Source organism: Perognathus longimembris, chromosome 16 (assembly GCF_023159225.1).
Source record: "Perognathus longimembris pacificus isolate PPM17 chromosome 16, ASM2315922v1, whole genome shotgun sequence".
Taxonomy (NCBI): Eukaryota; Metazoa; Chordata; class Mammalia; order Rodentia; family Heteromyidae; genus Perognathus; species Perognathus longimembris.
The window spans coordinates 37,378,505-37,522,683 of NC_063176.1; the positions used below are offsets into that span (position 1 = coordinate 37,378,505).

General features: G+C 43.5%; 4 protein-coding genes and 1 long non-coding RNA gene across 8 annotated transcripts; 4 read left to right on the top strand and 1 right to left on the bottom strand.

The window, feature by feature from the left end:
- The first annotated feature begins 254 nt into the window (after positions 1-254).
- On the top strand, positions 255-7,579 carry Tlr6 (toll like receptor 6). The gene is made up of 2 exons (XM_048364453.1): positions 255-408; positions 5,063-7,579. Exon 2 carries the CDS (start codon positions 5,121-5,123, stop codon positions 7,515-7,517), a length of 2,397 nt encoding a protein of 798 aa, XP_048220410.1. The 5' UTR covers positions 255-408; positions 5,063-5,120; the 3' UTR covers positions 7,518-7,579.
- A 16,266-nt stretch (positions 7,580-23,845) lies between these two features.
- On the top strand, positions 23,846-29,238 carry Tlr1 (toll like receptor 1). The gene is made up of 2 exons (XM_048364025.1): positions 23,846-23,943; positions 26,778-29,238. The coding sequence occupies exon 2, from the start codon at positions 26,834-26,836 to the stop codon at positions 29,210-29,212; it is 2,379 nt and encodes a 792-aa protein (XP_048219982.1). The 5' UTR covers positions 23,846-23,943; positions 26,778-26,833; the 3' UTR covers positions 29,213-29,238.
- A 4,050-nt stretch (positions 29,239-33,288) lies between these two features.
- Positions 33,289-43,319, top strand: Tlr10 (toll like receptor 10). The gene is made up of 3 exons (XM_048364458.1): positions 33,289-33,319; positions 40,173-40,270; positions 40,715-43,319. Exon 3 carries the CDS (start codon positions 40,777-40,779, stop codon positions 43,204-43,206), a length of 2,430 nt encoding a protein of 809 aa, XP_048220415.1. The 5' UTR covers positions 33,289-33,319; positions 40,173-40,270; positions 40,715-40,776; the 3' UTR covers positions 43,207-43,319.
- A 14,672-nt stretch (positions 43,320-57,991) lies between these two features.
- LOC125364776 lies at positions 57,992-62,555 on the top strand. The gene is made up of 3 exons (XR_007213567.1): positions 57,992-58,091; positions 62,199-62,327; positions 62,448-62,555. It is a non-coding gene; the product is annotated as an uncharacterized LOC125364776 (long non-coding RNA).
- Positions 62,556-69,647: 7,092 nt separating this feature from the next.
- Klf3 (Kruppel like factor 3) lies at positions 69,648-97,852 on the bottom strand. 4 transcript variants are annotated; one of them, XM_048363893.1, is made up of 6 exons: positions 97,423-97,852; positions 83,840-83,937; positions 78,101-78,590; positions 77,073-77,223; positions 72,838-72,998; positions 69,648-70,226 (listed from the first exon to the last, which is right to left on the bottom strand). In XM_048363893.1, exons 2-6 carry the CDS (start codon positions 83,894-83,896, stop codon positions 70,045-70,047), a joined length of 1,041 nt encoding a protein of 346 aa, XP_048219850.1. In that variant the 5' UTR covers positions 83,897-83,937; positions 97,423-97,852; the 3' UTR covers positions 69,648-70,044. The 4 variants fall into 4 exon arrangements, with proteins under 4 accessions (XP_048219850.1, XP_048219852.1, XP_048219849.1 ...); XM_048363895.1 differs by lacking the exon at positions 97,423-97,852 and adding an exon at positions 87,587-89,705; XM_048363892.1 differs by lacking the exon at positions 97,423-97,852 and adding an exon at positions 87,583-89,704.
- Positions 97,853-144,179: the final 46,327 nt, after the last annotated feature.

Below are 144,179 nucleotides of genomic sequence, written 5' to 3' on the forward strand. Positions count from 1 at the left end.
CTCATAAGAAGTTAAAACATTTCTATATTTACTGGTTTCCTTTGTAACCTAGAGAAACCTGCTAGTCCACAGTTTGAATGTAGGAATAACTCCAGGAAAGGCCAACAGATGGCACCAAAAGATTTGTAAATTTGCATATAATATGGCAGTGGAGAGGAATGGGGGAAAAGGAAATTATCGAAGCAGTCAGATTGGGAACTCCGCTAGAAGCACACAGCCTATCCTGACTTGTATCAGATGATTTTGTAGATGATTTTGTATTAGATGATTTTTCTTATATGGCTTTCCCAACCCTGGAGGGACTTGAGTTTGTCAGCTCTGTGTGGCATTTTGCTTTCGTTTTAGGATTTCACCACACCCTGCCTTACTTTTTTTGTTAGTTTCTCTTTTTCTGAGAAAGAAATCTTGGTAAGTAAGAAGGCTCTGGTAGATTTTTCTCATTATTCTAGAATGTTTCAGCAAATAAGAAAGAAACTGCTAGTAATTATATAGCAGATAAGTAACATTTCTTTGGAATGTTTGAGTTCTGTTTTGTTTGGTGTTGTGAATGTCATTTGAATTGCACAAGTAGAGTGTGTTTACGGCAAGTATAAAACAGTTTTTGCAGCAGTTGTTAGGTGAAAACCTGGCATTTATTTCCTTTGGCTTGTTGTGTGATGCTTTCTCACTATGCTTTTTTTCTTGTGGGTTGTCTGCATTACCTTTACAGCAGTTTAGATCACTCAGACCACATTTGTCACATGCCCATTTTTAATTGGAGACAAGTATTTGATCTATGTCACATGGTATGATCTTGTTTATTGGTCTGTCACTAACTTAAAAGCTTTTTTTTTTTTTTTTTTTTTTTGGACTCAGGGCTTAGACTTAGGGCCTGAGCACTGTCCCTGGCTTCTTTTTGCTCAAGGCTAGCACTCTACCACTTGAGTCACAGTGCCTTTTCCGGCCTTTTCTATATATGTGGTGCTGAGGCCATATTCCCAGTTTCATAAGCTTTTTTTAAAGGGAGAATTATGTTACTCCTATTTAAATGTGTATCCTCAGCACCTAGCAAGGCTCAAGGCCCAAATTGTCTCTGAATAAATAAACATTTATGAAATGGAGGAAGTATCTGCCAAATTCTCCGTAACTGGAAGCCCAGCTGAGTGCCAGCGCCTGTGTTTCTTCAGGTCGCTCGCAGCAGTTCCTGCAAGTTTGCTGACTTGATCATGAACTCTTTCCTGTACTAACCTCACTTACACTTTCTCCTGGTGTCTCCTTGCTTGTAGTTTCGACTTTATAGGTTCCTTCTATCATTAAAAAAGAGAGAGTCTATCTCTACTGATCTTTTCTTCTATCCCTTTTTATTTGATGCACTAATCAGAAAACTTTTACCTATTATCTTTTTCTTTTCTTTAAAAAATGATGAACTCCTAAATTATATATCCTTATCTTCCTTTTGTCCCCACCCTTAAAAAAAAATCAAGAGTTCTATTGTAGTTCAGTAAAAGCACACCCTACAAATTGCTAGAGGGAAGGAGTGCCCAAAAAGGATCTGTGTGTGGATGTGTATCTGTCTCTTTGTCTGTAGCAGGGTGTTAACTTTCAACTCTTCAATATGGTTGCTGAATTTCAGTCTCCCAGACAGACACTGAGCTGTGAGGGAATCAGTAGAAAGGGTTCTCATCTATGAACATGAATTATCTACCTCTGTTGAAAGTTCTTCCTTTTATACATTTTTTGTGTGGGGGTGGGGGTTACTGGGGCTTGAACTCAAGGGTCTGGTTGCTGTCTCTGTGCTTTTTTGCTCTAGGCTAGCACTCTATCACTTGAGACACACCTCTATTTGTGGCTTTTTGGTGACTAATTGGAGATAAGAGTCTCATGGGCTTTCCTTCCCAGGCTGGCTTCAAACCAGGGTCCTCAGATCTGTCTCTTGATTAACTAGAATACAGGTGTGAGCCCCTGGTGCCCAGTAATATATGTCTTAATATGCCAAATAACAAAAACACATTTTAATGTAAAATATTTTTACATTAGCTATATTTATAAACAACTCTTATGGCCAGGCACTGGTAGCTCATGCCTGTAGTCCTAGTGACTCAGAAATCTGAGATCTGAGGATTGCAATTCAAAGCCCAGAGTAGAAACATCTATGACACTCTCATTTCTAATTAATCACACACAAAAATAGCTGGAAGTGGAGCTGTGGCTCAAGTGGTAGAACACTAGCCTTGAACAAGAAGTTCAGGAACAACACCCAGGCCCTAAGTTCAAGGCCCAAGATCAGCACACATGGGTGCGCGCGCACACACACACACACACACACACACACACACACACACACACACACACACCCTCTCACATTGTTTTCAGGTAATATTTTGAGATGAGCAAATATGTTTTAAATTAGAATTTTAGAAATTTTTGAGAGAATAAGAAATTCATGTGTGATTGAAATAACTACTATTAGCTTGTGCTGGGTTTCTTCTCTCTCATTCCTCCCCTGGCTTTGCCTTCCAGGTTCAAATCATAGTTTCCATAGAGCCCTACATGTAGTTTGGTACTTGTTTCATTCACTGAATATGACAGTGCTGATTTTTGCAAAGTGTAATATCTGAGACTGTTTTCCACAGATGCACCAGAGCTGATTTGACTATGCGTTACAATAGACATTCTGATATTTTTCAAATTTTCACCATATCACAAGCAACCCCATGGTCATTTTTTGTATTGTGTACTACTTATTGTTCCTTTAGCAAATTCCTGAATGTGGAATTAGTAAAATAAAAGGAGGCATGGTCCAAAGGAATTTGCCTAAATTACCAATTACCTTCAGACTTGTAAGACTATTTTTTTCATTGTTTTATTCTACATTTCTATATACCTACCTCTATCTATCTGTCCTTCTGTTATCTAACTAATTTGCTGGTGCTAGGGTTTGAACTCAGGGCCTTGTGCTCTTGCTTGTTATCTTGTTTTGTTTTTCTTGCTCAAAGTGAGTAGTACTCTACAACTTGAGCCAGGTTTCCAGCTTGGCTTTTTGCTGGTTCATTGGAGATGGAGTGTCGGATCTTTTTTCCCCAAGCTGGCTTTGTATCTCCATTCTCCAAGTCTTTGCCTCCTGAGTAGACAGGATCACAGGATTACAGGTATGATTCATTGGTATCTGACTGTGTGTATATTTTGTTTTATTGTGTAGTTTGAGAGTTCTCCCTATATTTTGGACACAAAGCCCTTAATAGGATATGTGCTTTGCATTTATTTCCTTCTAGTTTGTGGCTTATCTTTTCTCTCTCTTAGCAGTATTGCTTACAAAGCAGAAAATTTTAATGAAGTCTAACTGAACAGTTTTTTTCTTTGGATTGTACTTTTGATGTGGTACCAAAAAAATTATCACCAGACCCAAAGTTCCCTACATTTCCTCCTATGTTATCTTCCAGAAGTTTAGGGGTGTTGTTTTTTACAATTTTGCATCTTCCACTTATGTCTATGATCCATTCTGAGCCATTGTTTTGGAAAATTGTAAGGTTTATATTTAAATTTGTCACCTTCTTTTCCTCTTCCTCCTCTTCTCTCTCCTCCTCCCATTCTGTCTGCTCCTCCTCCTTCTGAGCTTGTAGGTGTCTACTTGCTCCAACACCATTTGATAAACAGATGATGCTTTCTACATTCAGTTGCTTTTACTCATTTGTCAAAAGTCAGCTGACTATATTTTTTTAAACTCTATGTTCTGGCCCATTGATCTATATGTCTATTCCTTTGCTAATACCACATTGTCTTTACTATTTTATCTTTCGATTAAACCATGATGTTGGGTGGTATAATTTCTTTGACTTTGGTGTGTGTGTGTGTGTGTGCATGTGCATGTGTGTGCACATGCACACACACACACGGCAGTCCTGAAGCTTGACCTCAGGGCTGGGTGCTATCTCTGACCTTTTATGTTCATGGCTAGCACTCAATCACTTAAGCCACAGTTCTACTTCTGGCTTTTTTGGTAGTTAATTGGAGATAAGAGTCTCATGGAATTTTCTTCCCAGACTGGCTTCAAACCTTGATCCTCAGATCTCAGCTTCCTGAGTATCTAGGATTATAAGTATGTGAGCCACTGCCATCTGGCTTGACTTTGCTTTTTTAAAATTATTGTTTGCACTAACTATGATGGGGCACTGCGTTCTCTTATTGTACTATAAGGTTTTTTTTTCAAACCACATGTTTTTAATAGTATAATGAGTTAACTATAGAAATCACATTCTTTCCTGACTTTTGTGTTTGTTATTGCTGCTACTTGTAGGTTGTAGTTACTTATTATAGTGATTTCTCTATTTTTGTAAGGGCTATATATCATCTGTGATGCTGAGTTGTATTATGACAGCTCAGCAGTCAAATAATGATTTGTTATTGCCTTAACATCTGAAGCAAAAACAAAAGCAAGGCATCAAAAAGCAAGACAACAACAACAAAATCCCAATTTCCAGTCTTTAAAAATTAGATGTATGTTGGGATACTTCTTCCTTAATACTCACCCAGGCTATTTGCAACTTTACCTTTGTCTACATATTCTGCTTGCAGAGAGCCTACAAATTTCAACCAGGGGCAAAGGCTTAGGATTTCCCCAGGCCTGCTTTGAGCCCACCTCAGGGCCTGTGTGTGGATGTCTAGACTCTGCTATACATGAGGCCTTTCAAAGCTCTTTTCTTCCATGAGACTTCATACCTGGTTTCTTTCTTTCCTGGCATGTTGGTGTGTCATCTGTCTATATCTATCAGGTCACCTTTTGCTCTTGGTGACTGTATTTAGTCACCTTTCAGGCTGTAGCAGCTTTGAGATAGTTCTGAAGTATATGAAATGATGGCAAGTCTCCCTTGGAGAACCACTAAGCAGAGCAAAATACAGAGCCACACTCTTCATAAAAAAGAATCTGCATTGAACCCTCTGGGATCAGAGCTATATAACAAGGAAATAAATGGCATACAATTATAGGATAGTAATGATCATGACAGTAAAATGAAGAAATCATTGAGACATGACTAAATAGAAGCTTGAAAGCAAGCATTCATCCTAATGTATTTTGTATTTCTAGAACTTGGACTCAAAATGCTCTGAAGAACATTGTTATTGTTTTGGAAAGCCACTGCATCATGACCCAAGACAAAGAACCTGAACCTATCATCAAATGTGCTCATTTTCTTTACCTCACAGCCTTGATTGTTGGAGTCTTAATCCAGTTCTCTGATGGAAGTGAATTTTCAGTGGACCTGTCGAAAATAGGCCTGACTCGTGTTCCCAAAGATATACCATCACATGTCCAAGTCTTAGACATGTCTCAAAACTCCATATTTGAGCTTCAGACCTCTGACTTCAGCTCTTTGTCAGGGTTGAAAGTTTTAAGACTTTCCCATAATAGAATCCAGAGGCTTGATTTCAATGTGTTCAAGTTCAACAAGGTCTTGGAATATTTAGATTTATCTCACAATCACTTGCAAAACGTGTCTTGCTATCCTGTGGTGAGCCTGAAGCATTTAGACCTCTCTTTCAATGACTTCAATGCACTTCCTGTCTGTGTTGAATTTGCCACGTTAATGCAACTGGATTTCTTAGGACTAAGTGCTGCAAAGTTCCAACAATTTGATCTGCTACCACTTGCTCACATACATCTAAGTTACATTCTTCTGGATTTAGGAAAATACTATGTGAAAGAAGATGAGACAGAGAATCTTCAAATCCTGTACATAAAAACACTTCACTTCATCTTTCCGATGAATAGTTTATTCTCTATCCATCTGAATGTCCAAGTTAACACTTTAGGACACTTGCAGCTGACGAATGTTAACCTGGGTAATGAAAACTGTCATGTTTTAATTAACTTTTTATTACCACTTACTAGACATCCAACCTTAATAAATATTACCCTCGACCATGTGGAAACAAATTGGAAATGCTTGGTTAGTGTTTTTCAATTCCTTTGGACCAAATCTGTGGAATACCTCAATATATACAATTTAACTATAGTTGAAAGCATTAATAATGAAGATTTTACTTATTCTGCAACATCATTGAAAGCACTGAAAATAGAACATGTAACAAACAGGGTTTTACTTTTCTCAAAGGCAGCATTTTATGGTGTGTTTGCTGAGATGAACATTATGATGTTGACCATATCAGACACGGCTTTTATTCATATGCTTTGTCCTCTGGCACCAAGCACATTTCAGTTTTTGAACTTGACCCAGAATGTGTTGACAGATAGTATTTTTCAAAATTGTTCCAATTTAGTGAGGTTGGAGACCCTTATCTTACAGAAGAATGTGTTAAAAAATCTTTTCAAAGTAGCTCTCATGACTAAGGATATGCCATCTCTAGAAATATTGGATGTGAGCTGGAATTTGTTGGAATTGCCTGGAGATGAAGGAGATTGCCTTTGGGTTGAGAGCATAGTGGTGCTAAATCTCTCTTCAAATGTCCTCACTGACTCTGTTTTCAGATGTCTACCTCCCAAGGTCAAGGTTCTTGATCTTCACAATAACAGAATAACAAACATCCCCAAGGATGTCATCCATTTGGAAGCTTTGCTAGAACTCAACATTGCCTTCAATTCTTTAACTGACCTTCCTGGATGTGGTCCCTTCAGCAGCCTCTCTGTGCTCATCATTGACCACAACTCAGTGTTCCACCCATCAGCTGATTTCTTCCAGAGCTGCCACAGGATTAGGTCAATAAATGCAGGCAGCAACCCATTTCAATGTACATGTGAGTTAAGAGAATTTGTCCAAAACCTAGGCCACATATCAAGTGAAGTGATAGAGGGCTGGCCTGATGCCTATAAGTGTGACTATCCTGAAAGGTCTAAAGGAACCCTACTAAAGGACTTCCACATGTCCCCGTTATCCTGTAACACAGCTCTGCTCATTGTCACTATTGGGGCCACCATGCTGGTGTTGACCGCCACAGTGACCTTCCTCTGCCTCTACTTGGATCTGCCATGGTATCTCAGGATGGTGTGCCAGTGGACCCAGACCCGGCGCCGGGCGAGGAATGTCCCCCTAGAGGAACTCCAAGGAACTCTCCAGTATCATGCTTTCATATCATACAGTGAGCAGGATTCTGCCTGGGTAAAGAATGAGTTAGTTCCTCATCTAGAAAAAGAAAACATACGGCTTTGCCTCCACGAGAGAAACTTTGTTCCTGGCAAGAGCATTGTGGAAAATATTATAAATTGCATTGAGAAGAGTTACAAGTCCATCTTTGTCTTGTCTCCCAACTTTGTCCAGAGTGAGTGGTGCCATTATGAAATCTACTTTGCCCATCACAATCTCTTCCATGAAGGGTCTGATAATTTAATCCTGATTTTGCTAGAACCCATCCCACAGAACATCATCCCCAGCAGGTATCATAAGCTGCGGGCTCTCATGACCCAGAGGACTTACTTGGAATGGCCCACAGAGAAGAGCAAACGTGGACTTTTCTGGGCAAATGTTAGAGCTGCTTTTAATATAGAATTAACACTGGTTGCTGCAAACAATGACATGACAACTTAGAATATTTGGGAAATTCAATAGAAGAAACTGTCATGAGCATTGTGTCCTTCCTTTCTTATCTAGAGGAGGTGTTTCTGTTATGATTTGATATAAAACGTCCCCAAAGACTCATGTGCTGAAGGAACAAGGGATGGAATTGTTGGTGCTACTTAGAAGTGACTGTATTATCAATGATTAATCCATTGATGAGTTACAGCTTAATGGTCTATTTAGAGGTGAGGCCTTGTTAAAGGGAGTAAATCTCTGGAGCCATGTGCTTGAAGGTAATATCTTGTCCCAGGCCTCTTCCTCATTCTCTCTTCTCTCTTCTCTCTCTCTCTCTCTCTCTCTCTCTCTCTCTCTCTCTCTCTCTCTCTCTCTCTCTCTCTCTCTCTCTCTTTCTCTCTGCTTCCTGACCACCTTGTGGTGATGAGCAGTCTCTTCCTTTGTCATATAATCCCACTGTCCCAGACTCAAAGCAATGGATCCATATACACTTGTGCTGTAACCATGAATCAAAATAAACCTTTTTACCTTTGTTTATCTGAGTGTCTTTTTATAGCAATACAAAACTAATGAGCACAATCTTCTATTCTTTCCACATGTTTGCAACAAACTTAATGAAAGCCTTGATTGAACTGAGCCACAGAACTGGGCTGAGGGGTGACAATGATGTTCACATTGTGAGTTAGAGACAGTCTCTTCCAGCCTGAATACATATTTTTACATTGAGGCACAGCCCCTTTTTGGAAGAAATGCTCAGTCTTTCAGGGAAAGGCCCTTCTTCCCTCTCCTTTCCCATGTGGTTCCATGTAGCATGAGAAGGGTCAACTATAGAATTGTAGACACTGGTGCTGGGCGTTCCTAAGACTCCTCATTCACCTGTAGGTGAACTTTATCGTCCTGGCCAACTTTGGAGGTTGAGGGGGGAAAGCCAGGCACCAAATTTAAGAAAGCATTTTCTAACCAGTCACAGTAGCTTACACCTGTAATCCTAGTTCCTAGGGAGGTAGAGATTAGGAAGAATAGCTCCTCACCAGCCCAACAAAAGCTCAGTCAGTAAGTCAGGCATAGTGATACATGCCTATGACCCTAACTACTCAAGAGGTGTAAAGTCTGAAACCCATCCTGGGCAAAAAAAAAAAAGTAAGACCCCCATCTAAAAAATCTTACCTAAAGCAAAAAAGGCTGAGGGCCTGGCTCAAGTGGCAGAGTACCTGCCTAGCAAATACAAGGCCCTGAGTTCAAAACTTCCCTTCCAAAATAGAAACAACCCCCCCCCTCCAAAAAAAAAGACATTTTATACCATCTGTGTACCGGGTTTTCTGTATAATAGGTTATTATTTTTTTTTACCCTACTACACAAACATGTAACTAACTTGTAGGGACCCAGGGCATAATAAGGTTTGAATATAAAGGGAAATATAGCTGTAGCCCTAGGCTGCTGAGGTGAAATCTGTGAGTGTACCTGGCTGCCAAGGTAACTCAGAACCAAATTCATGTGAACTGGATAGTGAGTGGGATTTTTCTGGTTGTCTTAAAAGGTTAGCTAATGCTCAAAGCTGATAAAAACCAATAAATGCTCCCATATTTCAAACCCAGATATCAGACACAGCCGGGCTAGACTTCATGAAAGAGCACAAAGTGGGACAGTTATCAACAGCCCCTATTACCTGAAAACTAGATTCAAAAGTGTGGTCAGAGAATTAGTAAGTGCAGATACTCAATGCTGGGGAGGTGCTGTAGTTTCTTCTGAAGGCAAGTGAAAGGGCTGTGAACACAGTAGCAAAAGAGCCTGGCCCCTCATTCCCACAGAAGCTCATACCTGGCTCTGAACCCAAATCCTCAGATTTCAGCCTCCTGAGAAGCTAGGACTACAGGTGTGAGCCGTTGCTGCCTCAGTCACCACCTCAACGGCCCTAACGCCCAACACAGCCACATCCTAAGGTACTGGGAATTGGGCCTTCAACATATGAATTAGGTGAAAGGCACAATTCAGTCTATAACATTAAAATTGTGGCAGATTGCTAGTTGTCACTAATGACTACTCTCTGATCGTTTAGTATTAGATTGCTTGATTTGTCTCAAGGAACCTGACAAAACAGCTAGAGACTACATTTCCCAGCCTTCCTTGTGGCTTGGTATAGACATATGACTAAACTCTTATTAATGGGATGTGGATGGAACTTGCATGCCACTCTGGGCTGTGTCTCTAAGGAAGGAGACTGTGGATTCCTTTTCCCCTTCCACTTTCCCACTGGATGGGAGACAAGAATCAGAGGAAACAACTCTTTAGAACCTGGAGATGGGGGGGAAGAAAGATGGCGCCGATGGAATAGGGAGGCACCCCGACTCGCTCCAACGGCATAGTGAGCTGGGAACCCCAACACCCAACACCCCATCAAGAACCCAGCAAAACCAGCAGCCAGAAGCAGTGGAGAAACGCAGGAAAACAAAAAGGAGCAAAAAAGAAGAACCGAAAACCTACACGGAGCCGGAGATTCACCGGGGCACCCTCCCCCCTCCAGCCGACCCTGGCCCAAACAGGGTCAGGCTGGGAAAGGGGAACCCGGCGATCGGCAGACAGGCTGCCAGGAGCGCAGAATTCATATAGGGGGAGACCCCACGGACACAAGGCAGGGTGCGGACCAAGACACACCGGCAGCGACGAGAAGTTCGGGTCCACACCGGGTTTGGACAAGGGAACCCAGCGCGGCAGAAATCGGGAACCAGGGAAGCCACCACGACACTTAGCCAACCCCTGGAGGGCCAACGGCTGCGAGGGACACACACACAAAGCAGCAAAAGTGAGTGCCCTCCCTCCCCCCTCCCCCACCCCTGAGGGAACAAAGAACCCACAAATCAGGCGGGGAAGCTCCCATCAGGCGCTGGGAAGTCAGTTTAGCAGGGGAAGGGCTCAGCAGCACCAACACCCCACAGGTTCCTGAACTGGCAGAACCGGCCCCGCCCCCTTCCCAACAGGGGCCGGGAGACAGCCGGTTGTGCAAACCCCACCTGAGGCGCCTGGACCTCGCAGACTCTTACAACTAAAACCACAGGCGCTGGTGGGCAATACCAGCCCAGCAGGGTCACTTGAGCCTGATCACGTCCCCCCTCCTCACAGCGGAGGTGAGGTCTGAAGGTGCCAAGCCACACCCGGACAGTCGATCCCACTGGGCCCCACACGTACCCCCCCCAACGGACTCGTGGGAGGGCGCAAGCACAACCCAACAACCCAGGACTTGCTCTGGGAGGCATATCCCGCCGAAGTGCCTGTTGCACTGAACGCACAGCGCACAGGAGGGCGGGGCCCCCGGCGACAGCGCCCGCTCTGGTAGGCGTACCCTGCACTGGTGGGCGGGGACACAGCGACAGCACCTGTGGCCGTAGACACGTCTACACAGGAGGGAGGGAGGAGCTACAAACCAAACCTGAGAAGCCATCCAGATCTCCAGATGCGCAAATCACAAAGAAACATAACTCAGTTCATCAAAGGGCAAGCCAACTCGCCAGCTCCAAAAAGCAGCACGACTGAAGAGGAGATGGAGACTAAAAAAGCAAATGAGGCCATGTTAACAGGAATGATCGAAAGCGTCAGAAATGAAATCAGAAAACAATTCCAGGAATTTAGAGCGGAAATCTGGAAGGACACCCAGGAAGCCAAGAAAGAAATGGAAGCAAAACTGGATACAATGCAAACCTGCTTTAAAGAAATGGAAGCAAAAATGGATACAATGCAAGCTGCCTTTAAAGAAAATCTCCACATCCTAAGAATTGAAATGCATGAAAAAATAGATTTAAAATACAACTCTTTAAAGGAAGAAATCTCCACGATCAGAGCTGATATGACAACCATAAATAGCTCTCTGACATCCATAAACTCCGCAATTGAAACCATGACACAAAGAGTAGACCATATAGAATCCAGAATCTCTCGCCTGGACGATGAAGCAGCTGACAACAACCAGAAAATGACCACACTCCAAGAAAAGGTGAAGCTTCAGGGAAGACTAATCCAGGAACTAATGGACAAAGACAAGAGATATAATCTGCGCATAATTGGAATAGAAGAAGGAGCCGAATACCAGAGCAGAGGGCTTAATCATGTTCTCAATAAAGTTATTGCAGAAAACTTCCCCAATCTCACAGGGGACCCCATCCAGGTAACCGAAGCCTATAGGACACCTGGCAGGCCAGACCCCAGGAAAGCCACCCCAAGGCACATAATATTCAAGACTACAGACCTCAAGATTAAAGAGCAAATTCTGAATTCAGCCAAAGCGAAGAAGGAAACTTTTTTCAATGGGAAGAGGATTCGAATAACATCCGACTTATCCACACAAACTTACCAAGCTCGAAGCGAGTGGAAGAACACCATCCAAGTACTCCAGAATAACAATTTACAACCTCGGATCAAATATCCAGCGAAATTGGAGTTCACATTCGAAGGGAGAACCAGATCTTTCCACACCAAAGAGGAGCTAAAGGAGTATGTGAATAAAAAACCAGCCCTACAGCGAATATTAAGAGGGGAACCCCACCCAACAGAGATCGTAAAAGACACACAGACAGAATCAGAAACTTCAATAGCCAAAGTCCAGCAGAAACACAAGCTCACTAAAGACAAGAAGAAAAAAAAAAAAGAAGAAGAAAAAACAGCCCACCAAGAAAATGGTAGGAGAAAAAACACCCTTATCCTTGATCTCTTTAAATATAAATGGTTTAAACTCCCCGATAAAGAGGAGCAGACTGGCAGAATGGATTCGCAAACAAAAAGTTGACATCTGCTGTCTACAAGAGACCCACCTTACAGCAAGGGACAAAAACAGGCTTCGAGTGAAAGGATGGAGCAAGATCTACCAAGCAAATGCATCCACCAAAACGGCAGGTGTAGCCATCCTGATCTCAGACAAGCTTGACTTCTCTTTAAAGTCCACTCAAAAAGACAAAGAAGGACACTACATATTAATACAAGGAAAAATACAGAATCAAGAAATCACGGTGATAAATGTATACTCACCAAACAAAAGAGGCCCGACATATGTCAAGCAAATTCTCAAAGAATTACAGAGCAAGATAGACGCAAACACAATCATAGTGGGTGACTTTAATACTCCTCTCTCTCCAAGAGACAGATCCAACACCCAGAGGATTAGTAAGGGAGCTGAGGACCTAAATAACACCATTTCCCAAATGGATCTAACAGACCTATATAGAACCTTTCACCCCACAGAGACCCAATACACCTTCTTTTCAGCAGCCCATGGATCATATTCCAAAATAGACCACGTCATAGCCCACACAAAGAACCTCAGCAAATACAAAAGTATTGACGTCATCCCATGTATTATATCTGATCACAGTGGATTAAAGGTAACCCTCAACAACAAAGGATACCACAGAGCCTATACACACTCTTGGAGGCTAAACCCCACGCTGCTATCCAACACTTGGGCCACAGATAAAATTAAAAATGAAATCAACGAATTCATAAGCCACAATGACAAAGAAAACACATCACAAAGAAACCTATCGGACACAGCTAAGGCAGTACTGAGGGGCAAGATCATTGCACTCAGCACCCACATTAAAAGAATGGAAGCAGAGCAGGTGAATACCCTCACGATGAAACTAAAACAACTGGAGAAACAAGAAATGACAGAATCTAAAACGACTAGGAGGGGAGAGATCACAAAGATTAAAGAAGAGATAAATCTGATTGAAAATAGAAAGACCATTCAACAAATAAATAAGACTAAAAGCTGGTTCTTTGAGAAAATAAACAAAATTGACAGACCCCTTGCAAGACTTACAAAAAAAAAGAAGAGAAGAGACTCATATTCGTAAAATCAGGGACTCCACAGGAAAAATTACAACAAGTACACACGATATTCAAACAATCATAAGGAGCTATTTCCAAAACCTCTACTCAGCAAAAAACAATAATTCTACAGAAATGGATCAATTCTTAGAGAAGTACAAACTGCCCAAACTGAACCAAGAAGAAATAAATCAGCTAAATAAACCAATAACTTACGGTGAGATACAGGAGGTAATCAAGAACCTCCCTACTAAGAAAAGCCCAGGCCCAGATGGATTCACCAACGAATTCTACAAAACCTTTAGTGAGGAGCTAATTCCAATACTCCTCAAACTCTTCCGTGAAATAGAAATGGAGGGAGAAATCCCAAACTCATTCTACGAAGCTAATATCATACTAATTCCCAAACCAGGCAAAGACCCAACAAAAAAAGAGAACTACAGACCAATATCACTAATGAACACAGATGCAAAGCTCCTCAATAAAATATTAGCTAATAGGATCCAGAAAGTGATCAAGAATATCATACATCATGACCAAGTAGGCTTCATCCCTCAGTCACAAGGATGGTTCAACATCCGTAAATCAATCAACGTAATTCACCACATAAACAGAACTAAAATCAAGAATCACATTGTTATCTCAGTCGATGCCCAAAAAGCCTTTGACAAAATACAACATCCATACCTATTAAAAGCTTTGGAGAGAACAGGAATAGATGGAACATTCCTCAAAACAATAAAAGCCATATACAACAGACCAACTGCTAATATCATATTAAATGGAGAGAAACTTAAGTCATTCCCCCTAAAATCAGGAACAAGACAAGGATGCCCACTCTCCCCACTTCTGTTCAACATAGTGCTGGAATCCCTAGCCATAGCAATAAGGCAAGAGGAGGACATCAAAGGGATCCACATCGGCAAGGAAGAAATCAAGTTATCCCTATTCGCAGACGACATGATCTTGTATCTGAAGGACCCAAAAACCTCAGTACCCAAACTCCTACACCTCATAAACCAATTTGGCAAAGTAGCAGGATACAAAATCAACCCACAAAAGTCAGCAGCTTTTCTGTACACCAGCAATAGACAAACAGAAAAGGAAATTATGGAAACAATTCCATTTACAGTAGCCAAAAAAAGAATAAAGTACCTAGGGATCAACTTAACCAAGGACGTGACGGACCTATTCAATGAAAACTACAAAAATCTAATAAGGGAAATCAAAGAAGACACAAGGAGATGGAAAGACTTCCCATGCTCATGGGTAGGCAGAATCAATATAGTGAAAATGGCCATATTGCCCAAATTGTTATACAAATTCAATGCAATCCCTATCAAAATCCCAGCCACATTCTTCACTGAAATAGAGAAACCAATCCATAAATTCATATGGAACAGCAAAAAACCTAGAATAGCCAAAGCAATTCTAGGCAAAAAAAGCAATGCAGGAGGTATCACAATACCTGACTTCAAGATCTACTACAAGGCCATCATAACAAAAACAGCATGGTATTGGTATAAAAACAGATCAGAAGACCAATGGATTAGAACTGAAGACCCAGAAATAAAACCGCACTCTTACAGCCAACTGATATTCGACAAAGGAGCTAAAGATATACAATGGAATAAACATAGCCTCTTCAACTACTGGTGCTGGGAGAACTGGGCAGCCATATGCAGAAAACTCAAAGTAGACCCAAGCCTATCACCATGCACCAAGATCAACTCAAAATGGATCAAGGACCTCAACATCAGACCTGAATCCTTGAAACTACTGAAGGACAGAGTAGGAAAGACACTAGAACTTATAGGCACAGGAAGGAACTTCCTGAATAGAGTCCCAGGGGCACAACAAATAGGAGAAAGACTCGACAAATGGGACTACTACAAATTAAAAAGTTTCTGCACAGCTAAGGACATAGCCACCAAAATAGAAAGACAGCCAACGATATGGGAAAGGATATTTACCAGCACAGCAACAGACAAAGGCCTGATATCGGTCATCTACAGAGAACTCAAAAAACTAAGGCCCTCCAAGCCCAATAAACCTATTAGGAAATGGGCAAAAGAGCTAAAGAGAGACTTCACAAGAGAAGATATAAAAATGGCAAAGAAACATATGAGGAAATGCTCAACATCCCTGCTAGTAAAGGAAATGCAAATAAAAACAACCCTGAGATACCACCTCACCCCAGTTAGAATGGCCTATACTCTGAACTCAGGAAACAACAAATGCTGGAGGGGCTGTGGGGAAAGAGGAACCCTTCTCCATTGTTGGTGGGAGTGCAAATTAGTACAGCCACTTTGGAGAACAGTATGGAGGTTTCTCAAAAAGCTCAATATAGACCTACCCTATGACCCAGCCATACCACTCCTAGGCATCTATCCTAAACAGCAAAATCCAAGATATCAAAAAGGCATTTGTACTACCATGTTTATCGCGGCACAATTCACAATAGCTAAAATATGGAAACAACCCAGATGCCCCTCCACAGACGAATGGATCCAAAAAATATGGTACTTATACACAATGGAATACTACATAGCGATTAGGAATGGTGAAATATTGTTATTTGCAGGGAAATGGTCGGAACTCGAACAAATAATGTTGAGTGAGACAAGCCTAGAACACAGAAAACAAAGGGGCATGATCTCCCTGATATATGACTGTTAACAAAGGGAGACGGAGAGACAGTAGAGACCAAGTCTGTGAATACTGTATATGTTCTTGATACATTGTATATTGCATATATGTCAACCTGACCTAGACAAGGGATAGAAAAACAGGTTGTAAGATATCATAAGAAATGTACACACTGCCCTACTATGTAACTGCACCCTCTTTGCACAACACCTTGTAAAAAAAATTTATGTCCAATTAATAAAAAAAAAGAAATAGAAAAAAAAAAAAAGAACCTGGAGATGAAAATCACACGTTGAGGATGTGTTCTTCATTCTACTGCTTTGTATTACCCAAAGCCAGCCTCTCAACATAGCCTGGGCGGCTCACCTCTGTGTTTGAGAAAGAAGCAAGTCTCTACCTTGCTAAGTCCCTCTCCTGTGGGTTCCTTTGGTACAGCACCTCAGTCTGTACTACAAGGTACAGTAATGGTGCCACGTTCTGAGATTTCCTACCCGTGTCCACTTAGTAGGAGGGGAGCATGTACCTGTACATGTTCCATTGTGTGACCTGAGGCAGAGAATTCACCGTGCCCCCTGTACCACTGCAATCACCTTTCAGCCAGCCTCTCCACCACTCTCCTTCCGGCCTCACATGCTTTCCAAAGAGCAATCAGAATGACAGTGTCTAAGATGTAAGCTGTCATCAGCCATTCATTACTTTTTAAAACTTCTCCATGATGTGCCTTTGTAGTCAGTGCAAAAGTCAAACTCTTCACCATAATCCATAATGCAGCAGGATCCACCTTCCTCTTCTCACTCTCCCCGCCCCCCTCCTTGGTAACATGGCAACTCCAGTTGCCTCTGGCTCATCCCCCAAGTGCACCATGCTGGGTCCCACCTGGATCTCCCCATACTTGGTCCTCATGCATCACAGTGGTTCTTAGCTGGGGGAGCCAGGTGCAGCCTCTCTTTTTTCTCCCCAGTCTCTCTGCCATACACTTCCCCCATTTGCTTTTGTCACAGCAGGCCTCGCATCTGTGTGCTTGTTTTTAATTTCCCTCCACTAAAATGTCAGCTCCTAGAGAAGACGAGCCTTCTCAAAGTGTTCCCTGCCTCTCCCTGGGGCTGATTAGATAGTGCATGGCCTATTGCAGTATCAAACCTGAGGTCTTCATGCTCCCTGAACCTGTATGATCTCATCTTTATCCACAGCGTGATTACACCGACTCTTTTTTTTTTTTTTTTTTTTTTTGGCCAGTCCTGGGCCTTGGACTCAGGGCCTGAGCACTGTCCCTGGCTTCTTCCCGCTCAAGGCTAGCACTCTGCCTCTTGAGCCACAGCGCCGCTTCTGGCCGTTTTTTCTGTATATGTGGTGCTGGGGAATTGAACCTAGGGCCTCGTGTATCAGAGGCAGGCACTCTTGCCACTAGGCTATATACCCAGCCCTACACCGACTCTTTAAGGCCATCTTCCATCCAGTGGGGAAGAGAGATCATTTAACCCACTACTCTGGGACTGCGGTGTGATAGCTTCTGGTGGGGATTCAGCTGAGTGTGGTAGCAGGAAAAATAGCCTTTTTCAGAAGAAGGAAGAATCTGGAGGAAATTTTGTAGGAAATTAGAGGACAAAGAAAAGAGAAAGAGGTGAAAAGAACAGGCTGGATAAACGTGACAGGCTAGGAAAGAGATTTGGGTGGGGGTAGTGATGTAAACAGAGCCCTGTGTGACTTTAGATCATATGTTCATTCATTAGTTTATTTACATTTTTACTAATTTAATTAACTAGTATTGTTATTTATCTTTTGGTGCTGGTACAGGGGCTTGAACTCTGGATCTCACACTCTTGCTTGGTTATTTTTTTCTTTTTTGTATATTTTTTATTTAAAAACCAATTATATTTCAATAAGACTTTTCTTTTCAACTAGTTGCTGATCATGTCTAATTGCTAGCCTACGTTTACTGCCTTGGATTGGAAAAAAAATAATGCCTGGGTTTAGGAAAGGAGTAGAAGGAGAAATTGAGAAATTGCTATGGAAAGAAGCATGAGGTTTGCTTGGAGTATAAAATACAATATATTTGTTTTAAATTAACTCTTTGGGCTACTCTGAACTTCACTTAGACTTGCATGTCTGTTCATAGTGGTGACAACTCTACCAAATGCTTGTGCTGTCCAACATGGTAGCCACTGGGCTCATGTGATCTGAAACACAGGTAGCCCAGTTGAGATGCACAGAACACACACTACACTTTGAAGACTTAGAATTTTTTTTTAAAGTAAAACATATCTCATAATGTTTTGTGTTCATTTCCTGTTGAAATAATAATTTGGATATATTAAGTTATAGAAAGTATTCTCTGAGAATTAATTTTCCGTGGGAGGTGTACTTGCATGGACAGGCATAACTACTAGTGGGTGTCTGCCCAGGGCTATCTGTTGGGTAGTAGGAGAGAAAAGAAGAGGTGAGATGGCAACGCTTTGAGGGTGAGATGAGCTTGAAGGGAAACAGGCCGTCAGGACACTGGAAGTACTTCCGTGCCTGCCTACTCCTCCCTCCCAGGCATCCTCTCCAGACCTGGGCTCACAAGGCCCAGGGTGCAGGAAGGCAGGAGCTAAATTCATGCAACTCCAACCATGCGCTGAAGGGAAAGTGGGTGGAGGGTTTTATTCTTTCAGTTTCATATATTTAAACAAATACTGAGATGGGGAACAAAGTCAGAGATTAGTATAGATTAGAAAAATTCCAAGCTCCTTAAATTGGGGAACTGAAGTTTGCTCTGTGTGCAGTAGAAAAGCTGACTATAAGCCAAACACTGGTGACTCATGCCTGTCATCCTAGCTACCCAGGAGGCTGAGATCTGAGTATTGTAGCTCAGAGCCAGCCAGGTCAGGGAAATCTGCAGGATTCTTTTCTCCGGTTAACCATGAAGAAACCAGAAGTGGATCTGAGGCTCAAGTGGTAGAGAATCAATCTTGAGCAGACTAAAGCTAAGAGACAGCGCCCAGGCCCTGAAGTTAAGTCCCCTCCTGGTATTTAAAAAAAAAAAAAAAAAAAAAAGGAGAAGAACAGGGGAAGGAAGAGGAAGAAGAAAGAAAAGGAGGAGAAGAAGAAAAAAAAAACTGATTATAGTAGAGAATTGAAGAGGGAGAGTGAGTATTGTTAACTCCTCATGTAAAACCAGGCTGAGGAAAAGCACCAAAGAGACAGTTGGCTTTCCTAAGCTTTATCTGTCCTTCTGTCTCATTTTTATTGTTGTTTTAAAGGCCAAGAGCCTGCTGACCTAAAGGAAGATTCTAGGGCCTTATCTAAGAAGAGAGCCCTTTCCACATATAGCATCATTTAAAAACCATGATTAAAAAACAAACAGAATCTTGCTATGTAGACCTAACTGGTCTCATACTCATGCTTCTCCTGCCTTGCCCTCCCAAGAGGTGGGATTACAGGTATGCATTACCACACTTGGCAAAAAAAGAAAGAGAGAAGAGAAAAACAATGCTTTGAAGGAACTTGAAAAATATGAATGAGAAAAGAGTTCCATACCAAATCTGATCTGGAAACAAAAGTAGTAAAAAAAAAAAAGCGGGGGGAGGGGGGAAATGAGGGAAGAGGTAACAAGTAGAACAAGAAATGTACTCACTGCTTTTCATATGAATCTGTAACCGCTTTGTATCACACTTGGACAATAAAGAAAAAAATGTTTTTAAAGGCATGAAAGAAGACATCAAGAAAATAAAAAATAAGGAAAAAAGTACCATCCAGTCTAAAATTTTCCTGTGCACTACCTTCCCTCCTTATGAATGTATTTGGCAAAGCTTTGACTTTTCCCCTTTCTACTCTCAGTCACTGAGAAAGTGGATTGATCCAAAGGGCAGTGGAAAAGCTAAACTACCGAAATACAAAAGGAGAAAGTCGATTTGTGATTGCTGTGTGGAGCAATTCCATTAGTATTCAGTAGGTGGCGCAATGCAGTTTTTGGGTTTGTTTTTTTCCTCTCAACACTAACCGAAATAACAAATACTGGAGGAAGTGCTTGAATCTCTTACAGACTGCCTCACCGAATGGACAAGCAGATTGCTTTGGTAAGCAACACATTATTTTATTCTACAAAAGAAAATAATAGTTTAAGTTGTTGGGTACAGAAGTCTCAAAAATTTTTATGAGTAAGTCCTGGAAGTTTTCTTTTGGGTTGTGTTTCTGCTATATATTTACCATGTGGTTTGAACTAACATTACTTATCAGCTTCTAGTTCTAAATCAGAGGAAAGTGAATTGTTTTAGAAATTATTTGTTTTTCCTCTCCTTTCATGTAGGATGACTATTTGTGTCACAGATGTTTTCTGGGCTTCTCACAGAGCTACTAGCTGTTGTTTTGTTTTGTTTTTATGACAATATTCTCCACCTGACTCTTTCATTCATATGAAAACATTCAGGAATCCAGGACATGCTATGGTTTCTAGATGGCTAAGTGTGTTCTCAGAGAGTTCACCAGTTAGAGTTTATTCCCCATTGTATGTATGGTAGAGATGGTATAAATTCAGTCTGACTATGATATTTGGAGCTAGGGTTCTAGGAGGTAACTAGGGTCAGATAAAGTCACTAGGATGGAATTCCGTGCTTAAACCCTACTGGCTTTGTAAGAAGCTGGGTGTTGGTTGCTCACACCTGTAATCCTAGCTGAGACTGTGATTTTAGGATTGTGGTTCAAAGCCAGCCCAGGCAGGAAAAGTCCATGAAAATCTTATCTCTAATTAACCACAGAGTGCTGGGAGTGGAGCTGTGGCTCAGGTGGTAGAGTGGGAGCTTTGAGCAAAAGAGCTCAGGGACTGTGTCCAGGTCCAGAGTTCAAGCCCCACGACCAGCAGAGAAAAAAAAAGGAAAGAAAGAAAGCAAACAGAGAAATACCCGAAGAGACACTTGTGTTCCTGCCTCTTGCTGCGAACTGCCCCGAGCTGTGCTGGAACTCTTACCAAAAAGACTATCCCAGTTGCAGTCCCTCACTTTGGTCCAGAACTGTGAGCAAGATGCATGGCGTCTTTACCAAGCAGCCTGCTCTGGTATTTCACTGTACTTACGAGAGCCAGATGGGAAGAAGGGATCAATCGATTTCTTCTGCAGATAGCACTGTGGTACAGCTTCTCTGTTTTGATGGGTGGATTTCTTTTAGCTTTTCCTCTAGCCTGCCCTCATCAGATATTCTTGCATGTTTTTTCAGACCCATGAATCTGTTCAGGAGAGCTGGAAGTCAGGTGAAATGATAAGCTTAGAAACTGTTTCCCAAGCCACATCCAATGTGTGCAGAAGACATAAAAGTGAATGTCTCTTCATAACAAAGAAACCAAAGGTGGAGCTTATTCAGTCCTTTCAACTTGAAGTTAATCATTGTTTTTATAGAGAGAAGACCTAGTAAATATTTGCAGGGCTGAACTTAACAATGGGCTAGGTTGACTATATAAATAAATATGATCCACTGAGACCAGCCAGATCAGATCAAATGTCACTACCTTTTTGCTGCTCATCTTTGTGGACACCCATCTTATCAGTCAGTCAAATAGTTTTGAGATTTTAATACAGATGGATGTTAGTGACTAATTTTGATTTTAAAAATAATTTATTTGGTTTAAGGAATTGAGACTTTGGTTTCCATTGATTTTTAGCCAGCGTGGTATCTAAAACTTACAAATCCTGCAAATATCTAAAAATTAATCTTTTGTGTGTGTGTGTGTGTGTGTGGTGTGTGTGTGTGTGTGTGTGTGTATGTGTCAGGCCTGGGGCTTGAACTCAGGGCTTGGGAGCTGTCCCTTAGTTTTTCCACACAAAGCTCTACCTCTTGTGCCACAGCTTTACTTCCATCTCCTTGGTGGTCAATTGAAGACTGAAAAGTCTCCCAGAGTTTCCTGTCCAGGCTGGCTTCAAACCGTGATCCTCAGATCTCAGCCCTCTTAGTAGCTAGGATTACAGATGTGAGCCACTGGCACCCTGTTGGGGATTCACGCTGCCCTTCCCCCAGCCCTGGGGCAGTGTAAAAAGTTAGCCACTCCCATCAACCGGAAGAGAAGTCCCCGCCCCTGGGGGGGCGAACACATGCGTGCCATCATGGCAGTGGAGCCCCCAGAGACCCAGCTCTTGGAGGGCTGTGGTCTCCGCCCATAGAGGAAGTTTCATGACAGCACCTGATGGGCAGCCCAGCTCAGCCAATCGCTAACTTCCAGCTAGTCACCCCAAGTCCCTCTCCTACCCGGCTTTGTCACCGTAATAAACTCTTCTGCCCTCCCTCTGAACGAGTGAGACCGGTGGACCATCCAGACCGACTCCCCGGAATTTCTTTCCTGCGTGGGCTCCGGACACGTGAGGGGGACGGACGGGGAAGGGGATTTCGGCATTTCTCCTCAGCTTAGCGAAGTCCACAAAGATACGTTTTACTCCTTCTGCCGGCAGGAGGGGGAGGGCTGACTTTCTTTCATAGTTTGGGATTTGGGCATCTCCCCGGGAGAAACGGGAAGAGGGGGTCTAGAACCCCAACAGCATCCAGAAATCCTTTGGGTTATTATTATTATTATTATTATTGAAATGAAAATGTTTCATAATCTGAGAACCTCAACTTAATGACTTTAAATAAAAGGGCAAAATGAGGTCTGGGCATGTGAATAAATTAATTTAGCAAGTTATAAAACTGAAGGTATACTATCTTCTAATGCTTAGGGCAGGCAGGATGAAAGTTTTCCTGGCAGTCGTTGTTAACAAGGAGAGTCCTCATCTGGCTCTGGGCGGGCTGGCTGGGTGAGCACTGAGGTCCACACGTGGCCCCCATCCGGCTTGGATCTCTGGGACCCCCTCCACATGGCATGCCTCATATGCTGACCACCACTTCCTTAGAGTCTTGGGCTGGCCAGAGGTGAGAAGAGCCTCTGATTTGGACTGTGAAGCAGGCTTTTGGCCTCTAAGTGGTGAACCCCGCTTGAGTCTTAGCCCAACTACTTTTACTTTGACCTAGCTTGTAAGACAGGCCCAGGCCTAACCTAACTGGGTATTATTTTGATTCTCATTATCTTGATCAGTTTGTTTCCATCTCAACACCCATAGGCAGAGTACTTTATAGACAACAGTAGTTTATTTTCACAGTTCTGAAGTCTGGGAATCTAAAGCCACAGTGCTGCTCTCAGTTCTGGGGAGAACCTCTTCTGGGTTATGAATGGCCACCTTCTTATATCCTCACATGAAAGAAAGAGGCCAGAGAGCTCTGTGAGGTCCCTTTTATAAGAGCATGAATCCCATTCATGAGACCTCCACTCTCATGACCTAAGAACCTCACCAAGGCCGCCTCCTAATGCCATCACACTGAGGGTTAAAATGTCAACATAATTTTCTTGTCAGTTATGGGGCTTGAACTCAGGACCTGGGCACTATCCCTGAGCCTCTTTGTGCTCAAGGCTAGCCCTCTACCCCTTGAGCCACAGCGCCACTTTTGGTTTTTGAGTGGATAATTGGAGATAAGAGTCTCACAAGGACTTTTCTGCTCAAGCTGTCTTTGAACCTCTATCCTCAGAACTCAGCCTCCTTAGTAGCTAGGATTAAAGTTATGAGCCACTGACACCAGGCTTCAACATACACTTTTTAGGAGGCACAAAAATTCAGTCTATAGAAGCTATTTAAACATGCACTTGTGTAACTAGCTCTTTTGGGAAGCTGGAAAGGAATTGTTGAGACATTTCTGGGTCTTTCCAAAAATATTATCATAAAAGACTACATTTACATTCAGCATGATGTTTGCATCATCTTCCTTTCTTCCTCCCTCCCTTTCTTCCTTCCTCCCTCCCTCCCCCTTTCTCTCCCTCCCTTCTTTCTTTCCTTCCTTACTTGTTTTACTGGGTATTAAACTCAGGACCTCTGTATTATCTTTCTTATTCAGAATATTCATGAACGCATTTGTGGGTGGAGACCAGACTTTCTTGATGTTAGAAGAAGTCAGGATAACCAAAGCATCACAGAGTACTCCTACAAAAAGGTAAGTCCAAGAACTGCTCTGAAAATCAGTCAGGTTTGCCTGTATAACATGAAGAATTTTGTAGCACGGGTTGTCTCTGGGAACTGAATTATCAAACTATCATTTGAGCTGGGGCGAGATGGAGGGTGGTGTGAAGAGGAATTTGGCACTTTGCTGATATTGATGACTTTTTTCCTGAGGTTTTTCTATGGGGTTTGAAATTAAATTCCTTGAGAGATAAAAGTGCTGTGTGTGTGTGTGTGTGTGTGTGTGTGTGTGTGTGTGTGTCTGTGTGTCTGTGTGTGTGTGAAGTATATCACACTTTAGGATTTATTCCAACATAATTTCTTCTTGTTTCATGTGCCAGTAGAATAGTGATGACAAAATAATATCTGAGCTGGTGTAAGTTGATGACTAGAGTGATAGGGTTAATACATACTTGGTGAATGGATGATACAAGATATTGTAAATGAGAGAGAAGAGGAAAGCAATAACTTCTATCATCCATCCTCCAGTACCTCCACTTCCTCTCACTTTCGAAATGGAACCCCAACATCTCACAGTGATCTACAAGGCCACATGTGATGTTGGTCCTAATTTCTTTCATCTTCATTCACCCCACACTACTTCCTCACCTTTCCTCTGGTCAACCAAGCTCAATCCCATCTCAGAATCGTTGTACTTGGTTTTTCCATTGCTACAAGTACTTATCCCGTAGCTATTTCTGTGGGTGAATGATTTACTTCATTCTTGCTTCTACCCTAGTGACATTTTCTCAAAAAGGTCTTCACAATGAATCAATTAAAAAAAACTACCACCAAGCACTATCTTATACCTACAATTAACTCAACTTAATTTTTCTATGGGCTTATGATAACTAAATCAAACTAAATTTAGTCACTTATTAACAAGACTTTGTTTTCTTCACTGCTCTGAATCCAGTTTCTAAAAGATGTCTAGTACATGATAACAGATGCTGTTAATCATCATGGAGAAATGAAAAGATCCACTCAAATACCTTTTATTGTGATGTAATTTTAGTTACCTTTTCAAATATGACCAAAGTTAGGCCCAAACCACATGTAAGTAATAACAGGTCATGTGAGAATAGTCCATACCAGCCACCTGAGAGAAGTCTCTGGAAAGTCATGGGAAATCATGTCAAAGAAGAAGGACACCAGTTGAGCTTAACTCTGGATTCTAAATGTACTTTTGAGAGGGTGGTGGTTAGAGGCAATCTCTTGAAGCCATTGAGCTGCTATAAAGCATTATTATAGATTTGGTAGCAAAAAGCAACAGATGTTCATTTTCAAATAATTCTTGAGGATCAAAGTGCTACGTCCAGATGAGAGCAAGCAAGGCTAGCACTCTGCCACTTGAGCTACAGAGCCACTTCCGGCTTTTTCTATATATGTGGTGCTGAGGAATTGAACCCAGGTTCATGTATACGAGGTGAGCACTTTATCACTAGGCCATATTCCCAGCCCAGAGTTTATTTATGTATTTTTTAATTTTAATATTTATGTAATTTTTAATTGTACTGTTTGCAGTTCAAATTTTTTTTTTTTTGGCCAGTCCTGGGGCTTGGACTCATGGCCTGAGCACTGTCCCTGGCTTCTTTTTGCTCAAGGCTGCATCACTCTGCCACTTGAGCCACAGCACCGCTTCTGGCCGTTTTCTGTATATGTGGTGCTGGGGAATTGAACCCAGGGCCTCATGTATATGAGGCAAGCACTCTTGCCACTAGGCCATATCCCCAGCCCCTTTGCAGTTCATTTTTTTCTTCTTTCCCTTTGTTCTTTGGTTTATTCACTTGTGTTGTTTTTGGTTTCTGTATCCCTTGTCTCATATATAAATTTATCTGATTTGGCGAGGGGAAGGGGAAGCATAGAAATGGTGGGACAAAGGGTGAACCAATTCAGCAGTGAAACCCACTAGACACTGTGTTGGAAATGAACTATACAACCTTGGGGAGGAAGAGGAGTAATGAGGGCGAAAAACTGGGAGAGAATGGGGGAGGTGTGACACTATTCAAAAGGACTTTTTAACCTGACTTTTGTAGCTGTAATCCCTCTGTATATCACTTTTACAATAAAATAAAAAAAAGAAAAAAAAAGATGAGAGCAAGGCTGCAGGCCTCCTTTAGTACCGGGTACCCCTGGCCTGTGGCTACCTTAGTCCAGCCCCTGACTGTCCTCACACGGCCTTCCCACTGTACTGCTACCACCTTCTTTTTCACGTGTCATTACTTTTAATTATAGCCACACCTGTCTTTAGATTAAGGACCACTTGTGTAATCTAGGATGATTTCCTAGTCTCAAGGTCCTTAATTTGGTTTGATATTGGTGGTTCCCACCTGTAATTCTAGCTACTCAGGAGGCTGAAACCTGAGGATTGTGGTTTGAAACTAACCCAAAAGAAAAGTCCTTGAGACTCCATCTCCAATTAATCAGTAAAATAGCTGGACTGGAGGCATGGCTCAAGTGTTAGAATGAGTGAAAAAGCCAAGTGGATTCAAGCCTGGACACACACACACGGGTGGGAAGAAGAGAGAGGAAAGGAATGAAAGGAGAGAGGAAGGAGAGAGGGGGAGAGGGCGGAAGGGAGCTGGAATTATGATACGGTTGGGGGTAGACACATCTTTGGGAAAACCACCCTTCAACCCATTATACCATTCATATTAAAAGTTGTTTAACTAGAGTTCACATAATCATCTGCCTGTCTGTCCATTTATCTAGTCTCAGGTTGAATAAACCTAAAGGATGTGGCTTTCATTTTCTGAGCCTCTAATAAAAAATGTTGATGTTAGCTATGCCCAATTTAATACAATCATTTAATGTGGATTTCTCTTCCAGGATTCATATCAGTGTCAAGATGCTCTGAAGAACAGCAACCATCTCAGTATTCCAAAATGTCTAAAAGGAAGCCTAGCATCTTCTATTGTGTTATCGTCTTTGTCTTAACAATTCTCAAGATACAAATATCTGACGAAAGTGAATATAGAGTTGACAGGTCAAAAGCAAACCTCACCCATGTTCCCCAAGACTTACCTGGGAGAACAACGACTTTAGATATATCACAAAATTACATATCTGAGCTTCAAACTTCTGATCTCCGACCGCTACCAAAGCTGAGGGCTTTGATAATATCTCACAATAGAATCCAGTATCTTGATATCAGAGTTTTCCAGTTCAACACAGGACTGGAGTACTTGGATTTGTCTCACAACAAGTTGAGGATGCTTTCTTGCCACCCCACAGTGAACTTCAAGCACTTAGACCTCTCATTTAATTCATTTGATGTCCTTCCCGTATGCAAAGAGTTTGGCAATATGTCCCAACTAAAATTTCTGGGGTTGAGCGCTACTCAGTTACAAAAGTCTAGTTTGCAGCCAATTGCTCACTTGAATGTCAGTAAGGTTTTGCTGGTTTTAGGAGACACGTATGGGGAAAAAGAAGACCCTGAAAGTCTTCAAGACTTCCATACAGAGAGTCTACATATAGTTTTCCCCACCAGGAAGGAGTTCTACTTCACTTTGGATGTGTCAGTCAGCACTGCAGTTAGTTTGGAACTCTCTAATATCAAATGTGTGGTGCATGAGAAGCAATGTTTTTATTTCCTAAATGTTTTATCGAAACTTCAAAAGAATCCAAGCTTATCAAATCTCACCTTAAACAACATTGAAACAACTTGGGGTTCTTTCATTCGAATTCTGCAGTTGGTTTGGCATACAACCATCAAGTATTTCTCAATTTCAAATGTGAAACTCCAAGATAAGCTTGAGAACAGAGTGTTTTATTATTCAGGCACATCTCTAAAGGCTTTGTCTGTACGACATGTTGTTAGTGATGTGTTCAGTTTCCCACAAAGTAATATCTACAAAATCTTTGCAAATATGAATATCCAAAACCTCACAGTGTCTAATACACACATGATCCACATGCTTTGCCCATCCCAAGTTAGTCCGTTTCTGCATTTGGATTTTTCCAATAATCTCTTAACAGACAAGGTATTTACAGATTGTGAGCACCTAATTAAGTTGGAAACGCTTCGTTTACAAATGAATCAGTTAAAAGAACTTGTAAATGTAATTTATATGACCAACAAGATGAAGTCTTTACAACAATTGGATATTAGCCAGAATTCTCTAAGGTATGAAGATGTAACTGCTTGTTCTTGGGCTAAAACTTTATTAATTTTAAATATGTCTTCCAATGCACTTACTGATTCTATTTTTAGATGTCTGCCTCCCAAAGTCAAGGTTCTTGATCTTCACAATAACAGAATAACAAACATCCCCAAGGATGTCATCCATTTGGAAGCTTTGCAAGAACTCAACATTGCCTTCAATTCTTTAACTGACCTTCCTGGATGTGGTCCCTTCAGCAGCCTCTCTGTGCTCATCATTGACCACAACTCAGTGTTCCACCCATCAGCTGATTTCTTCCAGAGCTGCCACAGGATTAGGTCAATAAATGCAGGCAGCAACCCATTTCAATGTACATGTGAGTTAAGAGAATTTGTCCAAAACCTAGGCCACATATCAAGTGAAGTGATAGAGGGCTGGCCTGATGCCTATAAGTGTGACTATCCTGAAAGGTCTAAAGGAACCCTACTAAAGGACTTCCACATGTCCCCGTTATCCTGTAACACAGCTCTGCTCATTGTCACTATTGGGGCCACCATGCTGGTGTTGACCGCCACAGTGACCTTCCTCTGCCTCTACTTGGATCTGCCATGGTATCTCAGGATGGTGTGCCAGTGGACCCAGACCCGGCGCCGGGCGAGGAATGTCCCCCTAGAGGAACTCCAAGGAACTCTCCAGTATCATGCTTTCATATCGTACAGTGGGCAGGATTCTGCCTGGGTGAAGAGTGAATTGCTACCAAATCTAGAGAGAGAAGGTACACGGCTTTGCCTCCATGAGAGAAACTTTGTTCCTGGCAAGAGCATTGTGGAAAATATTATAAATTGCATTGAGAAGAGTTATAAGTCTATCTTTGTCTTGTCTCCCAACTTTGTCCAGAGTGAGTGGTGTCATTATGAGCTCTATTTTGCCCACCACAATCTCTTCTATGAAGGGTCTGATAATTTAATCCTGATCTTGCTGGAACCCATCCCACACTATTCCATTCCTAGCAGCTATCACAAACTCAAAACTCTCATGACCCAGAGGACTTACTTGGAATGGCCCAAGGAGAAGAGCAAACATGGATTGTTTTGGGCCAATCTAAGAGCAGCCATTAATGTTAAATTGATGGGACAAGGAAAAGAAATGAATCACACTTAGAACTAAAAATGTTGCTAAGTTTTGAAGTTACAATAATGATACTAGTTTGTGCCAACATAAATCTAAAAACAATGTTTACTTTATGATATAGTTAATATGTACTTTCAGACCCTAGTTCAACATTACTGATAAAAATTAATGGTAATAAAGAATTCATCTATTTCTTTGCTATAACTAAATTCATTGACTTTATCATGAATCCAAGAGAAGCACTTGTTTCTTTTCAGTGATGTCTATTTCTGAATGTAAAAGTCAACATTAGAGAATTCTATGGCATGCACACACATACACACACACACACACACACACACACACGATATATGTGGCTATGGTGGCTGATATTCTACAGCATATTTCCATAGCTGTCAATGCCTTCTACATTTCTATTCAGAATTTGTTTCTAAATGTTGAAAGATACTCATTACTAATGTGAGAGATCATATTCCTGAAAGGCTATTCCCTAGCCATGATGTGCACACACAGGGTAGATCATAATGGATGGAAACTTTGTAGAAATAGCCCTTAACCATTGTCAAAAACAGAATTAGTAGATAAATACTCCAACGTTCCCATTATTTTTGCCAGTACTGGATCTTGAACTCAGGGCCTTTTTGATGGTTAATTGGGTGTAAAAGTTTCCTGGATTTGTCTGCTTGAGCTGGCTTTGAACCACAATTCTCAGATTAGTCTTCTGAGTAGCTAGGATAGGAGCCATTTGCCTACCTCATTCCCCCACTCCTTTTTTTCGTTTTAAAAGATAAATCTAGAATGTATTTTACATTCTCTGTGAATTCCTAGTGGAATTCCAGCTGCTCGGGAGGTGAAAGCAGAGATCAGGGAATTGCATTCAAGGCCAGCTCAGGCAAAAAAAAAAAAAAAAAAAAAAAAAAAAATTAATGAGTTCCTATCTCAACACACAAGTTTGATATGATGGCAAGTGTTGGTCATCCCAAGTATGCAAGGAGGCCCTGGGTAGGAGGATCACAGGCTGAGGCCAGCCCCAGGCAAAAATACAAGACACAACCTGAAAAAAATAACTAAAGCACATAGGGGCTATGGTGTAGCTCAAGTAATAGAGCTCTTGTTTACTGTGAGGTCCTGAGTTCAAACCCCAACACACAAAATATATATATATATATAAATTATATTATGTATTACTGTATATAAAGTATATATTATAAATATATATATATTTAGTTTGGGTTATTTATGAAACCCTGTCTCAATAATAACAACAGTCACAGAAATGCACCATATTATTAAGGATATTGAAAATCCAACTATGGAATTAGAACTTGCAGGTAAAAGAAAGAGCACTTAAAAGAAAAGAAATAGCACTTAAATTTCTATGAAGGATACTAGTAAGACACAAATGTGAACCATGAAATGTATGCTAAATTGTGAAAACTTTTAGTTTTGTCCTGGAGCTGCAGCCCTTATAGAACTACATTTTCCTGTTTTCTTTAGGGTGACTTTATTTCCTCTACACAACTTCAAAAAGATTTCACAATCAAGTAGCAACTTTTCAGCAAGCACCTAGGTGTCAGATTTCAGGGACTTCTGTAACCAAGTGCCACAAAGAGGGGACCTAAACAACAGAAATATATAGTCCTGTGGTTCTGGAAGCTACAAATTCAAAACTAAGGTGTGGGTGGGGGTGACTCCTTTTGAGAGAGCAAGGGAATGATCTGCTCTCAGCTTCTTTGTAACTTGTATTTGGCCATTTTCCTCGCTGTCCTGTAACAGTTTTCCCTGTATGACTGTCTCTGTGTCTGAATTTTACTTTCTTATGTGGGCACCACAAACACTGGAATAGTGCCACCACAATGGCCTCCCTTAACTAGTTACATCCACGACCAAAGTAGTTACATCCTACTACCAAAAGAAAAGATCACATTCTGAGGTTCTGAGGTTCAGGACTTCAATATAAGAATTTGAGGATATAATTCAACCCATCAAACCTTATAAATGTAATAAAACTAATTTCTACAGGGAAGCTTAAAGTCACTTAGAGTTTATCTAACAAACTCAAGGCTTTGAGAAGTTAGACCAGTCATATATATATGTATGTATATATATGTATATGTATATGTGCAGCTGATCTTGTAAGTGGTTTTAAGGAAGTTGCTAAGACATTTGAATTGCATAAGAATTAGAAAGTTCTGGTGAGCAAATGGGTCACAGAGTGATTTGTGAGACCATGAGGGACAGGTAAATGGGTAGAGCCTGGCCATTCTACTTGTTGAATGCATGTAGGTGTGTATGTGTGTGCATGCACGTGTGTGTGTGTGTGTGTGTGTGTGTGTGTGTGTGTGTGTGTGTGTGTGGTGCTGGGAAATGACCTCAAGGCCTTGCATTTGATAGGCAGGTGTTCTACCACTTCAGCCATACTCCTAGCCCTGTTGCTTTTTACTTTGGGTTTTGGGTAGGGTCTCATACTTTTGCTTAGACCAGCTTTAGACTAGGATTCTCCTGCCTTCCCTCTCAAGTATCTGAAATTACAGACATAAATCATAGATCTGACTTGTTTTTGAGATAGTCTCACTCACTTTCATCCAGGCTGATATGAAGGATGATCTTCCCATCTCTGCTTCCTAAGTAGTGGAATTACTTGTAGGAGCCACCATGCGCATTCCCTACTTGTCACTTTAGCTAGTCTGGAGCTTAGAACTAGATAAACTAGAGGTCATTATATGTGGAGGGAAATGCCTAGTTTTAAAAAAACATTTTACAAATGTCTAAGCAATAATCCCTCATCACAATCAATAACCACTGTCTTTAAATTCAGAGTCCAACTTGGCATCAGAAATCTGCCCCTGCCAGGGGACACAGTGACAGAAATTACCCCCAAGCTTACCATTTCTTTTTATAATAAAAAATTTGTGGAAATGGTATTGAGACAGGGATCTCACTAACTTTTTATTCAAATTGGCCTTGATGGTGTCCTTAAGATGCTAATGGATTGTTCTAACATGTAAAGCCAGGAGCAAGCAGTAGATGGCGAAAGGCTTTCAATTTCACAGGAAGTTGATTTAAATTGTTTTAAGACACTCCCTACTCCCAATTCTGACCTTGTCAATGAAGCCTCCACACCTGCTGCTCCACTGAGACCCTCCCAAGCTGGGTGGTGGTAAGAGCTGTTGGTTTGTTTGTTCTGAAACTCATTTGAAAAAAAGAAATAAGGGCAGGTATTGGGTCTTTCCTATGGAGAAGGTGATTGGGGCTGTATAGATGGAAAGTAGGCTTACTCAGATTTTCTAGTATTTATTACTTTGCCTAAATGTCAGTGATGAGCAACCAGGGATGATTGCTCTGACAAATTGCAGGTTCTGGAAGGTTGGGGGTTTTCTATTACTAGAGATTGCCTGGCCTGATGGAACCAGGGTTAGTTTCCTCTAGCTTTTGTTTTCCTGTAATTGTATGTTAACAATATCAGCTTGCCTGAGATCAGTTGGCTACTTCAAGAAAACTGCTCCTTTTCCCAGCTCAAAAGTTGTGCACTTGTGGGGCAGATCTGAACACTGTCTTTCTTGCTCCGGAAGTCCAGAGTGGCCTCAGATAACCCCTGGGACTGTGGTAGAGTGCAGTATGGGTAACAACCTCTAAGTCTGAGTCCTTGAAGAGGGCTTTCTCACAGATTGCCTACACTCAGCCATTAATTAAGGATGTGTACATTTTGAGTATTATATCAATTTTTCTAAATTAAAACTCCTATAAGAATATATTTTCATACAAGTGAAGCCTCTCAAGCTTGGTGGGACCCAGCAAAGGGTCCCAACATAGTCTCATTCTGATTCAGAGAGAGGCACAAGGGTGGAGGGAAGGAGGCCACCATGGCTGTGGGCGGGGTTGATGGACCCCCGGCCCCGTCATCACTGTTGAAGCCGTTGCATTTCGGGGTTTGAGATGTCTTTAACTTGGTTTTAAGTTTCTTGGGTCATTCTGAGAAAAATTAATCTCTGAGTTTTAGCTCCTAGATCTATAATAATGAATAATAATGATCACCATTTTGTTGGCTTGGTGAGAGGATCCAAGAAGATAATGCTTGGGTAACACATAGCTCCATAGCAGACATAGAGCAAACTCCCAAGATTCACTCACTAGTTGGTGAGCTTTTAAACCTTTCTCCATTTCTTTCAGTTGTTAGTAAAAGGAAAATTAGGTGAGTAAGTATGTATTCAAGCACCAATTGTCACTTGGATTTTAGTCATAAGCTGTTAGGAAAGTTTTTCCTCTCCTTTTTTTTAACCTGTTTTCAGCACAGTAGAAATGATAGTAATGTGATAGTAATATGTATTATTTACTGACTACATAGTCCAGCATGTACTTAGCATAGCTAAGGCTCTGGATTTAATCCCAAATACCAAAAAATAGTAACAACAAAGTTTATGGCATACTTTTTTAAAAATAAAACTCTAATCGGGTGATATTGATCAAGATGCATTATATTTGTAAACTCCTTTTTGGGTGGCAACTCCTTTGTTCAACCAAGGATAAAATAAAAATGTATTAGAAATATTAAGGAATAAAATAATGTATTAAAATAAAATAAAATTTATTTATTGTGAAAGTGATGTACAGAGGGGTTACAGTTTCATACATAAGGCAGCGAGTACATTTCTTATCCAACTTGTTACCTCCTCCTTCATTTTTCTCCCACCTTCCACCCTCCCCAATTTCTTTCCCCTGCCCCGAGTTGTACAGTTGGTTTACAGCATGTAGTTTTGTAAGTATTGCTGTAGCATTGGTTTCACCTTTTACCCTTTGTCTCTCCATTTTGATGTTCCCCTCCCTTCACTTCCCTAGTACCGATAAACATATATACAATACCTAGGGTACCAAAAGCAGTTGCAATGACATCAGCGGTAAAACCCTGGGGAAGAAAGGCAAAAGAAAATGACATAATTTCACAGTGTGTTGAAAATAACAAGAAAGATGAACCACTAATGTATCCAATGCTTAACGTATGAAACTGTAACCTTTCTGTACATCAGTTTGACAGTAAAAATTAAAAAAAAAAGATGAACCACTTAGTTCCATAACTTGGAGTTCATTTTGCTTAGCATGGTCTTATGTGTTCATATGTACATAGCTATTGCGCTATTGTGATCTTCTGATGGGACTATCCTAGACGTGTACTAATTATTACCCCCAAAAAAGCTTTAATCAAATACCGCAATGTACATGCACTCCTGAGAAGACAGGACCTTTATATTTTCATAAATTAAGAGAAGTTGCTGGTCGTCTGTGATAGTGGGTAATAAAGCTAAGTTTGTCAAATGGGGGGATAGTTTAAAATCCCAACCCCCTGCATCTGCTCAAAGCCCTACCTGGCAGTGAGAATTTTTTTTTTTTTTTTGGCCAGTCCTGGGCCTTGGACTCAGGGCCTGAGCACTGTCCCTGGCTTCTTCCCGCTCAAGGCTGTAGCACTCTGCCACTTGAGCCACAGCGCCGCTTCTGGCCGTTTTCTGTATATGTGGTGCTGGGGAATCGAACCTAGGGCCTCGTGTATCCGAGGCAGGCACTCTTGCCACTAGGCTATATCCCCAGCCCCTGGCAGTGAGAATTTTGAGCTGGCATATCTGTTCAGAAAAGGAAGCTTGTGGACCTGAGATCATGCCCTTATTGAGATCTGCTAAAGGCCTGCAAAGGTAATGTGAGCATTGTTAGGTCATCAGAGACCAGTTTCCCCAGCCAGCCAGGAAACTGCTTTTGCAAACCAGAATGTTAAAAGGCTACACTGCTGTAGCCCCAAAAGAAATCTGTATAGTTGTTAAAAGTTAAACGTTAAATGTAAATTCCAGTTTGGATTAAGGCTCCTAATGGACATCTGATCCTGCAGCCCCTTGGTAAAGTAGACTAAGGTTATAGGTTCCTGGCTAGGTAAGATCAAACATCCCTGAGTCAGTCTGAGTCAGTTACAGAAGATGGACAACCTTTTCCTATCAGCTCCCCTTTAGGATCAAGGGGCCAGAGTTGTTTTTGGAAAGATGAGGCAGGATAGAGGCATGGAAAACAGAGGTAACAAGTGTACAGGAGTGGAGACTGCACTTGTGAGAAATGGTTACAGGCCAAGCCTTCTATGTTGGCCTAAATAAAAAAAATCCTGGCCTTATTAGAAATATCTGATTACTAAGTTATTTCCCTGGAAAAATTACCCAAGGTCCATTGATTGCCTAGAGCTGTCTTGAAATTCAGTGGGGGCACCACCTGCAAAAGCAAGTGTACTTAAAAGGCAACCAGAAAAATATTAGGAGATTTCACTAAAGTCAGGCCTAGGTTAAGTTTCTTTAACCAGTCTATGCAGAAAGTTGCAGGCAACCCAGCAGAAGGCGTGGCATTCTATTGGAGTCACTGGGAGACACTGCTGCCTGCTGCCGCCACGTCCCCTGCCCATCCTATTAGGGTTAAGATCAAGGACAGTCTGGCAGTCACCTGGAAGAATCTACATCTTCATCCTGAGCACCACTACCGTGGTAAACACAAATGGGAATCCATCACACGCAGTTGATTCCTGCTGGAAGGCCACTTTGGACATTCTTCCTGTGGTAACCTTCCTACTCCTGTGAGTTGACTGTAGTTGACTAGCTCTATTAAGAAAATTGGAAAGCATGCGTGGCAGGCTAGACAGTCACTCCCAGGTGATGCCTGGGGTGGAAGGTGTGTCCAAGTGTATCAGAGTGTGTCCAGGTGGAATAGGATGTGACCTCAGAGAAAGGAGGGAGGTAACTGCCTCCAGGTGTGCCAGTTACCTAGGTAACTGGATGGAGATTTAAACAGTGAGAACCCTGGAGCCCTCCTGGGGGTGGACCACACAGATAACCTGTTTCTTTCTGGGTGCAAGCTTAAGAGCAGTAGTCCTATGGGACTCGCTCTTGTCTCATCCTGGCTCTCCCCAGCACCCTGTGGGTGGAGTCATTCCAGTCCAGGCAAGATTAAGCTCTCCAAAAGATAAATCAATGATTTGATTTTTATGTACAAGAAAAAAAGGGGGGAATGTAATATGGAGGTCAGTTCTGGCCAGCGCCATCATTGGCTGTTGAGGGGTGTCATATTGACTCATCTCAGATAAGTTAAAGGGAGCAGAAGCCGACTCCATCTTCACTAAGATCTCCCCCGTCCTATCCAGGGAAGTTCCCCTTCGCTGTGATAAGATTGTGTAAACTACTTGACCACCCAAGTAGTGGAATTTTCAAGGTTAAACCTGTGCCCTCCCATGAGTAGGCGTATCTGCCTGCCTCAAGTGAGCCCCGCCAATGTTAGGTTGGTTCAAACAGTTGCTATGAGACAGACTCTAACTCCATTGGCCACCTGTGTGTGGCCTGGCATGCCCTGTAAGTGTTGAAACCTCATTGGCCAACTGCATGTGGTAGGCTTGACCATGTGGTGTTTGCCTTTATAACCCGAGCCCAGAGTCTGGGCAGCGGCCCTGGCCGGCCAGCCTGCTTTTCACAGTTGTGGTCCCAGCTCCCCAGTCTGGGCCGTGACCATGGCTGGTCAGTATACTTTTTACTTCCCCAATAAATCCATCTTTTTACTTGAAAAAAAAAAAAAGAGAAGTCCAAAGAAAGTTAGTTCTTCTCTTATTATAGTTTCAGATAGCATTGTGGTATTGATCTGGGGGAGACAGGGGTGAGAGTTAGAAACCTTGGCATTTCAGCCCAGAGAAAATAATGGACAAAGATGCTGCATGTTCTAAGGGCCATGGCTTTCTGACCTAGAGGCTTCAAGCAAAAAATGTACCCTGTGAGGTGGTGACCTTGAAATCACCTTTATCCACCATAATGCTTACAGCTGCCAGGACAAGTCATCATGGAACCTGGTATAGGGGTAAGGAATCAGTAATGCCAATATTGTCCTTACTAAAAAATGTTTGATATTTTGGATTTTATATTCATTTTCAGTTTTAAAAAACCTCAGTCATTCCTAAAGAGACAAAGGACACAAGTTCCCACTCAGATGTGGAAGTTAGATCTAAATTATAAATGTATATGTAAATGTATACAGGGTTATATTCACATATACACAAGCATATTAACTAAAGTATGGTCTATGCAGGGGAGATTTCAAACGGTGTTACTCCTTTGAACAACGAATCTACAGTTCCAGGAAGCTGGAATTTGAGTTGTCAGGTTTGGGGAGGCCAAAGGGAGGAGGGCAAATGAATGAAGAAAGGAAGGTTGGGAGAATGCAGTCTTTTTTTTTTTTTTTTTTTTTTTGCCAGTCCTGGGGCTTGGACTCAAGGCTTGAGCATTGTCCCTGGCTTCTTTTTGCTCAAGGCTAGCACTCTGCCACTTGAGCCACAGCGCCACTTCTGGCTGTTTTCTGTATATGTGGTGCTGGGGAATCGAACCCAGGGCCTCATGTATACAAGGCAAGCACTCTTGCCACTAGGCCATATCCCCAGCCCGAGAATGCAGTCTTAATATTCAATGTACTATGTGAAAATGAAACGAAGAAAACTGGGTTGAGAGATATGGGGAGAATGATAAAAGAAGTGATATTGATCAATATGCATCATACCCATAAGGTGACATGTTGAATTAAAACCCTTTATGCAACTACTTCAAGATAATTTAAAAAGATGAAATTTAAAATGTGACAGAAATAGAAATTAAAACATTATTTACCTTGATTATGAATTTTTTGAAGATGGAGCCTAGGGCCTGTCCCAAGCTAGGCAAATGCTCTAATATTTGAGCTATGCCCCAACCCTTTTGTTTGCATTTTGCTTTCAATGTAGAGTCTTGCTACTTTTGGTTAGGCTGGCCTTGAACTCATGCTTTCCCTAAAATTTTTGCCTTCCTTGCCTCACCCTGGTCTTGGGCCTGAGAGGTGCTGTTAATTAAATGTGATATGCTAGTCATGGTACTAGATAATTTTATATATGAACTCCACTGTAAGAGGAAACAGAAACTTTCTTAAGTTAATTGAAAAGATATATGATCACACAGCTAGTGCGTGGTTAAGACTGGATTTAAACATGGATCTATTGATGCCATCATCAAACTCATTCCTGAACTATAACAACAGGAATGCACAACATGAATTCACTTGTTCCACACATGTTTTTGAGAGCATATTTTGTACCATCTTGGGTTAGGGGAATAAAAAGGTGAAGTCCTTCATTCATGCATACATATGTTTATTAACTATTTATTGAGCCTGGGCAGAGAATGGAGAAGTAAATAAGGTAGACAGCTCTCATGAGGATGAGGGAAAGAGTCAGTCGACAAATGAGCAAAAATTCATCTCTTAAGTGGACATTCATAAGTGAGAGCAAATGCATGGAAACTTTTTTTTTTTTTTTACATATAATGGCATAAAAGTCAAGATCAGGAACTTGAAAGTAGAACGCCTGCTTGCTAGGCAGGTGCTCTACCACTTGAGCCACAACTCTAACTCTCTTTTGCTTTAGATATTTTTCAGATAGCTTTAGACCATGATTAGTTTTCTATCTATTCCATATGTTATAGCTGAACTACAGCTCCCACCCCACCCCACCCAGCTTTTTTTTGGTAAGATGGGGTCTTGTTTGTTTTTGCCTGGACTGGCCTTGATCTGATCCTTTCCATCTATCATGAGCCAATGATAATATAAAGTTTTAAGAAAATGGAAAGGAAATTAAAACTTTACATTTATACACTATGTGCTATGGACCCAATCATTGGGGCAATAATTACTTCTCTAGAAAAATTATAAATTGATTTTCTATTAGTGATATTTAGAAAACCTTTCTGGTCAGTCCTGGGGTTTGAACTCAGGGCCTAAGTGCTGTCCTTGAGCCTCTTTGTGCTCAAGGCTAGTGCTCTACCACACGAGGCACCCCACCACTTCTAGCTTTTTCTGAGTGGTTTATTGAAGAGTCTCATGGACTTTTCTGTCTAGGCTGGCTTTGAACCATGATCCTCAGATCTCAGCCTTTGGAGTAGCTAGGATTACAGGTGTGAGCCACTGGTGCCTAGCTTAGAAACCTTACTTTAAAATATAAATCAGTTTGAAAATTTGTCAGAAAGTAAGTTTAATAGACTATTGACTTGCATTTTCTGATTATTGTACTAAATTTAATATAAATACAGAATATATTAATGCATAGTTCATTTTAGAGTAGCACTAAAATCTGAGCAAAGAAAAAATACTACTAAAGGCATTGTAATACTGTAATGCTGAAGAAAATACATACTACTGAATCCACATTTTTAGATGTTGGTGTTTTAAGCTAGGAGGAGTGGCATATATCTGTAGTCCCAGCAACCAGGAGGTTGAAGCAGGAGAATCATAAGTTCAAGGCTGCCCTACACTGTATAGCAAGACCTTGCCTCAAAAAAACAAATCTTAGCTACTTAGGAGGCTGAAATCTGGTAATTGCAGTTTGAAGCCAGCCCAGGCAGGAGAGTCTGTAAGACCCTAATCTCCAATTAACTACCAGAAAACCGGAAGTGGCACTGTGGATCAAAGTGGTAAAGTGCCAGCCTTGAGCAAAAAGAGCTCAGGGACAGCTCCCAGGCCTGGAGTTCAAGTCCTGTGACTGACAAGCAAACAAAACAAACTAACAAACAGAAGCAAAACTTTAGAGAACACTCAGCAATCTCTCTGTACTTACACTTTCTCTAGAGTGTGAGTGTACAGGCACACACGGTGTTCTGCTCTGTGCCCTGGTATTTCCCATGTCTAGGACACTTTCTGATGGAATAGGTACTTAATACAAACCTTAAACATGAATATTGTGAAAATGTCAGTTCTCCAACCACTTCCTTTATGTGTCAAACCAATTGAAGCCTAACTCTTTTAATTCCTCGCACTTTTCCACCTGTGAGTTGCTTCCTGTGTAGAAATACTTCCCCTATGGAGGGGTGTATAAACACTGATATAGGTGTGTGAGTGAGTGCACTTATATCTCAATGCATCAAGATCAGGAAAGGGAAACTGAGTTTCTGTCATTATGGCCGTTTTTTGGCAGTGATCCGGATTGCTTTGACCACCACCCTGATGACATACAGAGGCCCATAGACATGACAGGAGGCATCTGTGTCTGTCTTGGGTTGTCCGAGTACACAGGTAAGTGTTGTTGGAAGTCAGGTAGTAGCTGGGGAGACTCTCTGATTCCATAAAGGCAAAAGACGAGGAGCAACTCCATTCTAGTAATCCAAGGACTGCAATATTTGGCGATAAGACATTAGTGTCTATTCTTAAAGTCTTCAGATAATCAGAAGAGGTGAGCACAGGGTGTGGAGTCTGACCTGACAATGCAGCTCCTGGCTGAGCAGGAGCAAGGTGCCTCCCCTTGAGTGACGCTGAGGATCCAGATGGCCTCAGTCACTGGGACATGGCTGCTTGTTGGGAGGTCACTAGCCATGGCTCTGAGATTAAGTCATTATACATGGGTTGGGAATTCATTCTGATCTCTTGGTGAATATACTCAGATGTTAGCTTTTTTATTTTTTTAATTAAAAATCCTATGGGACTTAAGCCAATAAAAACCCACTGATATTGTCTTTCCAGGGGTTTGATTTGACCTTCGTCATTCATGTGAGAAAGGGAATGATAAAATCCTTGGAAACACCATGGGACTTGCTATAAACCTTTATATATTTTGTAACATTGTCATGTCAGTAGAGAGCTGGGCTCCAAAGCTGCCAGAAGAAAGGGAATTGACTACCAACTGCTCCAACTTGTCTCTAAATAAAGTTCCTTCTAACTTGGCGCCAGCCACAATCACTCTGGATTTATCCTATAACCTTCTCTTTCAACTCCAGAGTTCAGATTTTCATCCTATGTCCAAACTGAGAGTTCTGATTCTCTGCCAGAACAGAATCCAACAGCTGGATTTCAAGATCTTCGCACTGAACAAGGAGTTACAATATTTAGATGTGTCTTACAATAGATTGAAGATTATTACTTGGTATTCACTGGAAGGTCTCAAACATTTAGATCTTTCTTTTAATGATTTTGACACCATGCCTTTGAATAATTTGGAGCACATGGAACATTTGGAAACCCTGGGTTTGAGTGCAGCAACAATACGAAGATCAGATCTCCAGAAAATTGCTCACTGGCATCTCCATACTGTCTTCCTAGGCCTGAGAATTCTTTCTCAGTATGAAGAAGGTAGCCTGCCCATCTTAAACACAACAAAACTTCACATTGTTTTACCAGTGAACATACATTTCTGGGTTCTTTTATGTGATGGAATCAAGACTTCACAAATATTAGAAATAACTAACATAGACGGCAAGAGCCAATTTGTAAGGAACAGGACGCCACCAGTGCTCACTTTAGAGAATGCCAAGGCATCTACTCTTCTATTGAATCAAGTTGACTTGCTCTGGGATGACCTTCTGCGTATCTTCCAATTTGTCTGGCATACATCCGTGGAATATTTCCAGATCAAAAATGTGACTTTGGGTGGTAATGTGTATCTTGACCACCATTCATTTGACTACTCAAATACCACCATGAAAGCTGTACAGTTGGAGCATGTACATTTCAGAATGTTTTCTATTCCACAGGATAAAATCTACTTGCTTTTTACCAATATGGATGTGGAAAATCTGACCATATCTGGTGCCCAAATGCCACACATGCTTTTCCCTAATCATCCTCAACACTTCCAGTATCTAAATTTCGCCAATAATGTCCTAAATGATGATCTGTTTAAGACCCCTACCCAATTGCCATTCTTAAAAACACTCGTTTTGAAGGGGAACAAGCTGCAGACGTTTTCCTTAGTGAGCCGCTTTGCTAACAACACACCACTGATGCAGCTGGATGTGAGCCAAAATCTATTACAACATAGAGAGGCAGAAGATTGCCTGTGGCCAGCAACCTTGACCACCATGAATCTGTCATCAAATCAGTTTGCTGACTCTGTTTTCAAGTGCTTGCCCGCAAGTATTCAAATACTTGACCTGTATAATAACAAAATTCAAACCATCCCTACAGAGCTGATTCATCTGCAGTCATTACGAGAGCTAAATATTGCATTGAATTTTCTCACCGATCTCCCTGGATGCAATCATTTCACAGGACTCTCAGTACTGAACATTGAAATGAACTTAATCGTCAGTCCATCTCTGGATTTTTTCCAGAGCTGTCATAAAATCAAAACTCTAAACGCAGGGAAAAATCCCTTCCGCTGTACTTGTGACTTAAGAGAGTTCATCCAGTTTGAAAAACATTCAGAGGATGTGATGGTTGGATGGTCAGATTCATATACCTGTGAATACCCTTTGAATCTAAAGGGGACTCACTTAAAAGATGTCTATCTCCCAGAATTATCTTGCAACATCACTTTGTTGATCATCACCATTGTGGCCATCATGCTAGTTTTGGGGGCCATGATAGCCTTCTTCTGCCTGCACTTTGATCTCTTCTGGTATGTCAGGATGTTAGGCCAATGGACACAGCACAGGGCCAGGAAGGCAAGGCGAGAACAGCCCGAGAGAAATGCCCAATTTCATGCATTTATTTCCTACACAGAACACGATTCTCTCTGGGTGAAGAATGAATTGATCCCCAATCTAGAGAAAGAAGATGGCTCTGTTTTGATTTGTCTCCTTGAGAGACAAGTTGACCCTGGCAAAAGCATTGATGAAAATATCATGAGCTGCCTTGACAGAAGCTGGAAGTCCATCTTTGTTTTATCTCCTGACTTTGTCCAGCATGAGTGGCACCATTATGAACTCTACTTTGCCTGTCACAATCTCCTTCATGAAAATTCGGATCGTGTCATTCTTATCCTACTGGAACCCATTCCTCCATACTGTATTCCTGCCAGGTTTCCTATGCTGAAGGCTCTCATGGAAAAAAAGGCATACTTGGAATGGCCCAAGGATAGGCGTAAATGTAGGCTTTTTTGGGCAAACCTGAGAGCTGCTATTAATATTCATTTATCAGATGCTAGACAAATGTATGAACTTCAGACATTCATAGAACTAAGTCAAGAGTCCCCCCGAGGTTCTACTATCTCTCTGCTAAGAACAGACTGCCTCTAAAACCCCCAACTCATCCCCCACGGAAGTTAGGGACCACATTAAGTATTGGGATGCAAATGGATACTAAAATTAGGATTGGAATTTGGCAATATCTATTAAAATGAAAAAAGTTTATTCCCATCTTTTTAATTTCTAAATATTACTAAGAATGTATCCTTAAAGTGTATGATACAAGTTTACAATAATTCGTGAAAACAGGTATTTATTCCAGCATTGCACATAATTGCGGAAATTTGAAAAATACCCTACTATCCACAAAATAAGGATGGACTCAATACATGATAGTATATCCATGCAGTAGAATATTACATAGTTTTTTAAAGGGTGAGTAGTTCTATGTTTACTGGTATGGAAAAATTATATTTGTATATATTATAAATAAAAGCCTAAAAGAATCACTGTCAGTATAGTAAAAATGGTTTGGTTATATCCCAGGAAGATTTGGTTTCTATTTTATATATTTCCATAATGTTTGAGTTACTTGGCCTGAATCTGTATTTCTTTTGCAAGAAAATGAAAAAATAAACCAAGACCATATTTCTTGTACTCATTTTGTGTGATTCTTCTTTCTTGTCTCATTGGTCACTGGCAGAGAACAAGTGCTCTTCAATTTTGCAAAATTATATATATTTCAAAAACAAACATCATGCCAGTACTGTTGGCTCAAGCCTATAATCCTAGCTACTCAGGAGGCTGAGATCTGAGGCTCGAGGTTCAAAGCCAGTCCTGGCAAGAAAGTCTGTGAAACTCTTTTCTCCAAGTAATCAACAGAAAACTGGTAATGGACCTGTGGCTCAAAGTGGTAGAGCACTAGCCTTGAGCAAAAAAGCTGAGGGACAGTGCCCAGGCTGAGTTCAAGCCCCATGACTGACAAAAAAAAAAAAAATCCCAGTGGAAGGAGTCCTGGTAGATTGCCAGCTATTGGGTATGAGACCCTGAGTTCAATCCCCAATATTAAAAAAAGAAAGTGGTAAAAGCCATTGAGAGAGAATATGCACTATTTGACGTTCTTACTCTACTCTAGCTTGTTTCATTTAACTGGATGATCTCCAGATCCATCTATCCACTTCCCTGTAAATGACCTAATAATTTCCTTTTTTTTTTATGGCTAAAATCCTAACAGAATCAAATTATTTCTATAGACAGGAGCCCTGCACTGAAAAACAAGTATTCTCTCAGGAACCCTCAAAGTCTTGGGGAAACCCTGAGAGGAGAATATTTGAATGGATACAAATAAATGGACAAATAGATATTGTTTTTCGTGGGGTTCTTTTGGCTGCACAATGACTTCAGTCTCTGAATGAGTCATTGTCAATGGGACAGTTCTTCTCCCAAGGGCTAATGAACGGTGCTGTGAGAGCTGGTGATGAAGTTGGCTGACAGATTGGGCCAGGCAAATCCTTACACCCCAATAGTAAGGCTATTGAAAGAACTTCCTCTCTTTTTAATTCACAATTGAATAGGAAGTCAGATGCGCCTTAAACTGAACTGATACACAGATAAAAGCCAAATGCTGTAGGTGTAACGTGTGTGTTTGTGTGTGTAGGGGCGGGGTGTTCTTTCTACTTACAGCTGGTTTCTACCACTTGAACCATGTCTCTATTTCCAGCCTTTTGCTGGTTAATTGAAGATAGGAGTCCCACAGACTTTTCTGCTTGGGTTAACTTCCAACTGGGCTCCTGACAGCTCAGCCTCCTGAGTAGCCAGCATGAGAGGTGTGAACCATTGTATCACTTTATTTTAAATTATTACTTATCTTTCCCAATAGTCAGCTTCAAACCCAAGGATAAAGGATCAAAAATGATACAGAAGGTCATTGCAAAGAAAAAGCCAAACCAAATTGTGTGTGTGTGTGTGTGTGTGTGTGTGTGTGTAAAAGCAAGTACCAAGACTAAAAGCAATTCTATTGCAAAACTGGTGTAAATGAACTGAACAACTCATGGGGGTGGGGGAGGGGGTGGGGGAGAGGAGGAATGAGGGACGAGGTAACAAGCAGTGCAAGAAATGTATCCAGATCGTGGTGGCCATGACGGCCGTCGACGGCTCCATTTGCGTCATGCTCGTGGTCATCTGCTTGCTGGTGGCCTACGTCACCGAGAACCTCATGCACCCGACCTTCCGCCAGCCCAGCCTGCGCCCGGCAGGCCTGACGCCGCCCGCCACCGACCGCCGGAGACCCACCCCGGGCCCTCTGCCCGCCCCGCACCCCGCGCCCCTCTAGGATCCCCGCGGAGGGCCTGATGGAGACTACGCGGGCCCCAGCTGGGCCTCCTCTGCCTTCCTAGACTGTGGCCCACCAGGGGGCCTGATGGGCCTGGGCTGGATGGTGTGGCGCCAGGGGTCTCCCGCCTGTGGCACAGGCCCCAAAGGCAGAGCCATGGGCTCCTGGAACGATACTTGGAACCTCCATCCTGTGCCAAGTCGTCAGAGCTGGGCTGTAGCCTTGGCCTGGGCACTTCGTGCTTTGCAGGGTGGGGATCCCCCACCCCCCCGACCCTACCCCAGTGGGCTTAGGTTAGCTTTGTGACTTAGAATCTCCGACCCACTGCAGGAGCCAACCACTCTCCCTCTGCTGTCTGGGGAGGGAACGGGGAGGGGCGGGGGGGGGGGGGGGGAGGCAAGGGCCCTGAGACTGGCTGGCTTGTGCATGCTTCTGGCCAGGGCCACCCCCTCTTTGAGCTTTGCAGGATCCAGGGCAAGGATACACAGGCCCTATGGTGTCTTCCTACGCGGGCATCTGACAAGCCCAGAGCCACTGTGTAGCCGAGTCCAGCATTTGACTGCTGCGTGGATGGTGGATTGCGGGGGGGGGGGCAGGGGGGGGGCCCGGGGACGGGGGCAGGACCAGGTTCCCTCTTTCCTTTTGTGCGTATTGCTTGGAGTAGGGATTTCTGTGGAGATGGGAGCAGGTGGTTGGGAGGGCGGCCCTGGATCCTGAGAGCATGAGAGCGGCCAGCACTGGGCAGCCTGACCCTGCACTGTGGTCTGTACCAAGCTCAGCCAAGTCACAGTGTGAGTAACTGCCTACCCCAGCCTTCTTCTTTTTTTTTTTTTTTTGGCCAGTCCTGGGCCTTGGACTCAGGGCCTGAGCACTGTCTCTGGCTCCTTTTTGCTCAAGGCTAGCACTCTGCCACTTGAGCCACAACGCCACTTCTGGCTGTTTTCTGTATATGTGGTGCTGGGGAATTGAACCCAGGGCTTCATGTATAGGAGGCAAGCGCTCTTGCCACTAGGCCATATCCCCAGCCCCCCAGCCTTCTTCTTATTGGGAGTTGAGATCTAACCCCGGATCTAACCTGAGATGCTGCTCACCCACTCGCTATGAATGACAGAGGCTGGCTTTGCTCACCTCCTGGCAGATGGAGCACCTGGCTGAGGTTACAGCCTGGTGAGGCGGGGCACCTGCAAGAGTCTGGCACTGTCTGACTCTGAGCTCCTAGCTCTGAGCACTGGACTTGACCCTGGCCCCTCTGGGTCGCTGTGGCTAAACCTAGATCCTCACACCAGCAACCACTGTCCTCTTGGGCCCTGGTTGGGGCCCTGCAGCCCCCACACCCTACCTCTCTGTCTTTGCTCTGCCTGCCCATGTAGCTCTGGTCAGCTGCAAACCTGGCACCAATATCTAAATGTCCCGCATTCTCAGACCCAAAAAAAAAATGTATCCAATGCCTAATGTATGAAACTGTAATATATATATATATATATATACATATATATGTATATATATAAAAGCAATTCTGGCAGGGGCCAGGAGCCTGCTCTAGTGCACTTCTCATTTTGTAGAACTCGTGTTCCCTTCCAGCAAGGGCTTGACAGGAGTCTAGTGGCCCCACTGGGTTAGAAGCAGTTTCACTTCATGGGTTGTTTCCCACAAGTCCTTCTCACTGTGGAAAGCAGAAGTTGAGGGTATTAAAATAGATCAAGTGTGCATGCAAGAGCAACTCCATCAGCAAAGAGGTCTTCCTGTTTGTCAACTTCTCTGTTTTGAAGCTAAGTCCTCTGCCAGATACCCTGACTTCACTTTGACGGGGAAGCTGAGAACATCTGCAGATGCATCTGGATAAGTGGTGTTTTATAAGTTCTATAAGCAATGTCCTAACAAACACTTGTAGCAGAGAAAGGCTGAGCCAAGGAGATCCATCCGATGCCTCCATACCTCAGCCCGAGCCAGGCACCTGCTTTGTGGAGGCAGGGCTCAGGGGCAGACCTAAAGATTTCTGGGATGACCAGAGGAAATTGCCCTGACCATCTTGTTTCTCATGTGTCTTTCTTCTTGCTCTTCATGTCTCTTAAAGACGTAGACTGGAATCCTTTTGGGGTCACTTTATTTTGGCACATGGCCCAAGTCAGAAATAAAAGAAAGGAGAGCTGCGGAGAGCTCTGCTCTGGCTGTAGCCAGACTGCAGCATTTAAAAATGTTAAGGCTCCACCCTCAAACTTGTGTTTAAACAAGATCCTTTCTAGTGTGCAAGATACAGTAAAGTGTAAGAATGGTGCAGAAAGAAGGCTTTAAAAATGAAGTGTTATTAGCTCTTTATAGCACCTTAATAATAATAAAATTATATTTTAAAATGAAATTTTAAAAAACTTTAAAAAACAAAGTGGAGGTTGAGAATATGGCCTCGCATACATGAAGCCATGGGTTCGATTGCTCAGCACCACATATATAGAAAGAGCCAGAAGTGGTTCTGTGGCTCAAGTGGTAGAGTGCTAGCCTTGAGCAAAAAGAAGCCAGGGGCAGTGCTCAGGCCCTGAGGTCAAGCCCCACAACTGGCAATCAATCAATCATAAAGCGTTTAGCCAGGCACCTGGCTCATACCTGTAATCCTAGCTGCTCATGAGATCTGAGGATTGAGGTTCAAAGCCAGCCCAGGCAGTAAAGTCCCTGAGACCCTTATCTCCAATTCACCACCAAAAGTGAGAAGTGGAGATGTGGCTCAAGTGGTAGAGTGCTAGCTTTGAGCAAAAAGCAAAACAAAACAAAACAAAAAAACAAAAAAAAAAACACCCTAAAAAACAAAAAAGCAAGCATCAGGGACAGTGCCCAGGTTCAGAAGTCAAGCTGGTCAAGGACCAGAACACACACACACACACACACACACACACACACACACACACACACACGTTTAAATTGCACTCATGAAAGACTTTGGTCACAGCGACACCTCGTGGGTACTTTAGTTTTTGCAGGTGCACTTGGCAGAGAGTGAAGTACCAGAAAAGTGGTTCAAGTTCCTTCATCCCTGGAGGGAACGGATGGCCATTGTACTGGTACCCACAGGTCTCCCACAATGGCCCCTGTTGGCAGGCCTAGTTTCTATATTGAAGGTGGCAGCATATCAAGGGATTTTAAGGAATTCCTTTTTTTTTTTTTTTTGGCCCTTGGACTCAGGGCCTGAGCACTGTCCCTGGCTTCTTTTTGCGCTCTGCCACTTGAGCCACAGCACCACTTCTGGCCGTTTTCTGTATATGTGGTGCTGGGGAATCCAACCCAGGGCCTCATGTATAGGAGGCAAGCACTCTTGCCACTAGGCCATATCCCCAGCCCCAGGAATTCCTTTTTTGTAACATTTTTTTTGGCCAGTCCTGGGGCTTGGACTCAGGGCCTGAGCACTGTCCCTGGCTTCTTCCCGCTCAAGGCTAGCACTCTGCCACCTGAGCCACAGCGCCCCTTCTGGCCATTTTCCATATATGTGGTGCTGGGGAATCCAACCGAGAGCTTCATGTGTAGGAGACAAGCACTCTTGCCACTAGGCCATATTCCCAGACCTTTTGTGACATTTTGATACTAAAAACTGCATCACCTGAATCAGGTCCATTGGCTCTATGATTTGGAAGAATGAGTCTATGGGCATAAAGGGAGAAGTAAAATGGCAAAGATTTATTCCAGAAAAAGATAAACAGAGCTTCTTCTAGACAGTTGGGGTACTGGGGTGCATCATGTTAATAATGTGTTTCTAGGAGAGAAATACATGACTCTTAAGATCACTGGACAGCCCGTGGGCCTTCCCAGACCCCAGACCCAATCAGAGGCAATAGGGACCCACATGGGTGACTGCTCAAGACCATGGTAGTGTGATGTCTAGAGGCCTGCACACGGGAATGCTTAAGGTCATGGTCACAGATGTAGAGCTGCTGTAGGAGGAAGATTTTGTCCTGACTTGCAGTCCTAGGACTAGAGAGGCAAAAGTTAACTATGGGCAAAACAAAAGGATTCAAGTTAAGGAGTTTTTCTTTTGGTGAACATAGAATAACTAAATTTATTTACGTCCTCTTCAATTATATTCAATAAAATGTTATCATTTTCTTCTAAATGCCATGGAAGGTTTTATCCCTAGATTTATCTCTAGACACAGAATTTTTAGACTATTATAGAAGATAACATTGTTATCTCTAAAAAATTACATAACTTCATTATTTGTTCATTATCTGTAGTGGGTAGAATACAGTCCATTTGGCATATTAATATCAAAATCCATTTCATCGTATTGTTGTATGGTGAGAAAACAGAGAAGCCACATTTTGAGAGGTCAAATAGGGAGTCTTTATCTTTTTTTTTTTTTTTTTTTTTGGCCAGTCCTGGGGCTTGGACTCAGGCCTGAGCACTGTCCCTGGCTTCTTTTTGCTCAAGGCTAGCACTCTGCCACTTGAGCCACAGTGCCACTTCTGGCTGTTTTCTGTATATGTGGTGCTGGGGAATTGAACCCAGGGCCTAATGTATGCGAGGCAAGCACTCTTGCCACTAGGCCATATCCCTAGCCACAAATCGGGAGTCTTTATTAAAAGGCCAGAGACTGCTTGTTGGGCTCCTGTCTCAAAGCCCAGCAGCCCAACAAATACACTTAATACTGTTCTCTGCCATGAAAGCTGGAGAAGAAAGGAAGAACTAAAACAATGCCAACAAACCAATTCAGTTCCAATGGAGAGCTGAATTGGGATGCTACAGTGACCAGAGGACAGCCAGGAGCCAGGACATGAACACAGAGACATGTGGCATGGTGTAATGTGGTCTCAGCCTAAATAGTGTGAGGGGCAGGGGGCTGGGTCATGGGAAACTTGAGTCCCAGGCACTATACTGAGGTTTAGTCACCTATCATCTAAGGCCCTGACCCAGCCTTCAGGGATTCAGGCACACCCATCACCTGGGGGTAAGGGAGGCTTTCACCTTTCCCCACAGTGAAGACAAGATGCCAGACCTTACCATCCACCATGTGGCCAAGATGGCGCAGGCCAGAGCCTATCTCTCCACTTCAATATAGCTAACATTCACTCCTTGTGACGGGCTTGGCACTTTTCTAAGAACCTTTGTATGTATGGGAGTGCATTCTGTCTCATAATGACTGCTTACATAACTTACAGATGAGTGCAAAGTTAATTGTTCAAGGTCATGTTCAAGGTCAGTGTGCAATACCCAAGATGCCAATTGTGATGTTACTCTTCCTGGTTCTTTTTTAAAAAATCAACTCTTATACCTGGCATATCTATTTCTAAAGTTGAAGTAAATACATTATAATAAATGGTCTAAAAACAAGTCAGCAAACATATGGTTAATGTGTTAGCAGAAAGACAGTGGGGGGGGGGAGAGAGTTCCTTGGAGGGAGAGCTTTGTGAAGAGAAACATTCTCCAAGGGAATGGAATTCACCAAGCCCTTGGGACCACTGCATGCTTCCCAAGGAGCAAGGAATTTCATGCATTTCAACACTTGCCAAAGCAGAGCGACCTCAGCAAGGCTCCTAGGAGGCCCCAATAAGGAATGAGGCTCAGGACCAAGCCCAACAGAGTGTCCAATAACAAGCCTGTCCCTTCCCACCCTCCACCACCAGCTAGACCCCTCCTTTTCACAGTCAGAGGCCTCTGGGGCATCCCCCCAGGGTGAGAGGTAGACAGCAATCCTGTGGGCTTCTGCTCCAAACAGCCTCGCATTGAAACCACAGTGTACTTGGCTCTAGTTTTTTTTTTTTACACACATTATTTTCTGCAGAAGAAAAAGGAATGAGAAGAATGAAAGGAGACTTTTTTTTTTTTTTTGAGAACTGGAGAATTCTTTCTCTAGCCTAATGAATGAGCTTAATAAGTGGAAAAACAGAACTACTCTTCATGAAGAGAGTCTTTGGGAGGGTTACTGGGCCTTGATCATTAAAAACGAGTTAAAAGGCTATATCATTTATTCAGCCTCTGCCTCAACTGTGTCAGCCCTGAGGAAATGAATGACCTCAGTGCCTTGGGGTTGGAAGAGCAGAGCCTTTGTAAGAGTGTTTCTCTATGGCATCCCAAATAGGAATTCACTCAAGGAGTTGACTGGATAATACTCCCTTCCCTCTACCAATCAGATCTCCCCTTAGAGTGAGTGTATTCAAGTATGTTGCATAGTGTGAAAACAAAAAAATAAGAATCTTACAGCAGACCCCAGGCTTGGTCATGTTGGGTAACTCACTTGAATTTCTCTGCCTAAGTATCTTTGTAAAGCGTGTATGGGGCCAGGCACCTGTGGCTCACACCTGTAATCCTAGCTATTCAGGAGACTGAGATCAGAGGATCACAGTTCAAAGCCAGCCCAGACAAGAAAGTCGATGAGATGCTTATCTCCAATTAACCAGGGGGGAAAAAAAAGCAGAAAGCAAAGGGGTAGTTTAAGTGGTAGAGCACTAGCTTTGAGCCCAGTAATGACACATACACACAAAAGAGTGATTCAGAAGAACATATGATAATATCTGTCATTAGGTAGAAATGGTAATACTTGCTACTTAATTAGGAAGGTTTCCTATAAAGCTACCCAATTGATATACATTGTACTCATTTTAGAAGAAATTCCAGGAATCAGAAATTAGGATTCTGGGGAGAAAACAGGGCTCATGGAACATAACAGGACCAAGGCCAAATAGTGAGTGAGCTGAGAACCAAGACTCAAACTCAGGTGTGAACTGACTTTAAATCAAAACACGCTACAGTTCCTTCCTAGAAGAAATGAGATCAGATTGTAATGTGTCCCCAAACAGTAACTGACAACAGGATCTAAGGAGGTAGATAACCAATAACTGGAAGTTATTGTTTCTGCTATGATGATCACCTCTTCTGTGAGTTCAAAATGCTCGTGTATACCCAGGATCTCTGTAAAGAGAGGGGAGGGAAAATGAGCAGTATTCACCACAGGGGGACAGTGGGCACATTTGAAGCCCAAGATGGGATTTTGCTTTGGCTTCCCACAAGCCTGCTTGCAGGAGTGATACACCAGTTGGTATATATTCTGTGCTTTTGCTCTGTTTTGGAATTCCAGGCTCTTGGTGGTTGGTGGCCATGACAGAGACTGTTTACCTTCTCCAAACTTGTTGACTTGTTCCTGGACACAGAGCAGCATTCTACTTTTCAGCCTCCCTTCAAGTTACATCTTCTGGTAAGTATCGGCCAACAACTGAGCTCTAGCCAAGGGGTGATTGATAACAAGTGCCAAGTCCCACTTCCTGGTCTAAACCATAAAATCTCCCATCATCCTCCCTGCTCTTTCCCTGTTGCTAGCTTGAAGCAGATGGGCGTGGTGGCTTGGCTTCATGCGGAAGCTGATGGAACCACAGATGGAAGGTTCCTGAATTCTTGCCTGGAGGACAGCCATCTGGTCATCAGAAGCTCCTGATTGTTCAGACTCCTATTGTTACAGCATTTACAACTTTCAACGTTTGCTATAGCAAGGAGAACCACCGTAGTAAGCAACCAGAGATGTTCTCTCCTGGACCCCATCCTTCTAGCTTTCCAAGTAGCTGTGGGAGATATAGAAGCCTAGCCCTGCCTTACCAGCAGTCACTCGGCTTCTCTGAGGTACAATCTTCTAGAATAGTTGTACTTTGCAAGATGGACATAAAGTTGGAATTTTATTGATAGTTATGCTGGTTAGCTTTTTATTTTTTAACCTACAGAAAAAAAATCATTCTTTTTGTCTTTAAGTTCTGAGTTTTTTTCCAAACAGGGTCTCACTATAGCTTTAAACTTGCAATCTTCCCACGTCTGCCTTCTGGATGGCTGGGATTGCAAGAAGAGGAAATGTGTATTTGGGCTCATTGTTTTGGCGGTTCCAGTGCATAGTCAGTTGGTCCCGTTGCTTTCGGACCTGTGGTGAGGCAACACATCATGGCAGGGACACCTGGCAGAGGAAAGCTCTTACTTCATGGTGGAGAAGCAAAAAAGAAAAACATGGGGGAAATGATGGAAAGGGTGACATTGAGCAAGATGCATTGCACTCATGAACCCCTTTGCTCAACTATTTCAAGATCATTAAAAAAATTAATTAAAATGAAAAGGAATAGAAGAGACTGGGTTCCCACAGTCCACTTCAAAGGCACACCTCTAAAGGCTTAAAGCATTAGCCTCCACCTCTTGGGTTCCTACTAGCTCCTATTATTACCAAGCTTTCCACACATGAACCTTGAAGAGAGCATTGAAAGGTTTTAAAATCGCCATAGGATGATTTCATCTCAAATAACTTCCTATCTGGCTCTGGCTGCCTCATAGAATATCTTGGAAAGGTATTAGAAAAGATATTAAGGATAATGAAATATTGATCCTTGTATTCATAATAACAATAATCAACACATGTAATTAACAATTATATTGCTATGTATGGGCACTCTTTTGTGTATCTTGTTACTTATGCCTCAGAGTTTTGTCATAGATGCTTTGTGAGGTAGGTGCTATCTAATATTATCATCTTTTTTTGTTTGGTTTTGTTTTTGTTGCCAGTCTTGGGGCTTGGACTCAGGGCTGAGCACTGTTCCTGGCTTCTTTTTGCTCAAGGCTAGCACTCTGCCACTTGAGCCACAGCGCCACTTCCGGCCTTTTCTATATATGTGGTGCTGAGGAATCGAACCCAGGGCTTCATGTATACAAGGCGAACACTTTACCACTAGGCCATATTCCCAGCCCTAATATTATCATCTTACTTTTACAATAGAGGTTGTAACGTGTCCAAAATGATAGCAATGGCAGAGCTAGGCTTCGATTCCAGGCAGTCTCGTTCTTTATCACTAAGCTTTGTTGCCATCACTATGGATAGACTCAAGTTGACTCAGTTCTGCAATGAGGGCAAGAATGAACTGACAGGAGGAGGGGGGGGCTTCCTCAGAAGATTCCTTGGCCCCAGACTGGACCTGGCCTCAGCCTGGGCCTCTCTGTCCAGCAGGGGGCACTCACAGCCTACATTTTCTGAGTTCCCCTTAAAAATCAGAACTCATCCTTTATATAGAAAGCCCTGATGCTACAACTTTTGTCTATCATTCTTTTTTTTTTTGGCCAGTCCTGGGCCTTGGACTCAGGGCCTGAGCACTGTCCCTGGCTTCTTTTTGCTCAAGGCTAGCACTCTGCCTCTTGAGCCACAGCGCCGCTTCTGGCCGTTTTCTGTATATGTGGTGCTGGGGGATCGAACCTAGGGCCTCGTGTATCCGAGGCAGGCACTCTTGCCACTAGGCTATATCCCCAGCCCCTTGTCTATCATTCTTGAACTATTTAACATTTTATTCAGAGGAACAAACCAGTGCACGTAAACAATCAAGGGAATATTCTTGTACATTTCCTGGAGGACCTGCAAAAGGGGCATTCATAACCAGCAACCCAGGAAATCTGTATAGACCCCAGTCTGACATGGGTAGACTGACTAGGTAAGGTACAGAGACACAAAGCCATCTACTACTCAAAGAAAGCATGCTACTAAAACTTGCCCCCTTATGGGGTGCCCTTGGATTTATGGAACCTCCGTGCTAGTTTGTAAGGTTTGGGGGCCTACCATGACTTTGTAGCATTGCCCTTTGTGCTGGGGAGTTTTCTCTCCAGTGGCCTCCTTATCTGACAAGTGACCACAATGAACTCTACCTCACAGTGTGGCTGAGTGCTTTTAACAAATGAATGCATATTGCAGCTGAGGCCCAGTGTTGGGTGCACGGAGCCACTGGACATCTCAAGGCTTTGGTGATGAGAGATATTTACACTGGGCAGAGCTCTGGGGAAAGGGATTTACAATCTCTCACTAGGGGGTCTTCACTAGTGCTCCCCATAGTTTCCTCTGCTCTGTGACATTGGCAAGACTTCCCATGTTCCACGAGGAACTGGACACTGCTCCCTGCCAAGCCCAAACACCTTCCTTCCAGGTAGCAGCAGATGCCATAAGGAAGTTTTCTCTCTTAGATTCAAGTTCCTGGCCATATGTCCTCAGGACTAACCAGCTTGTGGAGTTGAGGTTACTGGAAGTTCAGAAGAACCTCCATTTTGACGTTACTGTTTATTGATTTGTGGCCTGTCAAGTCAAAGTGCCCATCAGGAGGCCTCCAGAGGGGAGGCCAAGAGGGCAGCTCTAACAATGCAGCCCTTCTTTGGAGGCCCTGTTTGCCTTCCGGGAGCAGGCAGGGTGTGGCTAGAACTTCAGGGTGTGGTGAGAACTCTGGGTGTGGCTGCCTGGGCCAGGTCTGGGAGAAGGACCGAGAAACAATCCCCGGGCCTGGGTGGCCCAGGTCTCACTGCTTTATTGTGGGGTAACTATGGCCTTCACCTTCTGCAACCATGAAGTACAAGTGCACACCTGTGCTGAGGACTGCCTGCCCACCTGCGTCTCCATTGAGGAGGCCACAGCGAAGATCACAGGCTGCCTAGGAGTCCTGGAGCCCACACTCCCCTAGCTTTGCCACTCAGAGTTGCCTAGCCCTCTGTTCCTCAATCTCTTTATTTGTAGAAGGGCGTGTAAGAGGGTCTGCTTTCCCACTGAGCTTAAACTAAGATTAAAGGAGAAAAGTCTGGAACCATTTCTGGCACAAGGTATTGGAGGGAGGGAGCAGTTATTGCCATAGATTACTCAGGTGTGAATTCATCTTGTGTAACAGGTCCTTTGCACTGGGAAGCTGACAGAAACAAGCGAGGATCTCCTGATTCTGAATCTCAAATTCTGAGTCCCCTATCCATGGGCCTTTCTATCTTTGGCTGATCAACTTAACTTGAGGAAATATTTGCTGAGTGCATTATAATATATATGTGTGTATGCATATACACACATATACATATAAATGTGGGTGTGGAAATGTCATGATGAAATCTGTTAATGTACAAATAATAGGAAAGATTAAAGTACAATGTGATTAAAGAAAAAGGTAGAAAGAGAGGGAGGGAAAAAAGAAATATTAAATAAATCTGATTAGTAGTGGCTTACACCTATAACCCCAAGTATTCAGGAAGCTGAGAACTGAGGATCAAGGTTCAAAGTCAGCTGAGGCCGACAAACCTGAGAGACTTTTAATCTCCAATTAACCAACATAAAAACAGAACTGAACTCATAGCATAGCTCTAGTGTAGAGTGCCAGCCATGGTCTTAGGTTCAGCCCAAGTACTGGTACATGAAAAAGAGGGAGAGACAGGGAGGAGAGGGGGAAAGAATAAGAGGGAAGAGGAGGAGAGAGGAGAGAGAGGATAGTAGGAAGACAGATTTATTGACCAGTTGGTCACACACACACACACACACACACACACACACACACACAGAATTTATTGACCAGTCCACTATGAGGCAAGTGTTGTGATTTATTGAGTTGGGTGAAATTCCACTTAGCTGTACTCAGATGCACATTGCAACTAGGCAGTGGGCTGGGTCCTGGACCTAGTAAGAATCAGGTGTCCAGAAAGCCTACACCACTAATGAGATTATTTTGGAGCCCGTAGAAGAGTGTTGGTGCTATGAGGAAGAGCCGGACCCCAGGCCCAGTGGTCATTCTCCGACTAACTAGTTGGTTTCAGAACCTTAGGGTAGGTATTTGAGAGCAGGTGTATCAAACCTACTGGAGGTTGGCAAGGTTGTGCAATGGGTGGCTTCTAGAGAAACTGGAGGCCCCGTGGGTCCCTGAACCCTCTGTGGTTACCCAGACCAGGGTTGAGGGCCCTCAGGGTGTGGCTTGGGTGCAGCCCAGGAGGTAGGCTGCAGTGATAAGGTTTCCAACCACACCCACTTCCAACCCCCGGAGGTGTTACAGGCAGATCCAGAGCTGAGGAGTCAGGTAGGAAAGGGCTGCCATTTCTCTCTATGACCAAGCCCTCTGAGAACCGAGCCTGCCAGGGGATAGGTGCCCCTGGAAGTCAGGAGATCAGAAGGAACCAGAAAGTTCTCACTGTGTCAACTTCATCCAATTCAATTGGACAAATATTCCTATGTGCCCACTGTGTCTCAAGCTCAGACCTGGAATACAGCAATGAACAAGACAGATATTTCTTTGGTAGTGTAGGGGGAGAGGCAGATGAAAACCAAGGAAACTGACATTTAATTACAAACCACAGGGCATGCCATGAGACACTGGAGCCAGAGCCTGCCGGAGGAGGACGGCTTCATATGAAGCTGTTCTTAGATGGGACCTTTCCTCTGCAAGCCGTGGAGTTACCAGAGGCAAAATGAGGCCTGATTAGCAGTTCACCTTGCTGGGAGTCTCATCCAGAATCCGCTCCCCCACCCCCTATCCCCATTGCTTCATCTGCTGATGCTTTTGAAGGGTATTTTTTCTTCTTCTTTCTTTTCATTGTATCTAGTTTTTCCAGTTTTTCTTGGCAGAAGCTCTGGTCTGCTGTAGGCTACTCCATCCTACACAGAAGTAGAAGTCACATGACTTTTACTTTCATGTACATTGGTTTCTTTAGTAATTACCCAAATGGCACCTACATACAGTATTTTCATCCGAATGAATTTTAAGGAGTAGGAGGAGTATGTAGGATTAACTATGAACTTCTTTTTGTCCTTTGACTCAACACTTCTTGGTCTCCTTCACTCTAGATTTGCCTCCATGAGAAGTTGTGGCATCTGGGCCTCTCTCTCCTTCTCCCTTTCTGAGAGAAAGGAGGTGGCTTCGCCTGGTTGGTGAATTTGAGAACAATACAGGTGGAACCTCCGCTTTGCCTTTCCTGGGGGTTTTGCTTCCCTCGTGGGAGAAAGGGAGCAGTCTGCAAATCCTCCTCTGCTTCTGCGTATACTGTGCATTACCAGGCTATCCTCCAACCTCCCGCATTCTGAGGGAAGCCCTATAGGGCAATAAGCTGGCCAGGCCCTACCTTTAACATCAGGCCCTTCTAGACCTCGTACTAAGCATGCCTTGCAGCTTAGCCTTCACCAACACAGAGGGGGATATGTTGGAATTCATCTGACATGGTTTTGGTGGAACCTAATTCCCACTCCAAATCATAACTGCTAGAGAATCTAGAAAAGGTAGTTTTCAACTGGGCACCAGTGGTTCAGGCCAATAATCAGGAGGCTGAGAGCTGATGATCAAGGTTCAAAGCCAGACTCACCAGAAAAGTCTGTGAGACTCTTATCTCCAATTAGCCACCCAGAAGATGGAAGTGGAGCTGTGGCTCAATTGGTAGAGTGCCAGCCATGAGCAAATAGGCTAAGGGACAATGCACAGGCACCAAGTTCAAGTCCCAGTATGAGCACCAGAAAAGAAAACAGGTAGTTTTAGTGTAGCATGCCCTATAGTACAAGAAGAAAAGGGGTGATAGCAGAATGGCCACCCAGAATGTGTCATTTTGGCATATGGGTTATTTGAACTTCAGGCAATTGAGAAAACTCAGATACAGAGCAAGGTCTCTATTCTCTCCCTATTTACCTAAAAACAGATTTGTACGGAAGTTAATCACCAGTCACCTAGTACACATGGCATAAGATGACTCCACCTAGTCAACTTTCCTGGGAAGCAAACCCAGGCAAGTGCTCAGCCACCTGAAGCTGCATCCCACTGTGGTTGGTTCTTCAGGATACAATATAAGCCCAACATCCACCTACCAGTTGGGGTTACACTGAAGAGTCCTTTCAGTGTACACAACACTTTCTTTTCCGTATCAATATGCCTTTTGTTACTAGAGCCCCAGCTAAGAGCCTAAAAGGGCAGAAGGAAAGAGAGTTTGTATCCCAGAAGAGGCATATTGGAGAGGTAGCATGAACCATTCATTATACCCACCTTGCACTTTGGTAGAGTGTTTACCAACTTGTCTTGCATCCACACCCTAGAAGCCAATGGGCTAGCCTTTGAAGCAACCTCCAGTTGAGGTGTGTGGTCCTTAACATTAAGGTCAGATCATCTACCTTTCTTCACTGGAGTCAGTGGAGTCAGTTGGATTTTATCAGGAGAACCTGACAGTTGTTGCCCAATCAAATTACTTTAGCTTAGTTTGGAATAGGTCCCTAGAAATTAGATATGTGCACATTAAATTTTGATAAGCACTATTAAATTACTTTCTAAAAGACCTTTATCAGTCTCCCTAGTACAAGTGTTTGACTATGTCCTGGCCATGGCATCTTTTAAGCATTTTTCTTTTTGTTTGCATGTCCTATTCATTCTGAAAGCACACATAGTAGTAGTGTGAAAATAATAACTATGACTTGGGAAAAGTGCTATGTTGCATCAGCACTTTACAGACACTTGGTGTGTGTGTGCGCGCGCGCGCTGGTCCTAGGGCTTGAACCCAGGGTCTGTCCCTGAGGTTTTTTTTTTTGTGCACGGCTAGTGTTCTACCTCATAAGGCATAACTTTTTGGTAGTTAATTGGAGAGAAGAGTGTCATAGACTCTTTCTTGCCCTGGCTAGCTTTGAACCTCAATCCTCAGATTTCCTGAGTAGCTAAGATTACAGCCATGAGCCACTGGCACCCAGCCTAGAAACACCTTTTCTTTGAACCCCAACAAGCCTATCAGCTAGTTGTGAACTGCTCCTGTTTAGTAGAACAATGGAAACCCAGGGAGATTGGATAGCTTGCCACAAGTGTCTACATAGCCAAGAACAAATTAGTAATGTGTACAAGGCAACCATGTTTCAAGGGCTGTTGTTTTAAGAATATTATCTGTCTCCCCCCCCCCTTTTTTTTTTGCCAGTTCTGAGCCTGAACTCTGGAACTGGGTGCTGGCCCTGAGCCTCTTTGTGCTCAAGGCTAGTGCTTTCCCACTTAAGCCACAGAGACACTTCTGGCTTTTTCTGATTAATTTATTGGAGATAAGAGTCTCATGGACTTTCCTGCCTGAGCTGGCTTCTAACCACGATACTCAGATCTCAGCCTCCTGAGTAGCTAGGATTACAGACATGAGCCATCGGGGCCCAGCTTATCTATTCTTCTTAGTGGAGTGGACAAAACAAAAACAAAAACAAAAACAAAAACATAGTTTAGTTGGTACTTGATTGGAACAAATGGTATCAGGGTGGAGGGTCATAGTTATGAATGTCAAGTGCCTCATCCTCCAACAGTCAAGAAAAAAAGGTCATGGGCTGGGAATATGGCCTAGTGGCAAGAGCGCTTGCCTCCTACACATGAAGCTCTCGGTTCGATTCCCCAGCACCACATATATGGAAAACGGCCAGAAGGGGCGCTGTGGCTCAAGTGGCAGAGTGCTAGCCTTGAGCGGGAAGAAGCCAGGGACAGTGCTCAGGCCCTGAGTCCAAGGCCCAGGACTGGCAAAAAAACAAAAAAACAAAACAAAAAAAAAACAAAAAAAAGAAAAAAAGGTCTGTCATGTAGATGGAAAATGATCCTTCAGATTCATGTAGCTTCTCATGATCTCCAAATGGATGGAGTAGACTTGGGCCCTCACCTGGTCTGTCCTTCCTGGAGATGTGGAAAAGCATTGTTGCTTGTATTCTGGAGCACAGGAAGATGAAGAGCAGAGACCTGCAGTCTCCTGGTGACAAATTCCAAATCCCAGTGGATTGCTTATGCTCCAGATTTAATTTCTGCTCTCACTGTAGTAGTTCACAGGAAAATAGGGGTTGGGTGTGCCCACATGCATGCATCATGTACATGTGTAGTATTGGGAGAGGGAGAGGTAGGGACAGCAATTTAGAAAAGCTGACCTTGGAACCCCAGAAGATTCTCATAGGCCCTAGGATGTACACTGCCCCCATCTTCTCCTCCCCTGCTGTTTTCATGCCATTTTTACTCCACCCACTTGGTCCCCTTTCCTCTGTGGAGACAGAATGTCCAGCAAGGGAGGGGCGGGAGTCTGGATTTCTTTCCCCTGTGGGGCTGCAGATGAGTCAGATATGTAGGTAGCCCCAGCAGGTAGGTGGATTTCCTGTGGAGACAGTGCTCAGCTTCATGGGCCCCTCAAGCCCCTGGTAAGACCCCCCCCCCCACACACACACACACTGCACCCATTTCACGCTTCCCATTCACTTTGGAGCTTTCAGAAGCACATAGGATATTTCAGCTGTACTTTATGGGAACAGCCATCTCCATTCCCTCTGGCATCCCTTCATGTTACTAGGCCTGAAGCAGCTGTGGGCACTTTAGGGGATCACCTAGAGGAATATTAACTAGGAAATGTCCTTTCACTTGGGCTTAGTGGATTCTAGGCCTGTGTTTCCTGTCACTCTGGTGGCAAGTTCTGTCTGTTCATCCCAGTGTGGGAACCTTGCCAGAAACCCTTTTATCTCCCCTCCACCCCCCAGCCCCTGTGCTGACTATACCTGACTGACCAGAGCCTGGAAGCTGTAGGGCCTGAGGTTGTATCATAATAAAAGTCTGTGGTGGGAGGATATAATTTCAGGATAAAAGCTGTTGGAAGTTCCAGTAACTATCTCAGAGAATTATGAAATCTACCACTGCGGGAATCTGATTACCACATAAATTTGTTTTATTTTTCCAATTCATTGGCCACAGAAGTGATTGATAGTGTGCCCGTGGGGGGGGGGGGGCTTGAACTCAGGGTCTCATGCCCTCTCTTGGCTTTTTCCGCTCAAAGCTGGCACTCTATCATGTGAGCCACAGCTCTTCTTTCAGCTCTTGGTGGTTAATTGGAGCCTCAAGGACTTGACTGCCCAGGCTGGTCATTGAATGGTGATCCTCAGATCTCAGGCTCTTGACTAGCTAGGATAATAGGCAGAAACCATCAGCTCCTGGCAACAATGAATCCTTGATTGGCTTGTTTTTCCTTCCCTCTCTCACATTTCTACTCTTACCAATGCTTCTTGAGGTAATCTCTCAAATAAACTCCTTTGATTCAGAAAAAGAATGTCCTGTAGCATCTGACCAGACCAAAAGCATCAGTGGAAGGAAGAGAGAAACAAGGCTGGAAATGTGGAGTCAGAAGCTAGTCCCTAGAAAGTTCCTTCAGTCCTCTAACAGGTAAATTAGTAAGCAGGGGACTTAATTATCATCCGCATCTGACCCAAATAGTTCTTTCCTGTGAGCATTTACCCAACAATGCAACAAATACAATGGCAAATGAATCATCTGTTTTTCCTTTTGGACAGAATCACAGGAAATGGATTGTATCGAAATTTCTAGTTACAGGACACAAGCTGGCAGCAATTCCACAAAAGCCAGCTGATCTGTGTACGAGGTCACATGTTTGATCTAATGACTATATAACCATTATAATCATATATAGACTATATGAATCTATTCTATTTTCTTAACCACCCCCACCATGATCCACCAATGGGTGACTGTCAGGCCCCACAAAGGCAGAACTAGTCCTGACTAAATCATGTGGCATTTCTGAGCTCTTCTCCAGAGGTTGTAACCCATCCCCCTTTCCTTCTAGTCATCCCAGAAAGGTGGTATTTCTCTTGATTTCTTGGGGTGGGGAGTCGGGGGGGGGGGGGAGGTCACAATCTCCTATTTAATCCTAGCCAACTTTCTTCCTATGTATTAAATTCTTGTTAAATCCGCAGCAGCAATCTTTTTTGGTGGGGAGGGGCAGTGGCTGGCAGGCAAAAAGCTTGTAAGTATATTAAATTTGGTCTAATTAAAAACTCAAATATGACCAATTGTTCACTGTGTTCTTTATTAGAGAAGAGTGGCCTCTAAAAGAAATTAGCCAGATGACTCCTTTCTCATTTCCAATATTCTATTCTGCATTTTGCTCAACCATTTTAGTGCTAATAAAGAGAAAATTCTGGTAAGGTTGAAAGCTTTTTGCTTATTGAAAAAGAAATCAGCAAACCTAGAGTGCATTGTACAATATTACATGGATTTTTCAAGGTGGTGGTGGTGGGGGAAGCAGTGAACATAATTACACAGCTAGCATGTGGCAGACTAGCTAGGCATTCACAGATGTTTTCTAGTCCAATTTTTTTTCTGTGTTATTCTGGGATAGATGCTCTGAGCTGAAGTATGTGTCTTTCTACTTCTTTCCATCTTTACTAATCTCATCTTCCTTTTTCTTCCTCCTTTGATACACACTTTAAGATGTTTACACTTTAAATATATAGGCTTTTTTTTTTTTTATAAAACATGCAGTTTGTATTTATTTTTATTGGAAAGATATGTTCCCTATTTATCTCACTCAAGTCTACTTTTGAGGCTTCTTCCTTTTGGTCACTGTTGCAAGTTGAACTAAGGGCCTTCCTTATGTTTGCCAGGCAAGCACTCTATCATTTAAACTATCCCCTTCCATCCCTTTTGTTTATATTTTGTTTTCAAGATAAGGTCTCACTAACTGTGCTCAAGCTGACCTCAAACTGGAGGTCCTCCTGTCTTGACTCTTACTGATATTACTTGCATGTGTTCTTTGTACAGCCCTTCTACAGATGCTAGGAATATCTTGTCTCATTCTGTTAGCTATCACTAACTTGGCTTGCTGAAAGAAATGAAGTTTTATATAGACAAATCTATGACTATAGATGTTTGCATAGAGTTCACACATTTTCAGCCTGTGGGGAAAGAAAAATCTCTTTACCCCAAGAACTCAAGTGAGGGACTTCTAACTTGTCTATTCCGTTCTGTGGGTTCATTTGCCCCTGCGTACTTCAGTAAATTACGGAACCAAAAGTCAAACCACGTGGAAAGTGAGTACGATGTTAATAAGTAACTCTTGGGTTAAGAAAACAAAATTACAAAACAAATATTCAGTGCCCAGCAGCAATCCTACCTCAGGACTCTTACTACCCTGAATCAGTAAGAGGCCCCTTCTCTGGGTGACAGCTCAAGAGCCTGAAAGGAATGTGCAAGAAAACAGCATTTCTGCGGCAGGCTTTGGTAGTACATCCTGATAGTTCAAGAGGCAGCTGCAGGATGATTGAGAAAGTTAGTTGTTAACATAGAGTAGTGCACCTAGATTCACTGAAGACCTCTGATAAATACCAGCACAATAACAGTATGAGACTTTCACTCTTACTAACAAATAGCTCACCCAAACAACAACAAAGCCACAAAGAAATATGAGAATTAAGCAACACCATAGACCCAGTGGACTTAGCTGAGTATGTCATCCTGCACAATATACATTGTTCTCAGCAGCCCAAGGAACTTTCCTCCAAATAGACAATATTTTAGGACTGAAAGCAAGTTTTAGCAAATGTAAGAAAATTAAAATAATTTTCCTGTATTCTACTAAACCATAACGTAATTAAAGTATAACTCAACAGCAAAAGATACTACAGAAAGTATTCGAACACAGGGGAGATTCAACAACACATTGGCAAATGAACAGTGAATCACTGAAGAAACAAAAAGAAATTGAGAAGGTCCAGGAGTCTTATAAAAATGAAACCAATGTTCTAATACCTGAGCTCAAACCCTGGTACTGGCAAAAAACAAAAACAAAAACAAAGGAAGTACTCTTAAATCCTCATACTAAGCAATCTGTTGTTCCTGTGATGTTACTAAGATGACAAAGTCCATAGACATAGCCCCTAATGGCTTGAAAATTGTTTACCCAGAATTATTTACCTTAAGTGTTTAATGCAGTTACTGAACTCCCCTAGCTCCAAGTCTTGTTTTATCTGAGGCACAGGTGATCATTCCTATAATCCTAATTACTTGGAAAGCTGAGAGTGGGAGGAGAGTGGCAGTTTAAGGGCAGGCCAGACAAAAACATTTGGGATACCCCCTTTTAGCCCAGAGCTGGATTCAGTGGCGCATGCCTGTTCTCAAGCTCTGTGGGAGGCTGAGATGAGAGGATCACAATTCCCAATCAGCTCAGGTAGAAAATCTGTGAGATTCTAAGTGGGACATGATGGTGCATGCCTGTGAATCCAACATCAGAAAACAGGTTAAAAAAAGCAGGGCTGGAGGCTTGGTTCAGCGGTAAGAGTGCCTGCCTAGCAAGCATGAGGCTGCGAGTTCAAACCTGATGATCAGTGGTCACATTTTTAATCCTAGTGGCTCAGAAGGCTGAGATCTGAGGATCACAGTTCAAAACCAGCCGAGGCAGAAAAGTCAATGAGATTCCTATCTCCAGTTAACTACCTAAAATGCCAGAAATGGAGCTATGGTTCAAGTAGTAGAATAGTACCCTTGAGCAGCTCAGGAACAGTACTCAGGCAGAGTTCAAGCCCTAGAACTCTCTCTCGCTCACACACAAAATCATACAATGTTAAACATCTTAACTGTTTTAGTATATGTTACTATAACAATACCAGAAAATGGGTATTTGTATAAAACTGTATGCATGCATAGAACTGCTATAGTAAGACTCTATTATTAAAGCATGCTAGCTAATTAAAAAAACAAAAACAAAAACGAGTACTTAGCCTCACAGTTCGGGAGGCCAGGCAGTCCCAGATGCGGCACTGCAGAAAGGGCCTTGTGCTGGTTCCTAACATGGTGGAAATCAGAGGTATGAAAGGTATGTGTAGAGAAAGCAAACACAGGGGGCACCCATGCTCTGTAACAAGCCCTCTTGGGGCAAGTAAGCCAATCCTTTTACTATTCATTCAGTCACATAAGAAAGGTATCAATCTATTCATGACCCAGCCTCCACTGAGGAGTCAAGGTTCCAACATATGAATTCCCACAGGACATACTCATACCACAAGGGACTGCAAGAGACTGTTTTATGATTTCAGCTTAGTTGACTTCCTGCCAGCAGGTACCAGAAAACCAGGGTCATAGCTTCAGGGGAACTAATTAATTCCTTTACTGTACTATCCAGTTAGATTTACTTTACTCTCTATCAATGACTGCCCATCAGTGTGGCTAACTTTAAAACTTCTAAGCAGTGTCTTTTACACAACTCAAGTTTTGTTTCTGGTGACCACTGTCTATATAATATATCACATGATTGCATGTAATATTCTGATGATTTTATTAACAAGTATATAATACATATATTGCATACTGTATATAGTATATGAGGACTGTACAGTACAAATTTAATGTTCACAGTTTGACATGACAAAATGTCATTACTGAATTCCCATTGGACTACAAGAGTAGAAACAGCGAAGGTACGTTAAACATTCACATCTTTAGTAAGAAAGATTACCAAAATGTTTCAGTATTTGCAAGTATACTAATAATGCATGCTAAAAACCTTTACCCATTCAGTCTTATTAGCTTATAAAATATATTACACTTTATTAAAAATTTCTGCATAGTTTATACAAGTATTAAAGTACTGTAAATGTAAATCCTGCTATACTTGCAGGTATGGTTTTAAGAGATGCAAAGCAGAGAGATTATTTTGACCCTCTAACACTAAGTACACAACAGAAAAAAAAAGTGCTAGTATTTGTAAAACATGTTGTAGCCCTCGTTGAATGCAGGGAAGATGGCTTTGTAAATGCATTAAGTGAATTTGTAATCATTTAGAAATTATTAACCTTGACCCACAAGATAATAAGACAACTCTGAGTGTATAATGGCAAGTCCTTAAAAACAAACAAATAAACACAACAAAACCAACTGTGTTATTTTCACACCAAATTACTCCAAAATCTTAGATCTTTGAAAATTGTCTTTTAAAATAATCTAATCAGGAATGATATACAGATGATATGCAGTATTGGCAATATAAGCTGATTTCAAATTCGGCATTAGTGCAATACTGAGAGTGCAGATGGCTGGTTTAATAAACACACATATACACATAGAACTTCCCTGTGATCTGTTCCAAGGCTCTCGAAACTTCTGCGTAGTCAGCATCTCCTTAGTTGAATATAGCTATGTTGCAAACATTCTCCAAAGCCATTTAGAATGCTAATGCCCACCGATTTATGATGTCAATTCACATTTGAAAATTCTAAACTATAGGATGGATTTGGAATTACATTTTTATGACTTCTCCAAGGTGACACTTAAGCAAAACTTTAATCAACTATGTCAATTTATGGTACCAACTTTGTGTTACCCCCATCCTCCCCCCCCTTTTTTTTTGTCAATTTAAGATAATAAAAGTCACCAGTGATGGGTCACATAGCACATCATTAAACCATATGGTTTTGGGTTTTTTTTTTGCCAGTCCTGGGGCTTCTTTTTGCTCAAGGCTAGCTCTCTACCACTTGAGCTACGGCATCACTTCTGGCCTTTTCTGTTTATATGGTGCTGAGGAATTGAACCCAGGGCTTCATGAATGCTAGGCAAGCACTCTGCCACTAAGCTACATTCCCAGCCCCATTAAACCATATTTCAAGGGCATCTTATCTTATTTCTCAGGCCTTTCACATAACAGCTAAAAATTACTTAAGACTCAATTTCTCAGCTGTCATAATAAAATACAGATACATATGTGTGTGTGTGTGTGTGTGTGTGTGTGTGTGTGTGTAAAATTTGGTAAGGGCCAATTGGTAACTAAAGGAAACCAGGCCAGCATGGCAACAGATCTTTGAGTTCAAATGGTGAACACAATCTAAGCAAGCAGAACAGTCATGTCATACTATCTTTTCCACAACATTTGAATGGGCCATAGCAAATTCCAAATTTCAGAAGAGTTATGGAAGCTACTAACTACATTCAGAGGCAAAGCTGGTTCAAAAATAAATTCTAGCCTTTCTCATTCCCTTCCTTCTCTGTGGGCTGGGACACATCAACTGGTGATCTCTCCCTTGCACTTCCCACTTGATTCTCCCAGGTGTCACAGAGGCAGCATTGGAAGGCATGAATACACTGGTATGAACAAGATTAAACACTGCCAACGCAGTGGAAACCTGCCTTTTCTGAGAGCCATTTCTATTCTTCTGTTAGTATCACTCATACTTGCAAAGTGGAAAGCAGGCCAGTCAGTGTGTTTTAACATTTGAAACAAAACTTGCAGTGCTACGAAAGGCAAGAAAAGAAACCCAAGTGCCAAGATAACAGTTCTTTCCTCAATTTTCACCTACATTTCCTTCCAGCTGGTTCACACAGGGTTGAGTGGGACTTCTCAGGCATACAATCCCGACAACCTTCTAACATTAAGTGTCACTAAAGAAAGCTCCTCAACTCGTAGGCCTCATGGACCTTTTTGAAACAAGTTATGCATTCCTCCCAGTTAAGGTTGTGTTGGATCCTGAGTTAGGCTGGGATGAATCTCCAAGGACTCCGTTCTTCTCTCTTCTCTATCCTTTGTGTAGGGACTCCAGGGGCATTTGGTTATAGGCAATGGTTGCCTCTTTTCTTCAAACTTATGACCCAAGGTATTTCTATGTGTGAATTATTTTAATTGGCATTTAGTCTATGTTGCTCAAAAGCCTGCTTTTGAAAAACATGCCCCAATAATGGTGCTATTAATCTTCAACAGAAACATGAGTCATTATTTTCAGTTTGGTCTTCTCATAGGGTAGCCAAAGAAAATGGATAGCTTTTAGCAGTAAACTTTAGGGAATTTTTAAGCTACATGTATAAATCCCTGAATTGTGGTTTTTCTCTACTTTTTCAAAAACTCTGTCCTCAAAATAAAGATATATGTGCTTTACATTAGATCTATTTACAAAGAGTATAACCAGGTCTAATTGAACAAATAAACCTCCTGAAGCTTTAGCAAATACTCATCTATGATATGTGTTAGGAACGCAAAAACGATAGCCAGTTTGGCACCTTAGATCTCACACAGAAGCATTTCATAGAAAAGCTATGTGACTGGTTTGATAGGGGAATACAATACAAGTACCACTCAACATTTCCCTGTTTGAAAAGAAAGAAAGAAAAAAAAGCTCTAACTAAGCAGGTCGGGTAAAAGAAAGACCATCCAGACTCTGACACTAAAGATCTTTTTTTGCTGCTACTAAGCAGCTTTTTTGGTGGATTTCCAATGCTTGATGATCCATACTGATGAGATAGCTAGGGAAGGAAACACTTGCTTGGACGACTCCATTTGTAGCCCGTTCTGCACAGCTAAGTATGGATGGAGACTCAACTCACTATGCAATCAATGCACTGCACAATGTGTGAAGCCCTGCTGACAATCCCTAGGCAGTAGGAATCACCAGTGGTCTCCACTGTGCCCCTCTGCTTCTGCTCCATGTTGGGAAGCACAGCATGCACCCCTTGAACTTTTCATCACCCGTGTCATTTAGCAGCTCTGGCTCACCTCCCAGTGGTGACAATGCCTTCGATGATATCAGCTCGAGGCACGAAGGTGGGCTCTGGACTCGATCTAGAGGAAGTGGTAATCCAGGTAGTTGATGGGCAGGGTGGGAAGGGCAATGAATGGAGGCGCTGACATCTTCATGGCATACTTTGCTAATGGGTGATTGAGATCACCCTGCTCTTCCCTACCGAGCAGAAAATAGGATGGAGGGACACAGAGGTATGGGGTGGATACTGTATTCAATACATTTGCTTTGACATTCTTTGAGGAGTACATGGAGAAACCAACGATTGGTTAGTCTATATGTTCCCTTGTTCTCATTACATTAAACATATCTGGTAAAAAAAAGGGAGGGGATTTGCTTAGCAACCCCGGGGGGGAGAAAAGTTCACATTCTTTAGGTCTGACCCGTGGTAAGGAAAGGGAGGATTAGAGAATATCTACTACTGACCATATGGAAGTTTTGTACGATATAAATTCAGGGATCCAGACCAGCTGAATCAAAATTAAAATGTACACGTAAAAACTGAATCAGACAATGGGAGGGAGGAGAGAGCGAGCCAGGGGAGCCAGGAGAGTGGGAGTTGCTGAGACACTGAGGTGAGAGACGGAGGTGTTCAGACCAGCATGTGGCGTTTCCTATGGAGAGCGAGGTGGTCGGAACGGGAGAAGCTACGGTCACAGTCTGGACACTGGAAAGGTTTGATTCCAGTGTGTTTTCGGAAATGTCTTGTTAGTTCATCAGACCGAGCAAACTTCCACGTGCATCCTTCCCAGGTACACTTGTAGGGTTTTTCTCCTGCAAAAAGGAAGAAACATTTTTTTAAAAGAGACAGTCAAGTTTCTCAGCTAACACTCTTGAAATATACTACTTCCAAGATAAGATCCATACAGCAGTAATAAATACAGTGCCTTATAAAACCACCAGAGGTTGCATGCGGGTAGCTCATGCCTGTAATTCTAGCTACTCAGGAAGCTGAGATTTAAAGATCCTGGTGGTTCAAAGCCAGCTCAGGTGGAAAAGTCCATGAGTTTCTAATGAACCAGCCAAAAGCTGGAAATGGAGATATGGCTCAAGTGGTAGACCACTAGACTTGAGCAAAAAGGGCAAGCAAGAGCAGGAGGGCCTGAGTTCAAGTCCCACTGCAGGCACACATAACAATAACAATAAATAAAACAACCACCACCACTACTACCACAACAAACCCACTATAAGACAAGCATGAATCAAACTGATTTTTTGCCAAAAACAAAACAAAAGAAGATAAAAGTGGAGGACAGGATTTTAACAGTTTTTATTAAATCATACTGCCATGAAACCTAATCGGAACACCAATTTGTGTCTGTCTCCAGAGCTTAGTTATAGGTAGCACTATGCACTTAGTAATAGTCTTCATAGCAAAAGCTTGTGGGGTTTCCGTAATTATATGTATCAATGTTTTTCTGAAAATGTGACGTCTGTTAACTGAAATACTTGCGGAGTAATTTGGATTCCTATTTTCTTGGGAAGCCAATGACAATAATGTGTACACACAATATTTTAAATGTACAAATACTGAGATATAGCTAATTCTTCCTTACTGGCCTGAAGCGAGGTTTCTACCTTGTCCTCTTTTTTTAAAAGAAGGATGTTTTACAGGTAAGAAACAAAGTGTTTACAGAAAAATGATAGGGAGGGCTGGGAATATGGCCTAGTGGCAAGAGTGCTTTCCTCAGAAAAATGATAGGGAGAACCAGTAGGAACGTCCTTATAAATCAAATAGCTGTTTCATCTTAATGCTTAAAATGAATAATACCGGTTCAACAACCCTAATCTGAAGATCTGAAAGCTGCAGGGCTGTGGACCTGAAACTGTGTACTGACAGGATGCCACAAATAGCAATTCTTCATGAGACTTACTTCCATGTACAAAACTATGAACATGTAAAAATTATTCTATAAAATTACCTTTAGGTTATGCACCTGTGGCACATATAAAATAAATTTTGTGTTTAGACATGAGTCCTACACCTCCAAGATTTCTCATGTTCCTAGAACTGATTCCTCTGAAATCCCAAGAAATTCCTGGTCCCCAAATCATTTCACATGTGCGTAACACTCTACCTATCGTAGTTAATGGGCGTCACAAATTCCTGGTTAATATTACTTTCTCATTGGAAACCTTGCTATTGCGTAAGCAATTTACTCGGATTTGTATGACTTGCTTGGTTGTGCAGATTATACACACCAACTAGTATCTTTACTCTATCTGAACTATCATCCAGATATTTGATGTTTTTAATTTTAGGTTGTGTCTTGGCAACCTTTGACCCTTGGGTCCTGTCAATGCTCCAAGGATGCATTGATTAACTGGCTTGCTCTATTGTTTGTATCCTCCTCATCTTCGTCTGCCTCCTCCCTGTGATGCACTGAAAAAATTTCTTTTCTATGTAGTCAGGTGCTTCCCTCTCCTTCTCTCTAGTGACACAAGACTCAGAAAAATGATCTACATTCTGAATTCAGGAAAAAAAAAATCACACAGGCGAATGGCTGTTAAACTACAATTTCACATCGAAAGTTCGGAGGGTAAGATGAGCCTCTCTGTATGTATTCATCATCAATACTGACTGCAATCAATCAGGCCATTTATGACATTATTGTAGAATTTCCTACGGAGGCATTCAGGAGCACTGGGAGCAATCAATCACACATTTTCTCTACCTATGTGATAATGTCTAGATGATCTGACTGTTCACTCTATATTCAACACCAGACTTTCCAGAATAAATATGGAATACAATGAAATAGGAGTTCCCTCAATCTTCTACAGTTACTTTTCTTTAAGAAGAGTCTTCTATTTGAGTTTGCATTTCAATGCTCTGTGTAAGAACTGTTTTTTTGCCATCATAAAATTTATCATGGAAGCACCATCCCTTCCCTCCTTCCTTCCTAGAGGACAGAACTGCTTCTCTTAGGACAAAGGCAAACCCTTACCAAAACCTCATGACGCAGGACATCCATAGACCACCCAGATGGTCTGGAAAGCTGAGTATCCTTTATGCAAATACTGGGACCAGGAGTGTGGTTTTAGGGTTTTTCAGATTTTGGGATACCTACATTGATGTTCACTAGTCCCTAAAATGAAAACCTCAAATCCAAAGCCTCTTACTGTCTTGTTAGTAATTGAGAAGTTTCAGAAGGTGAGTCCAATCAAGGTGCATCCATGCATATGGATGTGACAAAATGAAATAAACCCCCACATCCAACTAACTGATGCTATGAAAAAAAAAGGCTCATATTTCAGAGCATTTGGATTCTGAGATTACAGATGTTCAATTACTAATATCCCTTTCAAGCTAGAACTGGTGACTTTGGTATTCCATTGTGGCACTCCTTAAGGAAGATCATGTAAAGCTTGGCACTTTTCCTACCTGTATGTGTTCTTCTGTGTGCTTTCAAGTGGGAGCTTTTAGTGTACACTTTGTTGCATCCATCGTAATCACATCTGTGTATCCTTCGCTTCCTTTGCGTATCTGGGGATTCCACGGGTAACGGTCTCTTCCCAGGCTGCACGATGACTGAAGGGTGATTCCTATGAAAGCCAAGGGTAAATAGAACATGTTGAGCGAAGGGGCTTTCTTTTCTTCAGTCTACTGAAAGCATTCACAATGTAAGGCAAAAACAAACACACACACACAAAATAACCCAACAAAATAAAAAGAAACTAGCTGATCAACCCAAGAGGCACTGCTATAAATCCATTCAACAAACATGTAGTGAGCACCTACCATGAGCCAGGCACTGTGCTTGGCACCACCAGCACACAAAGATGAATAAAAACAGGGTTCCTGCCCTCGAGGAGCTCACACTCTAGGGGGAGACAGACATGGAGATAAGTAATGACAGCAAGGAGGGGTAGGGGCTATGCTAGAGGGAGGTGCCACGCGCTGGGACAGATGCGTGCCCACAGTAATAGTAGGTCTGTCTGGAGTAGTTTGTGGTATTAGGCAATGTTGAAGAATATTCTATTCCCCTAGACTGTACTGATTAAGAAAAATGCAAAAAGGTCAAGTTCTTACATCTTAGGTGACGAGATTATAGAATAAATCTACCTTTTCATCCTCTGGACATTTGTCTGTCTTTTAAATAGACTGCCAATTAACATTTAATTCACCAATGCTGGCCTTTTTTATCTTCATGAGCACAAACTTACTGTCACTAAACTATTCCCATAGGAAGAAGAGCTGCAGTGCAGTTCAGTACAGGGACCCATATGACACGAGTTCCCTAGAGAGGAAACCAACCCTGCTATGCACCATTACTATGAATGGCGGGGTTCCTATGAAGGGGAGGAGAGTGATGGAGAGAAAAAGAGGAGGGGACAAGCTGGGAAATGTATGCAGAGTTTTCTCAGGCTTCTCCTGATTAATACGCATCACGGAAAAATTCTAATCCTCTGTCATTCACTTTCCTGATGGATTACTTGATATGGCAGTTGACCTCCAATTATTCTGGAAAGACATCTAGTTCTTTAACTTACAATCTATAGTTTCTGAAACAGCTCAAATTTAAGTACCTTTTCTAAAAAAGTGTAGAGGAGAAAAGATTGACAAAAAGGCCAAAGGAAAAAAAAAAACTAAAAAAACAATGTGGGCAAAGCTTGTAAGACCAACAAATAAATAAAACTTAGCTATGACAACCAAAAGGGAATGCCTGGAATGAAACTTTTTTTTTGGTCTTGCTAAGAACATGAATACATATTCTGTTGTGACTTTTCCAGACAATGCTAAGAAACAACGAGGAACCAAATAAAAGGTACACCTATGCTAAGTGAACTTACTTCTCACACTCTTATTATTAACACGAACTGTCAGTTTTTCAATATATCAGCATGTTCAGAGGCACAGAAAAGTAAAGATGAAGTAGTAGTGTGTACACGGGAGTACAAGGATGAATAAACACTGCATATGTATACTATATATATACATACTATCTGCCTGTAAGCCTTTGAGTTCTCTATTTTGTCTACTGCATGTATATGTATATATATATATATATAACTATAACATTATTCACTTTTAAATAAGGATTAATTTACAATCCTTCAGTAAAAAGAAATTTATTTTGACTTTAATTGGGAGCAAATTTAATAGCTAACCATACCCTATATGTGACTTTGAAACCTTTCCCAATTATTGAATGTTGCGGTTGAGAATCTAATCATTTCGGTGCAGTCATTATGACTGCCTCTTTTCAACTGTGTATTTTCTACATAAAGGTCGGTGAGCTCCAACTTTAAATCCTAGTGTGGTATGCACCGTCTCTGTGATCCTGGGACTGGTACAAGACCCTCTCTGTGCCTCAGTTTACTCTCTGTAAAAGGAGAACGATACTGTTACCTCAAGTGGTTACAGGAACCATTAGCATGCTCTCAGAGCTACTGTGGGCAATTGAAGCACCTGAGAATACTATCTGTTGCAGATGTAAGTTACTATGTAATTCTCCGAGGTTCAGACAAGCTCTTTCCATTTGGGAAGTGGCACCTTGCAGTGGTCTGTCTAACTTTCATGGGGTTTTTGAGTGGTGTTTCCAAGCCACTCTGGGAAGCCGATCCTCACGTGAGCATCTACCTGGAATCGTTGTGAGGGTGGGCAGCAGCCCTGTTCCTAAAGCTCAGGCTGAGGTTAGAGGGTAAGGGTCTTGGGAAATTGCACATGTTCTGTCATCTCACTCTTCATTTTTGAAGAGGTAATTTGGAGTCACTACAACCAAGAAATTAAATACCCAGTCAGTATCTTAAGTTAAACTTGCCCCTTCTAAGTTTGCTGCTACACAGGAAACAGGGAAATCTGACCTTTTTGCTCTAGATACAGCTTCACATACATAAGTACACAACAAAAGACATTTGATATACCTTTGTGCAATGATCCTAAACTCAATGAAAGGATGGAGCCAGTGCACTTGAAAGCTGTATACAGTCTCCCTTTGGGACGGGAGGGTTCCTCAGTGGGGAGTACTGGTGTGGCCTTGCTGCAGTGGCGCTAGAGGTTTCAACATCCTTTCCTGGCTAGCTGGTTTCCTAATGGGCTGCTACTGAGCCCACTCCAAGTTGTTACTTAATGACATCTGTGACAAAAATGACTTAAAGAGTCCATGTCCCAGTTGTGGCTAATCTACTTTATTTTTTTTTGGAGAAGTAAAATACATTTTTTAGTTAGGTCAGCATTAAAATAAACATATTATGCATTAAGCATTAAAAGCCACCAAGCATGATACCACCAAAGGAATACTACTTAAAGCAGGAAAGTAAAACATTTTTTCTTTTAATGATATTCAGAGACTGGGATACTGCCTCCAAATGTTGTTGTGTAATGTCATTTACAATGACCTAATTTCTGAGCAAATACTTTTTCAGTCAATGGGACCCCTTCGTAACTAGGCTTTCTATAAGGTCACAGCATCTTTTTCACCATCTGGAAAGAAACAATCACAAGTGCACATCGTGTTGCTAGTGGACACCCTTTGTAGCCTGCGAGAAGTGCCTGCCTGCAGTCACCATGCTGCTTCTCCTTTTGCCTGAGCGCATCAGCAGATGCAATCAGTTAGCTATGGAAAAGATGGAAGAGTCAGAGAGTAGCAGATCAAACTCAGGTCCCTGCAGGTACAGTGTGACTGTGACAACACCCCAATATCTTGGCCTTCAGTTCTCTATTTGCTCTCATCCCCACATTCTTCAGCAGGGTTGATCTGTGAGGGAGAGGGGTAGAGAAGACAAAGTGGAAAGGTGGCTAGAACCTCCAGTCAACTTGAGAAAGGGTGGTATGGGGGGGGGGATAATGGTGGGCGAGACCTGGTCGGGGTAGGGTTGGTGTTTCTGCACTAGGAAACTGGCCACGGCACCCAATGGGGAACATCACACATCATGAGACTACAACGATCATTACAATCCATGATGGAACCCAGCAGCATATGGTAGAATGCAGAGCCAGGATCCAGAGACATCCTCTCACCTACTGCAAGCGCGGCCTCCAATGTCACCAGTAGAACTACTGTGGCCAGCTGCATGCATGGCCCCAGGCCATCACTGCACCTGCTACAGTGCTTTCGAGTCAGTACAACCTTTCTCCCAGAAAGCATTTCTACAAGAGGGTGACCACGCTGAGGGCGGGTATAATTAAACACGGAAGATAAAGAGTTCCTTTATTGCCGAACTTTTGAGCAACCTTTTCAGTTGCCATCAGGGTGACTGGCCTGAAGATTCTGATTAAATACAGTCCGCACAACAGGTGCATGACCCTAGAAGCGACAGCTATGGGTGTGACACAATCCAAGCTTCTGTGATACATCTAGACACCAGCGTCACCCTGTATGTGGTAAAACTACGTGGTGCCCAGCCAAAGTATTAAAAAAAAAAAAAAGCCCACGATCTCTGTGCAAAGTGGAAAATCAGTGGCGAGTTGACGTAACTCTGCTGTGAGATTGTCTGTGCGATAGAAAGCTCATTGTTTGTGGAGATTCTCCTATCTTGGCCAGAGGTACTGGGCCAGCCCCTTCCCACCCCATCCCCCCAGTCATCCCCAGCATGTAACACACTTGACATTTCTCCCTTCCAGGTCCTCAGGTACACTCTACTGAGCAAACGCCTGGGACAACTAAGTATACTTACTCTTGCAACAGTGCTTGTGGGGGGGACACTGAGTTCATTAAAGGGGGAGACATTTCTTCGGGAAAGTAATCTGTCCGCTGTGGCTCGATCCCAGGTTCTATTTTAATTTTTTTCTGTAATATAGGCTTCTCATAGGATTCAATGACGGGTACTAAAAATAAAAGGCAGAAAAGTCACTGTATGTATGGTGTGCCAATTTTAGCTCTGAAATTAAGCTCATCATACAGCTCCTCCCTATTACAGTCAATGTGTGCTCACCTCTGGTGAGGTTATAGCAAGAACCCATCTGTGAGGGAGTTTCCTCTCCCCTGCTTGTTACTTTTCCCAAGCTTACAACTTGTCTAATTAGACTTCTAAGACACAAGACTTGAAATGATTCTTCCTTACAAATTTGGTTTCTCTTTTAACCCCAAGGTCCTCTGCCTGTGACCAGTTGGTAAGCCAGTTGACCTTTAAGAATCCTTAGTTATAATTAAAAAGTATCAGAAAGTATCAGTGCTCGGCACCAGTGGCTCTCTTTTGTAATACTAGCTACTCAGGAGGCTGAGATCTGAGGACTGCAGTTCAAAGCCAGCCCCGGCAAGAAAATCCATGAGACTTCTTATCTCCAATAAACTACACAGAAAAAGCTGGAAGTGGCTCCGTGGCTCAAGTGGGAGAGCACTAACCTTGAGCAAAAAATCTCAGGGACAGGGCCCAGGTCCTTAGTTCAAGCCCCAATACCACCCCAAGAAAAAATGTTCGTGAGATGCCTTTGTACTCAGAACCATGTTGGTATTTGCCAAATTAAAACACAGAACCAGTAGACTGAGCTTGTAGGCATGAAGCCCTGGGTTCTACCACCACAACTGGAATCCTACCAATCAATTGATCAATCAATCAGCCAAACTCAAGGTTCTCGGTATACTAAAGTTGACAATGACACAATGGAAGTAATCATCTCAGGGTAGTAGCCATTCTTGTAATCACTTCCACCACCAACACCACTGAAGCAAATGAGAAAGGCCGTGCCTTGAGTGTGGGTTTACCTTGCATGCTACTGTTTGCATTTTCCATCTCCTCCGATAAGGAGACCATGAGCGGCTGCTGGATGTGGCTGGTGTACATGAAGGGGACAGGCTGCACCACAACAGGCTGGATGACAGGCAGGATGCCGGGGCTCCGGATCCCGTGCCGGGAGAGGGCCGCGGCCATCACGGGCGGCATGGACAGGGGCACGGGGAAGGGCTGCACACCTGGAGAAGGAGGTGAGTATTTCTTAATGGGCGGGCTGGAAGATGGCATGCTCAGGCCGGGCGATGCTCTCCGGTGTGAGGATGGGAACTTCAGGGAGGATGGAGAACTTCCGGAAGAGGGAGGAGAACCCCGCTTGTTCACAGTCAGGTCCACTGGCTCCACCTGTATTCCGTGGGTCGTCAGGCCTTCCGGAGTCTGGAAGAACTTGTCTGGTAGCGGTGTAGAGTAAATGACCCCGTATTTGTTGGGCTTTATGGGCTCCATGTAATTAGATGGGTAGGACTATTGGAAAGGAAAAATAGAAAGGGAAAGGGATGAATTGCCACACGAGAAATGTATTTGCTCAAAACAAGACCAAAAAAAAAAAAAAAAAAAGAAGAAGAAACTTTTAATTACATGGGCTTTCAAAATCAGTTTGGATTTAGAAAGATATCTCATCCCCCAATAGGCCATGAGAGAGATGGTCCAGCGAACATTAGATCTGAGGGAATTTTGGTTACTGGGTCGCAGGAAAATCTAAAACCCCACTCTACATTTCCATGCCCAACATGAAGATCAGTACTTGGAAAAGTTCTAAAGCAAGTTAAGTGACAGGGCTGTGGCCTTTACCATGAAGCGTCATGATTAAGACATCACTACCAGCTTGGCTGCCTAAGATTCTGACTGGCAGGACAGGTAAAGGCTTGTGGATAAAGAGGACAAATGGGCTACATGGTATGCTTTTAGGCAAATTTATGTTGGCTATCCATCCAGGCCGTGAGCTCTGCCAGGCCAAGGCCCTTCTGGTTGCAGACAAACCAGTGCCAGTTAAACTGGTTTGCCTATGTTCATGATTTGGAGGCAATGCCACTGGAAACTGCAAAGGTCCTTCAAGAGGCCTGAATGCACTAGTCATTTCTGAACCCCTCTGGCTCCTGGGAGGGGGGGCACTCTTGCGTGTTACAATAATTTTGGGATGGCAGGGGACTTGACTGGGCCTGATCCAGGATCACATCCTTTCCTGTCTGGGTCCAGAGGGGTGGATCGCCATCTGCTTATGCTCACACTCTACACGCATAGTCTCTGCTGCAGCCTCAGAGTAGCTGGAAGTAGGGAACCAGGCAGGAACACTTTTCTTCAACTGTCTTTTATCTGGCTTTCACATCAGCTCCTTAGCCAAGCAATTCATATGCTTTGATTTTCCCTCCATCTTTTTTCTTTTTTAAATCCAGATCCTGTAATCTATACAACCTTCCAGAATAGTGACTCACTGAGCTCAACTACCTCTTGCTGGGATACCCACAAAGCTTACAAGTGGTACCCCAGCAACACACCTTGCTTTAAACTAGGTGTGTTTATCTGAGTATGTGAAGGGGAAAAGTAGTGATACAAAGCTCCTTTAAAGAATAATTTTATTATGTTACAAAAAAACACCCACAATTCTACAAAAGGCGAGAAAAGTGGCTATTATGAGTCTAGGGTATAAACTTGTCAACATGGTCCTGAATACCCACCTGGGAAACTAGGAGGTTAAAATTACAGCTAGATAAAATGAGATAACCAATGTAATGAGCTTAACTTAATACCTGACCCACAGGGTTGTTCTGAGTCCCCTCCTGTCCCGTACTCAGTCACCCAAGCATCATGGACTTAGAAACACAGGGAAGGAAGAGCCAAAGTTCTGGTGTTAGCAATAGGAGGCAGCCTTGTTCGGATTCACCAAAAGGTAGCCTCTCCCTCATTGTCAGCCCTGTTCTTCCAGAACTCCCATGACCTAAATTTCAAGGCCAATGGTAACTGGCAGCTAAATAGGAAGCAAAATGAGGATATACTTTCATTGCCATCATGGCTGGACTTTTCTATCTGTGGCTTGAGTTGAAGGCCAAATAGGAATTCAGACCTACATTTGCAAATTTCATCATGTGCTCTTCTTAAGCCATGAGGAAAGAAAAAGGCATACATAAAGCTAAGTCTTACATACACTATGCATAGTTTACTCATGATGGTTGGCTCTCAAATGAGAACTTACTTATATTGAATGGGTATTTATTTATTAAGATATCCAGTGAAGCATGGGGAGATACATTTGGACCGACACCCAATTGAGTATATAATTGGCTATTTCCAACACAACAGGGTGAAGAAATGTCCTTCCAACTTGCACACTGGTGAATTCTACAACTTCCTCTAAGGGACATTATTTATTTGGGCAAAGCACACAAGCCACTGCATTGGCTGGCAACAATTTGGTACTCCACAGTGTAAGAGGGAACCAGGATGTGTGTATGTGTGTGTGTGTGTGTATGTGTTGATGGGGTGAGTATGCCCGGGTAAGTCAGTCACTTCCCCTCTTGTCCAGACCGTTAGTATTTTTCCAGCAGAAAATGCAAATAGGCTCCAATTAGAGGCAAGAGTTAGAGGTCAAATTCTTCTCTAGCCATGGATGGAATAGCCAATACTCTAACACTCTGGAACAAAGCATAGGCTGGGCCCTGGTGGCTCACGCCTGTAATCCTAGCTACTCAGGAGGCTGTGATCTGAGGTTCTAGGTTCAAAGCAGCTCTGGGCAGGAAAGCCCATGAGACTCATCTCCAGCCAACTACCAAAAAGCCAGAAATGCAGCTGTGGCTCAAAGTGGTAGAGTGCTAGTCTCCAGTATAAAAGTTCTGAGACAGCAGTCAGACCCTGAGTTCAAGTCCCATAACCAGGAAAACAAAAGCACAGTATCTAAGACAGGACATGAGTAAGGGTTTGCCTGTCCCACCAAGGGAGTTTTATTTAGGAAACTTCATTCCTTCTGTTGTGGTGTGCACATGAGGAGTCTACCCCTCCGTGGTGGGAATGGTTGGTGAGGGAGGGGATAGGTGCTCAATAAACTCTCAGTGAATGCACTGACAAGTTCTCAGCAGGTCTCCACTTCTGAGCAGGCTAGAAAAACATCTTCTCCATCCTGAAAAGTGAGGAGGAGAAAGACTGGGGATTTGGGTAATTTCCAAAGTGCATCAACTATCACTTCATACTAAAGTGAGAATTTCCATAAGTTTCTCATTACCTTAGGAAGGATTCTGGAGACTGTGCCAAAACAGGACGTTTAAGTGGGTGGGGTGAGGAACATTAAAAAGATAACAAGATTCATTTAAAAAAAAGAAAAGAAAGGAAAAATAGGCTTTCTCCAAAACTGATCTCCTCTAGAAAGAATATTTTCTTAAAATCTGGCAGGATTTTTGGGTTGTTTTTACAATTTGTTTTCTGCTGACTCCCTGAATCAGATCCTTTCATTTTCAGCTTTATTAAAGAACTGGTAAAAACACTTTACATATATGCCATTTCATAGTTTATACTCAGGCTCAGGGCTCAGGGCGGTGGGGTGGATGTGTGGCTAGGGTTCAGGGTGCAGGCAGAGGGTCTTCTCTGTCCCTCAGGGTTTAGCAGAGTAAAGTATGAAGGCTTATATTTTCATAAGAGATAAACGACAGTTCCTCACTTTCTCTAAACTATGACGAAATACAAACTAAGAAGACTGTGTCTGCAGGCCTCTCTCCTTTTAAAAAGTGGGTGGAGAAAAGCTGTCATCAAGTATTTTTATGTGTGGAATTGAAAAAAAAAAAAAACACCTCATATGGGTGGGTGTGGTGGTACAAGACTGCAATCCCAGCTATGCAGGAGGTGGGAGGATCAATGTTCCAGAACATGGGGGGGAAAAAAAGTAACTATAGCAAAAAGAGCTGAGGATGTGGCTCAAGTGATAAATAAAACACAAGCTTAAGGCTCTGAGTTCAATGCCCAGTTTGAACTGAAAAAAATAAATAAACAACCCCAAATGAGAATGTTGTGCTGTCTGAATAGTCAGACTGAAATTTAAGAGTAATATATTAGATTCAGTATACTTTGCCTATGAGTAATGAAGACAGAATTTGAAGATTTAAGAGTGAGAACGAAAACTCTTTTAATTTTTTTAAAAAGTAAAATAATTACAATTCCCTACTCAATGTTTCAGTTAGCTGACTAAGAAAAAAATTCCTCTCGCTGGAACGGGCTGACATTAACTTTTGGTGCAACTATCCAATCAAGTTCACTAAGTGTCATCCAAGCTTGACAACTAGTACATGCAGGAGAGAAGAAATCTCAACACTTCTCCATTGTTTTAATTTCATATATCACTCCAACTTACAACATTACAAGTTTAGGTTACTTCCATTTCCTCTTATTTCCCATTCTTTTCAGCTAAGTGCATTTTTGTGCACTTAATTATTTCATACCAATTTAGTAGTGGGGATCTGCATGTTAGCTTGAAATTAGGCTCTTCATGCTTGATTAAATGCACTGGAAGCAGAGCGCGGAGTGCAATGCGTCATCCGGGGCTCTGACTGTTCATAAAATTTTTTTATATTCTACAGTACTAAAAACCTATTCACATTTCAAGGATATAACTAGGGATTTTTTTTTTTAACCTTAATTTCCCTCCTAGATGATCAGGCAGTAGCTGGTAAGAAAAGGGCTGAAGAATGACATCTTGGGATTAACGTAAGAAGGCAATCTAGTGTTTTGATTAATAAAATGTGCCTTGCTAAGCTAGTCTCATATGCAGATATACGCTTTATCCAGTGAACCTGCCATAAAAATGTAAACATTATTTACAGAACGACAACTCTGAGTTCACTTTTCCCTACAGACTCATGGGTCAGAACCTCACAGGCTTAGCCCTAGCTACGGCGACTCAGTCCAAGGGCTTCTGAGTGACCCCTAAGTCTTTTTTGGCAGGAACCTCTGCAGCCAATGCGTAGGGATGACCTAAGTTTGCAAGTGTGTCATCTCAAACTTTCAGATCCAAAGCTCAGGCCCAGTCATTCCCTTGGTGACTATTTTCCAAGTCTGTGGAAGAAAGACCCAGGAGAGAATACTGCCTTGTTATTCAGTATTCATAAGGCAGATTCCCTTACACTCACATCCACACCCTTCCTGCTTTGAAGCAAGACACTTCTTTGTCACTCATGCTTCATCTGTGACACTGGTGTTGGACTGACACGAACACCCGGGTCATGACTAGGTCCCTGGTGGGGACTAGGAGCCCAGCTCAGAGGGACTAAGTGAGCCCAGCTCAGAGGGACTATTAAGCACAGCACCGAGCCTGCTGAAGAAGAAAATGTGCATGGCTCTCTCCCTCCAACTCCAGGCAAAAGGACACTGTCCTCCCAGCCACCGCTCTTTTGCTCCTCGGCTTCTCCTTGTTCACTCACAACCCCAGATGGCAGATGCTAACAGTTTTGAAGCAAATCCCTATATTCAGAACCAGAACAACAACCACCACAAAAAGGGTGGAGGCATTTTGTGCATCTACTTTGGTCATGGCTAGCCAGAGTTGCCTGTGGAATGATCGTGTCTTGGGGGTTTGGGGCACAGGTGTGAAGGGAGCGCAGGTTCCACTTGTCAAGGAGGGTAGATACAGCATCCATTTATTACCTTGACTTCAAAAACTGTCAAGTAACTAGGAACTGGAGAGCCTAGCACAACACACGTCACGGCTAAAGGTTTTTCAATCCTGGAGGACTTACCAGCGCCACGGAGTCCATGGCCTCCTGCTTGACAGGGACTGGGTCGAACATGAGCATTCTTTTTGTTAAGCCTTCTAGGGTGCTCTGGTGGTTGTGGCCTAGAAAACAAAGCAAGATGTCCATCTGAGTCCTGAGGCCACATGAGGACTAAACTAGCAAACACAAAGTATCATCCTGTCCTTTTCCCATCTTCCCCTCTACCCCCGGAATGGCAAGAATTGTTTCCCTTACCTACAAAAGATGCCAGGTTCTATCATTAAAACCAGGCGCCATGGTCAGGGTCACTAGAGCCAACTGATGTTCTGAACCAAATACATAAACCCCGATTATTTCTGGTACAGTGTGTACAGTCCAGCCACTTGTGGCCAGAATCATGGAGCAACTCAAGAGAAGTGGCACTACACCTGGTGGTTAAATGCCCTGCCTTTCCCCCTTATGTTCATCAGGAAGAAACTGGGGAGAAATGGATGATGAGCAGAAAGAAAACATAGAAGTCACCATATCATTAACACCCCCTTTTTCTGTATATGTGGTGCTGAGGAATCGAACCCAGGGCTTCATGTATACAAGGCGAGCACTTTATCACTAGGCCATATTCCCAGCCCTCCTTCATTCATTTTTAAGGTAAACTTCTTGAAGAATTCTTGGGTGAGACACACACACACATGGGAATTTTTTTGTGGTGGTGGTGGTGCAGGAGACAACATGATAAGCATGCTCTACCACTGAGCCACACCCCAGCTTTTCCAAAACATTCTATTGGTCTCAAATAGGTAATTTTAAATTTAACAGAGGTTGAATTCTTTTCACCTTAATTTACACTTACGATTCTTCAAGAAATGCTTAGTCTTGAAGTGCCCTTCCACTAGCACTTTTTATATCAAGGTTCAGATCTTCAGAAACTGGCTTCAGGTACTTACTTTCCAATTTGGTTAAGAGTTTTGGCTTGAGGCAAACTCTTTATCATCCTGGCTCCATAGGGTGATGTAAGTTCTAGATGGAGCTAAAGTTCTACATTGAGCTCTACATAAGGAAGCTCAAGTCCCCATCCTGAATGATTTCTGGTATTCCAGCACTAAAACCCCTCCCCCCCAAAGCTCCAAGATAAAAATCTTGCAGTGTGTTTTCTACAGGGCACACTAAGGCATCTTCAGACGCTATAACAGGACTACATGCAGTTCCTGAAAATTTTCCCCACAACTCAACCTGAAGGCCTTGACTTCAACATCACATTTTCCTACATAGCAGGCTGCATTATAATCGACAAGCACAATTTAATTCCAGGCAGCTCAAAACCATGGTGATGTTTCCAACAGCCAGTGAAAAATGGATGATTTCAGAATGAAGGATGAAAACCCTTTTGTGTCTTGGGATCTATTACTAGGCAGTCCCAGCCTAGCAGCTGCACTGACATCTATAGCTAGAGGAACTGAGTCCAAGATCTGTATGGGACAATCAACAAGAAAGGTGAGATCTCCTGCTTATAAACAAGAATTGGGAGATCGGGTCAGATAATCTCCCAGCCAGATACCTACAGACCAGCGAGACCATAGCCACCCACCAGCACTTCCTACAAAATAAACTTGCTCTTACAGATGTGATAACCACTCACGCTACCTCGATGTGAATCTTTCTAAATAAAAGCATGCCCATTCTCCAGTGAACAAGCCTTGAGCGTTGGCTTTAAGCCTTTGTAGACTGTAACCAACATGCCACAGGCCACACAGATGCCCCCTACCTTACCTGCTTCTCAACGTTTTAGGGTGATTAAATCAGATTGTAAAAGCAAAACAAGCTGGGCTTCACTGGCTCATGCCTGTAATCCTAACTACTCAGGAGGCTGAGATCTGAGGATCATGGTTCAAAACCAGCTCCAGGAAGGAAAGTATATAAAACTTTTATCTACAGTTAACCACCAATGAGTTGGAAGTAGAGCTGTGGCTAACGTAGTAGAGAGCCAGCCTTTGAACAGAAAAGCTCAAGGGTCCAGGTCCTGAATTCAAGCCCTAGGACTGGTGCGTGCGCGTGCAGGTGCACACACACACGTACACACACGTACACACACACACACACACACACACACACGGGCGGGGGGATGGTAACAGAAGGTAGAAAGGAACTCAATATTCAGGAAGAGAACCAAACACAAAAACCAATCATGCTTTATCTTCAAAAATCATCTATGTCCTATATCAGAGACTTGTTACTGTTCTTAGGTTCTGGAATCAGAGAACAGTAGCTGTAATATCTTCAAAGTGCCTTTCACAGAACTGAAAAGTAGCCTTAAGTTCTGGAAGAACCGAGGTCCATATACTTGATGGCCTTTGTTAGCAGTGGGCAGCTCCATGCCCTGGGAATAGTATCATACTTGAAAAGAATGCTAAATAAACCACAAATGCTGTAGAAATCAATTACACAACACTGGCAAGCAATCATCAGAACCAGTAGGTGGCGCACTAAAACAGATATTAGCGCCTAGACACAGACCTTAGATCCAAGTTTATCTATCTCAGGGTTTTAAAACAAGCTTCCTGTTTTAGCTGGGGTGGGGAATTCTGTTGGCCACTGTGTGTGCTATCACAGATGTAGTAGAAGACTCAAGGAGCTTCTGTTTTTTTCCTTACTATTTTCCAATCATAAATATATTTTCACTTTAGCTCTACATAGCTTAGCAAAAAAGAGCTAACCTAAGCTATCTCAGGGTAACAAAAAAAGCATTTAAAAGGAGATGGGGGGAGGCAAAAACAACTTCTGAGTTACTGAGGTGCTTAGGAATAAAAATGCAACAATAACACCACTACCAAATAACTTCCCATACCTGTAGTAACTATGTTCTTTTGCTAGGATAGCCCATAAAACTTAATTTTTTTTTTCTCCAATAAAGAAAGGGATGTCTCTTACATCCCTTCCCACTTCTGACTTTAGGTGTCAAAGCAAGGGTCAGATTTCTGTGAAAATGCAAAATGATGTGATTATATATTAAAAGCATGGAGAATCACATACATGACTTCCAGGAAAGTTCTGCTTCAGGATTCTATCCAGCTGTCTGTGAGGTCCAACAGCACAGCTGCTTCAGAAAGAAATGGGACCAATGAGCTGCAGAGTCAGAGAAGGGGTAGGAGTGGAGGAGAGGGAGAAAGAGAAGGGGGGGGCAGAGTATCCCCTCCTTCTTACAGCGAAAGCAAGGCTAGCCTGACATTTGCTCTTCCTGTCTCTGTCTCCCTTCCTTTCCCAATTCTTGATTCTCAAAGGGTCCCGGCATTATCTTCCCCCAACCCACCCTGACCCCTCCAGCTCCCAATTATCTGTATCCCTCAAAGCAAACCTTTGTTTCCTAGCAGACCCAGGCCAGGTGTACAGAGAACAGTTCAGCCAGCAGCCCTGAGCAAGTGCGCTTTTCCCTCTCCCAAGTGTTTCCCTTCCCCCAACCTCTTTTCTCCCCAAAGGAACTGGGTGCAGGGGTGTGTGTTTCTTGGCCAGAAAAAGGGGCCAGGCAAGCAAGCAACCTCCCGGTAGCTAAACTTCCTTCTGAGAAATCTTCCCTCTTCATTACCCACTTCTTTACACAAGCTCTTCAAAAGCTCCCGATGGCCTGAGCATTGGCCAGGCACCGAGGGGACGGGCCACTCAGGTGAGCAGGCATCTCTTAGAGCTGGAGGTTTTCAGTGAGAGAGCCAGGCGCTGGCGCCTACCTAGATCTATCTCCACACCCGTCTCCACACCACGCAAGGATTTTCATTCACCTACCTCAGTCTTCTTTTGTTGGCTTTGAAAGGAAAAACTTCTGCAGAATATTTCCAAATCTTTGCCCCTCATAAATTAGGATTGCGTTGCACTTGTGTGCTTTTGTAAAATGACAGAAGTTAATTATTTCATTTCAGATGAAAATATAATGAGCTAGTGAGCAAGCACTCTGCCCTCTTCTCTCCCGGGTGAACAAGCCACCCAATTTTCCTTTCCTGCCTCCACCCATGTGCTCCACCCCGTGGAGAGCGGCCAGGGCGAGTCCAACTTGTCCAAACAGGACATGGCTCCCGATAAGATTCTGCCCACACCCTGTACTGCGGAAAGACCAAGTGGAGCAATTGATTCTGCATGTAAATAAGGACAGGTGCAAAGGTAACCATCAAGCAATCCTCTCCACACCCCCTACATTTCCAGACTGGGGGTGCCCAGCAGAGCAAGAGTGGGGAAACTCAAATACACAGTGGGCTGGAGTCAGCTCAAGTTCAAGAGCACCTAGTGAGTGAGTGGCCATCCACAACCTCCTCCTTGAAAGAAACTTGAGCAAACTCAGTCATTTCCCCAACCAAGACCGTACACTTGTTTTCCTCCTTTATGTCTAGGGACAACTTTGTTGTTTTCATTCTAAAGGCAGGCAACCCAAGAGAAACGGAAAAAATACCCACAATGTCTAATCCGGCTGTGTACACGGATCATCAGGCCTCGCCTAAACCCTCCCAGAGAACAGGGAGGCGTTATATAATCAAAGCCAGAAAGGCAGCAAGAGGCCACGTGGCCTCTCCACTCCCTCTCCTCTCCCGGGGTGCCCTCCCTATCACCGGAGACCCACCCCACCCCACCCCGCAGGGCCTCCACCCTTGGGGCCCCACCCTGCAGGCAGGGGGTGGTGGGAGGGAGTGACTGCTCAAGGCAGCTGCCGTTCCTGGAAATTCCAGCCTAAGCAAGGATGGCTAGAACCTTCCAAATAACCAGAGGAAGGCCATCAGGGTGGAAGGGAGGCCATTCCCGCCTTTCTGCTCCTGAGGAGCCCTGGAAGGCTGATGTTGGAGAGCTCTGGACCTTTAAATGCAAAGCCCATGCTGCTAACACTGCCCTCTCCCCTCAAAAGTAAACAAGGCAGAAACAGAAAAGCATCTGTAACCTCCACTATAGCCCAGGCCCGCAGCCCCAGGACTCCTCTTCCTCCCCCTCTTCAGGGCTCCTGCTTCTTAAAGGTGGCCCCTCCCCACCTCCTGTTTGCCTTATTTTCTGCTTTTTCACCATGGCAACCTAAGGTCAGTGGTGAGGCCTTCCTCATCCCTTTTCTTTCCACTTGTACCACTGCCACCAGGGCCTCCAGCCTGGGTCCATGGGAGCTTTCCTTGCTTTTCCTAGCTGCCCCACCTCCATGCCCTTGGACCCTCCAAAGCAGCCAGACCTCCTTTGGGCTCTTTCCCCTTCTCCCTCTCAAGCTCTCACAGCATCAAGGGGTGGATGCAGGTGCCTGTGCTGCTTGCCCTTTTTAACCAGCCATGCCCAGCTAACCCCCTTTCTAACCGGCTAAGCGCCCCTTGTGCTGGCGGCCCTGCCTCCTCCTTTCCAGCCTGAGCCTTTGTTCATTTTTGGCCCAGATGCTGGGCAACCAGGGTGGAATGCCCCCCTCCCCTTCCGGCTTATCTAAATCCTCCTAACTCTTCAAAGACCAGCTCAAGGCCCTTCCCACCCGGGCCAGGGCGCCAGCTGATTGCTCCCGGAAGATCCTAGGCCACCTCCGCTTACCTAGATGCTGAGCCTGCTTTAGTTCCCCCAAGGGGGCATCCCTGTCACAAGCAATGGGAGCATCCTGAGGCCAGACAGGTGCCACATCTCATCTGAGGGAGTTCCTTCTCCACACGCCCCCCGCCCCAAAAAAAGGAGAAGAGGGAAACATTTTTGAAAATCAGACCTTAAGGACCTCAGAGACCTAGCCTCCAAAAAGCAAACAAAAAGTAAATACAGATAAAGAGCTACAGCCATCTCTCTGTCTGAATGCACTGCAAATGTGCCCTAGGTAAGTAAGCTGTGGAGATGGGGATGCGGTGAATGTCCCCCTCGGCCCTGGAAGCCTAGGGAGCAAAACTTACTGCAAGGAGTTACAGCCTCTGACCTTAACCTTGCCTACCCAGGTCCCCCAGATCACTGTCCTCACAGAATTACTACCCACGGTTACTATCCACCACTGTCTTCCAAACAAGTCCTAGTGCCAAGTTCTCTATTTCTGTTTTACAATCTAAGACAAAATGGGGAGGAGGAGATGATGGAGCTCAGGTGCCCTGGATTCAATCCCAGAACCTCAGATAGTGATGATGATGGTGACGATGATAATGAAACAAAACAAGACAGGAGAAAAAGGGGAAGGAGGAAGAGACAACTGCAGGGAAAACGGGTGGGGTGGAGACAGCAGGCTTTTTTATAAAAAAAAAAGGCAATGCTAGCAAGGGACTAAGTGATGTCACACTTCCTGCTGGTCAGCTCCACCTTCCAAACTGGTAAGCACCAGTTCTGTTCTGTGCAAGAAGATTGTCACTAAAAGCCTGTGAGATGGGCACTGGGAACTGAAGGAAAACAACCTGCCATGATCAAAATAGTAGCTACATAGGAGAGCCAGGATTTTGAACCCCAAGTCATCGTTGGAAAAGAAGAGAACTAAACATTATACCAACATCTCACCAGTGGGAGTGTCTGTTCCCAGACTGGTCTCTGGGAAATATGGACCACAGGGCATGGGGTTACAGTAGTCAACAGCAGCAGTTTTTAACAACTCTCAACATGCTCCCTCCTGGCTACCCGCCCCCTTTTCAAGCATGCTTGGATCCAAGATCAAAACCCACATTCTGCAGGCCCCAAATAAGGCTATTCTTCCTTGCCAGTGCACCTGCAACTGGTCCATAAAACTGCTAAGAAAAATTGGCAGCTTGATGGATGTAAATACGGAAATCCTCCTAATAACTACAAAGGTGGTGGGGTCAGGTCCTCATCCCCGTTTTAGAAATGAGGAAATGGAGGAACAGAGGTGAAATGACTTGCCTGAATGTGCACTGTTGCTTGGAGCTGTAGCCAAGAACAGAGGTGGTCCTGCCTGCAGACCAGCGATATTTCTGTCCTTTGGAGCCTGTGAGGTAGCACCTGCTTTCTTGTGCCATGGCTCCATCCTGGGGTCACCGCAGGCACAGAGAGGGTGTGGTGTGCACACTCCTCTATGCCAATAAGCAGGGCCCTGGGGTGGTTCCACCGGACAATTAAGATTTCAAAATGCCTTTTCAGGTTAGATCACTGCAGACCGACTCCATCCAGTGGCATAACTCCCAATAAGGATTGCACATCATTTGAGATGAGTGCTAATGAGCAGGTTCTCAATAAATAGCTGGGAGATGAATAAATGGTTGTCAAATGACACTTCTCATATTGCTAGGATAAAACACAGGGTAAGAAGATCTCAGAGATGATTGGATGCCAAGAGCCCAACATGAAAAATTGGTCCAGAGGCCAGCGAAACTAGACTGGAAAACCATCTTCAATGGAGTGAAAAACTTTGCAAGAGCTCTCCTGCTTGGAGAACTAAGCAGAACAGGAACTTCATCTTTCTAGTACAAGTAGTTTTGGGGTACAAAGCTAGGCTCTAGAAGGTTAAGGATGTAGATAAAGGAGTAAACTGCAGTGATTATACTCCAAGAACAGTAGTTCTTTGAAAGAATGGCACACAGACCAAAGGAGAAAATACTCCAGTTGACTCCAAGGTTGTTCTCCAGGGTAGAAAACTTTGACCATAACCCCATCCTCCCACCATCTGTCCTGTCTAGAGTTGGCCAAACTGCACTAATCTGGGTTGAGACCAGCTGGGGACCATCCCTGGCAGGATCCCCAAACCTTTCAGAGGTTGGCAATCACCCTGAGAATGTCCTGGGCTCAATTAGGCTGTTTAGAAAAGCTCTTTTGGAAAGGGGCACCCTATTCCTGGAGATGAGGGATACTGGAACCATTGGGCTCAAGTGCCATGGAACTTGCTGCATTCCGTTTCCAGCCCCCTTTAACAACTAGCTGGGGAAACACTCAGATCAAAACATACAAACGATTCCTTCCTTGTGCCATCCAAGATGGTGACATTCCAGAATTAGCATGAGGGGCTGGCCAGGTGAAGGGTAGACAAGCCTGAGAGAAAACATTTCTAGTTCTGCTTCAGAACTGCTAAACTTCGAGGAAGGAGAGTTTGGGGTGGGGGGCACAGGGCTACCTCCTTTAGACAAAGCTATCCCTTATCGGGCAGACGCTGTCTGGTTTCCTGTCCCTGAGCTTGGCTGGATAGTGAAGACTGGGGGGGCGGGCAGGGGTGTCTGAACCCAAAGAAGAGACAGGCCACGCTTGAAAACACAACACAGACCAGCATCCCAACTAAAGCAGAAGAGTGTAGATCAAATCAATCAATCATTCAGTCAGTAAAGCTAGAACCAATGATAAATGAGGCCTGTCTGAAAGCTTAAACTTCCAGGATAATTCCTAGTATTGAAAGGCCGAAGTTGTTTATGTTTTATTTTTCTTAAATGGGTATGAAAACAACAAGAAATATTGCCTACAGAAGCTACCATTTATAGCAAAAGAGTAAATTTAGAAATACTAGGAAGGCAGAAAATCTAAAGGGAAGATGGAGGCACCACAATTAGATTAGGAATAAAGATTTACATCAGGGGGCGGGGGCCGGGAATGTGGCATAGTAGTAGAGTGCTAGCCTAGCATGCATGAAGCCCTGGGTTCGATTCCTCAGCACCACAAATACAGAAAAAGCTGGAAGTGGTGCTGTGGCTGAAGTGGTAGGGTGCTAGTCTTGAGCAAAAAGAAGCTAGGGACAGTGCTCAGGCCCTGAGTTCAAGCCCCATGACTGGCAAAACAAAAAAAATAACCTTACATGGTCAAAAGATAAAACTATTATTCTCATTTTTAAAGAATTGCAGTAACCATCAATGTTATTCCCCTCAACTACTTAACATAATTTAAAAGCCTTGAGAAATTTTTTGATATATTAAACTTTAACCAATCCTATTAACCAGCTCCCTCCCCATCTCCACTAAAAAGGGAGATACACATGATGACTGTCTACTAAATCTAGTTGGATCACCAGCTTTGGAACTAAATCCAAAAACCTGTTTCTATTTGGGTTACTTTTGAGTTGCAGGTTAAAGGCCTCTTGCTCTACAAGTTAGCTTAACATTTCATGCTGCTTTTCCCGAGGAAGGGAAAATTTCTTGCTGGAACTTTCTGGAGACTCTTATCGTGTGTGTGTGTATGTGTGTGTGTGTGTGTCAGTGGTAGAGCTTGAACCCAGGGCCTGAGCACTGCTCCTTGCTTTTTCACCCAAGGCTGGCACTCTACCAACTGAGCAACAGCTCCACTTCCAGCTCTTTGGTGGTGGTTAACTGGAGATAAGAGCTTCATAGACTTTCTAGCTTGAGCTGACTTTGAGCCACAATCCTCAGATCTCAAACTTGAGTTGCATTACAGGAGTGAGCCATTAGTGCCTGATTGCTCACATCACTTTTCAAAGAAGTGTATTTGGTTCTACTCACTTTAACAGATTTTACGCTTTCATTTTATACATAAAGCAAAAATGCCTTATATATAAATCTTCCCAACCAAACCCTTGTCCATCTGTATTTTGAGAGTTCAGAATCGAATGTACTGTCTCTGCAAACGTTTTGAGTTTCATCAGGGCAGTGTAGGCCATCCTTTTAGGTTTTACAGAAAATCCCAAAATAAGTTTTAAAAAGACACTTGCCAAAAAGAAAAAAATAAGAAAAACCAAAACTTCTTTGCCAACCATTTCCTTAAAACACAACTTTCTGGGGCTGGGGATATGGCCTAGTGGCAAGAGTGCTTGCCTCGTATACATGAGGCCCTGGGTTCAATTCCCCAGCACCACATATACAGAAAATGGCCAGAAGTGGCGCTGTGGCTCAAGTGGCAGAGTGCTAGCCTTGAGCAAAAAGAAGCCAGGGACAGTGCTCAGGCCCTGAGTCCAAGGCCCAGGACTGGCAAAAACAAAAAAAAAAAAAAAAACAAAAAAAAAAAAACCCACAACTTTCTGAAGACTCAAAAGAAAAAATGTTACTGTAGGTTTTAAACAGTTAACCCACTGATATTAAAAAATTTGGGATATGAAAAGTTTATCACTGAGGGCTGGGAATGCAGCTTAGTGGTAGAGTGCTTGCCTAGCATGCAAAAAGCCTTGAGTTCAATTCCTTAGCACCACGTAAACAGAAAAAGCCCGAAGTGGTGCTGTGGCTCAATGGGTAGAGCAAAAAGAAGCCAGGGACAGTGCTCAGGCCCTGAGTTCAAGCCCAGGGACTGGCAAAAAAAAAAAAAAAAGTTTATCATTGGAAAAAAAAGTGTTTTTCTTCTATTTTCAAAATATAAACAAAAACCAACACCCTATTATTAAGTGAATTTTATTACCTGTTTTCCTTTTCCTTATGCTTTTTATTCTTAAAATGGTTTAGAAATAATGACTAGAACACAGTAAAATTTGTCTTTAATAAAAGAAATAATCCTGATACTATATATGTATATATACATATATGTGCATATAATACACACACACACATAGCTTTGCTTAAATAATTTGTCCAAAGACTTCTTCATAACACTAGTTTCTTCAGTCCAGGTCAAGTTATGTGGACATTGCCCCCCCCCTCCATCCCAGCATGCCTTGGGCAGCCAGTGTGGAAGTGAACAGAATGGCCACAGCGCTCAGATAATGTTATGTCTTCTCTACTGTAAGATGTTAATCCTGATCTAAAATTGACAGCTTCAGGGCAAAATGCCTATCTGAGACACTTTACTCACCTTCACAGGAGGACTGCAAACACAAACAAAAGCTACCTCCCTCAGTTTTCTTTGCCACTAGACACAACATAAATTACTTAAAATCCACAATCAAAATGTTGGGGGGGGGGGAAGGTAAGAGGTATTGATTTGCCCATCTAAACCCAGGAGCAAAGGCTGTATGTAAAAAGGTTAACTGACTTTTCATTATGACATAATACTAGCATCTTAAGCAATCGTTCGGTGTAGAGACAAGATAACTACCTGGGTGGGGATAGGGAGTTGAGGGGCAGGGACCAAGGCCTGGTCCAGGCTACTGATCTACCAGAAAACAGCCTGAAACAGGAAAGAGCACACATATGCCACTTGGAATGTATGACGCAAACCCCAGCCTTGAAACAAAGAACAGGAAACAGCTCTGCTGGCTGTGCTGGAGAGAAAGCACAGAGAAACATTTAGCCGGCCCTCCCTGACCCTATATTCATGAGCAGCTGGAGTTTTTTAAGACAACAACAGGGGGGTGGAGGTGTTTGTTCTACGGGTGTGAATAATAACACCAGCTTTATGCAGGGGACCTGCCCTATTTACAAACAGGAGCTGCCACATACAGTAAACAGGGTAAGTGCACGTGTGATTTTTTTTTTTTTTATCATATTCAGGCCGCAGAGACCCTCCAAATGAACACCAGCCTTTCTGGTTTCTTTTGTCCCTTTCTGCTCCAACCCAATGATGAGTCCCCAACCCTGACCAAATCCTAGGTTAGGGTAATTATCATTCAGTCTCAAAAGCATCAAGAGGAAAATCAGGATAAAGCACTGCTGTTAAGACTTCAGATTACAACCGAGTTACCTACCCCACATAACTGAACTGGGACCAATTTGAGAGCCTCCCTCAGCCATGGTTTACAGCACTAAAATCCAAGGCAGGCTATGTATGGGACATCTAGTGGAAATCTTTGGTGTTTTTTCAAATGCAGGGAAAGAACCCTCTGTCCCTGGCACTTCATTGAACCCCAAATTTTTAGTCTGTAGACGAGAGTGTCAGGTCTTAATAGATGGTATGTCTATTTTTCCTTTAGCTATCTTTAAGGTAGTAAAAGTTCATTTGCAGTCCTAGTCAAGTTGTTTCTCTTTAGTGTGTTAGAATGGTTTAATGCAGATCTTTTCATGATCAGAGGTATAAAGATTGGTGTGGAGACAGAACTACAGGTTAAAAAAGAAAGGCATCACCAGTGCCCATAGCAACAAGACTGAGTTTTAATTTAGAAACTTTGTAGTCAGGAAAATAGCTTTCTCTAAAGCTAAGGTGTTTATACCTGACAAGACTTGTGGTCTAAGCAGCTACTTTTTCTTTGTTATTCTCACACTTGGATTCATGCAAACCAAAATATTCTTTACACTAAGTCCTTTTCTACAGAACTCAACCAACAACACATTAGGCTATTTTCTTCTAAGAGCAGCAAATCTCACTGACTAAAAACTGGAAAATTAGTTCCTCTACAGAGTGTAAATTAATCAAACATCCATACCCAAGTTTCTATTAACAGCCTAAGGTCAACTAACATACCTCATGTTTCAATCCATGCAAATCATCCAGGACTTAAAAAAAACAACCAATACTACTTGCTTGCAAAATGTTAAGATTGTTTCCCCCCCCCCCTAAAAACAAGACTTCCCCAGGGTGAGACACTGTCATCCAGATGGAATTCTCTGACACAAATGATCCTCAAATTCATACATGATACTCGAAAGAATAACTAACCTATGCCCCCCACTTGATTTTGCTGAATAAATCAACTCCGATTCCCACTTCATATTTTGCCCGCACACACCAGACTCTTGTGAGAATATAGTCAGCATATTTAAAGTATCTTGGGTAGTATTTAGGGAAATTTTTTTTAAAAGAAAGAAAAAGTTCAGTGATTCGGTGCAAAATGTTTATTTTGGCGAAATACAAGGTGAGCAATTACTAATTTCCTTTTAACCTGACTTATTTTGAATAAGTCTCCTTCACATTCTCCATCTAGCACAATTCAAAGCAGAAAGGAGTTTCTCCCTGTTATTGGCCAAGGACTCAGCCAGGACACTTCCAGGCGGTCTTATCCTGGGCCACCTGCAAGGCGCCCCACTCCTCGGAAACCGTAGATGGACCCCCCTAGGGTCCTGATCCGGGGATCCCCCAGTCCTCCAAACCCCACGGGGCTGCGGCCCCTAACCGCCGCGGGCAGTCATCCGCCCCAGGCGCGCTCCGCCACCAGCCACGCCGTAATCCTGGCTCCAGGCACTGCGGCAGGTTCTCCGCTGGCCCCCGGAGGGCTCGGCGAACCCTCGCGGTTCCATCCCGCCCCTGCCCCCCTCCCCCACGCCAGGAGGAGCCCGACGCCCCGGCAGCTCCCGACCTTCAGGATCCGGAGCGAGCGAGATGCTCCTCCAAGTCCCGGTGGCCCCAAGTTTCTTCCCCGAGGGCCAGGGAGCTCGTTCCAAGTTTGCAGGGCTGGGCGAGCAGCCGCGCGCCCAGGGCGCGCTGGGGGGGCGCGGGCGGAGGGCGGGGAGGGGAGAATGTGGGAGCGGGGGGAGGGTAAGGAAGGGGGGCAGGAGGGGGAACAGGAGGGGGGAGGAGCGGGAGCGCGCGGCCTCGGCGCTACCTTTCCCCTTACAACGCGGCCGCACGCGGAGAGCTCGGAGCTTTCCGGGGGCTTTGGTGGGGATCACGAGCCGGCGGGCGGGCAGAGGTAGGGGGGACCACACAGGTGAGCCCCCGCCCTCCCCGGGCACCAGGAGCCTCACCGTGTCTCCCCACGATCTCTCACTCCGGGCCGCGATCCCGGGGGTCCTTCCTCCCCCCTCGCCTTCCCCCGTCTCCCACCCCCGGCTGCCAGGAGCCGCTGCACTTTTCCCAAGCCCCGCAGGCGCCCCCACTCTGGAAAAATGTGACATAAAGCCTGGCCGAGGGTAATGGGGGGCGCAAGGGCCAGGGCGAGACGGGAAGGTGAGGGAGGGGAGTCTTACTTTGCAACGCGGGCGCGGAGCGCTGCCCACGGTTAGGAAAGGCCCGGGTCTCCGCCGCCGCGAGCCCCCCGGGGGCGGCGATGTCAGCGCTCCGGCGCGGGTGGCGGTGGCGGCCGCGGGGGACGGGGACGGGCGCGCGTGCGGTGCGGCGCGGTGCGGGTCAGCGGGCGCTCGCCTGGCGCTCCGGCTCGGGCCCCGGCTCCGCGCGGCTCCGCTCCTGGCTCGCCTCTGGCTCCTGGCACCAACTCCGGGCAGTCACATGACGCCGGCGCCGCTCGCTCTGCGAGCCTCCCGGGGCTGGCGGGGTAAGTAGAGGCTGGGACCCGGGGTGGGAGGGTCAGGGAGGGGAGAGGGAGCCGCCGCGGCCGCCCGGGCTGGGCGGGTCCCCACCCACTTGGGTGGAGGCAGCCGCCCGAGGGGTCGGCCGAGTCACTCGCGCAAACACGCACCCCGCCCGGCGCCCTTCCCCCGCCGCCCCCGCCTCCCGCGCCGCCTCCGCCCCGCCCCGCCCCGTCACCCGGGGACAGCCCGACAGTCGCTCATTATTCCCGGGAGCCGGGCGCCGCCCCGCCGGCCCAACCTGTCCCGCGAGGCGCGGCTCGGCACAGCCAGCCGTGGGGCCGGGCGTGCTCCGTGCGGGCCCCCGCCCCAGCCCTCCGCCCTCGCGGCCCCGCGCCTCCGCCCGGCCCTGAGCCCGCGCCCCGCCCCGCCGGGGCCCCACCCGCGCGCCGTCGCCCGAGCCCAGGGGAAGGAAGGGCGGCGCTGCCCGCCGCGGGCGTCGCTCGTTCGCTGCCCCGCAGCGTAGCGTCCAAAACACACAGCCTCGGCTCGGCAGGGGGAAGGGGGGGGCGGGCCGGGGCAGTTCGGGCCATCAATCACCCGCTGGGGCGGGAAGGGCGGCCCCTGGGCGCGGTGGGCAGGGCCGGGCCCCGCGGCCACAGCGAGGCCCCTCCTCGGCCGGCCGAGTGCCCCACTCCCGGAGGAAAAAAAAAAATAAAAAGAAAAGAAAACCGATCGGCCGCGGGTGGAGGAGCCGCCGCGCCGGGCCGCGTCCGGAGCCGCGGAGCGCGCGTGGGGGCCGCGGCCAGCCCGCCCCCGGCGCGCGCCTGCCTTGTGCATTGGGTCCCCTCGAGCGTGTCCCCCCGCGGAGGGTGGCCCCTCGCCTTCGGGGACTTTTCTTCGAAAGCCAGAAGAACACCCCCCTCCCACCCGCGCCCTACAGCACGCTACTCCCCCGGGCCGGAAAACTTGTTCAACTTGGGTCGGATCTTCCCACCCGGGGCGCGGGCGCGGGCTGGCCGAGGGCGGGCCCGGCGACCTTGCCTTGCACGTGGCCGCCCGGGGACCGGGACGCGGCGCGGGCGAGCCCGGGGCCCTGCACGCGCTGCCGGCCACCGGAGGGGCGGAAACCCCTGAGCACCCAGGCCCCCCAGGCCCCGAGGGGGACTGGGTGGAGCTCGGTGCCCCAGGGCAATGCCTTCCGAGAGCCTTTTTTTTTTTTTAAAGAAAAAACAACACAGCATTAATGTCATAAGGAATGCAATAAAAAAAAGAACAAAGGACAAATTGGTTCAATTGTTTAAGTTCTGTGTAATGTTTTCAAAAACCACCCCAGCTTCGTCTATAGCTTGTTATTGCTTCAAGATGTTTTAAAGCCTCTTTAAGTTCACCATCCTCACTTTGATGCTTTTTACCCGGGCATGGTCCTACTTACCACGGGAGCGATCCAGATAATTCCTCGCCCCTTTATGAAGCTCCACGGTATTATACAATTAGTTACCCGGTAACCTCAAGGGTGAAATTGCACACAGTGTAAATAACACACGCACATGAAAGACCCACGTGGTGGACACCAGGGTTGAGGCGGGTTCATGGCCTTGGCCTGGCTGCCTCACGTGACTAATCTTTGAAATGTGAAGTGGTGAAGGTCTTGAGTGGGGTTTCCCCCCACCCTCACTTAAAGGAATAAAAGACGAATGATGTGGAGGAAAAAAGTTGGATTTGTGTCCATTGCGGCTCGTTGAGCAGTAATCACTAAAATTCTGCGTGGATGACTTGAGGTGTGTATTTGCTGAAAAACCAGTTCAATGATGACGGACGGAATTGTTGGCATGGGTGTGCTGGGCGCATAGTAGGTGCTCAAAAATTACAGGTTTCTTGCAAGAGACGTGGGATGATGCAATCTTGAAGCCGATACCATGGAGTTTTGGGCATGGTGGTGATGTTATTTTATGTTTTGCCTGTGGGATATATGGGCCCAAAGAAGAGGAGAAAAATAAGTCTGTTAGAGTGAAGTGTGAGGGAGGATAAGAAGGGAGGGGTGTGATAAAGAATGGGAGGAGAGAAGAAAGCCTTCTAGCAGGTTAATCACTGAGCAGACCCTGCTCACTGCCTGCTGGAAGCAGCTCGGTGGAAATGTATAAAAATGCAAGCTTGCGGTGTGGGCCTTTGCAGCGAGGGACAGCCTTCTAGGTGCGCAAACTAGACCTGCCTGAAGTCAGCCTTGATGCTCCGGCACCATTGTAGGGCACTGTCTTAAGAGGCCCTGGTGTCTGTCTCATAACCTTAGCCACTAGCCTAGCCCATCTTGTGGCCACAATGCCTTTGCATCATCTTTCGTGTAGCTTGGTCCACGCGTGAGAAAGCTATGAGAGCAAGGGAGTAAAAAGAGCCTTTTCTAACCTGCAACCTTCCACATGAAGGTCCCTTCAATGACTAACTTGCTTTAGGATGAAGTTGTGACATGAAGTCTTTCCACCTCAGCCTTTGGTGTGGCAGCTTACCCTGGCTGACAGCAAGCCCCTCTGGGTTAGCTTCCAGTATGCTCAGGTAAGGATGCCCCTCCCCATTCTCTGAAGAGCCACTGTGGGTCCCAGCCTTCTGCTTGGAGAGTAGGTATATGACCTAGTTCTGGCCCTGGGGATAGCAAGGGAAGTGTGCTTGTGGTTTGTGGGAGATGTTTTTCTTCCTCATTACAGGAAATGCACAAGCCTACTTTGGAAGTTGTGATGTGATGCTGGGAGCTTCAGCAGCCTTCTTGTCATCATGAGATTTCCATGTTGTTGGTTCTAGTCTCTCCATGTTAATCCTCAGCTCAAATATGACCTCTCTATTATGACTACTGAAGATATCTTTCTACTCATGGTCTACTCATTGTCTTGTTTTCTTTTTTGAAACGTCATTAACTAAAATTACCTTGCTCATTAAAAGAAATGTATTTGTTACCATTTTATCCTCATTGGAGTGTGAGCCCCTTAATGGCAGGCACATTCTCATTCCCTCTGCTCTTGTAAGCTCCTAAAGCAGTGTCTAACAGATGGAAGATGTTCTGTGCATGTGCATGGGTCTGGGTGATGCCGAATGGCTACGAGACCAAGTGCCAAGGTGAAATTGGTGAGGGTGGGTGAACGGTGGCCACCACAGCCTCCCACTTCCCCTCTGCGCCACTGCAGACAATTATTCTAATGCAAGAATAGATGTCCTTGAGGCTTCTTTCTCTCTCATATATTACCATTCAGAGCTTTTCTTTCTCCAGAAAAGGCTCTTCTCCTTGTTTGGTGATGGCTGAAGGTCCAACATAACCACGTGCTTGTGAAATTGTGAGCAGCTGTGTGAATTCTCCGACGGCCCTACCTGACAGGGAATGAGGCTGGGTGGTTTAAAGTCAAGTTGGAAGCACACGAAGGCTTATCCTTCTTTGAAGTATCACCAAAGATCCAGCAATTCTCTCTAGCACCTCTAGGAATTCCTGTTGGTATTACCTATTGTCTGTCTGTTTAGGGTTACCAGGAAATACTGAGGTTGAGTGAGATGTCCACATGTTCTGATGAAGATTTGAACTGGGTGTACGACTCCCCACCCTGCCCTCTCCAGCAGCAGGAGCAGCTCCTGTGCGGGCGGATCGCTGTCCTAGATGGTGTTGGGCAGATCATGCAGTCTAAGGACAATGGCACAAAGATAGTTGAAATCTTTGAATCTTAGATCAAACAGAAGGAGGCTCTGCAGCGATAGCTGAGGAACAGAAGATCCCGGACACTGCCAGTAGCTGACAGGGTGGGTGGATTGGGAATGACAGGAAGAATGCTGTAGAAGGCTTGGAGGTAAGTGTTCAGAGAGTTGGGGACCTTTGAGCTTGACCTCTAGGGGTGAAGCAGTTCTCAGGGCTGGAGGTTGCTTGTAGGGGTGAAACACTATGAGGGGGTGGAGAGGATTTTGAAGACAAAGAGGAGAGATGGGGTCTGTGGGATTCAATATGGCTTCATGTGAATCCTGAAAGAACTCAGAACGGTGGGCAGAAGGGAGTCAGAGCAAAGGTTTAGACTCTCCAGGAAACTGGGAGTTTTATTGTAGTTAAATTCCTGATCATTCAAACTAAAAATAATCATTCCTATGCAGCTGTTGATTATTTTTCCTATAAAAAGCATGTAGCTTAGAGGCTAGGAATATGCCATTGTGGTAGAGTGCTTGCCTCGTATACATGAAGCCCTGGGTTCGATTCCTCAGCACCACATATATAGAAAAAGCCAGAAGTGGAGCTGTGGATCAAGTGGTAGAGGGCTAGCCTTGAGCAAAAAGAAGCCAGGGACAGTGCTCAGGCCCTGAGTCCAAGCCCCAGGACTGGCAAAAAGAAAAAAAATACACACACACACACACACACACATACATATATATATGCATACAGTTTTTTCTTGTTGCAAAGGTACTATGGTACATACATCATTGAGAGTTTAAGCCAGCTTTGGGGAACTCATCAGAGATCTGAAAATGTTATGTTTAATATTATTTCAAAGGAAAATGATGTATAATTTCCAAATCAGTGGCTTAGATATGTAAAGATTTAGAATGCAATTCATCCCTGAGATGGGAACTGACTGGCCTCTTCCTTGTTAGGGTGGCCATGTTCTACAGACTGTAGTTTGATTCGTTTTATCCCCATGGGTTCACATGTTGGCAGCTTGGTCAGCACTGAGCTCATGTCACAAGATGGAGGGATCTCTGAGCAGTAGGACCCACTGGTCTTTAGGTCTTTGGGGTATGTGCCCTCAGAGAGGATACAACAGTTCGCTTGGAGCCTGAGTTCTCACAAGACCAAGTTGTTATAGAAGATCCCCTTCCTCTCTCTCTGGCTTTCAAGATTATTTTGCTTTATTCATCCTTACATAATGAAACATATAGAGAGTAAAATAATTTTTTTAAGGAACAGTATAGGAGTTAAGCGGATAAAAAGGTATACTTACAAAAACATAGTTTACATCAAAAAACATGGTACACATCAAAAACAGGGTTTCATGTCTTAATCTGTGTTCTGTTGCCAGTAGCACAATACCATGGGCTGAGTAAAATACAAAGGAAAACGGTTATATTGGTTTATGTCCCAGGCCAAGGTGGAGGGACTACATTTGGTGACGCACAGCAACGGTGTGTGATCTTAAAATGTTTGTATCTTCTGGTCTCTGCCTCTTCTTGGGCAGCCACCTGGGTCAACCATGAAAGCCCTAAGCTGATGACCTCACCGAATCCTTACCCTCTTCCCAAAGGTCCTGCCGCCAGACCCCCAGTGGAATGAAGCTTCCAGTCTCTTCACACGTCACAATGGAGAGCAGCCTCAGGGACCCACTCAAACCCAATCGACAGTGCGCAGTGTTGAGCTGCGTCTTCAAGGAGCTTTCAGTCTTGAAAAATGACATCCTATCAGGCCAGTAAATCCCCAGAAGTCTTCATAGAGGAGGTGAGATCTGTGGCCATAGGTTCCAGTTGGGGTCCCGAAAAAGCCCAATGGAACCTGGGCTCCGTAGGCATGGTGTGAAGTGGACAGGTACACGGAGTGAAGCCGTGGCATGCACAAAACTGGAAGTTAACCTTGGGAAACCACGGCTTTTCAACAGGTGGATTTCATGCTCCCATGCGGAAAAAAGCACGGCGTCCAATGTAATGAAAAAATAAAGTTCTACCAGTCCAAAGCAAGAAATAGCAACTGTGGTTCCTACAGAAGCTCCACGACTTGCTGTGAGCTACCATCTTGTTCAATCCATCTGATGCAGCAAACACCGTAAGCGGAAGGTGCAGTGAGCATAGCTAAGCACTGAGCGCTGTACCTTAGCAACACCCTCACCGTAGGGGATGGAAGGGTCACCCTTAAGATCACCTGCAAGGCTGACCAGGAGTTGCCCAGCTTGGCCAGGGTATGTCACCAGCCCAGAGATCAGATTGAAACTCTCAAGTATGGTTTCTACTAATTGAATATCACTTTTGTAGCATTGAAAAGTAAAAAGCAATTAGTAAGTCAACCCATCATAGGTTGTACCCTGTCTATGTAGACGTTTGCTTTAGATAGCCGTGAGCTGACAGGCCTCTGGCTCTTGGCTGTAAAAGCAGCACTTCAACCCTTATTCCTTCATCTCCTCTGGCCAGTCTATATGTTCAATGCTTGATTTTCATCCATAGAGCGGCAAAATCTAAAGGCAACACAGTGAATGCATAGTGAGGTCATGATCAGCTTCAGAACTAAAAAAGATTTGCTATTGAGAAGGTTATGATTGTGATAATAACACTTTATCGAAGTGGCACATGTGAGGGTAATATTTTTTCTTTGCTTTCAATATACTTATGGGTGTTTTCTTTAATAAATGTGATTTCCTTAAAGAAACAACAAAAATGTGTGTTTTAGAAAATAGCTAGAAGCTGGGTGCCAGTAGCTCATGCCTGTAATCCTAGCTACTCAGGAGGCTGAGATCTGAGGATGGCAGTTTGAAGCCATCCTGGGCAGGAAAGTCCATGAGACTCTTATCTCCAATTAACCATTCAAAAACCTGAAGTGGTGCTGTGGCTCAAAGTGGTAGAGCCCTATCCTTGAGTGAAAGAGCTCAGGGATGGTACCCAGGCCCTGAGTTCAAGCCCCATGACTGACAAAAGAAAAAAAAAGAAAGTAGTTAGAGTAACCGGTGTGGTGGTTCACACCAATAATTCCAGCTGTCCTTGAGAGCAGAAGACAAGATGATCTTGCTTCAAAGCTTGCCTGGGAAAAATTCAGCAAAATCCTGTCACAAGAATAAGATAAGGATGGTGGTGAAAGTCTGTAATGCAGCTATTCAGGAGAGGAGGGTCATAGTCCAAGGCCAGCCTGGACAAGAAAATGCACAACCCTATCTGAAGAAAACTAAAAGCAGAAAAGAATGGGAGTATGGCTCAAGTGGTAGAACTCTTGCTTGGAAAGGACAAGGCCCTGAGTTCAATTGTCATTATTGCCCAAAAAGCAAAAACAAAAGAAAAGTATAAGCAAACAGGAGTTGCATGATGAAATGCAGGGTTTCATGTGCAATTTGGCAGGGTGGACTCTTGAAATCACTCTGGACTCAGAGGTACTGCCTCCTGCGTGATCATTTGGATGAGGGAAAAATGGAAGGAGACTGGGAGAGGTGCCACCCCAGGGAGGAGGCAGACATCTCTTCTTATTGATTCTTTTTCCCTTCCTCTCCCCTTCCGTCCCCTCCTCTTCTCTCCCCTTCCTCCTTTATTTTTTTTCTCTCTTTCCCTCTTCCCTCCTTCCCTCCCTCTCTCCTTCCCTCCCTTCTCCCCCAGCCTCCTCTTTCTTTTTCCCTTGATTTGAGAACTCAATACCTGACACTTTCTCTCATTGGTTAGCATTCTACCAACTGAGCCATGCCTCCAAACCCTCTTTGGCTTTTTTTTTTTTTTTGGCCAGTCCTGGGCCTTGGACTCAGGGCCTGAGCACTGTCCCTGGCTTCTTCCCGCTCAAGGCTAGCACTCTGCCACCTGAGCCACAGCGCCCCTTCTGGCCGTTTTCCATATATGTGGTGCTGGGGAATCAAACCAAGAGCTTCATGTGTAGGAGGCAAGCGCTCTTGCCACTAGGCCATATTCCCAGCCCCCCTCTTTGGCTTTTTAATAGCCACATGGGCATTGGATCTGTGCAGCTTCTCAACACTAGAATTCTTCCTCAAAAACAGTATCTTTCTATTTGAAAACCTCTGCAAAGAGAAGGAGATGAAAACCAAAGGAAACCAGCAAACTAGACCAAATAGAGCCCAAGTTCTTTTTCTCAAGATGGAGACACTTACTTCCTGGAGCACAAGGCTCACTCCTCCTCCTCTCCGGGCTCCTTGGCCTGGGGTCTGTCAAGTCCCAGCCTGGCAGGAGAGCCAGCTGTTGGGGACAGGAGTATGAAGGAGCTCACCTTCAGCCCCCTCCTCCAGAAAAACCCACCAAGACACTGTCTGGCAAGTCATCCTAGCTGGAGGCTGCTAGCTTCTCTCCTGGATATATGTGTTTGTTATTGTTCTTTAGTTTTTCTGGGTAACTATAAGCAACAGATCTTGTTAGTTCCTCTTGAGATCACCCACTACTCCCCACCCTTATTTCTCACCTCCCAGCATCCTGTTTACTCCCTGACTGCTGCCCTCCCACCCAGATGCCTGTCCTCTCAGCCAAGCTTTTCTTCCCTCCTTCAACTCATTTTAACTTGTTTTTACTATGTGTGTTCATGCCAAACAAGGTCCACAATGATTCAGGTTTTAATTTATTGAATAATGCTTTCTTCTTCTTGAACATGTTTAACACAGGTAGATGTTCCAGTGTTTTGTCTTTCTTTTTCCTTGAAGATAATGGAGAAGGATTAAAAGAATGTGAATAAGGAAGTAAGAGCTATTATAGTTTCCTCTCCCCCTCCCCCTCAAAAAAAAATTCTCATGTGATGAGAGACTGGTTCCAGCTGGTAGAGCCAATCATTGACAAGTGATTGGATTATGAAGACTGACCTAATCCATAGGTTCACCTACTGAGAGCAAAATTGGATGCCATCATTGGAAAATGATGGAGGAAATCGGTCACTGGGGGCTTGTCCTGGGGTTTCTCCCTTGTCCCAGGCCTGTCTGTGCTTTCTGCTTCCTGACTGCCATGAGGTGAGCAGCCTGCTGCATCACATCCTCTCTGCTATGGTATTCCGCCTGCCAAAGCAATGAGACCCAGCCATGGACTGAAACCTCAGAAACAGTGGTTCAAAGAAAATTTTCCTTTTAAGTTGTTTTTTTTTCTTAGATGTTTGTGACAGTGATGCGACACTAATGAACATATGGGGAAATCTGAACATTCTCCAGGACATTTTTAGTAGCCTTTGCCTATATAAAGTTACTTGGTTACAATAAGAATAAAAAGCTGCTAGGCGTCAGTGGCTAACACTGGTAATCATAGCTACTCAGCAGGCTGAGATCCGAGGATTGAGATTCAAAGCCAAACCAGTCAAGGAACTTGGTGAGACACATTTCTCCAATTAAGCACTCCCCCCCCATTAAAAAACAAAAACACACCTGAAAGTGGGGCTGTGGCTCAAGTGATAGAATGCTAGTCTTGAGCAAAGAAAGCTCAGAAATTGACTCAGACCCTGAGTTCATTTTATTAGACTTTTAAGGAATATTTTAGTCAGTTATTTTATATGAACTGTTAGCTTTGTGTCGCTATAATGAAGTACTTGAGACAGTCAATTTTATACAGAGAAAAGTTTTATTGCGACTCAGTTTTGGAGGGTCCTTTCCATGATCATTTGGCACATTGACTTGTGGGCTTTGCTGAGGCTGTACCTTATGGTGGGACTGCTCAGCTCATGGTTAGGAAGCAAAACCCAGCAAAGGAGGGGCTGTGTGTCTTAGAGCCCCTCTCAAGGGTATATCTCCAGTCACCTAAAAACCTCACACGAGGCCCTACCTATTAAAGGTTCAAACCCCTCCCAGGCATGCCACTCTGAAAACTGAACCTCTAATGCATTGCCTTTGGGGAAATTCAAAATCTCAACTCTATCCCAACTAGATAATCTGGACTATCTAGATGTACATTTCTATTTTCCTTATTGATGCACATGGGTAGATCTCAGATATGAAGTATTATGAAATACAGCACAAATTTTGTAGGTTTGGAAATTTTTGTAGAATATCCAATAGAAGTAATTGGTGGTCCAACAAAACTTAACAGATAATTCTATGCAGTAGTCAGAGTATCAATTCAGCAGAATAAATTAATCTTCTATGAAAATTTTATTTCTTCAAAAAGAGAAAAATACTTTGAAAACTCATTGAATACAAGTTTTGCTTCTTAGTAATTTATCGAATCACTTCCCTTTTCTGTGCTTATGATAAGAGAAATGAAGATTTGGAAGAAGCAGAAATTAGGGTTTGGGTGTGGCTCAAGTAGCAGAGTACTTGCCTAGCTTTGGGAAGGCCTGGGGGCCTTCCCACTGGGGGCCTTTTAATGGGGGGAAGAGGAGAAGCAGAAATTCTTGATGATAGGCTCTTAAATTCATGTTGACATTGTAGATTTCTCAGTGTTTTAGTAGATACCTGAAAACAATTAGCACAAATTTGGCTCTGTTTTTATGTTCTTTTTGTCTTTTCTCCCTTCTTTCCTTTTCCCTTTCCATTCTTGGATTTTATTTAACATGCCTCCCTTTAAAAAAAGTGTATTTCTCTTTTTTATTATTGATAAGTAGTTGTACAAAGGGATTTTAATTCAGCGTGACAATTTATGAGTACATATATTTTGTTTTATGTCTCCCTTTCCATCATTCTTTTCCCTCATCTATCCTGTTTAGTTTCCTGTGGAGCAAAGTTCCCAGACACAATTCACTTGGTGAATTTTTCCCCCCTTGTGCTGAAAAGCCCTTAAACATCTTCAAGACGTTCCCCAGAGTGAAGAGAGGACAGGGCAAGTCTTGTGGAGGATTCATTGCCACGTTCTGGAGCTTGCCAGCATGTTCGTTCACTGTCTTGCTCTCACCAAGCCTCTCCACCCCTTCCCCAATGGGCTATGTTTGAAGATCTCCTTTTAAATGAATGTGATATGGACAGTTTTACTGTGACAAACAGACTCACCTTTCTTACAGAATGTCTTTTCTTTTGTACTTGGAGAAAAAGTATTCTTACATCCTTAACCAAAAAACATAACCCTCCTTAGTTGATTTAATTGGAACATTCAGTGCTGATGACCTGACAAAGATGCGCTGTATCATCTAGACTCAGTGATTGCCGTGTCCCTGATAACACTGGATTATATTATTCCAATTCCAGATTGAAATCTTTCTCTTCTGTAGTTTTTAGAAACTAGGGAAGAAAGGCAATGTTTACTTAGCTCATTTTAAAGAAAACATTTCCTGTATCAGTGGTTTTTAAAAATGTTTACTTCCATTTTTTTCAAATCTAGAATTCTTTTTTTATACTTTAAATTATGAATTCTAGCTGCAACCCTAGAAGTTGTTTATAAGCTAACTAGGGCAAGGGACTTTACTTTTTGGTAGTTTGTCTTCCAATTATTTATACTGGGTCAGTTCTTATTTCCTTATTCATATACATGACTTTTTTTTTTCTTTGTGCTAGTCCTTGGGCTTGAACTCAGGGCCTGGGTGCTGTACCTGAACTTCTTTTACTCAAGGTTGGCACTCTACCACTTGAGCCTCAGCTCCACTTCTGGCTTGGTTTGTACTTTTATATTCTATAGATGGTTAGCTATCATTTGCTTTCGTATCTTGGAATTATATTCTTGAAAATATAATAGCATTATTTAGAGCCTTATAATTAAATATAAAGACAATACTTAAAATATAGTGATGAAATTTTCCATAAAATATCCTGATATATCCAGGTGCTGGTGGCTCATGTCTGTAATCCTAGCTACTCCGGAGGCTGAGATCTGAGAATCACTGTTTATGCTAGCCCAGGCAAGAAAGTCCATGAGACTCTTATCTCCAATAAACTACTCAGAAAAAGCTAGACGTGGTGCTGTGGCTCAAGTGGTAGAGTGCTAGCCTTAAGCAAAAGAAACTCAAGGATAGTGCGTAGGACCAGAGTTCAAGGCCCAAGACTGGCAAAAAAAGAAAGGAAAAAAAGAATCCCAACATGACACACTTGCTTGCTGAAGTAGGCAGACAGACTGTAATCTTCCTAGGTGTGAGGTTAGCATGCCTCTCTTGGTCCCAATTATCTCTATTTATCATTATTTTTTGGGTGTAATTCAGTGATCAGAGATGACTTTTCAAGGTCATCAGGAGTTGGCCTCAAGTGGTCAGAGAACAACCATGGAACATCACATTCATGTTTGTGAAAGGTTTTGCATTGAATGAAGGGCAAAGAATTTTCCTTATACCAACTTGTGTTTCACAGCAAGTGAATTAGAAAAAATCATTAGCAGTGTAAAAATTGAAACAAGAAACCCCCACATTGGTTCCTTATGGTATTTCTCCTATCCCTGGTTGCATTAAACACACTCCAGGTGTTTGCCAAGGCTCATGGAATGTGGTCTGAATCCTGTTGTGGTTTGGTTATCTGAAGTAAGTACCCTCTTCTTCAGGAAGCAGCATGAGGAAAGAAAGGTATGGAAGCCTTGGGAAGGGAATTCCCTGCATGAATCAACTAGGCATTAACCAAACTCAGGGCATACTGTGTGTCTGCTATAGTGACATGAGTGGAGCCATCATGTCCCTGTAATTACATTACTGATACAGGAATGAGCTTCCCTCTGTTTGTAGTACATGTGCACCTGAGTTATTAAAGAGACTTAAATTTGCCCATCTCTAGCTCGTGTGCAGTACTAGGGTTTGGAACAAATGCCCAGTGTGTTTTTTTCCCGAAGATTTAACTAAAACTCTGCTTATAATTTGCTGGTCTCTTACTTAGACAGGGATAGAATTAAATATTTTTCTAAAAGTCTTTGTCCTCAAATAGCTTTAAATCTAGAATGGGAACTAGACAGAAATATCTAAATAATACATTTTACCACACCATAATTTTCCTGCCTCAGCCTCTGTAGTAGCTGGGATTACAGATGTGGGTCAACAAGCCCCTCACAACAAATTATTTTTTTAAATCCTGATAGATGTTATAAAGGAAAAACACAGGTGGCCATAGATATAAAATAGACTAATTAATTTAGGTCGATGACCAGAGAATGGCTCTTTAAGGAAGTGGCCTTTGATATGAGGTTTCAAGTATGAGTTAAGTTGTGGGGAGGGGCAAAGATATTGTATGTACACTAATAAGATCAAATTCTCACCCTGAGCCATCACATCTAGCCCTTTCTGTTATGTGATTCCTGCAGTCTATCATCCATCTATCTGTTCACTCATCAATCTGTCCATTCATCCATTCATGCATGCATTCACTTACCTCTCCATTAATTACCAATTTAACAGATCTTCACTGAGCACATACTATGAGTCCGGTATTGTTGTGTTCTGAATCCCTTTTATCTCCATCTCATTTCCTTTCCCTTTTTGGTTTTGATGCTTTAGTCATCAAATCTTTATTTGATTTTCAAGTCTCCTATTTTTTTCACATTTTCAATTTTATCTTCTCACTTTTCTCCTCCTTTTCTCTTCCCTTTGCTTTAACTACATATTTGATTTTTAGCAAACGGAGTCTTCGTATTTTATGAAATATTTTCTACAAGTGCAAGAAAATAAAATCTCTAGAGACATGGTTGTAGAAAGAAAATCTTACAGGCAGAGGAAAACAGCCTTCATCACTGGCTTCATCTAAGAAACACTGCAAGCCTGAAAACAATGGAAGAACATCTTTAGAGTGCTGAAATAAGAAAGTCTGCTTAAAATTCCATATCCTGTAAAAACAAAGGTGAAATAAAATCTTTATCAAAAAGAATCAAGGGTATGTGCTACTGTCAGAATAAAAGAACAAAAATTTAAAGAGAATTATTCAAGCCAGAGCAAACTGAGCTGCAGATGGCAGCCTGAAACACTGGGGTAGCAGAGAAGGTAAATGTGTGGGAAATGGAAAATGTTTTGTTTTTCCATTCTAAAACTTCTCAAGGAGTTAATTGGCTACATAAAGCAAATTAGCAACAATTGATTTTTCAGATTTATCAAATTTGTGGAAGCGAAATGTTTGACAATATGTTAAGCATACTGGGATGGAAAGAGATGGAAGTCTACAGTTGTACAGTTTTCTATAGTTATAGTTGTAATTATTGTACCACTATGCATGAAATGGCATAATGTTGTTTAAATGTATGTTATGAGTTAAAATCCATAAAGTGTAGCATGGTTATAAACAACAACAAAAATAAAACAAGCTGAGCATTGGTGGCTTATGCTTGTAATCCTAGCTACTCAGAAGGCTGAGATCTGAGAACTGAGCTTCAAAGTCAGCCCAGTGAGTAAATTCTGTGAGAATCATCTCCAATTAACCAGCAAAAAAATGGAAGTGAAATTGTAGTGCCAGCCTTTAACAAAAAAAGCTAAGGGATTGCTTAAGGCTCCCAGTACAAGCCTAGTACTAGCACAAAGACAAACCAACACAAAATTTAAAAATAAAGAGGTTTATAGGGCTGGGGATATAGCCTAGTGGCAAGAGTGCCTGCCTCGGATACACGAGGCCCTAGGTTCGATTCCCCAGCACCACATATACAGAAAACGGCCAGAAGCGGCGCTGTGGCTCAAGTGGCGGAGTGCTAGCCTTGAGCGGGAAGAAGCCAGGGACAGTGCTCAGGCCCTGAGTCCATGGCCCAGGACTGGCCAAAAAAAAAAAAAAAAAAAAAAGAACATTAGAATTATAAATAAAATGTAGGTGTATTTAAAAAAAAAAAAGAGAGGTTTATAATTACAGTCACTCCTTAATGTGATTGCTTACATCCCATATCATCATCAGGTTGAAAATAATTAACAACACAGCTCATTTTAGAGCTGTCCATCTCTCCACTGTGGCCATCAGGAGCTGTAGCTTGAGCTGTTTCCTCACATCACAAGAAAATGCCACATAGTGCTAAATTCTAAGAATAGCTTCTATTGAGTGTATATTATATTACCACCACTCTAAAGTAAAAAAAAGAAAAGTTGTAGTTTGAACCATGATAAGTTAAGGACCATTGGTACACACACACACACACACACACACACACACACACGTACGCATACATGTGTATACACAGTATAAAATAGTATAGATATAATGCAAATTTAAAACACATTGAATTTTTTAAAGTATAATTATTTGAAAGAAGCAGGAAAAGAATACAAATGTAAGAAGGAAAAATAAGACAAACAGTAAATAGTAGGTTTAAACACAGCTGTCTTCATAATTACACTAAATATAAATGGTCTAAATACTTTAAAGTCTAAATATGCTAAAATAGATAAGATACTTATTACATACTTTATGCAAGATATAGGAGCTAGATAAATTAGAACTGAAAGGGTGGAAGAAGATACACTATGTTAACAGTAATCACAAGAAAAATGAACTGCCTACATTTGTATTAAGCAAAGCAAACAATATACAAAGGCACATTACTAAGACTAAGGGGAGATCTTTCATCAGAAAACCATAGAAAACAAAATGTAATAAAGTTTGAGAATACAGATAGCAAAACCTAACAAGTAAAAGTTTAAAAATTTGTAGTTATAGTTTGAGGTTTCAACAATTTTCACTTAATAAGACAAAATCAACCAGGATATAAAATACTTGAACAACATGGTCAATCAACAGAACCTAACTGGCCTTTTTCTAAGCACTCCAAAATATACATTCTTTTCAAGTTCACATGGAACATAATCCAAATGAGACCAAATGTTAAACATAAAACACATCCCACTAAGTTTATAAAGTGTTGTATCATGAGTATGTTATCTTACCAGCTACTATTAAAGTCCTGGGTTCAATCCTCAGTACCAAAAAAGGAAAGGCAAAAAAAAAAAAAAGTGAGCAAGTAGAAATTATTGTAGGAAAGTAAGAGATTCTGTGGTCAGCTTCCTGTTATCATAACAAACACCCTGAGATTATCAGCTTATAAAGAGAAAAGAGTGATTTGGTGTTATGGTTTTGGAAGTTTCCATCTATGATGTAAGTCTATAGTTCATCAGTCTTGTTGCTTTTGGCAAGGTTACACATAAGGATATGACAAAATCAGGCTGTTCACTTCATGGCCAGGATATAAAAGGCAGAGGAGCAGGAAGGGGCTGGGACCCCTCTATTCCCTTCAAGGCCCTGCCCAGTGTCAGGAGACCTCCCATGGGTTCTGTGTACTGAATTTTCTACTACCTTCTGGTAATGCCATGTTTGGGACCGAGCCTGCCTTTGCCACATGGGACTTCAGGAGAGATTTCAGATCCAAAAGCTCAGAAAAGAAAGATCATGGAAGGCGTATGAGGAAGGGTGTGTCAAAGGGAAGTAAAAATAAAGGTCAAAGGGTTCCTCTGGGTTCCAGGAGTCTGACTTTCTGTGAATACTGCAGCTCCACATGCCAGGAAGTTGGTTCAGACCTTCCGGTGAATTCTTTTGCTTGGTCTTGCTAAGAAACCTATGAGGTAGGTACTGTTCTTGTGGTCATTTAGTAGACCAGTAAACTAAGACCAAGAGGAATTGAAGAACCTCTCCACAGTCTTCTCGCTATGGAATTTTTTTCTTGAGACTCCACAGAAGAAACTGCTTAGTTTGGGTACCTTCGTCTAGAAAGGCTTTTTACATCATCTAAAACACATACTGCTTTTTCAAGTTACAGCCAAGAACTACCATCCGAGTCAAAAGACGAAGAAGTTTCAATGCCAAATATGTCCAACAGAAATTATTTTAATGAAACCATAAAACTCCTAACACTAGAGTGAGAGAAGAGATCTGTTATCCCCTTCTCCAAAGGCTATGGATCCTCAGAAATGGGTGGTGGGGAGGGAACCTAAAACACAATTTCCCTTCCCTATGGTTAGAACAAAGTGCTACTTCTTTTCCTGTGTAGAGATTTGACATTTTAAGGATCAGCCATGGCCTGATGGCCTAGGGACTCAGAAGTTGCACCGTGTATTCTCCTTTGCCACTTTCTGCAGCTTTCCTCAAACACACCTTCAAACATACATGACACCCCTTTATTTCAGTTCCCCCAATTGCATTCTTTAACATACAATGAATGGGCGCCTGTTTTCTCCTTTCCCCTTCCTTTACAGCTAGCTCGACTTTATTTTTCCCACAATGCTTTTTCTTTTCCTCTAACGATGCTATGGAATATACTTTACCTACAGATGTGTATATGTTTAGAATAATGTACATAGAATTACATGAAACTTGTAATGGTGATAAATTCTGGAGAGTAGCATTTTGTTGAAGGGGACTAAAATTTCCCAATAACTAATTCCCAGACAGTACTGGAAATTGAACCCAAAGCCTAGGACAAGTTAGGCATCTCTACCACTTGAGCCATGTTCTTAGCCCTTCCCTTTTATTTTTTGTACTTACATGCTTTTAAACTTATTTTAACAAACTTGTTCTACATTTATCTTCATTCTTCAAAAACAAAGATAACACAGGAATTCCTGACCTGGAAGTTCTTATCAACTATAAAACTTATTTTAAAATTTGAGCTAGGAGAAGCAACAGTCTTTGAAATGTCTCTATCTCTCCAAACTGAAATGCTTCAAGGATCTCCTGTGTGGGTGGTGGTCAGATCTATTTTTCTTAAAGTGACCAGTGCAAGACTTCCTTGAGGCCACTTCCCTAACTTCAGCAATTGTCTGTTACAGACTGTCCTCCCTGGAAATCATCAGGATATGAGTTTGTGGACTTGAACAGGGACTGGGTGCTGTCTCTTGGCTTTTTCCCTCAAGACTGATGCTCTACAACTCAAGTCACAGCTCCGCTTTTGGCTTTTTGTTGGCTAACTGGAGATAAGAGACTCATAGACTTTCCTGAAGGGTGATCCTTAGATCCCAGCCTCCTTGCATAGCTAGGATTACAAAGGTGACCACCAGCACTGAGCACAAGTTACTTTTTGACATATCATAAAATGCCAGCATTTTAGAACTGGACAGAATTTTAGAGTTATCTAGGAGGAGGTGTTTTCAGTTAAGCCTCAATGTATGAAGTGCAAGTTTGTGACAGTTTTCACAGTCTAGACCAAATCAGAACAATACAAGTGATGGAGCAGCTTGTTTAACAACACTAGGATTTAACTTTGATTGTGGATGCTACTTTCTGACTCAGGACTATGACTTCGTCCTTTCATTTAATGTGATTTATGAATGATTCCCTAGTAGGAGATGTTTTCTGTTTTCATTTCCTTGGCAACCCTGTGTGAGTTGTTGGTGCCTCCTTGATTTGTTTAGTTTCATTGCTCTATTAAGTCTATAAAGTCTGGAAAGTCTGGCTCTTGTGTATTTTTCCTGAGACCAAAAAGACTCTGGCTTTGTTCATAACTGGGCCAGATGTTGGTGGCTCATGCCTGCAATCCTAGCTATTCAGGAGGCTGAGAGCTGAGGATTCCGGCTTGAAGCCAGCCCAGAGATGACAAATCCAAGAGACTCTTATCTCCAATCAACAAGCAAAATACTGGAAGTAGACCTGTGGCTCAAGTGGTAGCGCACCAGACTTGAGTGAAAAAGCTAAGGGAGAGCTTGAGGCCCTGAGTTGAAACACCAATACTAGTACTAAAATAAATAAAGGAGGAAGTGGCACAGTGGCTCAAGTGGTACAGCGCTGGCCTTGAACACAAAGAGTCTCGGGGACAGAGCTCAGGCCCCGAGTTCAAGCCCCATGGCCTACCAAAAGAAAAAAAAATAGCCTAAAATAAGTAAAGGAATAAATAAATAAAAGAATGAACATTTCAGTTCTGTATCATTCAGCTATACTCTATATAACCTAGTTGTGAATGTTACACAGTATCAAATCCATTTGCTATGACTGGTTTTCTGTTTCAGCATTTTCAACTCAGAGATCAGACAGCAGATATATTTGTTGCATTGCAAATAAAAACCGACTTGCTCTCACAGAATGTCTGTAGCCATATGCTGTTGCTGTCTGTCAGTATTTGGTGTGGTTATAGGAAACATCAGAGACCTGAATGATATGGAAATGAAGGCTGTTCTGTTTAAAGTTTTCATAGTTTACTAAATTTGGAGGTGTTATAAACACCTGAAAAATTTTATTGTGAATGATTTAGGCTATTTCTTTAATTCTGATTTTATACAACTATATTGTCCAACATAGAAATTCTACTTCTAAGAATGTTCTTAATAAAATGGAGCTGGGAGGGGTGGGGTATGTGGCTCAAAGTGGTTGAGAACTTCTCTAGCAAGCATGAGGCTGAGTTCTAACCCCAGACACACACACACACACACACACACACACACACACACACACACACACACACAAAGACACCTTTAGAATGAAGCAAAACAAAATGAATGCAATGATAGACATGCATAGGTGTAAACATTTTCTTCAAATACTAGAAATTTCATATATGCCCAATCCTAAGGGATTGATTAAATATATTTTGATACAGTCATTCATCAAAAAGTTCCTTTGAGTTGGGCTATGGTGGCTCATGCCTGTAATCCTAGCTACTCATGAGGCTGAGATCTAAGGGTCACAGTTCAAAACCAACCCAGGCAAGCAAGTCTGTGAGACTCTTACCTCCATTGAACTACCAATTAACTAAATTAACTCCAACTAACTACTGAGCGAAAGGGCTCAGGAACAGTGCCCAGGCCCTGAGTTCAAGATTCATTTTGGTAATATCGCACCAAGAAACAAAAAAGAACTTGATATGACTGACAAAGAAAAGTTCCTTGGTTATAAAAAATGACTATTTCTCCTTCTCCTAAGTACTTGTCAACATTTTCAAATTCTAATCTAGTGCAAACATATTGTACTAAAATATATTTGTTATGGTTTTAAACCAGCCTAAGCAGACAAATCTGAGACTCTTAACTCCATTTAACCATCAAAAGGCCAGATGTGGAACTGTGACTCAAAGGGTAGAGCACCAGCCTTGAGTGAAAGAACTCACGGATAGTGCCCAAGACCTGAGTTCAAGCATCAATATAGCAATATGGCACCAAGAAAAAGAAACAAAAAGAACTTGGTATGTATTCTGCTTACAAAGAGAGTGATGTTGCTCTCTCTTTTCACAGAGATCTAGCCACAACTATAATCCTAGCTACTCAAGAGGCCAAGATGTGGAAGGATGAGGGTTCAAAATCTACCCAGGCAGAAAAATCTTTGAGATCCCCATCTGCAAGAAAACCAGTAAAAATTGTCAAGCTGAAGTCATTGCTCAAGTGGTAGAGTGCCAACTGAACACACTTGAGAACCCTGAGCTTAAATCCTGGTACTGACCAAAAATAAAAGTTAAAATTCTAATGTTCCCCTGCATAATCTTTCCCATCTGGAGGCCAATTCTTCATTTTTTCTTCACTAAACATGTCAACCTATCAGCTCAATAGTGTGTTGTTCCCAGTCTCCAAACCTTTTATCTCAGTAGACTGCATAAATATAACAATCAGTTACTTTTTTTCTGGTGAAATGCTATACTTTTTAAATCAGTGGTTTACAGAAGAATACTGATTTTTGTTATGTGCTGCAGAAATTAGAAAACAAATGGTGATAAAATATGCTAAGCATAAAATTAGTACACCTCCTTTTATAGACAACCAGAACTGTCGTTTCCCAGCTTGCTTGTCACTGAGAGATGCAAGAGACAGGTCTGTGCCACTTACGAGCTATTCTTAACTTTGAGTTTTCTCAAGCAGTGATTTTGTCTTCCTTACCTTGTTGCTTTACCCTTTCAAAAGTGCCATGATGTTTCTTCAGTTACTTCTCATGCTGTAGAAGGATGTGTTGTCTGTCTGTCCATGTGCTCTGCTGAATGCACTCTTATTTGCATTTCTATGTCTTCCACAAGTCTCTTCAGTCCTGAGACTGTATCACAAATCTTGTTTGTGTCACCAGGATCTGATTGTTGACCTAAACTGAAGGTACACCCTCAAGGGAGCAGGAAAGGTGGCAGATTCGAAGTTCCTCATTATTTTTTTTTCCAGGAGAGTGCTACTGGTGTGTTGTTTCATAACCAAACCAATCCATTGGTGAGTGGGCTCTAACTGAGCACCTCCCATGAGCTTTCTGCTGTCCAGGGCATTGAAATGAAGAACAAGTACAGAAAACAGACACAGACCCTGGAGAGTCAGGTACGTTTGAGGTCACTCAATGGTGACTGAAGGCATCTATCTACATCTAGGCACGTGCTTTCTGTGGCTCAGACTGGAATATTTTAAAATGTAAGCCAGTTGTTTGAAACTCTAGAGATTAGGATTTTGTTTTCTCTTGATTTTGTCCCCTCATGGATACAGCATAGCTGAAGATACTCTAACATCATTCCCAGGCTACTATGTGTGCTTGGGGCTGGGGCAGGTACTAAAAATCAAACCTAGCAGAGCACTGGTGACTCATCAGTCCAAACCTGAGGCAGATAGGACTGTTGCTTGTTACATTTATTGTGCTTGTACTTATATCATAGTGTACTAGTTCAAGTGTTTTGGTCATCCAATCATCCATCCATTTCTCTACAGGCAAAGAAAGGTAGACACAGTTGTTATGTAGTGAAGGAAGATTCAAATTCTGGCTGTCTCACTCTTCAGATTTTTCCTTTAATCACTCAGCTGTGTCACATGATGATGATGATGATGATGATGATGATGATGATGATGTGTGTGTGTTTGGGGTGGGGCAGATGCTAAAAAGCAAGCCTACCTACCTGAATACTGGTCACTCATATCTGTAATCTTCACTACTCAAGAGGCTGAGATCTGAGGATCATGGTTTGAATGTAGCCAGAAAGAAAAGTCTGTGACTCTTCTCTCCAGGTAGCCAGCACATCCTGTTTTGTTTTGAATTGAAAAGTTCAGATGTGCTAAATGAACTGTGCAAAGGCCTCATTGGAGACCTGGAGAGAGGGAGAGGTTGATTTGACTGAAGGGAGCCAGGACACAAGACAAGCTCAGGGCGAGGCTCAGGACTGGAGTTTGCATCTGTTAAGGGAGGAAAGTAGACTGGGGCTGGGTGGGTCAGTGGGGAAGCATGAAGGTTAGTCTTTTGACAGAGTAGCTGTGGAGTGAATGGATGGTTCTTACAGGAGTCCTGCTGAGCCACATCCCTGGCTTTCACAATCTAAGAAAGTAGGTGTTGTAACAGAGGTGTCCCTACAACACCAGCCTGACTGTTTACTTCTGCTTTAGGCCCTGGGCATGTGAGCAAATACTCCAGGCACTACAGTGAGCAGAAACTGGAGACAGAGCTTATCTTGTAATACTGGGTTTTGCATCATAGTCAGGGTGTGGTGTTACTTTAGAAGGCAAGTTGAATAATTATGTGTTTACACATTGAGCAAACAAGTCAGGTGCCCTGGGAGGGCTCAGGATCTAGCCTGTGAATGCTCTGCGAACTACCATTCAGCTGGAGGGTGGACTCTGTACATGGTGGTATCGATTGGGCTTCATATGTTATATGTTTTATGTGCCCACATCTGTACATATACGCTTCTACGTGTGCATAACTGAGTGTGCAAATATACATACATATGTAGAAGATGAGGGTGTGCCTATGCTTTCATTGAATGTCTATGGATCACCTTGTATTTGACTATACTAATTCACAAAATAGCTACGTTACCAAACAGCTCGGGGAAGCATGAGGCTGTGAAGTTAATTTGAGCAAGTCCAGCGCCTTGGCTCTCTTGGTGTTTGCTGGCTGTGGTGTATGCCATATGTTAAATATAACACTTTGTAGTGCTAGTGTCCCCTTCCTCACAAGGTGATGAAGTGACAAAAAGGAAATCTATGATCATTAGGCCGACCCCAAATTGCCTTCTTTAGGAAATGCAAATGCATGCTACACTGCTTTATTTTCTTATTCGATTATTATTTCTTTATGTTGTCTTTTTTTTTTTTTTAAAGTAAGACATAGGATCTTACTGTGTTACCTAGTATGGCCTCAGACTCTAGGACTCAAGTGAGTCTCAGCCTCTGACTAGCTGGGGTGGGAGGATGGGAGTCCAGGTACCACCAAGCCCAGCTTTTTTTCTTTTTCTTTTTGGTGGTGCTGGAGATCACACCAGCTTGTGTGAAGAGGGTTTGTCAGCTGTGGCTATAGTCACCCAGGGAAAGGACCAGCAGTAAGCTGGTCTCTCACCCACAGCCCACAGCCCTCAACTGATCTCAAATGATCGGTTGCTCTTAAGATGATTTCTTTCCTTTTCTGTTTTTGCTTCTCAGGCACAGACAATGCATCTGATTAGGGACTGTTTTAAACACACTTGAAATGTGTGTTTAAAATGTACTTGTTTTTGTAGCTTGATAACAAATCTAAGGCTCTCATGGAGCACTGATTTCTGCTTTCATTTCAGCCACTTAGAACTGCTTCATCTTCTACAAGGCACGGCTGTCCTTGGAGATGCCTTCGGGACCCAGGTGCTGTTTTGTAGACCTCCTGTGCTGTGATTTTGTATGCCTAGCTTTCATTGGTGTTATTAGCTTGGTGGATCTGGACACATCTTTGTTTCCCCTGGGCAGGGAAGAGGAGCAAGAGAGGCCCATCTTGTGAAGCTCATTTTTTTTTTTTCTGATAACGCCATAGGAGTGTGACATTCCTTTGCTCTGCTCAGCTGTCCTGGACCTAAGTTTCTGTTCCTTGTGGGATGGTCACCAAACACGGGAGACTTTGTTGTCCTTGGAACTGTGCTGGGGGAGCACACAAGGACCTTTGCCAGCCATGGCTGCATCAGGACCCAACCCTCGCCATGTCTCATTTCTGTATTTGTAAATGGTGAGAATCATGCAAGACTGCATCTAAGATTGTCTTCTGCTCGCATCTTCTATGAACCAAAAAAGGTTAACCACAAGCATAAATTTAGAGGTCTAGCATTTAAAGAATTAGCTGGAAAAAAATAGAATTTTGTCACTAGTCATCAGAAACAAGATGAAGATTTTGCAGCCAAATGAAACTAGTTGAGCCTTCTTCTTGTAGTGTTTTTCTCTGTAATATCTAGCAAATGACTTCTCTCTGGGCCTTAGATTTCTCCTCTTTGAAAGGAAATGCAGGACTGTGCATGAAAGCTCACAGCTGTAATCCCTAACTCATGACTGGGAAGTAAGAAGATTGAAATCTGAGACCTGGCCCAAGCAAAGTTAGTGTAAAACACTATCTGCAAAACAAACTAAAAGCAAACATGGACTTGGGGGCATGGCTCAAGTGATAGAGCATTTGCCTAGCAAATTCAAGGCCCTGAGACCAATCTGCATCCCCAATAATCCCCTTGCCCTACCCCTACCCCCACCCCAAAGGGAACACTGCTCTCTTCGAGGCAGGACTGTGTAAAGATTTAATGCATGTATGCAGTGCATGCATTATGTATGTACTGCAACGGCATAGCAGTCACTCTAAGCAATAAAGTCATGGTGATGACATTAATTTTGACTCCAACGCTTGGGCTTAACAGGTTCCTTGTGAGGAAGATGGCATGTAGAAGGTTTTGAAGTTGAAGAAGGACTAAGCATGACAGGATGGAGGAGCTACTGAAAGAAAGACGTGATTAAGAAAAACAAGTTGAGAGCTCTAATAGACAAGATCATTTATTCACTTATTTCTTGCTGATGTGGGTTTTTGGTTTTGTTGTTGTTGATTTTGTGTTAGTTCTGGGGCTTGAACTCAGAGCTTTTTTTATTATTTTATTTTATTTTTGCACTCTATCATTTGAACCACTGCTCTACTTCTGGCTTTTTCTATATTGATTGGAGATAAGAATCTCATAGGCTTTCCTGCCGAGACTGGCTACAAATCACCATCCTCAGATCTCAGCCTCCTGAGTAACTAGGTTTATAGGTGTGAGCCACTGGAACTGGCACCGTGTAGGTACTTTTGAGAAGCAAATCTTATTATTATCAGTATGGTCTGTGACTTGACCCTGCTTTATCAGGCAGATTATACTTTGTATCCAATGACAGTGGTAGATCGATGACATCCTCTTGCTTTTGTTATGCATGATACACACAAGCCTATCTGAAACAACCAACTCATGATGAAATCATATAGGATCTCCAGATGCAGAGATCTGGATTTTTGGCAATCTGCTTTGGTTTAAGTTTCAACCTTGAAGTTCTTGACAAAACCTGCGCACCTGTGCCTCACTCCTGTAATCCTAGCTATTCAGGAGGCTGAGATCTGAGCGTTGCAGTTCCAAGCCAGCCGGAAATGGAGATGTGGATTGCGTGGTAGAGTACCAGCCTTGAATGAAAAAGCTAAGGGACAGACCCAGCCAGAGAGAAAGAAAAAAAGAAAGAAGGAAGGAAAGAAGCAAGAAGGAAAGAAAAATAAGAAAGGGAACAAAGAAAGAAAAAGAAAGAAAGAGAGAGAAAACCTCTTGGCAGAATTGCATATTGTGAATATACTTGCATAGGAGTGGTGCAGTCCAGAGCAAAAGAATCAGTCAAAAAAAATCAGACTCAGGAAGTTTCGACTAGGAAAGAATTAAAATGACTTCCTAAGATGAGAAATGGCTCCAGATGGACCTGGAGATCCCCAAATACCTGTCTGTCCAGCAGCTTTAGAAATTCCAACACACCAGGACTTTCCTGTAACAGAGGCATAATGGCTGAGTGTCTTTGGTGAGGCTTTGCTGGTTTCTGGCCAGCTCTTTAGGACATAACCCAGGGTCTGCATGGATGGTTTAGGGGATCTCTGGAGACGGGCAAAAAATCTGCACTTTCTTACATTTTTACTTTATCCTTACAAAGATTTTGTTTGTTTGTTTTTTCAGGAAACCGAATGTTAGAGAATCAAGTTTCCCAAGAAAGAAAAACAGATTGTTTTTTAAAACAGGAGCAACTTAAAAGTGTAAAGTAAAAGTTTTCAAGATGAGAATTTTCAAAGAAAAGCAGAAAAAGTGCTTCTTTTCCAGCTTTCATTTGCAAAGAGAATAAATCCTTTGTGCCTGGCTTGGCCTGCAAGCCAGCTTGGGCCACAGGGCCACACCCCAAGGCGTGTTTTGGCTCTATTGCTCTCTTCCTCCTCCTCCCACTGCTTTTCCTCCTTTTCCTTCTCCTCCTCCTCCTCCTCCTCACACACCCTTTTCTCTCTCTGTTTCTCTCTCTCTGTTTTTGTTTCTCTCTCTCTCTCTCTTTCTCTTTGTCTCTGTCCTCTGTCTTTCTTTCTCTGTATCTGGACCCTGTCTTTATCTCTCTTGGACAAACTTTATTCTATCACCTTGTGCTTTGAACATCTTAAGGAAATATGGACCTCCATAGTAGATTTTTGTTTGATTTTGAATATGTGAAGCTTTTCTTTTAAGAAAAGGAGATAAACAGATGAAAAATATTGAGCCTAAAGCTGCTATCACACTGAAGGAGTCAAAAGCTCGAAGTTCGGTCATTCAAGAAATAATTACATATGCGTGCTAGGGGCTGACCATGGGCTTCTGAAAGTTTACCTTCTGGTTTTCATGTATGTGAAATAATTAAGAAGCAGCTATGTGCAGTCAGACTCTTGGAAAGGAAAAGATGAAGTGTGTTGAAAGAATGTACCAGGTTGTCCACAGAAAAATAGTTGATGTCAATGGAAAATTATTCACTAAAGGAGGGAGTTTCAAATGATAAAATACTATTTAGGAGTCAAAAATAAAAACATTGATGCTTAAATAAAGCAAGTTGTAGAGTATGCACAATATCACCAAATAAGTTTTTTTTTAATCCCACATAAAATGATGTGTAATTTCTTTTTGGTTTGTCAGTTGTGAGGCTTGAACTTCGGGCCTGGGCACTGTCACTGAGCTTTTTTGCTCAAGGTTAGCACTCTACCACTTTGAGCCGCAGTTCCATTTCTGGTTTCCTGGTGGTTAATTGGAAATAAAAGTCTCACAGGGACTTTTCTTCCTGGACTGGCTTTGACTCACGATCCTCAGATCTCAGCCTCCTGAGTAGCTAGGAGTGAGCCACTGGCACCTGGCATAATGTATATTTTAATGTGCCCATGTGTTTCTTTTTACTAGTCTGGAGGGAAACACATGGAACTCGCAGTTGTTGTTCCCCTTTGTGGAGGACTAGAAGGCCAGCATGGTGGGCAAGAGAGAGCTTTAGATTTGCTAGCCTTGTGCTGGGGATTGGCTCCACAGACAGGGGCCCAGAGCCCCATCTTTCTACCTCAGAAAGTAGTTGAGGTTTGGTAAATACCTTGCTTTTTTCTATTTGACCATGTGACTTACTTGGACATGAGAATTGCAGAGAGCTGAGCTGGGTCTCCTCCATTTTTTTTTTTTTTTTTTTGAGGCCGTCAGGATAGTTAAAAAAAGAAAAAGAAGAAGAAATGCCAAGAGGACATCACAGCCAACACAGTATATTTTCAATATTTCCATTTAACTATTAAAATTGTATGATGAGTCCTTCCCCTTCACTCCTGTCCTTGTTTGTCTGTGATCCATCTGAAATCCCTATTTTAAGCCCTGAGCCAATGGCTGACTGTTGGCCCCAGGAACCAGAAAACGAGTTTGTTCAAAACTGAGTGGCAGACAGAGGATGGGAGGGGCAGGTGAAGCAATTTCTAGGCCTCCGCCCCTAGGTTTTCTCCTGGGCCTGGCAGTAGTAACCATGGCTTATCCACTGCACAGAAAGCCCAGTTTCGGGACCATGCAGTGTCCTCCTCTGAAAGGGCACCATTTTACCTTGGAAACCCTCCTGGCCTTCCTCCAGGCTGGGCATTTAAGGTCAAGCAAACATTCAGTCCACACCCAGTGCCAGCCCCGCCCAGCCCTGCCTCCCTCGGGCCCAGGGAGAGAATTGAGGCCAAATATATAGCTACAGCCTAATAACCCAGAAAAATGTCCAACTGTTTTATTTTCCTAAGTAGAAAACGTTCATCCCAAAAGAAGTTTCAAAGAGGCATAACATACTTTAAAATGTGCATCAATTTGACTTCATTGTAAGGAAATGGATCCTATTTTATACTCATTACTTCTGAGCTGGGTGAAATTCTTGTATACATAGCTGGAGAAGTTAATAGTTTTAGCAAATTATAACTACACTGGAGAAACCTTTTGAAGAGGTCCTGTCCCATTCAATTTCCCTCCAGTTTTGTTTTTGAAAAAATATTAAGTTTTATATAATCTAGAGCATTCTCATTATAAAAACACTAAGCTGTCATTGGAAAGAATACATTCATTTAAACAAATACAGTCCCCCCAGAGAACCCAATGCTAATGCACATTTTACAGGATAAAAAGACAAACAGTATAATTATACATGCATTTCAGGGACTCAAAGTAGTAAGAGTCCAAGGCAGAGTTGGTAAGTTAACCCTACATACATCCACTTTCCCAGCTCGGGAAACCTGCTGCAATAAGCTCAGATTCACAAGAACGAAAATGTCTATTACTTTTTCTTTTGTTCTTTTTAGATCCTGTTCAAGCTCAATTGAGCTAGCATTATGCAGGGTTACCCTGGAATGTTGCAGAGGGTTCTTCTCTTTCTCTCTTTCTTCCTCTTGTTCTTCCTTTTTTATGCTTCTGTGGTAGGCATTTCTTAAACATTGTTATTGAGCCAAGCAAAGAACATTTGCTCAAAGGATAGAAAATGTTGAAAAAGTCTTATTTGTTTGAAAGCAGGTTAAATAGCAATATGATCTCAGGATAGGGCAGAGAGAGAGGGGCATTTATTTCTCTAAGTGATCTGATTACATTATTGCCATACTTTCCCCCTATTAAATAGATTTGTACTGTTTTTCAAAAATGTTGATATACTAATGTTTTCTAGAAAGTGTCTAGTAGGGCCTAGTTTCCTTCGATTTCATTTGATGTGTTTCAAATCTGAATTTTTGCTTTAGAGGTTTCTCATACTTGGGTGATCAGGATAAGAGTCACTGGTGATTGTAGAAAGTTTAGAAATGCAGGTTAAAACAGAATTGCCTTTTCATTTTCCATTCCCACACTTTGTCATCCAAAAGAAAAAAGATATGGAAATGTTTTTGTATTCGAGTGGGTTATCTCTTTTGGACCTGAATAGCTTTTTTACATTGAAGATGACAAATTCAGTGATGAATTCTAAGTTTAACTTTTGACATATAAGAAAAATAATGCAGGGCTGGGGATATAGCCTAGTGGCAAGAGTGCCTGCCTCGGATACACGAGGCCCTAGGTTCGATTCCCCAGCACCACATATACAGAAAACGGCCAGAAGCGGCGCTGTGGCTCAAGTGGCGGAGTGCTAGCCTTGAGCGGGAAGAAGCCAGGGACAGTGCTCAGGCCCTGAGTCCAAGGCCCAGGACTGGCAAAAAAAAAAAAAAAAAAAAAAAGAAAAATAATGCAGGCCAGAGCTGGTGGCTCATGCCTGTAATCCTAGATACCCAGAAGGCTGCAGTCTGAGGATGGAAGTTTCAAGCCAGCCTGGCAGACAAATTTGAGAGACTCTGATATGCAATCCATACGCAAAACGTTGGAAATGGGTGTGTGGCTCAATTAGTAGAGTACCAGCCTTGAACAAAACAGCCAAGAGCGTGAGACCCTGAGTTTAAGCCACAGGCATTTAAAGAAAGAAGGAAAGAAAGAGAGAGAAAGAAAGAAAGAAAGAAAGAGAGAGAGAAAGAAAGAATTCTCTGATGAATAGTAAAATCTGACCATAAACCACCTTTGTTACCAAGTATTCACCAAGGTTTAAATTGTGTTCTCTGTGATAATGTACAACGGCTCCCTCTAAATGCAACAAGGAACAATCCTATTCATAAAGATTCAGATCTCACCTCTGCCATTCATTAGCTGTGTGACCCTAGAAAAGTTACTTTGCATCTCTGAACTTCTGTGTCCTCATCTATGAAATAGTCATAATAGTACCCCATCTGGAACTGCTATGAGAATTAATGATTTGTAGAAGGTATCTTAGTTGTGCCTAGGGCATTGTAAAGGCTTTTAAAGATATTTCACATTTTCTGCAATTTATTCTAGCAGTACAAATCAATCTGAAGATGAAAATAAGCCAAATGCTTATATAAGTTATGATAATATTGTTTTAGTGTTAGGCTGTATCTGGATGCTTCATTTTTTTTAACTTGGACTTTAAATATACAAGTATAAAATAAGTCTGTGTTTAGTTTGATGAAGATAAGACTGAGTGCGATAGAATGTTTGGAGAATGCAATTCTAGGCAGAAGAATCTCATTTCTGAATTGCTGATTCTATCATGAAAACATTCTTGGTGAAAAGTAAATATGATGTGACTTTTTCCTACTCAGGATTTACATCAACTCCTAAGGGAAAAGCATGGCAAATCTTTTTTTTTTTTTTTCTTTGCCTAAATCCTGTGGAATTTGCCATCTCTCCTATGTTTAAGTTTGGGCTGTGGTTTTAAGCTTGGCTCCTGAGTGGCATTTTGTTGCGTTCTTGGCGCTCGACGGCACTGATTTTCAGCTTGGCTCTCGTCAATTGTGTTTTGTTACATTCTTGGCACCTGTCTGCACTAGATCCCCCCATACCTGCTCACAGGTCCCAGGCAGAGATCTCTGTACTTCCGGCTGCTCAGGTTCCTGGAAGTCCCTGGAACTTTTCACACCACAGGTTTTCCTGCAGCTGAGATGCCCCAAGCCTTGAAGAGATTCTGCCAACATCACTTTGGTTCTTTTAAAGCAGCTGTCACCCACCTGGGAACAGGGCCACTGCTCCCAGGCAGCCATGGTGATATGGGAGGCTGGCGCCTGTCCTCTGAGTTCCAGGTCCAAAAGAGCAGAATTTATAGTTCTCTTCCTTTTTAAAAATGCCATTAAAAACAACAGGGTCTTTTTGTTTTGTTTTGGCTTTTTTTTTTTTTTTTGCCAGTCCTGGGGCTTGAACTCAGGGCCTGAGCACTGTCCCTGGCTTCTTTTCGCTCAAGGCTAGCACTCTACCACTTAGGCTAAAGTACTATTTCTGGCTTTTTTCTATATATGTGGAGCTGAGGAATTGAACCCTGGGCTTCACGTATACCACTAGCCCATATTCCCAGCCAAACAACAGGGAATATAAGATTTATTTTCTTTTGTGTGTGTGTGTGTGTGTGTGTGTGTGTGTGTGTGTGTGTGTGTGTAAAATGCACAAGAAAGGCTGTTTCCCTTTGTATAGATGTAAACTATATCCTGGTAGTGGATCTTGAACTCAGGGGCTCAGGCTCTTGCTTGGCTTTTCTGATCAAGGCTGGTGCTTTACCACTTGAGTCACATCTCTGCTTCCAGCTTTTTGGTGGTTAATTGAAGATAGGAATTTCACTGATGGAACCTTTGAATCTTGATCCTCAGATCTCTGCCTTCTGAGTAGCTAGGATTATAGGCATGAGCCATGGGTCCTTCCTCCCGCCCGCCCTCCCTCCCTCCTTTTTTTTCTTTTGTTGGTCCTAGGGCTTGAACTCAGGCCTGGACCTTTTTCTGCTCAAGGCTAGTACTCTACGACTTGAGCCAGAGCACCATTTCGGGCCTCAAACTGTGATCCTCAGATCTCAGCCTCCTTAAATATTTTAAAGAGAGTACTGAGGCCTGATGGGTCTGTAGAACGCTTCATTCACACCCTGTTTGGCTGTCAGGTTTGGAGCATTGCCTATTGGTGCTTCTCTTCTACCCTCACTTGTATGTGCAAGACAAGCATTTCACTACAAGAAACATCCCCAGCCCTCATGTTTTGAATTTGATTTTTTTTTTTTTTTTGGCCAGTCCTGGGCCTTGGACTCAGGGCCTGAGCACTGTCCCTGGCTTCTTCCCGCTCAAGGCTAGCACTCTGCCACTTGAGCCACAGCGCCGCTTCTGGCCGTTTTCTGTATATGTGGTGCTGGGGAATCGAACCTAGGGCCTCGTGTATCCGAGGCAGGCACTCTTGCCACTAGGCTATATCCCCAGCCCTTGAATTTGATTTTTATGTAAGTTCTGGCTAACTTTGCCTGGACTGGTCTCAAACTCTGAGCCTCCTGCCTCTGTCTCCCAAGCAGCTGGGATTACAGGTGTGAGCCATCATCCTGACCTCCCCTTCTTGTCTTTTTTCAGTGGGCATGTGATTTGGTTTCTTCAGGATGGTCGTAAGATAGTCAACCACATCTCTAGGCAAACAGATGCCAATAGTCAAGTGGAAAGGACATTAGACATGAGAACCCAGAACAGGCAATCCAGAAAGGCTTCATTGAAGAGGCATCATTGAAGAATTATCTTGCAGGTGTCTAGAGAAAGAGGAAGAAAGGAGTGCTAGAGATGAAAGCCCATGGAACTACTCTAAGCAAAGAGAAAAACTACTTTGAGTAGGAGTGTCTAGAACATGTTGAGAATATAATGTGTACTCACTGGCTAACTATCCCGCAAGAATTGTTCCATTTACTCTCACAAACACTCTTTAGGGCAGATTATATTTTCTTTCTTTTTTTTTTCAAATTTATATTTTCTTTCAAATCTAGAGGAAATTGAGGTGCAGCAAGTGCTGCTACTTGTCCTCAGTTACATAGTCTGTAAGTGGTGATAGCAAAATGTGAACTCTATATCCAGGTTCTTAGTCTGTTTTCAGAGAGGAGGGGTTCTGTTGGATAAACTTAGTTGGAGCCTGGGCGGCTTCCTGAAGGTGTGGTGAGAGACAGTGGATTTTTGTTGTTGTTGTTGTTTTAAACCTGGGGAATGATGTGTTTCTCAGTCTCAAATCTGATTAGCATTTGCAACTTTTTTAAAAAAGAGGTGGGAGGGAGAAATGAGAAGGTGTAGGTAGGCTGTTAAGGTTTTCTGGGAGGGGCAATGTTGGGGTTGGAGGTCAGGCTTTCCCCTTTGCTGGGCAGATGTTGTATACCATATTCCTATGGTATACCATAGAGGTCCATGTTGAGCCATACCCCTAACCCTTTGAGTTTCTGTTATTTTTTGAACAGGGTCTCACATTTATGCCCATGCCAGTCTGGGATGTAACCCTCTTATTTACACTTTATGCATAGCTGGGATGACAGGTGTGTGTGCAAGCCAGCAGATTTTACTGGCACATCTATAATATGAAGGTACTATGTAACAGCCGGGGCAGTTGTAGAGGGGCACCTGGGGTCCAGGGGTACAGTGAGGAGGCAAGAGCTGTTGATGATGTTCATGTTGATGATTGTGTTCCTGGAGTCAACTTTCGTTGCTGCGACAAATGTGTTCATCTTATGAGAGAAAGGTTTATTTTGGATCCCAGTGTGCCAGGTTTCAGTTCATGGTTGGTTGGCCTGCTTGTGTTGGGGCCTGTGATGAGGCAGAGCCTTGTGGCAGGGCCTGTGTGCCCAAAGAAAGCGGATGACCTCATGACCAGGAAGCAAATGAGGGAAAGGAAGAGATTGGGTCCTGCTTCAAAGATGGACCTCCCCCACTGACTGCAAGACCCCCTCTAGGTCTCCTTCTCAGAAGTCTCTACCACCTATAGACAGGGCCAAGCTGAGGACTAAGCTGCTAGCACAGGGGCCCTAAGGGCCGTCCAGATCTAAGCCATAGCATTGTAGACAGGTACTATTTAACTGAGCACTAACTACAGCACTTTTTTTTTTTTTTTTTTTTTTGTCATAAGGCTTGGACTGAGTGCTGTCCCTGAGCTTTTGTGCTCAAGGCTAGCACTCTACCATTTTGAGCCACAGTGCCTCTTCTGGTTTTCTGCTAGTTTATTAGAGATAAGAGTCTCAAGGACTTTCCTTCTTGAGCTGGCTTTGAACCATGATCCTCAGATCTTGGTCTCCTGAGTAGCTAGAATTATAGGCATGAGCCACAGGCGCTGGCCAGTACAGCGCTTTTATGTGACGTTGTGCTCTTATTGGACCCTCTCAATGGCCCCAGGAGACATCGAGCCATACTCCCGATTTACAAACGAAGGTATCCAAGGTTCTCAGAGGTGAAATACTTGGTTGAAGGTCACACTTTAGGGAAGAGGCCAGAGGCATGACTTGGGTAGAGATTGATCTGATTTCAGAATCTTTACCCAGAGTGATGTTAAGGTTCTTGGGGTGCCCTGTGGGCATGGAGATATTTGGGGGTGGGGGGAGGACATGACCAGTGCATACATTTAGAAAGCAGGAAATTGGGGCTAAAACCCAAGGATGACTGTTTAGAGGAAGAGGTTAGGTAGGGATGGTGTTCTGGAGACAAGCCCTTGGAAGTGGAGAGGGGACAGAAGTCTGAAGGGGCTAGGCCTGGGCTCTGCCACGTACCCACCTTCCCTGTCATCTCAATGTCTGCACCTGCAAAAACCCAAGCAAACAAGCCACCTTCCTAACTGATGTCACGACGCTGCACGCAGCTGTGCTCTAAGGAGTGCAAGGAGTGTCACAACAACACCTGGAGTAAAGCAAGAAGGGAGTGGTGGCATGGGCAGAGCCCAGCATGTGGGCCGAGGCTGAAGGAGAACTGGGCTGGGCGCTGAATGACACACCCATGGGGACATGACTGAGATGCCCTTGTGGCTGGGCTCAGACACAAAGCCAGGGAGCCATAAGAAAGCTTCGAAAAGATGGAGGGAGAGAAACAAAGAGAAAACCTTGGGGAACCTAAGTGAAGTGGTTGGTGCTGGAGGAGCTTGGTCTGGGTCTTCTGGTCAGTTTCCGGCCCCCTGCTCTCCCCCTGCTCTTTAACTCTTAGTCCCTCGCTTCTACTTTTGGAATCTCTCTTCTCTCCTGTAAAAGTTGTGTGGCTGACAAATCTCTGACCGGAAGTGAGCAGGACTACTTTATCATCACCCCCCACCCCCAACCCAGGGCTAAGTGGAAAGTTATGTTGAGGAGGATGAGCGGCCTAGAAGACAAGCGCCAGGAATGAACAGAATGGTGTCTGATGGGCCCAGTGGTGTCCCTGCCTTTTCCTTTGTCCCCCATGACCCTGGCCTAGAAAACTAGGTGCCTCACAACCCAGGAAAGGCTGCTGATGGTCAGAGCAAAGACCTCACTATGCTGTCAGCAGCGTGTCCCTGTGATATGCTGAGGCAGACCTGGGAAGGAGGCTAAAAAAGGGTAACCAGCAGTAGCCAGAAGAAGAAAGGTAACTCCCAGGGACTGGGCCAAGGAAGGGTTTGCGATGGGAAAGGGGATTTGCAATGGGGAATGCTTGAAGGCATTGTTTAAGGCTTTATTTAAACCCTTGTCAAGGCAAGTAGCACAAGATAGGACTTATAAGTAACACACACACACACACACACACACACATACACACACACACATAGTGCAATCTGAAAATACTTCCCCCAGGAGCACTTGTGGTTTTGAACTTCCAATGTGTCCCTTAGGGAGGATATGGTGGGGGAAGGGGTTGGGTTAGGGACCCACAAAAGTGGGGAAAGCACAGGCTTTGAAGAATTTCCTCCCTTTTCATGCCTGGGGTGTAACCAGAGACCAGTGTCAACAAAGAGTCCCCGCTTGGGAACGCTTTTGTGTGCAGGGCTCCTTGGGGCGTGACTTGCTTTTTCAAAGGTCAATGAATTGTAAATGGTGCAGTTGCAGGTTCTGTGGAGCCGGGTTAGGGGGGATTTTTGAGAGGGTGGGTGGGAGAGGGGTGGTGTGTCACTCAAATGTCTAGGAAGCCCTGTGGTCTCTTTGTGAGCCCAGACCTGGCTGCATAAAACACTCACATTCACAAGAGAAAAGAAAAATCTATGGGTGTTGGAGTGTTCCGGTCTGAATTTGCTATAGCAAATGGATCTATGTCAAATGATGTCAAATTTTAGAAACAAGGCAATCGACTAAATTCAGAGTTGGCAAAAGCCATACAATTAGTTATTTGGCATGTATTGCATTGTATTTGTCTGGTTCTAACTACTTACTGTGACCTAGGCAAGGATGTGTTCTGTGCTGCAAGAAAGGTGCCAGCCTGTGACTCTTCCAGACTGGGGCTAGTCCTCCTCCTCCACCTTCATATATTATTATTATTATTATTACTACTCCTACTATTACTCCTATTACTCCTATTACTATTCATTTTGGAACCCAGGATGGCCTCAAACTTGAGATCCAGCCCCAGTCTTGGAATTATAGGTGGGAACTATCATGCCTGGCATTTTGCATTTATCATCCTCATTTCCTCTCCTTCACCATAAGTAATGGATTTGACATTTGTTCTTGTACTCAACACCACCATTTAGCTCATTTCAGCCACTGTAGTATGTGCTATAGATACAGAAAGGTACAGAACAAATAAGCTCTTGCTTTCTCAGAATGTATGTGCAATCTGGGTGAGAGGAAGGCCTACCATGACATCAACAGCATCTGCAAGAAGTCAGGAGTGGAAAAGGCTGCAAAGAACAATGAAGAGTACAGGAGACCGAGGCATCTTCACAGACGTGGAGGAGGAGGTCAGGGAGTCCTGTTTCTGATTCCAGGAACCCTCCCAGCTAGAGGAGAAGGAGGGGACAAAATAAATGGTGAAGAGCCCCACCCCAGGACCATCCTGCTTGCTGTTTTCTTCCTTTTATATAAATCCAATAGGGCAAAGATGGAAGCAGGGAAACAGGATACAATAATCTAAGCAAGGCCTGCTGGTAGCTTGGACTAAGATTTACCAGATTCTAAATATTTGGAAGGAACTGCTGGCAGGCTTTCCTAATGGATGGAATGTGAGGTTGGAAAGATGCAAAGATGAGTCAGCGTGTTATGTCTGAGTGGAGAGCAGAATGGAGCCAGCCCCCAGATGCTGGGCTTAGAAGCAGGGGGCACATTTGGAGGGGGACAGCAACATTTTGCTCCAGTTACTGTCAAGAATCTACTTTCACCCAGCTCTTCTTTGTGTGGGGAGGAAAATGGAAGTTGCATACAAGTTAACATGGGGCAACGGAGAGACTATTTGAGGTGAAGTACGAGAAGCTAAAGAATGTTCCTCCAGGCCTGGCTTCTTCTGGCAGGGCTGGGAGGAATTTGGGGATGGCAGAGTGTAGGTCAGGTGGGAGAAGTATGGAATGGAGGTAGGGGATCATTTGATGGCTGTGTAATTCCAGGGTTCTGATTTCTATAAACATAGCTACATCATCTATTCCTTCATCTGTTCATTAATTCAATAATTGTTGAGAGATGAATAAAACTCTGTCTTTGTTTTCAGAAAGTCACAGGAGAGTGGCAGGTGAGCAGAAGCGTCATCATTTGTAAGCTAGCATGATGAAGGGACAGGGGACCATGGAAGTTCGCATGGAACCAGTGCAGCCATGGTACTAACTAGACATGATGCTGAAAATGAGCAATACAGCTTGTGGGTGGGGATGGGAGGGAAAATCTGGAAGAAAAGTACTCTTTATCTAACGTATGGAACTGTAACTGCTCTGTACATCACCTTTATAATAACAATAAAAATATATTTTTAAAAAAGCATTCTTCTTGGTGTGTGTGTTGTACATGCACACGTGCTCATGTGCACAAAGGAGGAGTGATTTAATACTTTGTCTGGCACACCATTATGCCTCACTATTAGAGACCCTGGTGAGTATAAAGAATGGGAACTCAAGGACTGCCAAGTTAACGCCCCGTCTGCCCTTAGAAGCATCCGGGCCTACTTTCTTCCTTCTCTTCTTGTACTACAGTTCCATCATCTGAAATGCCTTTTCTACTCTTAGGCCTGTTGTATTCTCAAGGATCCCTTGAATTTCTCTTGCCTGAAAGCCCAGACTTTGGGAAAAATGCTATTTCATCTCTTCTCTACTATTCTTGGGAGGAAGGAGAAGTATGTATTTGTTAGAACTTTTCAGGACCTAATTTCAGCCTGATATTGTTTCCATTCTATCACAGAGGCCAAGAGAAGTTAAATGATTTGCCTACATTCATTCACACAGCTAAACTGGACACTGACTGTATATGCTGAGGAGTGACTATTCTGATAGGCCTGTGTCCCTTCCACACCCATGTGTTGAAATTCTAGGTGCTGGTGGAACCCTTGGGAGTGATTAGGATACCTCGTGAGTATGATTAGTGCCTTACAAAATAAGTAAATAAGTAAAAATAAAAGAGATCAAAGAGCGCTAGCCAGACCCCTTTCCCTGAGTGAAAACACAGAGAGATGATGTCCTATGTATATGTACCACTATCAGACACTGATGCCTGTGTCTTGGGAGCAGGCATAGTATCTTTAAAACAATCAATTAGTTTGTTTTAGTCTAAAATGTATGTCTTTTTAAATTTAAATTTTATGTTCTTATTTTGTGAAGGAGTGGGCACTGAGGTTTGCGCACAGGGCTGTGCTCTGATAGAATCCTCGGGTATTTTTTTTCTTTTTAATTCAAAATTTCCTAAGAGAAAAGAAAAATACTACAAAACGGCCTCACCACTTCATGATTCCTTCACATTTCTCATTAGGGGTCCTATCCACCTAGTTCCACACAGAACGTATGCCGCATATGTGTGTGTGTGTGTGTGTGTGTGTGTGTGTATGTATACACATATGTATGTATCTACACATACATGTATATATACATGTATCTACACATATATACTCTACTAAATATTTTTAAAATATACTGTTTTATATCTAAAACAATCTGAGTTTCTGTGCTGTATGGCTATATTTTCTTGGTTTCCACTCATGTGGTCTTGTCTTCTTGCTTTTCTGTACCCCTTCCCCCATTTATTAAGTTCAGGAATAAGATAAATTGTAAAGATGGGGTGTGGCTCAGTGGCAGAACACTTTCCTAGGATGCACAAGGCCTAGCACAGGAAGAGTGTTCTGAATAACCTAGTTTTCCATTACTAGAACAGAAAATCCTATTTCATTTGTTTAAACATTTTCCCTAAATGGGTAAAAGTTGTTTTAAGCTTATGTATTCTTTTTTTTTTTGGCCAGTCCTGGGCCTTGGACTCAGGGCCTGAGCACTGTCCCTGGCTTCCTTTTGCTCAAGGCTAGCACTCTGCCACTTGAGCCACAGCGCCACTTCTGGCCGTTTTCTGTATATGTGGTGCTGGGGAATCGAACCCAGGGCCTCATGTATACGAGGCAAGCTCTCTTGCCACTAGGCCATATCCCCAGCCCTCATTTTATTTTTATTTATTTTTTTTTTAACAAAGATGAAGTTTGGAGATTTTGCTCAAGGTACCAACTTTGTTGAATGATAGGCAGGGGAAAAGATGACATTTTCATGACTCTTCATAAAAGTGTTTATTCAGCAATGCCATTGAAAAAAGAAGTGAAATTATCCAGATAATGTAATTTTTTAAATAACAAGTCAACGGGCAACTGAATTTCATACCATTCTGGTCTGAACATGTTCCCCCCAAAAGCATGTGTTGGCAACTTACCCTTCAATGCAAGTGTTCTGAATTAGGGCTAAAGAGGAAGGTAGGTCAGGAGTGTTTCATCCGGATGAGTGGATTAATGCTGATTAGAACAGGGCTTGAGGCTGTGAGTTTGATCTCCTGGTCTCTTTCTTAGTGTTATATTCATCCTTTCCCAAACCAATTTCAACCATCTTTATTCTTCCATTGTTCCACACATATCTAATACTTTTTACAATATGTATCATTAATTAACATGAGCATATATTTCCTGTCAGCATCTCTAATTCACCACAGGCCCAGGGTATTGGGGCCAAGAAACAATGGACTGAAACCTTCTGCCTAAGTTAACCTTTCCTGCTTTTTTTTTTTTTTTTTTTTGGCCAGTCCTGGGCCTTGAACTCAGGGCCTGAGCACTGTCCCTGGCTTCCTTTTGCTCAAGGCTAGCACTCTGCCACTTGAGCCACAGCGCCACTTCTGGCCGTTTTCTGTATATGTGGTGCTGGGGAATCGAACCCAGGGCCTCATGTATACGAGGCAAGCACTCTTGCCACTAGGCCATATCCCCAGCCCCTCCTGCTTTTAACTTTATTACTGCTGGCATTTTGTCACAGTGACAGAAAGCTGACTAACACAGATACTGTCTGGAGATGGTAAGACAGGTCAGAGAACTGCAGCTCTTAGCCAGCCACACGGTCACAGAGACAAACCAGAAATCTGTAGTACAGTGTGTTATTCAGGTAATGTGCATCATAAATTATGTGGGTTACTTGACATATTTTTTGTTTGTTTGTTTTTTTGGTCGGTCCTGGGGCTTGAACTCTGATCTGGGTGCTGTCCCTGAACCTCTTTGCCCTCAAGGCTAGTGTTCTACCACTTGAGCCACGGCCCTACTTCCAACTTTTTTGAGTAGTTTATTGGAGATAAGCATCTTGTGGACTTTCCTGCCTGGGCTGGCTTCATCCTGAGATCTTCAGATCTCAGCCTCCTGAGTAGCTAGGGTTATAGTCAGGAGCCATCGGCTGCCGGCTGACATATAGTATTTTCAAGTGATGATGTTTATTAAGCAGCAATTCCATTGTGAGACACTTTGTGCATCCACTTTGGCCTCTGTTCTTCATAAGCACCGAATGTATACACTTACTGTGTCTCCTACCTGCAGCTCTTCTCTCCTAGCTGATGGCTTTGCAGGCCATTATGAAGGCCCAGCTACAAAGGTCATCTCAAAGCAGCATTCTCTGCTTGAACTTGAGACCATCCTGCCTTTGCCTCCCAAGAGCTGGAAAGGACCCGATCCACGAACACAGAAGTGAACCTGCGTCCTCAGATATTTAAAGATTGCACGTTTTCCTCATTAAGAATTGAGTGTCTGTGCCAATGGCAGCTGCAGGCAAGGCGAGGACGTTGTTTACACACAGGGCTGGGGGGCTGAGCTGACTCCCCCTCCACCTCACCTCCTATAGTCTTGGGAAGTGAGCATTCTGTTATTATCTCAGGCTGCTGCCCTGGGCAAAAAACCCAAAAAAACCCACCGGACTTTGTCTAGGGAATTCAAGAGTAAGCCTTAGGATCTAGCCGTTAGCTTGACTCCAGTTTGCCTGAGATTTTGAGGAGGGTTTTTTTTTTTTTTCCCTCAAATAAGGACACTTGAGAGTCACCTTGGTTGAAGTGAGCCTGATCACCACAGTGCTAGAGTTGGAAATGTTTACACAGATATGCTTCATACTTTCATCCGTTCTTTAGATGGGCACATAGAACATTCCAACCATATTAACCATTTCCACGTCTGCCCTTTACTGGTGTTAAAGCCGGTTAGAGACACAGTGATTTTGGCATTGCTTACATCCCTGGTGCCAGGAATGAGCTGGAGATGGGTGTGATGAGAAGCAGAGGTCGTGGGCGGGGTTTTTTGACAGCTCTCAGAGGAGCAGTTGTGGGGGTTTTGTTGGGACAGCTCATCAATTCTAGAGCTTTCTGTGGGCGAAGGAGCACAGTTCCACAACTTGTTACACTTCTGCACTACACCACACACCATTCCAGTGAGGTAGTGGGAGGACTCAAGGCCAACTGAATTCTGCGCTGGTCTTCAACCGGCTGACAACCTTGTTGGGACAGGAAGCTGGGATGGTGGCTTCAAGATGGACATGGATTCTTCCTATGTCTTCCCTGAGTCTAGGCTGGCCCTTTTACGAGTGGTGACCAATCCAGTGGCGTGGAACAATGCCGTGGGACTTCTGAGACAGGGCCTTGAGAGAGTTACTGCCTCTGTTTGTGACATTCTTAAATTTCTTCCTCCTCCTTCTCCTCCTCTCCTTCTCGTCTTCCTCCTCCTCCTCCTCCTCCTCCTCTTCCTCCTCCTCCTCCTCTTCTTCCTTCTTCTTCCTCTTTTACTTCTCTTTCTCCTTTCTTCTTCTTCATCCTTTTCTTCCTCCTCCTCCTCTTCTTCCTCTTCCTCCTCCTTTTCTTCCTCATCTCCTCTTCCCCCCTCCTCCTCTTCCTCCTCTACATCCTCTGCTCTTCCTCCTCTACCTCCTCCTCCTCTTCTTCTTCCTCCTCCTCCTCCTCTTCCTCCTCCTCCTCCTCTTCTTCCTTCTTCTTCCTCTTTTACTTCTCTTTCTCCTTTCTTCTTCTTCATCCTTTTCTTCCTCCTCCTCCTCTTCTTCCTCTTCCTCCTCCTTTTCTTCCTCATCTCCTCTTCCCCCCTCCTCCTCTTCCTCCTCTACATCCTCTCCTCTTCCTCCTCTACCTCCTCCTCCTCTTCCTCCTCTTCCTCCTCCTCCTCTTCCTCCTCCTCCTCCTCCTCCTCCTCCTCCTCCTCCTCCTCCTCCTCCTCCTCCTCCCCCTCCTCCTCCTCCCCCCTCCTCTCCTTTTCCCCTCCTTTCCCTCCTTCTTTTGTTGTATGAGGTTTGAACCGGGGAGTTTGCACTTGCTAGGCAGATGCTCTAGCACTTGAATCATGTCCATAGCCAGCCCTTTTTGTTTGCATTGGTTTCCAGATGAGGTCTTGCTTTTTTGCCTAAGCTGGCAGGGACCATGTTCCTCTCACAGATGCTTTCTGTGTAGCAGGGATGACAAGCACCATTGTGCCCAGCCCTTTATTGATTGAGAAGGAAGTCTTGAAAACTTTTTGACCGGGTTGACCTCAAGCTACGGTCTTCCTGATCTCCAGCTTCCAAAGAGCTAGGATTACAGGCATGGGCCACTGCTCCCGGCTTAAAATACATCTGATGGGAGTGTTGCCGTTTCGGGAATAGCCTTTCTTGGAAAGGGCCATCATGCTTCGAGGAAGCCCAGGCTGGCCCGATGGAGTGTGAGTGTGAGTGTGAGAGGAACAGAGTCCCCACACCCATGGGAGGGCCCCTCACAGGCTCGCGTGGAGGCCAGCCGTTAGTGTAGTGCCGTCAAGCCTCACCTACATTCTTGCCGCATAGAACGCCCACTAAAATGGCTCATGGTAAGTCATTGCATTTGGATGCAGGTTGTTACACAGCTGTTCATAGTGAAGTCTTCTCGGATAATGATGGGGGGCTGCGGATGATGTGGTAGGGGCACAGAGGAGAGGACCTATGCCAGGCTGCGGTGGAGACCCCACAGTCATGGAAAACTTCCAAAGAAGGCTTGTTTGCATAGAATATGCTTGCTAGCAGTCCATGTGAGCTGGGCTTGGGGAAGTGCACTAGAGCAAGAAACCATGGAGGTGAGGGATAGCATGCTATCCAAGCAAGTGTGGAAGCTGGGCGCTGGTGGTGTACCCCTGTAATCCCAGCTACTCAGGATTGCTGAGATCTGAGGCTTGCCGGTCCAAGTCAGATTGGGCAGGAAAATCTGTAATTGGTGATTATATCCAATTAACTACCCAAACACAAAACAGCCAGAAGTGGAGCTGTGGCTTCACATGAACAAAGAAGCCAAGTAAGAGGGCAAGGTCCTGAGTTCAAGTCCCAGAACTGGAACAAAACCAAAGAAAAAAGGCAAGTGTGGAACAAGGAGGCATAGACAAGTTCACAGCGTTGTTGCTGCTGGTGTAGCAGTAATGATGTTTATTGAAGGTTTCCTATTCAACTGTCTTATGGTTTTTACATGCGAGAGAAGAAAGTGAGGCAGGAAGATTGAGTAACTTGCTGAAGGATATACAGCTGACAAATGCCCAGAAGGCATTTGAACTCAGGCAGAATGGTGAAGAACTTCAGCAGCCTGGGATTTGCTCAGGACACCATGAGGAGGTGCCTAGAGGCTCCCGTTGCATCAATGATGTTGTAGTTTTGTAACTTTCCCTACTTACTTACTTCCTTGACTATGTCTTTTTTTCTTTTCTTATCTTTTTTCTTTTCGGCTCGTCCTGGGCTTGAACTCAGGACCTGGGTACTGTCTCTGAGCTTCTTTTGCTCAAGGCTAGTGTTCTACCACTTGAGCCACAGCGCCACTTATGACTTTTCCTGTTATTGTGGTGCTGAGGAATTGAACCCAGGGCTTCATGCATGCTAGGCAAACACTCTACCACTAAGCCACCCAGCTCTTGACTACTTCTTTATAGAGCTGTGAACTTATAACAGTAAGGGCCCTGAGTTTACCTCTGAAGGATACAAGGAAGGAGGGGAGGTCCAGTGGACATTTTCTATTCCACAGCTGCTCCTACCGTAGAGAGGTGGATGGAACTCCCAGGAGAGGATAGGTGTGGCAGCCACGAACAGAGGACAGTGGGCCCCATCCTTGACCTCACAGCGGAACAAACGCCAGCCTCTTCTAGAATCTTTGGAGCTGAGGCACAGATAGGCCTCAGGGACTAGAGAAAGTTGGCCTTTCCCTTCCCTCTCCCCCAGGCCTTTCAGGTGATTAGCATCAGAAATATGTAACTGTTGGGTTCCTAACAGCAGTTAACAAAGAAGAGGATTTCCAGTCTGGGTTAATGGCCCTCTCTAAGGCCCTCCAGGGCAAACCAGGAAGAGCAGTTCCTGTGTGCACCACACACGAGCTCTAGCCCCCTGCCTGACTACACTTCCAGGGGCACCTGAGCAGACACAGTAACTGAGTCTGAATCTGTGTCCACAGATTCCATTCACACTTCTGTACTCTGTTGTACAAGGAGGGAAGAAAGAAGGACTCACACACCAGCGAAGCTCAAGACCTGGCCTCACTTACCTTAGCTGATACAGGCAGATGTCTCCTCCTCTTCCTCCTCCTCCTCCTCCTCCTCCTCCTCCTCCTCCTCCTCCTCCTCCTCCTCCTCCTCCTCCTCCTCCTCCTCCTCCTCCTCCTCCCCCCTCAACCTCCTCTCCCCCCTCCTCTTCCTCTTCTTCCTTCTCCCCTTCCTCCTTTTATTTCTTTCTCCTATCTCTTTGTGTTTCTCTCTATCTCTGTCTCTGTTGTCTAATCTCTCTCCTTTGCTCTCTTTTTGACAGGGTCTTAATCTGTAGCACCAGCTGTCCTTGAACTTGAGCTGTCCTTGAACTCGCCTCATTCTCCCAAGAGCTGGGATTATAGCCATATGCCACTATGTCTGACATGTCTAAAAATGTTTCAGGTTCTCATGTGTAATTGGATGCAAACTGACTTCACTACAAATAATAAAAGCAAATCATAGCTAAGGTGTGCTGAGTGGGTACTAGAAGCTGGGCCTCTTGCTAAGCATTTTGTATGCCTAATTTATTTAATCCTCACAGTGAGTTCTGTGAAGCTCCCTATTTCCAAGCCTCCCTATATCCAATTTCCAACTCCAGGATTTGTTGTCTTTTGCTGTGTAACAATCTCAGAAACTTAAAAATAAAAATAAATAGCTGAGACTGGGGTTTTAGCTCTGTGGTAAAGAATCTGCTTAGTGGGCTGGGAATATGGCCTAGTGGCAACAGTGCTTGTCTCATATACATGAGGCCCTGGGTTCGATTCCCCAGCACCACATATATAGAAAATGGCCAGAAGTGGCGCTGTGGCTCAAGTGGCAGAGTGCTAGCCTTGAGCAAAAAGGAAGCCAGGGACAGTGCTCAGGCCCTGAGTCCAAGCCCAGGACTGGCAAAAAAAAAAAAAAAAAAAAGAATCTGCTTAGTATGTACAAAGCCCTGGGTTTGATCCTCAGCAATAAAAAAAAAAAAGTTAGGAGTTCTGAAGTAGCTTGACTGTAATTCTGGCTTAGTGTCTTCTAAGTTTGCTGGGTCTACAGTCATCTCTTTGGTGACTGAAGGATTGACCCCCACCCTACTGCCCCAGGCCCATACAGACACCAGGCAGGAACCTCAATGTGTGAGCCTGCTTTGATATGCAGGCAGGACATCTCACCTAGGCCCAGCTGTAATCAACTTTGGGGGCCAAACAGAAAAGCCCCAACTTCCTAGACCTAGGGGTGCTTTCCATAACGTGCCTCCTTGCTCAGACTCCATGAGCCTGGTCCCAAATTCACCCCCTTGCACAACCACCAAATCCGCAGGAAGGTCTGTGCCCCTTGCTGGTCCTCAATAAACAGTCCTCGGTCTGGCCTATTCCTTTTTCATTCTGCATTTTCCCAACAGTGACCACCTTTGCAATTGCATATTCCTATCATATTACTGCATTTTACTTCTTTTTCTTTTTATGCCAGTGCTGGGGCTTGAACTCAAAGACTCCCTTTCTTGCTTAGCGTTTTCCTTGCAAGGCTGGTGCTCTACCAGGTGAGCCTCACTTTCTTCTGTTTTTGTTTTTTTAAAACTGGACAATTGGAGATAGGACTCTCTCAAACTTTTCTGCTGGGGCTGGCTTCGAACTACCATCCTCAGATCTCAGGATTAGCTAGGATTAGAGTGAGCCATTGGAACCTGGCTGTGCTTCACTTTTTAACAGAACGTCAGTGAAATGCTCTTCCTTTCTTCTTTGAGATCCATTTCTTCCTCAGTCAGAGGTGAGCTTTCCAAAAGCCAGAGATTCATCTTGTCCTTGAACATGAGATGCATACTGTTCTTATTCTAGTTGCAGACCTGGAAAGGGGCTGGGAGAAGCAAATGCACCTGATGTCACATTGAGAGTAAGTGGGAGATCTGAATACACTTTAGGTGCAGGTCATCATCCCGACATGGAGTAGCATTCAAGGACTCCAGCACTGCCAAGTTGAATGATGTGTAGACAGGAGAGCAGAGCCTGCAGGAGAAGGGCTGGGAGGATTCTTGGACAATTGGGAAATATTAGGAAGAAGTGTGTGTGTGTGTGTGTGTGCGCGTGTGTGAACTAGATTGTTATAAGGTGATAATGTATTCTAGACAGCTGTTTTGACAGAGACCTGGAGATCACACTTTGACCTTAATCTTATTGGCTTCTAAATTCTTTGAAGAAGATTTAAAAAAAAAAAAGAAAGGGAAACTGTCTGCAAGAAATAACCTTATTAAAATGAGCTAAGTACAGTTTCCTTTACAATTCCCCCAAGCAATTAAAGTCGTTATTTTGCTAGTATGCATCTTGCTAAATTACACATGGATTGCTAACTTGATTATGTTTGTGGGAATTATCCATTTTCTAGATTAGTTGTTAGCAAAAGCAAAGTACTGTCTATGGGCCACCCACTCTCCAGCTCCTTCCCAGCCTCCTGAGGGACAGACCCTGGTATTCATCAAACACACAATTGGGTCCTCTTACCACAATGCCTCACCCACCCATTCTCCTGGCTGGGGAGCTGAACAATTTGGGGGTGGCTTGGAGCAAAATGACTGTAAATCCCCCACTTTCACTCCGTTACAGGGGCATTCTAGGTGCTGAGCTTTAGAGCAAGGGGTGTTGTCTGTGTGAATACGACTTTTGTCTTGGAGTGAGT

Excerpts from the sequence above, each read along its gene's own strand:
- Tlr6 (XM_048364453.1), top strand. The coding sequence starts at position 5,121 with ATGACCCAAGACAAAGAACCTGAACCTATCATCAAATGTGCTCATTTT.
- Tlr1 (XM_048364025.1), top strand. The coding sequence starts at position 26,834 with ATGTCTAAAAGGAAGCCTAGCATCTTCTATTGTGTTATCGTCTTTGTC.
- Tlr10 (XM_048364458.1), top strand. The coding sequence starts at position 40,777 with ATGGGACTTGCTATAAACCTTTATATATTTTGTAACATTGTCATGTCA.
- Klf3 (XM_048363892.1), bottom strand. The coding sequence starts at position 87,655 with ATGAGGGGCAAAGATTTGGAAATATTCTGCAGAAGTTTTTCCTTTCAA. Across the intron at positions 72,999-77,072 it reads CCACAAGCACTGTTGCAAGA|GAATCACCCTTCAGTCATCG; the intron begins GTAAGTATACTT and ends TGGCTTTCATAG. Across the intron at positions 70,227-72,837 it reads ACACAGAAGAACACATACAG|GAGAAAAACCCTACAAGTGT; the intron begins GTAGGAAAAGTG and ends TCCTTTTTGCAG.